We start from the raw sequence: 144,179 nt of genomic DNA, 5'->3' as shown, positions 1-144,179 counted from the left end.
TTGACTGGATATTTTCAATGTGCTTCTTGAAAGTAAGATTCTTATCATGAATTAGCCCTAAGTATTTAACTTGATCAGACCAATTTAAGACCACACCGTTCATCTTAATAACGTGGTTATTGATGGGTTTGAGAAATGAAACTCTTGGCTTATGAGGAAAAATAATTAACTGTGTTTTAGAAGCATTGGGGGAAATCTTCCATTTCTGCAAGTATGAAGAAAATATATCTAAACTTTTTTGTAGCCGACTGCATACAACACGAAGGCTTTTTCCTTTTGCGGAAATGCTTGTATCGTCACAAAACAGAGATTTCTCACAACCTGGTGGTAAATCAGGAAGATCAGAAGTAAAAATGTTATATAAGATTGGGCCCAAGATACTCCACTGAGGCACACCAGCTCTAACAGGCAATCTATTAGATTTACCATTTAGATAGTTAACCTGAAGAGTGCGGTCAGTTAAATAACTTTGTATCATTTTTGTGAGGAAAAGCGGAAAACTGAAATTTGACATTTTAGCTATTAACCCTTCATGCCAAACACTGTCGAATGCCTTTTCTATATCTAGAAGAGCAGCTCCAGTCGAATAGCCTCCAGATTTATGAGTTCGAATCATATTTGTTACTCTAAGTAACTGATGAGTAGTGGAATGCCCATGGCGAAGACCAAACTGCTCATTTGCAAAAATTGAGTTCTCATTAATATGTGTTATCATTCTATTAAGAATTATTTTTTCAAAAAGTTTGCTAACAGAGGAAAGTAAACTAATTGGTAGATAACTTGATGCCTCAGCTGGATTCTGTTCGGGTTTTAAAATTGGAGTGACTTTGGCATTTTTCCATTTCGTAGGAAAATGTGCTAGTGCAAAGCATCTGTTAAAAATTTTTACCGAGAAATTTAAAGAGTTTTCGGGAAGTCTTTTGATGAGGATATAGAAAATCCCATCATCTCCTGGTGCTTTCATGTTTTTGAATTTTTGAGAATAGTTCGCACCTCATTCAAGTTTGTTTCCAACAGCTCTTCAGAAAGAAATTCTTGGGTGGTGATCTGATCATACTTTTGGTTTACTTCATTTTCAATAGGACTTACTACATTCAAATTGGAGTTATGAACACTCTCAAACTGCTGAGCAAGTCTTTAAGATTTTTGTTCATTCGTTAGAAAAATGCAATCACCATCTTTAAGGACTGGAATGGGCTTCGAAGGTTTCTTAAGAACCTTCGAAAGCTTCCAGAAAGGTTTTGAATAAGGTTTTAGTTGTTCAACTTCTCTCATGAAATTCTCATTTCGCAAGAGAGTGAATCTCTGTTTAATCTCCTTTTGTAATTCTTGCAAAATAATTTTCAAAGCAGGATCACGAGATCTTTGGTATTGACGTCTCCGTATGTTCTTCAAACGTATAAGAAGTTGAAGTTCACTGTCAATAATTGGTGCATTAAATTTCACTCGAGCCTTAGGAACTGATAAATTCCGGGCAAATTTTCTTCGATCGTAGAACGATATCTATCCCAATTAGTCTTTTGATAATTGAAAACAGATCTAGTGGGATTTAAAATAGTTTCATGGGAAATAGAAAATGTTATGGGAAGATGATCAGAAACAAAGTCAGCATGAGTTAATAAATCACTGCATGAATGACTTTGATTCGTTAGTACCAAATAAATTGTAGATGGATTCCTAATAGAAGAATAACATGTAGGACCATTTGGAAATAAAACTGAATTAAATACAGCCGAGCAATCATTAAACAATATTTTTCCATTGGAATTGCTTTGAGCATTATTCCAAGATCGATGTTTCGCATTAAAATCACCGATGATTAAAAATTTAGATTTATTTCTTGTGAGTTTTTGCAAATCTCCCTTGAAATAATTTTTTCGCTCACCAGAGCATTGAAAAAGCAAATACACTGCGGCTATAAATAAAATGCCAATACTTGTTTCAATTTCAATTCCCAAACTCTCGATAACTTTGGTTTCAAGATGGGGTAAAACACGATGTTTTCTTCGACGGTGCATAACTATTGCAACTCCACCACCGGCAACATCAATTCTATCAAACCTATGAACCATATAATTTAAGTTCTTTTTTAGTTTGAGTTTAAAACCTGAATAATGAATGTGTTTCAGCAATGACGTGTCCTGTGTATAAACTTATAAACAAATTTTCGCTAGCAACAAATCACGCGCAGGCATTCCCAACACAGAAGATATGAGTAGATTAACCAATCGTTAGTGATATCATCTGGATGAGTATCAAAAAATTGACAGAGTCTCCCCATCGCAACCAGCGATGGAAAAAAATCACCTCTAGCGATTTTGAATACATATAAAGGAAGCCTAAGATGCGTTGACATCGTCGTCAGTATGCGAATAACAAAGTATCGGTGTTGGTTCACTCTCTTTGCTTTCCATTTTACGATATATTGCTTGTCGTTAGCGTACACCACAACATATGGTTCTCAATGTGCACAACTCGGTATATGAAGTTAATCGTCTCTGTTACACATAGCGATCAGATCTTGTTATGTTATTACCCATGAATAAGATTTTTTGTCAGAAAAAGAAAGAAAATGACAATGTATGCTCTCCTACTCTCGCTCACGTCAACCGCTGCCGAAGTAGTCCCTTCCCCCACACTCTCCTTCTCATCGCACCACACCTCTGCTGCTGCTCAGGCGACATGATATTCTTCTGCTGCTTTTTGTTTCCCTAACGACCGGCATATGGAGAGACAAACGCAACGAGCGAATCGCTTCTCAGAGCAGATGTAGTCTAGTCATGTGTTTATTTTCTCCCAGAAACCTACACACCATAACATCATTTCATTATGTGTTGAGAGGATTCAAGTTTAGGCGCGGTCTGTAACACTTCATGATGTGTACATGTGAAGATTAAACGATGATTGCATCATATTCGTTTCGTTTCCATCACTGATCGCAACAGGTCACTAAATGTTAGCTTGCATGAGCTTAAGGCGACATCCATAAATTGAGTAATGCAAAAACCCAATTTTTGGATCCCCCTCCATATGTAACGAAACGTAACAACAACACCTACCCCCTAATAAAAATTACGTAACTCAGTACAAGAATTTACCCAATGTTCCCTTTGGAGAGTCTCCAGAGATTTTTTGTTACGTAACGCTGATCTTACCGATCCCATCCCTTATGTAACAAATCATAAATCAAATCAAGGACCTAAAATAATTTGATGTCTCAAAGGTAATTTTTTTTTTCGAAAACATCGTGACAACTCCCTTTCTCAAACATTTTATTTTCCTGCTGCTGGAACGAATTAAAAACGGACGTCTTGAAGGAAAACATGCTGATACAGATAACAATGGAGTAGTAAGGGGCAAAAGTATGCACCTAATTGTTTTTGCAACAGGACTAATGCAACAAACTATCACATAATTCGGTTTTGTTATCAAGCGGTACATAAACCTTTTGTTTTCAAAACGTATTACCAGAGTTTGTAGCATGAGAATTTCACTTAAAAAAATACCAAAATGTGAATTTTTACCCCGCAAGAGTACGCAGTTTATGGGGCAAAAGTTCGCACTGTATGAACAGTGCATTTAGTACTATTTTTAATGATGTAATCATTTTTTTTTGCTAATTTTGCACCGATTTTTTTTAGCTGCGTTAGAGCGGTGCCCTGGAAAAAATTTCCTTATTCTGGATGTATGGTTTTCTGAGGATATGTCCCGAATATTTGAACAGAATTTTATGATTATTGGTTCAAAGTTCATAAAATTACTTCCACAGGCGATTTTTATGGTTTTGGGTGTTTTGGTAATATGCCCCGAAAATGGACCTTCCTGAATTGATTCCACTACGGCTTCTAGAGGCCATAGAATCAATAAAATAAAACAAGGTGAAATGCCATCCAATATGGGTACTTTCGAAATCGGGATTGTTAAGTAATCGTAGTATTGAAATAGTTGTATAATAATTGAACATCCCAAATTAGTACAAAATCAATCGACAATTACGATAAGAAGCAGATCGAATAAAACCAAACTTAAAGCTAATACTTTGACTGACAAATTAATAGTACGAAATCCAACATAAAATGGACCTTCGAACCGGATGTGATATCCGATTGCCAGTCAAAGTGTCGAAGTCAAACTCTGTTCGCTAAAGTGCGAAAGTCGTGTCACTTAGTGATTCCAATATCGACCGGGAGTTGAATTGTACAATAGACATACCGCGGACCGTAGTGCAAACGCTGGTGGGAAAACGTAAAGAATACGGGTTATACGTAAAATAAATCGACATATAAAAGTGATTTCCGCATAGTTCGGTAAAAATTCCGTGCGAAAAAGGACGAGTAGTCGCTGAAACGAATAATTGTTGCCCACGTGTGAGCAAACCGCGTGGCTTGAAATGTGTAGCCTACGTGGAATCGTAATTTTGGCTTGCGTAAGCCTAACAATAGACGGTAGTGGACAATAGACCCCAATCTGAATAGCCGAGGCAGTAAATTGCAGCATCCCGCGTGCACGGAATATCTGTAAGTAGGAAGCGAGTTGAAGCACTAACCCGATTAACAAATTGAGTATTGGCGAATTTGCGTATTTTGAGAGTTTTGAGCGCGTGGTTGGACGATTAATGCTAGTATTAACCCGGGTGAGGATATTCTGCATGCGATTAGATAAAGTCCAGTTGTTCGTTGAACCAATAGATCGAATTTCGGCTCGTAAAAGCGAGTATCAGATTTTGATTGCCTTTTGGTGAAAATTAAGCGTGATCAAGCAGCAATATGACACCCAGCTTGAGATCGCTCAGTAAGCAAGAACGCTTTTGCAGAGATACAATGCAAAATGTGTTAGCTTTCGTAAGAAATTACAACGAGCAGAGAGATAAAGATCACCTTCCCGTGTGGCGAGATCGTTTAGAGGAAACTTTTGAAAAATTCCAAAGCAACCGTTTGCAAATGGATCTTCTTGAGGAAGATGCACAATACCATGATGCTACATCGGTGCAAGGAGTTGACGAAACCGACGGCGATGGCGATATTTTACTCAAAGCTGAAGCTAGTCGCAAGGCGCGTGATGAATTTGAGTTAAATTATGTCATGGCGAAAAGTTTTCTTGTAGCAGCGGAACGTAAAGCCAATCCTACCCCGCCAACCCAGCAACTTGTTAATCCCTCTACGTCTACGATCGTTCGCAATGCTGAGCCAGCCATTTCTAAAATAAAGCTTCCTGAAGTTAAACTTCCCACTTTTGATGGTTCTCTCACTGAGTGGCTTACTTTCCGGGATACCTTTAAAAGTTTGATAGATTCTAACCCTCAACTGTCGGATATCGATAAATTCTCCTATCTCGTGGCGTCATTGTCCAAGGATGCGAAACGTGTGGTTGAAGCTATAGAAATTACAGCAGCTAATTATTCTGTAGCCTGGGAATTATTGAGCAAACATTTTGACAATAAGAAGATGGTGGTGAAAGCTTATCTAGATTCTCTGTTCGCTGTGGAACCCATGAAGCGAGAATGCTATGAGTCGTTAGCCCGGTTGATAGACGACTATGAACGTAACCTTCGAATGGTCGAAAAAATGGAGATCGATACCAAGGGTTGGAGTGTTTTATTGGCTCACATGGTTATTGCGCGGCTCGATTCATCGACACTGAAGCAGTGGGAAAATTACAATTTATCGACAAACGCTCCTGAATATGATAATTTAATTTCATTTTTACGCCGTCATACCACTGTTCTACAGTCTATCGCACCTGGAAAGACGCGAGCTAACGATCTCCCACGGTCAGAACCAAATCGGTCGCAAAAACCCCGATACGGTAACGTGCATACCGTTATGAATGCGTCCACGAAATCTTGTCCATTTTGCAAACAACCTATACATTCGCCTTTCAAATGTGAAGCTTTTAGGAACCTGCCGGTTCCTCAACGATTCGAATTAGTGAAACAAAAATCGTTACGCATAAACTGTCTTTCGCCAGACCACCAAATCAAAAATTGTTCCTCTAGCGCGTGTCGCGTTTGTAGCCAGAAACATCACACAATGCTACATCAACAAACTAGCAATCGTAACTCAAATAATGTCCAAATTCCAGAACCACATACCAATTCGCTCAATTCCGGTAGTTTTCAAACGCAATTACAAATCGCCAAACACACTCCAAGCAGTCCGGCTACAACTTCCTCGCAAGCAAATCCTACAAACAATCAGACTTCGTCCACTTCACTCAGCCACTGCTCCACGTCCGCCAATTTTCGCAAAATTCCGTCAACGGTCCTTCTTCAGACAGCTATAGTGAAGGTGTTCGATAGTACTGGTTACTGTTTATGGGCGAGAGCGTTATTAGATCCCGCATCACAACTTAATATCATTTCGGAATGCTTCGTGCAACGGTTAACCCTGCAGAAAGTAAAGGATTATCCTGTCATCGGAGGTATAGGAAAGACTGAAGTTGTCTCCACACACTCTCTCGTAACCTGCATTCAGTCTCATTGCACGGATTTCAATGCTGACATCAAGTTCCATGTGCTCAGTGAAATTACCCGTGAGTTGCCGTCTAACTATGTAGATGTATCTCAATGGAATTGGCCGAAAGATGTTGTCTTAGCAGATCCTAAGTTCAACGGTCCAGCTTATATGGTAACAGGAATGGAAATTTATTACGATCTTCTTCTTGATGGATTTATTCGTCTGGGTCCTGGAAAACCGGTTCTGCAAAATACAGTGTTCGGTTGGGTCGTTTCTGGAAAGGTAGGATTTTCTCAGACCGACCAAGAGAAATTCAGTCTTGTCCATGTTTGCAACCTAGAATCGATTGAAAAGCAGCTTGCCAAGTTCTGGGAACTAGAATCGTGCCAATCCTCCAGTGTCATGTCGGTCGAAGAGACAACTTGTGAAGCACATTTTGCGGATACTACGACCAGGGATGAATCAGATCGCTTTGTTGTGGTCCTGCCAAAGAAGCCGTCTGTTCTTCCACTATTGGGAAAATCATATGAAATTGCCAAACGTCGCTTTCTTTCACTGGAGCGTCGTCTCTTAGCCAATCCACCTTTACGGTCAGCATATTCAGAGTTCATTGACGAATATCAGAAGTTGAATCACATGAAGCCAGTGGGAGAAGAGATGCCATCTGAATCTAGTTTAACTTACTATTTGCCACACCACTGCGTGGTTCGCCCAGACAGTATCACTACTAAACTTCGCGTCGTATTTGATGCATCTTGTGCCACGGACACTGGCATCTCACTGAACGACGTACTAATGGTTGGTCCAGTGATACAAGATGACCTCATCTCAATTATCTTATGATTTCGCATGCATCGGTATGCGATTATTTCTGACGTAGAAAAAATGTACCGTCAAGTTAAAGTGCATCCCGCATCACAGTTAAAACTCTGGGTCTCAAATGGGAACCCGCGTCTGACAAATTTGGCTTCCAAGTCCCTAAGTGGAACACCGCGACAGTCATCACTAAAAGAATCGCCCTATCTGACTCTGCTCGTCTTTATGACCCTTTAGGACTCATGCAGAATCTTTGGAGAAACAAGAAAGACTGGGATGAACCACTTGAAGCAGAACTTCAACAACTCTGGCTGCAGTTTAGAGAGGAACTTGCAGAATTGGGTAGTCTAACTGTACCACGTTGGGCCTTGTCCGTTTCCGATCCCATCAGCATCGAAATTCATGGATTTTGCGATGCCTCAGAAAAGGCATATGGCGCCTGCATATACTTACGCACTGTTGCGGTTAATAAAGAATCTGTCGTTCGTCTACTGACTTCCAAGTCCAAAATTGCTCCCATGGGCAAACGCAAAAGGGAGAAGAAAATATGCTTACCACGGTTGGAACTTTCATCAGCGTTGATCCTAAGTCATCTTTATCAGAAAGTTCAAAATAACCTGAAGACAGGTATGAAAAGCTTTTTATGGACTGATTCAATGATACCATACATTGGATCTCTGCAACACCCTCACGGTGGAAAACCTTTGTCGCCAACCGTGTCTCTGAGATTCAACACGCAACGAACGACGGAATCTGGGCTCATGTTCCCGGAATCGAAAATCCTGCAGACGTCATTTCTCGGGGAATGCTGCCCACTCAATTAAAAGAAACGCAAATGTGGTGGGAAGGCCCACCCTGGCTACGCCAATCAGAACGATTTTGGCCTCCGCTAGTTCGCACGGTTGCTCAAGAGTTTCCAGTTGAACAGCTAGAAGAAACAACTATTAGCCTACCGGTGCAAGTGCAAGCTTCATTTTTGCCTTGCGCTCGTCATACATTTCACTTATCCGTCTCGTAGCTTATTTGTTGCGATTTGCATACAACGCAAGAAAAGCAAATCGTCTAAAACGTCGCAAAGATTTTCTTCAAACCGATGAACTAAATGAGTCAGTTTGTGTATTAGCTCGTTTCGCCCAGGAAGAGTCTTTTGCTGAAGACATTAGAAGCGTTGTTGCTAGTGGCCAAGTCAAGTCCAATTCCCGATTAAAAACTCTAGCACCGATTCCTAAAGATGATATTTTGCGAGTCGGTGGTCGGCTTGGATACGCACCAGTATCAGAAGAGAGAAAACATCCCATAATCTTGCCACCTAATCATCCTTTTACTGAGTTAGTTATGGTTTACTATCACGAGAAGTTGCTACACGCTGGACCCCAACTACTCATAGCTACTATCCGAAGAAGATTTTGGCCTCTACGAGTACGTAACCTAGCGCGCAGAGTAGTACATTAATGCATAAAATGTTTTCGCTGCAAACCGACAGTTCTCGAGCAGCTAATGGGAGATTTGCCTGCTGAACGAGTGACTCCAACCTACCCGTTCATAAAAACGGGCGTAGACCTCTGTGGACCAATCTATTATCGTCACACGGGTCGAAAATCCGCTCCAATCAAAGGTTATGTCGCTATCTTCGTGTGCCTAGTTACGAAAGCGGTGCATATTGAATTAGTGACACCAATATTGACCTCTCCACCGCGCGTTTATCGCTGTTCTGAAGCGCTTTGTAGCACGTCGAGGTAAACCAACCGTAATCGAATGCGATAATGCCAAAAATTTCCTCGGAGCATCAAGAGAGTTAGCAGAATTATCTCGACAGTTTACTTCCCAACAACATCAACACATGGTAACCTCGCACTGCAGCGAGTCCGGTATCCAGTTTAAATTCATCCCACCGCGCTCCCCAAACATCGGTGGCCTCTGGGAGGCTGCCGTGAAATCCTTCAAAAGACACCTGAAAGCAACAATGGGAGCATCAGTCCCTTTGAAAGACGATTTTGAAACCCTCCTAGTTCAGATCGAGAGCTGTTTAAACTCTAAACCGCTAACGCAGATCTCCGCTGACCCAGATGAATTGGAAGTTCTCACACCTGGTCATTTTTTGATTCATCGACCACTGAAAGCTATAGCAGAACCATCGTACGAAAGCATACCTACCAGTCGTTTGGATCGTTTTCAACAAAACCAGGAATTTTTACGCCGCATCTGGAAACGCTGGAGCTCAGATTACCTGTCCGGATTGCTCCCACGCACCAGGTGGACCCAGCAACGCGACAACATAGCAATTGGGACAATGGTGCTAGTAAAAGACGACAACCTCCCGCCCCTCAAATGGCGGTACGGCCGTGTCATCCAAATTTTCCGCAGTGACGACGGCAATGTTCGAGTAGTAATCGTCAAGACGAAAGATGGCGAGCTACGCCGTGCTATCTCGAATATTTGTGTGCTACCCGTACGATCGTCAGCAACCGCTGAGGATAAAGATCGACTTTACGATATGTAACAACCCTTCGTATTTGTTTGCCATCCGGCAATGCATGTGCATGTCTTACTTTAGAATTAAGAACTAATGTTTCTTGTATTTCATGATAACTTATTCGAGTCGTCTCGGACAATAACCAATTGGATCGGCTTCTGAACGCAACAAATCGAACCACTGATGTTGAAGATCCCACGAGCAATATGACGTCAGCTAGGAAGTTCCTCTCGAAACAAGCGAAATTCATTTATCGTGCTGGCCCTGTTCGTATGTGTGACAATATCACAAGCAGCTGTCCTGATCATCGGAAGGAACAATAGCAGTCAGCTGATTTGCAGACGTCGATGCCAGACGATTGATGCCAGACGACGTCCCCTAGACGGTCGTTGCTCACCCGAGACATGCTGAGAAGGAACGTAAACAACCCGAAGTAGCACGTGGGCTGCTTTGCATCGTCGAAGCCGAAGATGATCCGAGTCAAAAGCCTTATGTTGAATTCAGTCAGCTATCTCTTTCGCTATGGTCACCCAGTCAGTTAGATATAGAATTAGGTTGAAAATGAGTTTTCAACGGTGGCCGGCTATGTTAAGTAATCGTAGTATTGAAATAGTTGTATAATAATTGAACATCCCAAATTAGTAAAAAATCAATCGACAGCGATCTCACTCGATCAGACGCTATTAAATTTATCGCTTTCTTTGTCATCGCTAGCCTCAGTTGTATGAGCGAAAGGTCACAAAAGGCTCTAGCTTGCTTGCTTAGAATTCTCCACTCAGCAGATAATAAAAACCGCTTATCATTGTCAGCAGAGATCAGTCGAAATAAAATTGTCTTACAGAACGAATCAAACTCTTTATCTTACGATAAGAAGCAGATCGAATAAAACCAAACTTAAAGCTAATACTTTGACTGACAAATTAATAGTACGAAATCCAACAGGGATGATGCCCAGAAATCCGAAAACGACCCCAGACGCCATTTTGGATTTCAAAACGACGACTTCCGGTTTTTGAAAAACCACCATAAATATCATACTTAAAATAAAACATCGAATTCGGTAAAATTTTACCGGAATCTCAACAGCTAAACATTCGGCGAAATCTTCGGTGTTTCCGAAAATTACCGAACAGCTTGTGAAACAATCATCCGAGTAGTCGGTAATTTTCACAGCTCTTTGGTAATATTCCAAACCGAGCAGGCTGTAAAATTTACCGAAAGAAACTGTAAAAATGTACAAGAGCCTTCTGATAGTTGATTCTATACAAAACAAAAAGAAAGAGAAGAAAATTCGAACGGCAACTCGAATGTCTTCCAGGTCGCAACACGGTACCTACGCGTTAACCCAACACACCCCACTGTGCGTCGACAGCGGCAATGTAGTTTTATTCACTGGCTAGGCTGTACACAAATGAATATCGAGTTCTACTGCACTGATAGACGACGAGTGAAAAGCGCTCTGTTCATACATGGCTTGGTGCAGTACTGTTGTCTGTGCCAGCATGTTTTCATTCAAATCAAAACAGTTTTCATAACATTCTAACAGCAGATCGTCAAACTGTCTGATGAAGAAGGTGGTTACGAACGTTTCCAAAAAGGTTTACCTTCAAGACATTAAAATAGTCTTGGATTAGGGAAATAAACACTAGTTGACCTATTGGGAGGGGGGGATTCTGTCATTGTTTTGCCACTTCTATAGAGGATATAACAGCAGGCAGTTAGTGTCTACTCGTGAAGTCTGTGCCAGGCGTGCTCGTATGTATGTGATTGGTGCATTGTTCGTGGAAATTCGACCTTGAAACTTTTATTAAATTTTCACTGTTTAGCAAAGAAGTGATAATGGTTATTAAAGTATCACAATATTGTCCATCATTTCATCAATCCGACGACATATTGACTAAAGTAATACATCATGTTACTATAGTCGACATATCGACTATAGTAATTACACCAGTATTACCGTTTGAAATATTTCCTTCCGACGTTACCTTGGTTGTAGTTCCTGCAGAATGTATCTCGATATAGTGCGGTAAGACGTAGTCCTACGTCAAAATCATAGTCGTCCTTTAACCTTCGTTCATAAGGAATCATGACAGAATCAACTAAATGAAAAAGAACTCATATACACTTTTTGTTAAAAATGAATAGTCGTGAAAATTCATTAAAATAGTGGGTATAATTTCTATTAACCGTTTATGTCAAAAACGTTGGCGGAAATATAGTTGCCACTGCTCAAATTCCGAGCAAAAACGATCATGGCTGCAAAATTTGGTGGTAATATGCTACTAACCGATGAAGGGTTAAGTATTTAGTTTTCCTATTTCAGAATGAGGTTTCCTGAATCAAAAAACGATTAAATATTTATTTTAGCATGCACAGATTTTGAGAAAAATTAGTCATGCGGTCGTGTCTGGTCGGATACCATCCTCCTACATTATTTTTCTTGAGAATGATCACTTTGGTTTGTTTAGAGTTTAAGCTAATTTATTTAAAAAAAAATGTGGAATGACCGATTTAAAAAAACACTTTTTGTTTTTAAACTGGACTTTTTAGTGTGGAGTCGCAAAATTTATTTTTTGCAATATTTTCAATAAAAATTTAGATAATTTTTTAGAATCCCTTGGCAACTTTTTCCTAACTCTTGTCATTACCATACTTCCAGGAAAAAAACATTACCGTCTTCACAAAAAAGTTTTTATTAGAAAAACTTAGGGAAGTTTGGGGTAATTTGGACCCCTGGGGTGAAATGGACAGGTGTTTTATCTTGGAAAGTATTACATTTTTGGGTTCCTTGTAATAGAACTATGTTCAGAGATCTTGCTTTGGAAAATCAACTTCAGCGCTTTTAAAACCGTTGCTAAGGGTATTGAAGCCAATACACCCATAAAGTTTCATCGAATTCTGAGAGGGTGCGTTGGTGCGAATTTTGTTTATATAGTTATAAGTAAGTTTCTTATAATAAATCAGTAGTAAGTATTTGACTTGATTAGGCCACATTGTTCACCTTGTTGGATTCAAGAAACTAAACTCTTAGCTTTTGAGGAAATAGAATGTTTTTTTTGTTCACACAACATTTATTTGACACGGCACAATGGAGAATTAGTTTGGTTTTGTTGCATTGGGTTGCAATTAACGCTTATTTAACAATCACGACCGGCATAATATCGAAAAGTGTCAATTAAATTCATTCGGGTGTTGAGTGATATATCTAGAGGGAAGGAGCTATGGGAAGCCTGAGAATAATCATGCAAAAGTTGCTGGACTAATGGCCTAATTCTGACAAGATTTGAAATTACGACTACCCCCGCTTGTCAAAGTCGACACTGGAACTTTGTAACTAAAAAGCTCTTTCACTACACTGTTCAGTCCTGTGTCACTATTCCATACAAGCTCTCGGGCAGTATACCTTGTAGTATTTCGAAAAATTATGAGTTATATAACCCTTCACACAATTAATACAATTCAGCAATTCATCATATTCGAATAACTCGTTCATGAGTTGTGATTATTGTGATATTCCAAAGACAAAGGTGCTTGCTGTTTTTGACGTAGAACTACGTTTTACTTTAGCATACCACACAGGGATGCAAACTGAAAAACTGGGACGAAATTTGTCCCTTTTCAAATGCTTATAAGTCGGTTGGTTTTCAACCGATTTTCTTCATTCTTGCAGCAATCGATTGGAAAATTATACACGCATCTGCCCAAATGCAGAAAAATGTCGTTTGAATCTAAGAACTATTGCACTATTGAAAATTGTCAAGCCTTGTTGAAATAAAAATAACGTCCTCTGATTGGTCGCTTGCTTGCTGTGTGTGTATGATATGGTATGATGTGTGTATGATATGGTGTGATGTGTGTATGATATGGTATGATGTGTGTATGTGCGTATGATATGGTATGATGTGTGTATGGTATGATGATATGGTATGATGATATGGTATGATGATATGGTATGATGTGTGTGTGTGTATGATATGGTATGATGTGTATGTGTTTGTATGATATGGTATGATGTGTGTGTGTCTATGATATGGTAGGATTTGTGTGTTTGTGCTGTGTATGGTTTTTAACTCGGCACGTTCTGCTAACTGCTGAATCCGGTTCACGAAATTCACAACCTTTCATTAGTAGACATTATAACTCATTACCCAAGTAAAAATATTGGTTTTATCAAAGTTTTATAGCGCTCAATACAGCCAAAAAAGCGCTATAAAACTTTGATAAAACCAGTTGTGTTACTAGGGTAATGAAACACTCGATGCATTTGTTAATAGTGTACGTAGTTCTACGTCATTTATGCGTTCGTGTCTTGGATACAACCTCCTACTTTTTCAGTGTCACCAGACACACATGATCGGTTTTGAGGATATTGAATATAAATATACCTATCTGTTCAAAAGTGCTTAAAAGACAAGTACAGTGATGATTCGCTCGTTGGGTGTTCGTTAGTTGGGGGTTCGTTAGTTGGGTGTTCGCTAGTTGGGCTGTCACCCAACTAAAAAGCACTCTAATGTCAGAATTCAACGTCATTCAAATGCTTTTCAGGGGTCCGAAAAGTGGAAAAAATATCACTAATATAAAATTATATTATTTATTGTAACAAATTTGTAAACATGTTTAGTTATTACGCTTAATCCATTCAGCATTGATAAGTTTCTTTCTCAGCGCTATTAGCTGGACACTTCATGCAGATCATCTTTGGCATAATCAATCGCGTAATTTGAAAAGTACATGTTATACATTTACAACATTTTGTGTGTAATTTAGAGGTTTATTGTTCGGTTGTATGTTTTTTTATTTCTTCAACGCCTTCACCGGAAATATCCAGCGTAGCGATCCTCAATTTTTTAGGCAAGAAGCAGAGTGATGGACTTGCGCTTTATCGTTTTGCTTCTCGTTGGATTTTTTGTATGGAAAAGTATTGACCAAATACATAGAATATTTGCTACAGCAGCAAGACAGATAAGCAAAGTTCATTGTCTTCGACATAGTTTTACCGCAATAAAATTAGGAAATCGGTTCAAAGCAGGAAGAAAACAAACAAACGGCGCTCCTCTTTGAAAAATTTGCCCAGTTGTCAGTTCATCCAACTAACGAACACGATTCGCTAGGTGGGTGGCAGTCGTGATCCAACCAACGAATTTCGGCTGTATAAGTCATAGAAACTGCGTTTTTATGGAACATTTTAAAAATGATAGAATTATTATAAAATTTTTATCAATTCTAGCTAGTTTAAAGCTGCAGTTATTTTCGGTAATCTGCGAAAATGATTTAAATAGTTATATGAATCGACTGATTCACGTACTTTCACGTTGAATCGTTTCCGGATAAATTCCAGTATAATGTAGCGTGTGGTTTAAACCGTGTGCTGGCAGGTCATACAATTCCCTACTCATAGCAAGGCTTTAAGTCCCGTGTTGGTCGCGTGCAACACAAGGCTAACGGTGACGGGTAGACGGTTCAAGGTGCAGTTGTGTATTGTTATCTTTAAACTTCCCCGACGACAGCGGATTCTTCTCTTTCAGCTTGCAGACGACGGCGACGTAGTGATGATTGTGTAAGTGTGCTCGCGTACTGTTTCGCTGTTCACGCCGAGGGTATGAGTAGGTAACGTACGCGCTGCGGCACAATCTTTTTTGTACTTACAGCAAAGTGCAATTGGGGAGGAAAAAATACCGCGTAATTGTAATTTTTCCTGATCCCCTGTTACGACACTGTACGTTGTATTACTTCATGTTCATTCATTCATTACATTCTTTTTTCATAAGCACTCGAATCAAACCGTAATTATTATCCTGATTTACTCATTACATGCTCTTGGAATGTCTGTGAGTAATCACTGTAGATAGTCGATAATTCTTTTGTTCTCTGCTTCTTGCTTCCATAGGGGTAAATTATAAGAAATTACTTCTGCGATGTCCATCTCGGTTTCATGAAAAGACCACAAGGGAAAACAAACAGAGTGAGGGATGTTTTATGAATGAACCGGTTTACTATGATGAATGAAACATTTGTAGCAGTGGTGGTACTGTAGTACGCGGCAAGTGTGGATAAAAAGAAACACGAAAACGCCAAACAATCTGACTAATTAGGTTGTGCAAATTGATAGTGGAATGGATTTGTATGTCAGTGATGTAACCGTGAGACGTGCTGGTGTAACAAACTATAATTACACGGACTTGTAATATTCACCACGATTTCCCTGAATCTGTCGTATAAAATTCAAGATATCGAACAGGAACGCAGCAGTTTTAAGAGACTGGCTAGAGATTCAAACGTCAGCGCGATAGAATGCAGAATAGTGTTCTAGTTGTTATAGATACGTTGTATGTATTTGATATACATACCATAGAATTTTGTGTTTGATAAACTTAATTGCTTCCTTATTGATTAGATTTATCAATGTTCAAAAATTGACTTTGATTTTCTGGCAAAGTCATACATTAGATTATGCTCCGAGCGAAGTAGGATATGTACTTAAAATGTTTACACGTTTTATTCGTAAATTGTCGCTTCGAAAGGTAGATGCCGCCACTAGTTAAAGTAATTCAAACAATGTTGGAGTCGCACTACTCTTCCATTAAATTTGTATTGACAAAGAAGCATAATAAACGAGAGTTGGTTCAAAGTAAAAAAGTAAGCAGGCGATCTTGGACGATAAAATTGAATGTTTACCCGGTTTATCTTTGAGTTTGAAATGGTATAAGTGCGTTTAAGTACCTAGTACAAAATCGTTTAACGTATTGCACAGCGGTTGAGCTGTCAATACAAATCGTATAATCGTCGTACTCGTCGTACAATCGTACTTGTTTGTTAATGATTATAATAATCATAGTGATGATGAAGAAAATTGACCATCGCGAATAACAGGCAAGCAGGATAGCATGGAGTAAGATTCAAACTCAGTCGCGCCAGTGTCTACGAACACAATGCCCCCTTTTTTTTCTCTTTCGGTTCGAGACGATGAACGAATTCTGAGTTCTCAGGATAATCGATGTTTCAAACACACACGCGCCTTTTCGCTGCGGTTTCAGGTGACACGGCAAAAATAAATAAAATCGAGTGCAAAAGAGTCTTCAATTCTGTCTAAATTATACCAGGAGATCAAACACTATAAGAGTAAGGCGAAGTATGAGCAGTGTTTTAAATGTCTAAATATGTGATGGCACTGTCGAAGAACAAATTTATCCAAATGCAGAATGGATTTGCAATCGTGCGATTACTCCCTGGGAAGTCACATTAATGGTTTGTCATGTGTCAACAAGAATATTTTTCTGCTTAATATAACAAACATAAATCCAAAAGTGTGTTGCATAAACGATCTATTGAACCGTACTGAAAGGTAACGCGACTGCAACAAAACCAGGTTCATTCGCATTGATCCAGCAACGGCCAGGGTAGCATATCAAATCAGAAACTTTTATCCAAAGTACCAATACCACTGGCAGGGGAGTTTGGTGGGATATTCGAATTAAATCAACAACTCCGTAATTATGTCCATTTAGACGGTATTAATGCAACAATAAAAATAATGCTCTAAAAATAATTTATCATTATTATTATTGTGTTCGCCTTATTTAATTGGAACAGGGCAACATCCGATGATGCACGGCTCCGATCGTCAGCTGTGGCCCCTGCGTTGCGATATAGGGCACCGCATGGCTACTGAACGGTTTTGCGAGGAGCAGACGAGCAGCATTTATCCAAAGTGCAAGACAACAAGCGCAGAATGGACTCCTTTCTTCATCTCCCCTGTTCCTTCGGGGCTGGAAACTTTCGCCATATTTGGAAGTTTGGATATCGTCCGACTCCGACCAGTGCAAAAAGATTGAGGATAACCCCGTGAATGTTTTGGGATATGTGGAATCACTCGTTGGTTTTTATGTTTTCTGGGGAATAGCGACTACGCAGTAAGAACAACATTTTCATTTCTTTTCAGTACTGGTGTTTGTCATTCGCTTCGCGTTAAATGCGGTATACCCTTTAAAAAATTCAAATATGAAGGGTGACATTTAAAAACTACCTACCTATTTTGATTCGGTGTGAGAGAGCCGTGTGCTGGTTACGTTCGTTGTCATCAATCCAATTCGCCAGCATCTGTCGTGTACATGAGAGTGAGAAAAAATGGTGGATGGAAAGTGAACATTTTAAGTGAAATTTTTTAACAGGAGCTCAGCATTTACTGAAGCATGCTTGTTTTCCATATCGTTTTCTCTTTCGTATTAACGCACACACCGTGCACGGTGCTTCTGTTGTTGTCTTGTTCAATTCATATCGCCGCGTTAGGGGACGAAATTTGTGTTTTTATTGAAAATGTTGAAGCTGAGGTTGTATCGGAAATTCGCTGTGCATACTTCTATTGTGATATATTTTGTTTTGTTTCCGTTGATTGCATACTTTCTAATGGTTTTATTTTTTATTCCTATGTAAGGATATAAAATCATTCCCGTATTTAGAAACGTAATTAGAATTTTACTTTCCTAACCTCGTTGATGAAACAGCGTTCGTGCAACAGAGACGACTAACGGGTACCGTAATACTAGTTGTTTCTTTGTTGCTTAAAATGGTCACAGTTTGTACTCACAGTGAGCAACTGTGGCTGTGTGTTTTGTTTCATTTTCCTCGCCATCAACTGCAGTGACGACCGCGTTGAAACAGATCGTCGTTGTCGCTCTCCGACCAATACGCAAGTACCGTGGGAGTGAAAGAAATTATCGCACTACGTCGATGATGATTGCAAAACTAGAAAAAGTAACGGGAAGGCAGGTTTAGGCAGAGGCAGCACTATCTGGTTTTCAGTTGCCTGTGCGTAATGTTGCTAGTGTGTGAGGCGCTCTGTAGAAAGGTGGTTATAGATGTCACACCATGGCTAAAAATGCAATTAATAAGAACTAGATAGACACCGCCTAGCTATCCATTTTGAGCGCTATTGATTGTTGATCCGTATTTTACCACAAATGATATTTTATTTATGGGCACAACATTTAAAATAAAACATAGTGCTAGTTCGCACCTTTGCGCCAGGGAGATGTTGTGTGTATTGCATAACGCAGCTGCACCGAAAGTGTAGACAAAAATTATGGTGTTTTAGTACTTCTCGCGCGCGAACCATGTGAGGAGAGTCAGCCATCTTTCCTATATTAGTGAGGGCTGTTGCACCGACATCACTTTGCTCTGCTCACTTATGTTTTTGTAAGCAGAACATGGAATGACGTTGCAAGGGTTGCAAGTAAGACTTATGGCTTTGACTTCATAGCGGTGTAGTATGATCGTACCACGTTCATTGCAGCCAGAGTAACACGCTTTGAAATTCATCGGTAAAATCTCCCTTCAACTTTTTAGGTCGTTGAATTCAATTTATTCTGGCATTCCGAAAACTACGAAAACATCTATGCAACGTAGTCGTTTGACCAGGCAAACATGATAGAGTAATGGTTTTCTATTTCGAAAGGTCAGGGCATCGTGAGATAGTGGGCGAATATATGCTCCAGTCCAGTTCTTATATCCTCATTGAGTCAACGCCGTTATGTGTCTAATAGGAAACTAGAATAAATCGTATGAACAGATGGCAAGAAACGCAGATAGATGTCTCGTCAGACAGAGCATTATTGAAGTATAGTACAGCTGCATAACCATAGGCGTTTTGTTAATGTTTAATACGGGAGGTAAAATTCCAATTGGGTAATTCAGAGCGAAAAATTTGTCTGCATTTTTGTTGGTTTTCATATATTAGATTCGAGCACTAGTAATGTCACGTAAGTACGCTCTTAACGAATACAATAATAGGTGTCTCCACGTCGAGCACCCAGCCGTAAAAATACTCACCTCCGTTGACCTCCGTTATGGGCATTCACGTAGCGTTCATATACAGACACCCAGCAGCAACAATAACAACATTTAATTGATCACCTTTCAATTTAGAGATTTAAAATAATCATGAAGAATATTTTTTCTACTGGAAGTTTTTCTTCTCAATCATTGACATAGATTGTGTTACTTTGAAGCTATTATTATTTTGCATCTTGACCGCATGTTAGATAAAAAGGTATCTCCAACTTTGCTAATATTATAGTCAGTGGACTTGGAATTTCAATCAAATGCAATGCTTTGCTTCTAAACCAAAGTATAGAAGCGGAAAGATCGTGCAATAATATCAATTTTTTCCTCACAATTTGATGTTCCAAAATTTACTTGAAAGTTTTTTACATCAGTTTGCACATATACGCAAATACACACCCACTATCCACGGTTCGAACGACAAAAATATAATCTAGTATCACCCGAGTACTGGCTCAACGGTCAACACGAACACGCAGCATTGTACATGTACCGAAGAGTCCTATATAGTCACTTAATTTCAATAAACCAAATATAATGCAGCTGTCGTTTGCGTTTGTTTCGTCTCGGCTGTCCTGTATTTGATCCGCTAAAGGCACCGAGCGTCAGTCGCGTGGATACTTTTCTCCAACCACGCCGCCGCCAGTCGACACCATCCGTCGTTGCCTAAAACAATAATGAGATAGTAAGCTGACAGAGCGTGCTCGCAGGAAGCGGTCCTAGCGCTGGCTACAGTTATGAAGCAGCAGCTCACTTCTGTGGGGTGAAATCGATTTTTATCCGAGTCCTAACAATCGCCGAGAAGCTTGGGTCTCGTGTGGCAGATGTTTCCGGGCGATGAATGAGCCTCACAATTTCTGTTAAAATTGGTTGAGCTTGGCACAGGGATTTTTTTCAATGTGATGCTGGCTTAAAGTTCACGATTTTTATGCTGGTCTGTCGATTGTCTATATTGGGCGATGACCGGCGGGCGCTTCTGTTGAAACCAGAAAATACAGCGGAAAACTCTTATGATGATGGAAGGACAGTGCAAAGCGGAAAGGAAACATGTGTCCCTTCGCTCTGCACGAGGGCTGTTTTGAGATCTGGTACAAATCATTACATACATACATCCAACACCTGCCTCTGTTTCGAAAGTGATCGATTTCAAACCACGCTAATGGTGTTTACGTTGAATTTTGTTGTGATAGAATCGCGTTGATCGAAACCCAATATAATATTGAGGGATGCTAGCTTATAGAATATTTCTGCCAATTTAAAGGTCTCGATCGATTTGGGCATCAGGGGCATTGGTTTTTATTGAATGATATAAGTGAATATTTTACGGTGTTACGTTTTTTAGTAGGTAATTGATGAGATAATTATTCAATGCCACCAAAAACGGTTTAGGAAGTCATGATTTTTTTTATTTTTTGACATTTTAAGCTGTCTAGTTATAATGCTTTTGAAAAAATGTCGCGATCTTTTTTTCTGCCTGATGAAGTGGTTGTGCATAATCACGCCGGCAGTGCGTGGGTTATATTTCATGGAAATGTCTTTGATATAACCAGTTTGTTCGAAGAAAATTCAAACTTAACACATAAAGTATAACAAACAAGAAGATAAAAAAATAAAAGATGGAATTTTTATTTTATTGCAGATCTATCAGCTACTATTGGCATTTGCTGGTAAAAATTTGAGCGTTTATTTCAAGGACAGTAACACAGCCAGGTTCAGAATAAGTAAGGATGGGTTTAGGGTTCCCCTGTTCCTTCCAGTGAAAATAAGAAACAAACATACTGGCAAATTATGGTGGAGGGACCAAAGTTTACTGCTCGGAGAGATAACAGCACAAGAGCGTAAAATTCGGATTTTAAACAATATAACCTTCAAAATAGATGAGCTAGTTGTGTGCGAAGAAGATACCATTGCAGAAATTCAACGAAAGTTTCTTTGTTACAATCAAAATAACACTAACTACACTTGGAAAACCTGTCTCGATTTGGTAACGTGCCTGTTCATTTATATTAACTACTGTGAAATGAAATCATCGTGAGCTGTAGAAGTAACCTAACTTCACATTCCAGACCGAAACGGCATCTGATTTACGACTTGATAAAACGTTGACAGAGAATGGCATCTTTTACGATTGTTACCCACCAGCTCCCCTCATATGGATATTTTATAAAATTCCACAAGAAAGCGGCGACGCCGTGACCGATGTAAGATGTGAAGTAACAAATTGAGGAAGTATATTTCATGCAGGAAGTTGACTGCAAAACCTTAATGCCGGTAGTAATGACGCAGTAAAGAAAACAAAAACTCACCCTAGCGTGTGAATGAGCGTGGAATATTGTAGAACTCAAAAACTCAGTATATAGATGCATGAAAATTACTATTTTTTTAAATTACTCCAGAAAAAGACATTATTACAGTAGCCGTATGACGTGCTTTGTATGTTTTCACCGTCTAGTAGATTTTTACACAAATCATTGTGATTTAAAAAAAATGCGGTTTAATGATTCAAGTAATTTGTTTGTAATGCAGTTTTGCATAAAATGATCGTTACGGAACATCTATAGTTTAGACCAGCATCGAGAATATGAACGCTCAGGTCGTAGATGGATAGAGTAGTGATAAGGTGTCAGCTTGTGTAATTTCACGAACGATGGTGATGACTGTGTGCTGTATAAATTTTATAACTCTTATAGCTAGTTTGGTGCTTTGCTACTAAGAAAAGGTTTAGTTGATCCTCTGACCTATTGTTTGCTTAATGTTCAAAATGACACATTGGAATATACACGGAAAACAAAATCTACCCAACCGGTGGGTACAAACTACCTGAAATGATGTAAACTACAGACGGTGTTATGAACAGATACGCAAAGAGTGAGGTCGAAAACTCCAAGTGAACCGTCAAATCGAAGCTCCAAGTGTGCAAAGTAAACAAACTCATGCGTGTTACTTTTCGTACAGAATGTGTGTTGCGATCAGTTTTAATTCTGTGAATCACATGCAATCATGGTTCCAACGAAAAATGTGTTCGTCATGCTCATGTTATGAGTGATGCATTGGAAATTATTATAACTGTATGAACAAGCACTGAAACTCAGTAATATATCCTTACAAAGTTTCGAAATTTCATTACACTTTCTAGTGCGTATGAAAAGTCATGCGAAAATAAATGTTGCCAGAATTGTTTAAAACAAAATATTAGCAAAGGGTTGCCATATTTACTGCTTTTCTCTTTGCGTATCTCTTTATAACACAGTCTCTAATGTAAACATTATACATCTTACGTGTTGGGTGATTTTGCAATGCGAACGCTGAGTCATTTCAACTCAATAGATTTTAAACATGCTCTCACTCAATGGCGGTGTTTTGATATAAAGCCAACGTTGAGTAGTTTGAACCCAACATTGGATGAAAAATCAAACTGGTTGAAAAATTGAAAACCCGAGTGATGAAATTGATTTCGTGGAAGTGGCAAAGATTTGTGAATATTGATAGTTTTGGCACTGAGTTGGTGATTATAAGTGACGAACGGTTTATAGGCATCTGTTTGTTAATAATAGCCGTCAATTAAAAACAAGATTAATAATGATTTGTGAGAATGGAGCTGACGCGGAGACACTAGTAGGGAAAATTGATGAAGCCAGTGATCCCAAATTGGAAGGTACTTGAATAAATATTAAGATAGATTTTATAGATTGTTTTTCAATTAAATTCTATTTTTAAATAATATTAATTCAATCGAATCAAACCACCCAAGATAAAAGAGTATAAAAGAGTGAACTCAACGTTGAGCCTTTTTGACGTATTATTACACTTAATGCTATACACCTACTATTAAATTAATCTACAATTACTCATATTGGCTTCCTGCACCGAACGACTCCGTTGAGTGAAATCGACATGAATTTGTGTAATTTTCGTTTTCCGTGTATGTATTTTGTTTATGCTTGTATCACGTGACTGAAACAGAGCGTAGTTTGAAAACACCAACTACAAATAATTTTCCAACAATTATATTCACTTACCTGCGATAGCAATTACAATCTATTATGTATGTGTGTATGTATATTAGAGCATAACCCTTGCCTGAACCAATTTTCACCAAATTTGGCATATGTGTTCTTTGTATAAAGAAATTGGTCATATAAATATTAGAAAGGGGAAAAGGGCAACCCTTTGGGGTAAAAATATGAAAAATTTCATGCGTTTTGGGAACTTTTTGAATGAATTTGACGATTCTCGGGTCCTTGGTCACGACCGAAACATGGTGATTGACACCATTTTTAAATCCAAACTGGCGACTTCTGGCTACTGGGAAGCTGTATAGAACTGTGTGAAACGTTTACAAGCCATTAAGGTTTTTTTTAAAGGGGGGATTTGTTAGTAGCTTAAGTATTTATGATAAATATTAGTAAATAATAATGAGTATGTGTGTCCAATCACAAATGGTGACTTCTCAACACTGTTAGAAATTTGTAATTTTAATTGTTAGGATTTGTTTGCTTTCGCAATTAGGACTTATCGTTCGTAAGGATTTAAACCTACTTGTCAAAAAAGGGGAAGTAAAATTACAACTAACTTAATTGTTAACTTATTGGCTATAAAGAGAGCTTAGTGTAGCAATTGAGGATTGCAACGGTTTTTGGTCGAAAATTGTTGATAATTTTATTTGACATAGCTTCTAATGGTACCAGTAAGTCTATGTAATTCGAGTGTACCAAACCAAGTAGGACGCTTCAAAATCATTTTCAGAATTTTTTTCTGAATTCTTTTGAGCGTTTTCTTTCTTGTTGAACAAGCCAATAATGTTGGTATGTCCGGAGCCAAGATGACGCTTCGAGACTGGATATCGGTGTCCGACGACAGTTTTAATATATTTTACAGAGTAAAATAATTTCCACATTTAGATATTTTTTTTCCTTGGTGCTACATTTCGTATCGGAACTCGACCTTCTGTTTACATTTAGATATTAGCAGATTCATTAATGCTCTACATACTTGATATTGTTTTGCTCTGTGAAATACAGGGTGTTAGGTAGCTCACTTAAAATCCTTTTGGGGGGTGATAGAGGACCCTATTAGATGAAAAAATCCTTCTACGTATATGGTCAAAATTCAACTACTGCAGAGTTATTCACTTTTTCAGTTTTCGTTTGTGTTTGCCTTCAATGTGGTCTAGCACAAGAAGTGTGATAGCTAGCTCAATTATGTTGGTTTCGTTGGAAAGCTGAGAAAATTTCGTAATCAATAGTGTCTTAAAAACGTCCAACTAAAGAAATTAAGCAGCACTTAGGAAGGAATAAATATGAAATGAAATGTTTTTTGAGAAATAAACTGCAATTTTCTGTCTGAAGTGTGTGATAAACATGAATTTTGTAGTTACCTAAATTAAACATTGAAGTCTACTCTGCAAGTTGTTCTTTGACTCCAAGCATCTAACTCTTTTAGTTTAACTGCTATTTCACTTTAAAAGCAAGGAACCGAGCCGGCACAAAGCGAGTAAAGACAGCATACACTTGGACAATAGAGTCGGCCAAAGGCCGCGAGTGTGTGTTAGTAAAGGGAAAATAGATGACACAATGTTAGTAAATTACAAAACCAGAATTGCATCTTCCATTTTGTGATTCATTCGTGCTCTTTGTGATTCTGCCATTCGTGATTCTGCCTTACGAAATATTCTGCCTTTCGTAATTCTGCCTTTTGTGATTCCGCCTTTTGATTTACCGCCTTTTGTAGGAGCCCTTGATAATTTCTGCTGGTTTTTTATTCACTCTAAATAACGAACTTCTGGTAGCCTAAAGCACAACTATAGCGAACATTTTAAACATAACATTCACACACATATGAACATACATTAACACATACACATGCAAAAAACATGAAATAAATATGTTTATAATATATGACGCGAAGTTTTTTTTTAATCGTGGTATGTATAATCGAAAATAGGTCGGACTCGATTATATATCATTTTAGATTCCACTATTTACAGTAGGAAATTGGTTTGTTTTCCTATTTCAAATATGATTTATCAAAAACTGAAATGTCGTAAGAAAATGTTCATTAAATACGTAACGCTTGAGGTGAAGAGAGGGATGGCTATCTGATAAAGTGTTGCGAAAAATTTTGGGGATCTATACAAAAGCAAAGGGTTTAGAAAATAACTATTTTTGTTCTGCGTAATAAATGGACGTTCCCTAACTAACTCATAAAATAAGAAATTTAAGAAATTTAAAAAAATTAAAATAAATAAAGGAAATTGAAAATTGAATAAAAAACTAAAACCAATATAAAAAAAATGAATCTAAGGAATGAAAAAATATGAATTATTAAAAAAAACTTTTCTCTGATTGGGAAAAAGTGAAAAAAAATGAAAAAATAAAAAAAATATAAAACTATATAAAAAATTTGAATTGAAAAAAAATCTAGATCATGCCTAGGGTTAAACGTAAACAAATAAATATACACTGTTAATTTTTTAACGTTTAACTGCATTTACATAAAAAATAACTACACGAAATTATTACTTTTATAAGGTCGGCTTGCGACCACACCGAACCAAGCGCCAAAAACATTATTTCGAGTAATCGGCGTTCAAAGTTTAACCTTCCCGTATGTTTTGTGCAAGCTGCTGCAATGAATTTTTGTTATAATATCATTTTGAATTGTTCAAATGATTTCGTTTTTTCATGGATGATAGATTATTAGTTCTCACATCCACTGGTGTTAAAAACTTAATTTTCAAAAAAATTTCGCTTGGTTCGGTCTGGTCGCACGCCGACCATATATGGTCGGAAATGTGTTTTCTGACATTTCTTATGAATTTATTTCAAGGATCTAGTATATAAATATGAAATTCCTCAACGCAGCTGCTCTCATTGATATTATTCCCTTTGTTGAATCCGTGCACCATTCAATATGTTTTTTTTTTTCTAAACCAGGATATTACCCAGAGGCCAGAATCAGATCTCAAATACCATTCTAAATCCAGATTACTACTTCTGGTTCCCTGAATACATCCTAAAATGATCAATTCTCGCGTAATTTTTCAAAAGGACCTAAGTTACGATGAGAGATTCTCTCCTTTCTCACTTTGTTTCGTTAATTACGTCGTAATTGTAAATATTTTCCAAGCTTTCTTCTCCTTAATCGAGAGATTGTAATACTGTATTGCTTACTATGCATTGAGTGCTATGAAATATGGAAAATATAACATAGTTATTGATCAAAGAGAAAGTAAACAAAGGGAGTCTCTCAATGTTAGATAGGTCGTTTGAAAAATTACGCGAGAATTATTGCCTAATCTGGGTATTCCGATGGCGACATTCTGTTTCTGAACAACAGTATGAAAAGATACCTGAACCCTGAACAAAGCTGGAATTTATAAAATTGCATGCAGTCACTGTGACATGGTTTACATTGGACAAACTAAACGTAACCTATTGATACGTTTCAAAGAACATTTCGCAGAAGTGACCAAAGCAAGTAAAGTTTCAACAAATGCCCCACCACACCATTTCAAATCAAAAGTGGCTGAACATATTTTTAACGAGGAACATCCACTAACTTCGGATAACATTCACCTCCTCCGCCCCGTTAATAATTTATGGAAATTAGACGTAGCTGAAAGTTTAGAAATTTATAAACAACACTCATGCACGCTTCTCAATAAAGACGCAGGTAATCACCCCTCATGGCTATTCAATCTGCTTCCCAAAAACCCCAGACATGGTACGGTAAACAATCGACCGCATAATTCCCTACCTAACTCCAATTAAGGGTGCTAAATTTTCATTTTTACCTACTACAAATAAAAAAACAGGATTTACGGTTTGCTCTTTACCAGTCCACATAAGCACTGAGGAAGACTGTACGTCACAGTCGAAATATATATTTGCGGACTGAATTTCAATATTTATTTCCAAAAAATTTAGTAGAGTATAACGGAAACCGATAACTATTTCTTTGATTGATCTCAATCACTCTGCTAAGACGCTCGTTATAGATTTTCTAGATTTGAGTATGAAAAGACCAAATATCATCCAACATGAGTATTTGTGAAACAGTATGATATCCAGTGGCCAAAAATTAACTTCAGACGCCATTTTGAATTTTGAGATAGTAGCTTCTGGTTTCTGGAAACAGCATAAAAAGGACAAGCATTACCCAACATGAGTTTTTCAGGAACCGGGACAATGCTCAGAGGCTGAGTGTCAACTCCATACCTCCTTTTGAAACCTGGTTTTGCGACTTCCGGTTTCTGAAAAACATCCTTAAATTGCCAAATACAATCCAATAAAGGTATATTCACTCTTTGGGTTCTAGTATATTGATGTTGTATTTGAAGTAATAATTGAAATTTGTGAAATTTGACGTAATAATTGCAGTGGTGGGCACCGCTAACCGAAAATTTAGCGACGCTAATCGCTAAGTCGCTAACCGGAAAACCCACATTAGCGGAACTTCCGCTAATCGCTAATCGCTAACTTTTTGATATGTAAATAGTCGTATCGGTATATTTGTTGCTCGTGTTTTTTTAAGATTTGGACCACTTTGATCTGTTTTGGTTAAACAAACGAAAACAATTACTTACAGGAATAACAAAAGTTATTTAACTTGTATTGAAAATAGATACTCTTAGGAATGTTTTCATAAAAATCAATTATTATCTGAATCGAAAAAGTAAAACCAAAGTTGTCACAATTTCAAGCGCATTGCAATTTACCAAAGTCTTGGTGTAGCGAAAATTCAATCTAGACCTTGTGCTTGTTCTTCAAAATGCTCCTGTGGCTTGTACGATAACTGGAACTCCATTCTAGGGTAAACAAACTGACAGAAGTAACTTTCGCAGTAAAGTATGTTCATCTTTCGAAGCAATTTACGTACGCCATCAGCAATTCACAGTTTTTCTAAATTTTTCTATTGTCGCTTCTCTACAAAATTTAGCGAATTAGCGATTAGCGTTTCGAAGGCCAAAATTTTAGCGACGCTAACAGTTTCGCTAACCAGCTCAAAAATTAGCGAAATCGCTAAATCGCTAACTGAATTTTAGCGTCGCTAATTAGCGAATTAGCGGAATGGTGCCCACCACTGAATAATTGTGCTAAAGAAATAGCGAAATAAAAAAAAAGACTCCCAATTTCGGACACTTTAATCACGTACAATACCGAGAACGTTCAAATAGTATACTAAAATTGAATTACGTTAAGGCGACATATTTTGATCAATCAATTTCGTTTCGTTCCATAGCTTTTGAATCACGTATCCAATTGTTTTGAAATTTGTTGTTTGTACGTTTGAGATACAGTCCGTAGTTATGTTCAAATAAGTCGGGTAATCTTTGAGATAAAAGGCTTTCGTTGCTTTTCCAATTTAAAACATAACGATTGAAATAAAAGTCTGATTATAATCAAATGAAATGGCAACCAAACCTTTCATTTGACATTAAGATTGTTGAAATTAGTCCAGCCGTCTTCGAGAAAACGAGTAAATTTGAAAAGTCATCGGAACATGTTTGTTTTCACAATTTTTGAACCACATGTTCAATCATCATAAAATTTATATGTTAACCCTTAACTAGCCCGTTCATCTGATACCAATATTGTTTAAATCAGTTGTGTAGTTTCTGAGATAATGAAATTTCATGATTTTCATATTTTGATACATTACAGACAAAGTTACAGTTTGATTACAATGAATTCAATAAGGAGGCAGCCAGACCTTTCATTTGACACTAATTTGATAAAAATCGGTTCAGCCATGTCTGAAAAAAAGTGAGTGAGTTTAAGTAGTCTCCACAATACATTTCTTTTAATAGCTGTATTTCACACTTTTGAACATAACAGGCAAAGTAATAATCCGATTGCAAAAAAAAAATCAATATGGTCTTATGGGGCAATTAGACCTTCTATATGACACTAATTTTGTGAAAATCGGTCCAGCCATTTCTGAGAAACATGAGTGAGATTGGGTATTGTGAGTGAGATTGAGTCTCCAGAACACGTTTCATTCCATCACTTCGAACATGAGTGAGATTGAGTAATGTGAGTGAGATTGAGTCTCCAGAACACGTTTCATTCCATCACTTTTGAACCACGTGTTCAATCTTTATAAAATTTCAAAGTTAAGAGTTTTTCAGGTAGCCCGTTCATTTGAAATTATTTTGTTCAAATCGGTTGTGTAGTTTCTGAGATATTGATGTTTCGTGATTTTTCATTTTGATACATAACCTCTAAACCAGAAATCCGATTACAATATAATTCGATAGGGTCTTATGAAGTAACTAGACCTTTCATGTGCAATTAATTTCATTGAATTCGGACCAGCCATCTCTGAGAAAATCGAGTGAGATTGGGAGAGCGTTACACACACACATACACACACATACAGAAAATGCTCAGTTCGTCGAACTGAGTCGAGTGATATACGACATTCGACCCTTTGGAGCACTTTTTCCAGTGATTGCTATACCTTTCTCGGAGAAAGGCAAAAAGTAAAGTAGTATTTTTTTAAAGTTCTGTAAATCATCAAAAAAACATACTTGTTTAAATAGAAATATCAATTATTTGTGAAGTAATGGCTGTTTCCTCGAAACGCTGTTTTTTGCAAAGGTTTGCGGTGTTTACGATAGAGAGACCCAGCAGATCAACTGAAATCAAAAACTTCATATTATTTCATTAGTTTAGAAGTGTGCCGGGTATCTGAACGATCATTTTCATAAGTATTTTGTTTTTAGTGCAAACGGGAACGTTTTTCCCGAAAAATATATGTTTTGAGTGCTGAAAATTTTTTTTTTTGCAAGGTAAACTTCTTGTATTAAAAAACTATCGTTCAACGACCGGGGAATTTAATTTGTTTATTTATTTATTTTTATTTATTATTTATATTCGGAACATTAAAAAAAAAGATGAAGAAAACCGGTTCAGTAGTTTTACCGCAATCGTAAACACGGCAGTCATTTTTTGAGAAACGCCATTCCGAGATACACACGTATAAAGTTTCAAGTATAGCTTATGCGGTCGTGATGTGGCGCGAATCAAATCGCTCTAACTTTCTCCCTATTGCTCAGATCTACATGAACATTTTAGAAAATGTTCCGAAGAAGTTGTACTTAGAGAAAGAGCAATAAGACATTTTGAGCACTGGAAAGGTATTCAACCCCTTATTTACAATCATTCTTAAGTTTTAAATTTGGAACAATGTTATTGATATTTTTTTCCAATTCGAATTGCTTCAACAAGGAACTTTCCTGTAACTTGGCGTTCATAAGATTGAACGTTGGCTGTTGCAGAAAAAAGTTTACTTGCCGGAACGGGTTAATATTTGGGAATATATTTTCAGTAGCAATGCTGCCTGCGTTCACAATTCTATTTTTGTTTATCATCATTTTATGTTTACCCATATCACCGGTCATTTTCGATCTAGCTGGATTTGCCTGCATCACGTTCGAACTACTTGCAATCTTTGCTTGTGACAAGCGTGCTGAAACAGTAGAAGAAAAATGGGGCGCAACAATTGGCAAATAAACAATTTGTTTTAAAATTGAATTTTGTTTACCCAACGGACAAGGTATTGCTAAAAATGCGTACCTGCAATAAGACTGACTTTTGGTCAGCGTTGAAACCGTCATAATTGGTTTTATAGAGCTTCTTGAAGCAACCATAGAACCGTAAATAGAAAATTCGTTTGCATCTATTGGGTTTATGAAAAACTCGTTATGGTATCAAAAATGCCATGAAAAACAATTGTTATAGTAATGCAAAGATTCAAAGCACACTTTAATAATCTTATAGTAGGTTACAGTTTCCTCCACAGTTGTGATAATTGATTTGATATTGGGTGAACTCTGTTGAATAAAAAATATTTTTGTACTAATAAAAAACATTTTTGTACTAAACCAAAATCTGCTTGCATTTTCAGGTCGGACTCGAATATATATAAACTCGTTTATATATGATTCGATTATAAATAATTTTAGGCTCGACTATATACAGTAGAAATTTTCTTAAATTTCAAATATAACTTATCGAGAGCTAATATGATGTAAGGGAACAACCATGAATTACGTAACGCTTGATGGAAAGGGAGGGGGTCTGTTTGACAAAGAGTAGCAACCCATAAAAAAATGGAAGACCTATACAGAAGGTGGGAAATCAAGAATAGTTAGTTTAGTGCAGTGTAACCAATGGACGTTCTCTAATAGATTCACAAATAAAAAAATAATTTTGACGTAAAACTATGTCTCTCAGGAAGTTCGGCTACATATTTAGCTACATAGGGATGCAAAATAAAAATCTAAAACCGGAAAAAGTGAAAAATATGTTCAATTGCAAATGCTAATAAATCGGTTAGTTTTCGATGGATTTTCTTCGTTCTTGCAGCAATCGATTAGAAAATCTTCTAAGAATCCTTCCAAATGTAGGAAATTGTATTTTTATTATTCGAATTATTGTACTATTAACAACTGTCAAGCCTTGTCAAAACGCAAAATTCGACCTCTGATTGGTCGTTATATGATTGCTTTCCCAAGCACGGTCTACAGAATTATACACCTGGTAAGTTGGAATGTATTATTTTGTCTATATTTCAGCCTGTTTCAGTTAGTTTTAGACAGTTAGTTTTAGACAGTGACTACAGCAGTCCTTACTTAACAGCAGCAACTATGGCAGCGGATGCATTTCTAGACATCGAAGGCGCATTTGATAATGCATCTCATAACTCAATGAAAGATGTAATGAAAAAACGTAACTTCGACATAATAATCGTCGATTGGATATTTGAAATGTTACAAAAAAGAGAAATAACTTGCAATCATGGAAGCTCAACAGTCACAGTAAAGGTTGCAAAGGGATGCTCACAGGGAGGGGTTCTCTCACCCCTATTGGGGTCATTAGTAGTTGATGAGCTGTTGACGCAACTAGAATCACAAGGTTTTGTAGTAATTGGTTTTGCGGACGATATAGTAGTTATAGTTCGTGGGAAATATGAGCACGTAATAAGTAGGGTGGTCGGTATTACCGACTGTTTGAAAAACCGGTATTTCGGTATTCATAAAAATAAAAACCGGTAAAACCGGTAAAAACCGGTATTTTCATTTTTTTCGGGTTAATACAAACCAGGGGTAACTCGTAGCCTTTGAACCTACTTTTCCAACTACAAAATTCTTAAAATCATAGTTTGGAGAAGTAATAATGATTGTCCGCAAAAAAAAACGCAAGTCATTCTCTCTTTACTATTTAAAAATAAAACTGAAAACTAATTTAAGATATAGGGTGTCGAACGTTTCCGGCAGTGGTTTTCTTCGGCCGATTTTCTGCCGCAGTCTTATACAAAAACCTGCTGAAGTAAACCACTGCCGAAGACGTTACCTACACAAATTTGGATTTGAAATTTATTTTTTGCTTAGCGTCTCAGGTTGCATCTATGTATGGACGTGTCGCTGCATAATTATGTTTTTGCATTTATGAGTACTTATGCTTCATTACGGTCCAGTTTTATATTGTAAGATTTGGACCTCTGCGACCATTGTTTTGATCTCTTGTGGTATATGTTCCACATACAACAGTGGATAAATTTAACAGTGTTTGGAAAACTTCAATGAATGAATCTAGTGATATGATTACGAAGAACACAATTTCGAAAGTCATGTTAACAAAAAAACATGCAGATTTTTGTTTTAATTTTCATTCACATCGCAAAACTTAGTTTCAAATTAGTAGTAGTTTAAAATTCTTAGAAAACAATATTTGAAACTGTTGAGAAGAGTATATGAATGTAGAAAAAAAAGAAATAAAATGAAATGACGATCAGACCAGAACTTACTTTTAACGAATCCGAAGGAATCGAAGGTAAATACTTCTTTATTCTGTTCGATGCTCTTTAAACAGTTCGCCCAAATTATTCATTATTAAATTTCAAATGAGAGGTTGGTCAAAAATATATAAAAATATAGCAAATTATAGAAAAAGCAGAAATTTTAACACGAGAAAATCCGGGAACATTCAGCTAATTGCTAATAAAAGCCCGCTGCGGCATGGGCGACGAAACTTCGACCATGCTATAGCTATTTAAATTTCATTTTTTCAAGGAACAGTCATTTTAAGGTGAAATTCTTTAGTTTTAAAATAGTTTATTTGACACGGCACGAGAATGAAATTCTTTATTGGTTGATTATTTCATCCTGTAAACACTTTTTTTCTTCATCTATAATTTATTTGACACGGCACAAATACAATTAAATGTTTAACGGCGCCAATTATATCTGGTAGCTTACTTTCTAAAGCATCTTAATAACTAAAAGCAATTTTTTTATCTTCGCTGCCGACTACGAGCTGAAACTAAATCTAACTTAAAGCTAGAATGTTTTGCATTAAAAGCACTCGTTTGTTGTTTGATGGTTTACCATTGCCATAGGTAAGCAGCATATTAAATTTGTTCCGCTGCTGGGCCAAGATATTACGGACTGGCATATTGGGTTGTCTCCCTCGGGCCTTGAGCAGCAAGCACGCATCGACAGTATGAGTGAGACTAACAACACTGGCATCTAGTATGTACAGCACGGGTGTCTCGCTCATTTCGAAAAAAGCGACGAGACATCGTCTTGCGCGTCGCAACCCGAACCGAAAAAGAAGCGAAAGAGCAACCTGCAAATTATATGTGACGTATCTAGTCTCGTCGCACGTACATGGAAAATCTACGAGCAAGAGAGAAAGAGCAGTCACTAATACACTCGATGTGAGAAATAAAGTGTCGGTATATGATACATATTCTGATTTCAATCTATGTCAATGTATTCGCAGTACAACTGTTGCGTTATGCGTTTCACACATTTATTGTGCGATTTCTGTGCAACATTTGTGCGAATCGGGAAGACACAATGATTGTACAGGACTTCAACTTTTGCGTGTATAGTGATTGGACATAAGCCGGGAAATCACGCAAATGAAATTCCGACCTACATCCAACCCCTTGAACCACGGGTTCGTCGATACCTTGGGGATTATGGAACGTAACCACCTTCCCAATTCCCCTCTGGTCCAAGCATTTTGCCAACTGATGATCGTATTCTGACGTACAAATACAAAAAATTCATTAAAGGCAATTGGTCTTTCATAAATTCCACCGTTTGTTGCGCCCACCTTGGCCAAAGAGTCCGCTTTCTCTTTACCCGGTATCGAGCAGGAGGAAGGGACCCACGCTAAGGTAATTTGATACGATTTTTCGGATAAAGCACTCAGATGTTCCCGTATTTTCCCCAGGAAATACGGAGAGTGCTTAACATCTTTCATCGATCGGAGTCCTGTAAACACTTTGTATCAACAAAAAATAAATTCCTAATCCAAATTTATATTTCTTATTTTTTATTTTTTTTTAGTTTTACTTTTAAATAGCACAAAATGAATAATGACTTTTGTTTTTTCGCTGGCATGATTGTAATTACTGCCTAGTTTGATTTTCATAATTTGTAGTTAAACTGGTAGGTTCAAAACCCACGAGTTGCCTCTGTGAGTATGAGTGTGTAAAGAGATTACCTGTTTTACTTGAAAAATAAATGTTTTGCTTTATTGGTATGAAGTTTTTTGACATATTATCGATACACATAAACACATCGTCTGAATCCATACAGAACAAGCAAAAAGAGAAAAAAATATTGATAAATAGGAAGGGTAAGTTAATACTCAATGTTGGTTCTGTCTAAATGTGTTTATTATATACATCATCATGTGATTTGTAACACCTACCTAAGTGGGTAGCAATCATTAGCTTTACAAAGACTTATGATTATTGTGACAAGTTTTTTTTTTAATTTAAAGAAAAATATCGAAAATACCGGTTTTTTCGTCTCTCCAATACCGGTATTTCGGTATTGAAAAAAAATATCGGTTTTACCGGTTTTGGTTTTACCGGTAAACCACCCTAGTAATAAGAGATAGACTTCAACATGCTCTCAATCCAACCACAATGTGGTGTGAAAAAGAGGGTCTATCGATAAATCCGAAGAATTGGATGTTTGGATGACTTCTCCAAATAAGGCAGTGAACTTTATTCGTTCAATAATACCTTATTGGGACGATGCCTATAATCAGCAAGTGGAAACCACTCAATCAAATAGTGGTAGGACACCCTGATGAGGCTTACATCAAACGGGGCCCGCCACAATAGATCAAATAACTGATCGTAGTGGAAAATGTACCCAACAGGAAAAAAAAAAAATGGCAGCAGATAGCATCAGCAGCAGCAGTGGTATCAGCAGCGATATTAGCAGGACCAGCTAGAGCAGCGACAATTCCTCTAGTAAAAAGCTGCTCTTGTGCAGTAGCGGGCAGCATCAGCAGTAGGTACATTAGCCGGCACTTTCTCTAATGAAAGTTGCCGTGTTTTGACAACACACAAACGTTTTGGAATGCTGGATTTAAAATATATGGGCCGTCAAATTTTCAGTGTAAAAACAGCTTTCAATTGTGTTATCAGAAAAATGCCTTAATCATCTCTGTCGGGGTAGCACATAGATGATTAAGGCATTTTTCTGGTAAGAAATTGAACAACAATTAAATTATTGGACAACAAACAAATTATTGAAGATTCAATATTTTCCCGTTTTGCGCTGAAATTAAAAGTAAAATGTTGTTTTATTCTGCATGCACTCTGACTTTCGAATTTTGTTTGCGTTGTATACGTTGCGTTCCATTCCTGTTCAGTGATGTATGCGCAAACTGATATTCGGTAACATTTCAACTCCTCTTTGCACAAAATTTTAAACATGTTCAATACGAGTAATGTAACAAAAAACCTTATGTAGTTCTACATCAACCTGGCTTGCAACAACCCTTGTATTTTTTTTTTAAATTTGAAAAATTCCAAAAAATATTTTTAAAATTTTCAAAATACCTACCTAAATAAAAATGATTTCAAAAATAAGTTTTGTTTTAATGTTGTTAAATTTTTTTAAATTAAAAAAAAAAACAAGTTGAAAAATTAATATAAACTAATCCAAATACTGCACTGTTACTAACTATATATTTTTTTTTTGTAAGAAATGTGTTTTTTGACTTTCAGGAGGATGAGTCAAAAGTAAAGTTTTTCTTAGTTATTCGGAAGCAACAAAACATGTATGTAAAATATTTTTTTTTTTATTTTCTCTGATTCGACTATATATGTAAAATTCGAATATATATATAGTGAAAAAAAAATCAAAGACAATACATATTAGGGTGGGGAATCGTTATGTGGAAAAAACGAAACTTGATAGCAGAAAGCCAGAACCAAGTTTTTTTTGTTCTATTTAGGGCCCCAAACAATCCTGAATCTATTGGAAGTCGATTGGTTTTGTCTCCGCTTGGCGCATTGCATTTTAAATTTATATGGAGATTTGTATGGAAAAACCCACTTTTTTGCATTTTCCATTCTAAAGAGTTCAAAATGGCTCAAATCGTAGGTTTAATGACTTTAAATGGTAGGTTTTTCGATGTTTAACAACTTGACCGAAGACACTAAAGAGCTAGCGTGTCCCAAAAAAATACTAGAGCTGTTCAAAGTTTTTTTTTTTTATTCTCGTTTATTTTCCGTCGGTCTAGCTCCGCCACTGTTGTGGCCAATCACCGACGCCCAGGGAGGCGACTCCACACCCAGGACCCTAACTCACGACCCGTTTATTAACGGACCGGCGCCAACGGCTTTACTTCCTCATGCGATGGAAGGCGTGATCCCAGAGATTTTTCGCCTCAGAAAATCTCCCGGTGTCGGCTAGGATTGAATCTAGACCAGTTGGGTTGGTTGTGAGTGGATCACGCCACCTCACAACCATCGACACCTATGTCGGCGGTGGGATTCGAACCCAGGCGTCGAGCGTGGTTGACGGAGACGTTACCAACCACACTAGGCCCCCGCTCGTGCTGTTCAAAGTTGAGTATGTCGAAATTTATGCTGGCAATCATTTTTTCTGCCAACACTGCCTGTGTACCGGCGTCAGTCAGATTTCCATCAGAAGTAACCTCTGAAACATGTTGTAGATTCTATTCATGCCTAGAATATTGACCTGAATTTGTTTGCTTGGTCTAGCTGAGGGAATAACCTCGTTACGACAGGTTACTTCTGATGGGAATCCTACTGACGCCGGTGCATTGGTAATGTTGGCAGAAAACAAGATTTTCTGCATTTAAATCGACATACTCAACTTCAAACAGCTATAGCTCTTCTTAGGAGCATTCTAGCTCTTCAGTGTCTTCTGCAAAGTTGTAAGACATATAAAATACTATACTTTAACATAATGTAGTGCATTATTAGAGCATTATTTAGCTCTCTAGAAAGGTAAATGCAAAAAAGTAGGTTTTTCCATATGAATTTTCATACAAATTTGTAATGTAATGCGCCAAGCGGAGACAAAACCAATCGACCTCAGGTAAGTTTAGGGTTGTTTGGGACTCCAAAATGAACCAAAAAAACTTGGTTCTGGAAAATCGATCAATTTTCCCCACCCTAATACATATATAATTTTATTCTTATTACTGTATGTGCTGTTTAGGGTCATTTTCAATACTTTCTTGTCTGTCTTTTCTTGTTCATTTATGATACAATGTATGTTTTTGATAATAAAATTCAAATTGGCCAACAATAAAATTTTGTGAGGGGTGGGGGGGAGGGGGTTGTTTTAAAGCTACTTTATTATCTAGAGGGGGGTCTGACTTTGTGACGAAATGCTACGATAGGGTAGGTGACCCCCCACCCTTACAAAAAGCTACATCGATCATGCATGCTTCCTTATGAATTCAATCTTAAAGAGTAGCAAAATTGCTTCCACTGTATTCTATTTTGAATACTATCCTACACTGCAAGCACTTCCTAAAAAAGAGATGGCACGTGATCAACATGTTGAGCAGACGTATTTATCAGATTCCAATAATTTGTTGACTTTCCCATGGCTTGCATTCAATAAACATACCATAAACCTGCTATTCGCCATTTGCTTGTCTATTGTAATAGACGGTCACAATGCAGTAAGACCTGAACAAAACTGCAGAATGCTAATTATGATTTGATTGTTTTGCAACCACGGAAATCAGTATATCAAGTCTTGTTTTTTTTTCATATTTACATTAGGCAGTCTTTTCTGCTATTTACGGGATTTTATGTCGAGCGGAAAAGGAGATGAGTAACGAAACGATTTTTTGCTTTTGTTTTTGCAGTGCTTGCAATCGTTTTCAATGTGTTGTGGACAGTTGGACGGGATTCAGAATTATATCTCCCATCTTTGGCCGGTTCTATTGTTAGGCTGCGTATGTAGGTTTCCGTGTGATGCTTCTAGTTAACGGTTATAAGCAGACAGTTTCACGAAGACGTGTCAAGACTAGAAACTATATTTATGAAACATACATTAATTCGTTTTCAGATTTTTTCATACGTCTTTTTCATGCACGATCTATTAAGAACATCACTAACGAAACTACATTTTGAGTAAGTGCTTTTTATGCGAATATATTTTCAAAAATAATAAGAAAAAGTGTCAGCTGAATTAATTGATTTACTCCTATATTTATGAAACATACATTAATTCGTTTTCAGATTTTTTCATAGGTCTTTTTCATGCACGATCTATTAAGAACATCACTAACGAAACTACATTTTGAGTAAGTGCTTTTTATGCGAATATATTTTCAAAAAGAATAAGAAAAAGTGTCAGCTGAATTATAAAAAAAAAAAGCTAAAAGCTAAATTTATACCTCTCACGAAAACGGTGTTCATAATATGCTTCGATGAATGCGAAATGCACGCACTAACCACCTCACGTGTGTGCTCAGTCAATTATTAATTTTATTACATCACCCTGGGGGATATCATAATGCATTCTATACGACAGGAACTTCATCGGCACGAGTCTATACTGGCCCATTCTTTCACTATTTCCTGGCACGTGGTTCAAATTGAACATCCAAAGTTCTTGGTGGTACTATGTGCGGTTCCTGTTGTTTTCCGTAAGATGATGCCTTGCACGAAGTGGTTGGAAATTTAATAATCGTTTAGTCGTTTTTATTTCCGTCCCGCTACTATAGAACATACTAGTGAGGAGATAACTGACTATTGGTAAGACAATTAATATGCTATTGTTATATTATGTAAGCCGTTACCTGCTTAGAGGCAATTTGCTTCTAAAGTTAGGCGCTAGAAGAAGGCTGACCAGATTTTCTCGGGAGAAAAACGGTACATATGACAAGATTGATTTTTGAACATTTTTACCAACCAAAGCATGCAAACAATTATTTATTGCTTTGATGCACCTACCCGATCCTGTACGACGTTTGAAAAAAATTAGTGTGAAGAGTGTGATTTTAACGTCCCGAAATTTGTCACATGGATGATCGAGAGATTGACTTACAATTATCATGATCTCAAGTTTCAATCGCGACTTTTTCGTCAGTTCACGGTAGGAGATATCCTTTCCAGTGGTGCGATGCTGGCCCAAAATGTACTCAGTAATATTAAAACAATCCTGACTGCTTGGAAACCTTTTTTCCATGTTGGAAAATTTCAATGCAATTAAACAATTTTTCATTGAGTTTCCATGGAGTACCATTTTAGGAACGGTACAAAATGGCAAAACACACGGGACGGTTGAAATTATTCGAAAAAACGGGATTGTCCCGTTCAAAACGGTACGTCTGGTCAGCCTAGCTAGAAGGTATTTAACCAAAATTTGGGTGTCTAAAACTAAGATATAATTAGACATATTTTCGTTATGTGACGCTATCAATATTAAAGATTTTCATATAGCACACACAAATTGTTGATTTAATATTTGCTATACGTTTAAAGTTACAGATCTAAAAAAATCTGTAACCTTAGTGAATAAATCCTACGTGTTTGGGTACAAAAAATGTACAGTAAGGTCGTTTTTACGCGGGTTGCTTTCCTCCATTACTCGAAAACGGTACAAGATATCGACCTCATTTCAATCACGTTTTCCGTTTTAGGCCACGAGTGATCATATATCAGTTTTCAAAAAAATTCACAATTTTGGTGTAAATACTCAAAATTTAAAATATTGCATTTTGGTCTCTAGTTTGGCCACTATCATATTCAAACGGGGTTTAAACGTTTTAGGGCGGTTTTCTTTGTTATATTTGCAACTCGAAAAAGTCGTTTTTCACGCGGGCCCATACAAATTTGAAACGCATCCCCCGCGTAAAAAACGACCTTAGTGAATATATTCGGTACTGTTATTTAAAACTTTGTTTTCTCTACAAAGAATGATGAAATAATTAAATTTGAAACATATGATCTTTGCGGTAATAAAAGAATTGGTTAAACCCATAGATTCATGAAAAAATTCAAATATTCAATTTAAAAAGTGTTGAGAAAGGATAGAGAGTTTGGTTTGGAGACATATATTTTTTTTATACATATAGATCAATAGCCTAGTTGCATTTCACATTCTATGAAATTAAAACATAACGTGGATGTGCAAATCTATAGTCCCTCTGTATTTTATATGATTGGATAAAATCTTTGAGTTGGAAAAAAAATCTACTTTGACGCTCATCGAAGAATTGAATTAGTATTGAAGGTATAATTCATGTAGATGCACGTTTTTCCAAATAAAGCGTGTCCCACATCAAATTGCATCACGGAGAAAACGCTCTAGAAAATGATTTAGTTGAACGATCGTTTCCAATCTTTCAGACAATAAAATATAACCCATTAGTATGCTTTTGGCGAATTTATTCCATTCAACATTTATGTCATAACCGTACGCTCGCACCTTACGTCTAATTCCACTCACTAGGTTTTGTACAACATCTGGTTGCAGTTTTTTCTAGTCTAGTCTAGTCTAGTCTACACTAACACAGCCAGTACTTGAAAGGATCCTGAAAAATGATATCCATCATTTTTAAAAAAATGATTTCCATACATTTTTCTTGTCAACGGCCAGGCCTACTGTGTAGCGCAATAAAATACAATATAATCTAAGAACGGGGACAATCCGTACCAACCGATCCGTATGTAAGAAATAATGTAATGTTGGGAGTGACACAGCTAAGAAAATACACTCCTTTGTTGACTAATCTCCTGGGATGGAACATAGGTATTTCCTCCTTATGTCTGGGTTGTAAACCAAGGATATGGCGCCTTTACTCTCTTCAAATGTTACGGTTGAAACTTGAGTACTAACTCTAGTCCTAGCATTTTTAGCTAATGGTTATAGCGCCATTACTCGCTTTCTGAAAGGAATATGGATTAGTAAATAATAATTAAGGTAATGTTTCTTGTTATTGAAAAGGGAAAAAGAATGATTATTACTAACTCGTATTTTATTTGAGAAGGATCCCCAAATCTAGTGTCCACAAATTACTGAAATTATTAAAACTAGCTGCAACACTAAATAGAGTACATCGGTTCGCTGAAATTCAGCGTGCTTGTTATACTATAAAAAAAATTAGAATGTAGATTGAAAATAATTGTATCCTTCAACCACTCTAACGTTATATATGTATACCCTGAAGGGCACTCTAACGTTAAATTAGAAAGAAAAAGCCATTGTTAGCAAGATTAGACAATATTTCGGTCCGTGTTTTGGGTTCAGCCTGGGGACGTTGTAATTATTTTCGTCAGTAATACCACAGATAACAGATATCCTGGCTAGAACAAAAAACTCCAGAAATCGTATATAAAATTCAAATTCATACTCGTTTGGAATGCTAACGACATCTTTCTGCAACTTGCGACTTTAACTACTTTAGTGATGGCAGCGCTGGATTATAGTCAAAGCTGCCAGACGCATGAAAATTCTCACAGATTATAGAGTCGATTTTTTTGCAACGATATAACACTGTTTTTGTGAGGTTTGTGTATTTTTTTTCATACCAACACTAAAAACAAACCAATTTATCGCAAATATAAACTGGGATTGAACAAAATTGTCGATTATGTACAAATTACTACTGCTCAAAATTTCTACATTAAAAACTGGAAACCCTTTTTATTGCAATAATATCGATTATAGCTGGAAAACTATCAATTTTATTGAATCATTGACCACTAAGTGTTCTTAGCGCCACCATACTGCGTATTGCAACATGCTAAAAAACCGTTGCGTCTTTTTACACATGAAGCAAAATTAGCTTGGATGTCTGTTATCTGTGGTAACACATTCTAATGCGCATTTTGCAGCCAGTTGTACTCTGAATTGTTAGAAAAAACCTTCAACTGCTTACAGTCTAGTATCTTTACCTTTTCAATATGGCATATTTAAAACGACCAATACCGAAATTCAAGATTTAAGCTACGTGAAAATGCATCAAAATGTTCGAGTTATTATTATATTATTTTTGCTTCCTTTAGCAATTAGCAACAGCGCCGCCCTTGAACTACATAGCCATTACCAAACGATGGCCAATAGTTTCAGGATTAACACTCGCGAAGATATCGTTCATCTAGGAAGCAACCCCTAGGAGTTATTAATTTGGCCATGATTTCAGTCCTTTCCAAAAACTGTGCCACATCCACCTCCATCGCGTGGATTGTCCAAAAACAGTTAGAAAAAATTCACACCAGAATAGAAGAATAAATAAAAAAGAAAAAAAAACAAAGAAAAACTACTTAGCTGTTATAAGCACCGAGGCAGACCGATGATTCTCCTTTACTTTCGGTTTCCTTGACCTCAATATAGCGAGTATCCACCGGAGCTGGTCTTCTGTAAAGCACAGCACTCCAATATCAAAACGATGCGTCAACTGCCAGCGATGAACAGCAACAAAAGACCTTGAGCACAGGTTGTTTGGTTCCAGGGCAGCAAAAACGGGATCAGTTAACTAATTCCTATGAGTAATTCCAGTTGTCTAAATATTTGTATATTTTCACACAGCACAATCGAAACTCTGAAAACTGTGACACGAAAATTTTTCGCGTCCGTTCGCTTTCGTAGCTTACTGCGATCCAACATCTGGTTGCAGTTTTTTCTGTACGAAAACCCACCTTTTCTTCATGTTATCCTCAGATTTGTCGTCCTTGGGATGTTTGCAGAGTGTCTGCTTCATAATAACTCGGTATTGATGTGGGACTACGTCTTTGTTTACTATACTGGGATGCATTCTGCAAAATTTGAAATGAAACTGGCAAATGTTGCGTCAGATTTCAAACTTTTATAACAGCATAACCACATGATGGACAACAATAACCAATATCCATTAAGCAGACAGTATGTGAAATAGAGAGAACGAAAATCAAGCGAACTGGAAATATGATACAGATTTGGAAAAATATACCGCATCCCGACGGGACTTGAACCCGCAATCTCCCTGTCTCCGGCATGGTGTTTTGACCAATTAAACTACGAGGGACGGTGGTACTGTTCCACAATCTTTATCGTATCACATTCCGCTGCCGACTTATTCTTTTGCTCATCCCTAACTACACACACTGCTGTGCAAGCGTTATTTATAGACTGAAAAGAATGTCTCATCACACACAGCAGAGTCAGCTGATGCTGATAACTCTTATAGACCTGTGTGATCGAGACCAAAGCCAGTCTGCGTCGTGCTTGCAAGTGCGACACAACTACGGAAGGTGGTACGGCTAAATTTTTCGAACTAAATTTCTATTTTTAACAACGGCTTTTTCCCGTTAACACGCAAGTCCATTAAGCAAACAGTATATGAAATAGAGAGAACGAAAAATAAGCGAACTAGAAATATGATACAGATCATCTGTACCATATTTCTGTATATTTTGTAACAAAAAATCACAGGAGGGTTGTGTGCAAAGCCACGACCGCAAGGTTGAAGTAGAATACTTTCACACAGCTCTACTTACGGCTGTACATTAACCTACGGCCGGGCGTGTACATTAACTTCGCGCCGCTTTTCGCGTTTAGCCTGGCAGAGGCCTAATGCGCACGGCCAACACAGTAGAAAGGTGTTTTCACATTGAAAATTAGACTCGGCTTTACTAAAGTAAGTGTTGACAAACGATCTACCGCTTACACCGCCGCTATCGTACGAAAGCGCGACGTTTCATGTGGGGAATAATATCAACAACGAAAAATGACGCGCGTCTAAGCACACCCGACCTGTTTCGCCGTGCTGCTTCCATTTACTTCCTTATAACATCCGCCTCATGGAAGTACCGGCTGCACCTACCGCTGAGAAAACTATCAACTTTTCAAATTAAGTGTTTTATTTGTCCTCAAAAGAACAATTGTTCAATTCCATATCGGATATAATGCAATCGCATCTCTGTAATATTACCGACAGTAATATTCTTCTGAACAAAATGATCCAACTTTTCCATTAGAGGAAGTGCCGGCTGATGTACGGCAAAAATCCCGATCGCTCGCGTTGGCGTTCGTTTTCAGGCAGAGGCCTGAGACGTGGTGACCAATCACAGGGCAAGTGCTTTGTGAAGTAATTTGAAGGCAGCCACAGGCGCAACCCGGACGGTCCATCCAGCTCACCTTCCGACTAATGAATGTAGCTAGTTTTCCCAGAAACACTCTTTTATAGCCGAAGGGTGCTACGGAATAGGCCACGCCTTTCAGTTCAGTTTTACCATTTCCAAATGTTCTTTAGACGAATTATTCCACATTTCGCATTTAATTTTTGTATCCAGCGAATAAACACCGATGGTGCTCTCACACACGCAACGGTTTTAACCCGTATCTTATTGCGGTTTGTAACATCAAGCGATTTCGTTTGCTCGCTGTTGCGTGTTGCATCATGTTGCAACTTGGCAGCTGGGAGACGACGAAATTCTGTTGATGCTGATTAATTGAATCGACTTCATATTAGCTCTGCATAGTCGAACTAACTGCTTTTGTGAATGCGTTCTAACAGGGCAGTTTATTATTCAAAGTCGGTTATGCTGATCGCAGCCTTTGCGTTGCCCCTACCGTGGGGGGTTTACTGAATAAAGTAGAAATAAGACAACTACAACAGAATTTGATTGCACCCCGCACAGAATGTCCGCTTGCGTTGATGCCAGAAAATTATTAACCTTAAATTATTTGTTTATTTGCTGATCGCAACCTTTGAACTGCCCTATCAGTGGAGGAATTAGGATACACGGACAACATGCACTGTGGAAGCTATTTAACTTTCAGTAAATTAGACGGGTGCGACAAATTTAAATTGCTAGGAGCCAACAAAGAATCTTGCTTGCGTTGTCGAAAATTATTAACTTTCAATGACTTGTTTATTTGCCTTGAAAAAGGCATTTTGATGTTCAAAATTTGATTTCCCAATGCCAATCTTCATGCTGCCCCAACACGGGGGGATAATGGCAGTCTGGCGACACACGCTGAGAGGAACCGCGCTGCTCCTGAGACGTGGTGACCAACCACAGGGCTAATGCTGCTGCTAAGGAAGGATGACTGCTGTTGTCGCTGTCTAGAACTATTATGAGCGGCTCCGGCTGATACAGGCTCTTATATAGGCCAAATAGCATGTTTTCAATTGCAAGGTATATGATCCTGTCGACCGTGCTTGAGAAGCAATCATATAACGACCAATCAGAGGTTGAATTTTTCGTTTTGACAAGGCTTGACTATTTTCAATAGTACAATAGTGTGAATAATAAAATTACAATTATCTTATTTTGGGATGAATCTTAGAAGATTTTCCAATCTATTGCTGCAAGAACGAAGGAAATCCATCGGATACTAACCGATTTATTAGCATTTGAAATTGGACATATTTTTCACTTTTCTCTATTTTAGATTTTCATTTCACATCCCTATGTAGCCGAACTTCCTGAGAGAAGTATTCTACTTCAAAATACCCTAATTACAGTGTTTAGTCCCGCGTCATCATTTCATACAACCCTAGGGCTGTATACCTTGTAGTATTTTTGGTTAGGCCTTAATTCAGGTGCGTTAAGTGACCCCGTTGGCTTTGTACTACTCAATGACATAATTTGAATAGTGACACGAAGCTTGATCCGTCGCATCAACAGAAGAAGCAGACGCTTCTGTAGATACTCCTTGAGGTAGATTTGCCCGTTTACAGTCCTGGTAGTCACGAACGCGCACTCGTTTTGCCATATGAGCTTGTCAAATCAGGTATTTCTTGGAATTTTCAGCTTCTTTACTTCCTCCGGAACATCAAACATGGGCAGGGCAGTGAAGAACAGTAACCCCGGAGGCTACATTAGTCTCATCAACCTTACTTACTTACTTTGTTGGGCGACGGACCATTTACCGGTCTAAGGTCGAACGAATTAGAGATGTCTAGCGTCTTCTGTCTTGTGCAGCCGTTCTCCAGTCACTTCGTACACTAGCAGATCGTGCATCGTGGCTCTCTCGTCAGGCATTTTGACCACATGTCTAGACTACTGAAGCCTGTCCGCTGTATTACCTCCACTTAATCAGCATGTTTGTATACCTGGTACAACTTTGTGATTTGTGATTCATGCGTCTGCGCCACACTCTATCGTCCAGTTTACCGCCAAGTATCGATCGCAGAACTTTCTACTCCGAGTACTCGTCGATCAGCCTCCTTCAGCGTCCATGATTCATGTTCGTAAAAGGCAACCGGGACTCATATCGTTGTCACATGTCACAAGCGTACCAAGATAAACCAATTCATCAACCACTTCAAATCGTTCCCCATCAATTTCCACTTCAGCACCAACACCACCGGAACTCCCACGCTCCTTGCCAGCTACCATGTACTTTGTTTTCGCAGAGTTAATGTTAAGCCTCAATCTCGCCGCTTCCCTCCACGGCCCTGCGGTCACTTCCTGCTTTTAGAAGTTTGGCCGGGATACCATCCTTTCCAGCGGCCTTGCCGATTTTAAGCTCACTTATCGCCTTTTCAACCTCCTGCGGTTGGTCGTAACGCTTCGGTGTAAACGCGTATTCAGCCCGGGCGAGTTTTGCTGATATATGGACTTCCGGCGTGTGGTGATTTCGCGAAGTGAACCCAGATATTTCATCATATCTTTCTCATCTCCATCAACGTTAAGTCAGAGACTGCTCGCGCGTTGCATCTAAATTATTACATCGGAAATCGAAGTAGATTTCGTTCAGTCGATAAATATCATTTCAACCCCCGCGTCGGTACCTTCCATGAGGTCGTATTATCTACAGATGGATCAACAACGCGCAATAGTTTTAGATATAAAGAGCATAACCTTACGAGGAGATATACGGTAATTTGAGGTTGTCTCGGTTTAGTCAAAAATCCTGTATCCTCGCGTACGTTTTATTGTTGCGGTGTTACATTGTCAAACTAAATAAGTTCGAATCACATTATAAATATAGTGGCGGATGTAATAAACTTGTAGACGCGGCACATGTTCTGAAGAACCCGACATTAGCGCATCGTTTACCAAAACGAACCCTGCTGTATACCTTCCCCTTTATCCAACATCCCAGTGATTTCTCGTGGAAGTGCAGAGGTGTTCTCGGCTTCCATAAAGCGAGTATCACGTCAACATATTCTTATACAAACTCCTTCTTTGACCAGCATTCGGATGCGGCCGGCGCTGGTATTGCTTAATATAAAGATTTAGGTCACCTGTTTTTACACATTGAGGATGCATGTTGGTCCCAAACATGATCTGTTGGTTCTTTGTGTAATTACAGCTGATTTGGCAATAAAGGAGTAGCAACCGCGGGCGGTCAATCATGCTAATGCTCATGCTCATCTAGATTTAATATTTAGCTTTAAGCGAATAATATTTTAGATGCATTTTGAATGATTATGATACAGATTTTAGTTAGAATTTTTGGTTTATTTATGGTTCAACAATAAATTTCAAAACCCTCTTTTGTATAATTTTGGTCACTATTTGGTCGCTATCCGGTCTCTAATTGGTCAATATTTAATGAAAAAAGTCACTAAAGTCACTATTATTTTGCTACTAGCCCTGAAATTTCACGAGAAAATCGTAACCAAATATCGCTAGCGGCAAAGATGTGTTTCGTGGAAGTCTTCTTCGGCCGGGAAAAATATCTAGATGTGTGAAAGTGGCAGTTTAAATTTTGTCAAAAAAAAAAAAAAAATAAAAAAAAATGTTTGAGTTTCAATGGAGTGGTTTCATTCATGCGAAAAAAAAAAATAATAATGAATAAAAAATAAAAAAACTTCAACGTTCAAGGTAAGTTAACACAAATTGAGTTTCTGAGGCAACTTCTGAGGCTTGGCAAATTGAATCCTGCCCACAATGCATATCACCTGACGAAGCCGTCAGTTACCTTATATATATTAAATACGGGTCAATTTTTTTGATATTGATATGTCAAATGAATTGAAAGTCTGAGAATAATAATAGAATCTAATAGATTCTAATATTATTTTGAGGCGGGGCTTACCGAATGGAAACTGACTCCGGAATGCGCTGCAAGTACTCAGTCATTCTGCAAAGGGTCTTTGGAAGGTCGGTAGAGCTAACACCTTCTAGATTCCGAAAACAAGACAGCTGCAGAAACAATAATCAACAGCATTGTCTTTTTTCACCCTATCACTGCCAGACAGTGGAATCTAGAAGGTCATACATACATACATACATACATACTTATCGCCTTTTCAACCTCCTCCTGTGTTGGTGGCTCCACAAATTGTTCATCGCTCACAATCCTCATCCTGTTCCTGTTTTGCTCCTACCGCACTTCATCGTTTAAAAGCGCCTGAAAGTGCTTCTTCCACCTGGTTGCAATCGTCAGTTTATTCGTCCTGGTCATTGCACATGACCGGCACCAGGAAATTCCTGCTTCTTACTTTGTTGACTGTTCTATAGAAGCACCGCACGTCGTTTCTAGCGAAGTTGTCCTCTGGGCTGGCGAGCTCCTCGTGCTCGCGCATCTTCCGACGGTGGTCTCTATTTTCGACAGCTTTTGTCTCCCTGTATCTCTCTCTGTTCTGACGTGTAACCACAGTGGGTATGCGGCTCCTGGCACGGTTCTTCTTATCCATCGCTTTCTGGCACTACAGCATCAAACCAGCTGTTACGCTGTCTTTCACGCGTCCTACCTACTACCTCTATCGCAGTTGTTTCAATGGCACTGTAAATGTTACTCCACAGCCCATTTATGCCTTCCACTCGATCCTCCTGCTGTTCTGTGATCCGTTAATCCAGATCCCTGGCGTATTCTTCCGCCACGCCATCAGCTTTCAACCGCTGTATGTTGAAACGCATCGTCCTCTCTGTGCAAGATTTCAGCACCTTCGACAACCGTGCGCGGATCTTACAAACGACGAGATAATGGTCAGAGTAAATGTTTAGTGTTGACTCTCCCAGCTGGTCTCGAGGTACGATGCTGGCCTAACAAGCCAGTCGTCGTAGGTTCGAGTCTCGGCTCGGGAGAGACTGTTAGTGTCAGAATGATCGTAGCGCTAGCCCCGCAATTGTCCTGTACACTTAACAGTTGGCTGCGAAGTCTGTGTATAATAAACAGAAGGTCGAGTTCCGTTACGAAATGTAGCACCAATGCTTTGCTTTGCTAAATGTTTGGTCTTCAAAAAAACCTAACATCAGTAACATCCGAAAAGTGCCGACCGTCAATCAGCCATGATCAACCATGATTATTTTGCCATTCGTCACGATATGGAGCCTTCTATGCTTTGCACGTATGCAGACCTTTCCGGTCCTTGGCTCTCTAACCGAAAGACTTGGACAGAATCATCTTTTTGTCCACATCCCTTCCGCGTAAACGCCTTCACGACACGCTTTTGATCCTCATCACTATTGAACCATCCATTCTGACTGCATTTCTCCTTCCTGAATTTTATAGTAACGTTCAATCACACGACTCACCGTTGATCGTACGATTACCCAACTTTTCAAGACAAAATCCTTAATGGTTGATTTTATACAGCGTTTTTTCCCGTGATGCAATTTGATGTGGGACATCGTATATCTTTGTATTTTTACTTAATGAAAGCATGTTCTTTCTTGTTATACTGCCTTTTAAAGTATATTTGTGAGACAACTGTGCTTGAACCGGAAGTATGATTATCGTTATATATATTTTGTTCTGGTTAGCTATGTGAGACCAAAAAGGAGAAATATTTTTGAACGAGCAGTTCTTTTATGTCTATCATAAATTCATTTTATTCATTCACTTGAATTTGCGTCGTAGTAACATATAGAAAAGTTTTAGCAATTCCATTGATACGAAACAATAATTTGAATTAGAAGGTAATTTTGCAAACATATTGGTTTTGGAAATAAGTAAACCATATCGTCGGTTTCGTGCAACACTGTCACAACTCAAAAATGATAGTTTCGAGAAAAACGCGTTAGAAATTAGCGTTGAAATGTTAATTTTTTAATTTTCAGGCAAACTTCAAAGTTGAAGATTATTATTCCTCGTTCAACATTTTCGGGTCTATCAGGCACAAATTATGAGCACGTTGCACAAGTTAAAACCTTATTTTTACTATGTAACTATATAAAAAAAAATTGATTTGTGCTGGAAAGGCACTTCTACTCATAAGTCTGGATTTTTTTGTGAATTTTGAAACGGGGTTTCGTGGAAAAAAAAACATTTACAGTATTACCAACTCAAAAATGCAACATTTCAAGTTGTGCCAGAAGTCTTTTACGAAACCGAATGCCATTTCAGGATTGAGGATTGAGAACTTCAAATGATTTCTGTTAAAGTTTGTTAAATCAGTTATGAAAACAATTGCAGACAGAACACCCGAATTAATCCACTTATGAGACCCAGCTTTTCTCATTCGAACTTATTATTTTTTCAAATTAATTTACGCGAACACTTAAATTATTAAAAAAAAGATACACCTTGATAATTTCTGCCAGGTACTCATTTTCCATTCTAAATGACAAACTTTTGGTGGCTAACAGCACAACTATACTGAACATTGAAATCACAACATTTACACATATATGATCATACATTAACACATACACATGAAAATAACATGAAACAATTATGTTTCAAATAGGGTATCGGCTCTATTATCGTCAGGTTTCACCTATTATCGTCCGGAGGGTAATTGATTCTCGCATGATGGCTTTTCATATTGCAGAGCATCTTTCTGCAAAATCTGCATATCGTTGTCACATGTCACAAGCGTACCAAGATAAACCAATTCATCAACCACTTCGAATCGTTCCCCATCAATTTCCACTTCAGCACCAACACCACCGGAACTCCCACGCTCCCTGCCAGCTACCATGTACTTTGTTTTCGCAGAGTTAATGTTAAGCCTCAATCTCGCCGCTCCCCTCCACGGCCCTGCGGTCGCTTCCCGCTTCTAAAAGTTTGGCCGGGATACCATCCTTTCCAGCGGCCTTGCCGATTTTAAGCTCACTTATCGCCTTTTCAACCTCCTCCTGTGTTGGTGGCTCCACAAATTGTTCATCGCTCACAATCCTCATCCTGTTCCTGTTTTGCTCCTACCGCACTTCATCGTTTAATAGCGCCTGAAAGTGCTTCTTCCACCTGGTTGCAATCGTCAGTTTATTCGTCCTTGTCATTGCACATGACCGGCACCAGGAAATTCCTGCTTCTTACTTTGTTGACTGTTCTATAGAAGCACCGCACGTCGTTTCTAGCGAAGTTGTCCTCTGGGCTGGCGAGCTCCTCGTGCTCGCGCATCTTCCGACGGTGGTCTCTATTTTCGACAGCTTTTGTCTCCCTGTATCTCTCTCTGTTCTGACGTGTAACCACAGTGGGTATGCGGCTCCTGGCACGGTTCTTCTTATCCATCGCTTTCTGGCACTACAGCATCAAACCAGCTGTTACGCTGTCTTTCACGCGTCCTACCTACTACCTCTATCGCAGCTGTTTCAATGGCACTGTAAATGTTACTCCACAGCCCATTTATGCCTTCCACTCGATCCTCCTGCTGTTCTGTGATCCGTTAATCCAGATCCCTGGCGTATTCTTCCGCCACGCCATCAGCTTTCAACCGCTGTATGTTGAAACGCATCGTCCTCTCTGTGCAAGATTTCAGCACCTTCGACAACCGTGCGCGGATCTTACAAACGACGAGATAATGGTCAGAGTAAATGTTTAGTGTTGACTCTCCCAGCTGGTCTCGAGGTACGATGCTGGCCTAACAAGCCAGTCGTCGTAGGTTCGAGTCTCGGCTCGGGAGAGACTGTTAGTGTCAGTATGATCGTAGCGCTAGCCCCGCAATTGTCCTGTACACTTAACAGTTGGCTGCGAAGTCTGTGTATAATAAACAGAAGGTCGAGTTCCGTTACGAAATGTAGCACCAATGCTTTGCTTTGCTAAATGTTTGGTCTTCGAAAAAACCTAACATCAGTAACATCCGAAAAGTGCCGACCGTCAATCAGCCATGATCAACCATGATTATTTTGCCATTCGTCACGATATGGAGCCTTCTATGCTTTGCACGAATGCAGACCTTTCCGGTCCTTGGCTCTCTAACCGAAAGACTTGGACAGAATCATCTTTTTGTCCACATCCCTTCCGCGTAAACGCCTTCACGACACGCTTTTGATCCTCATCACTATTGAACCATCCATTCTGACTGCATTTCTCCTTCCTGAATTTTATAGTAACGTTCAATCACACGACTCACCGTTGATCGTACGATTACCCGATTACTTTTCAAGACAAAATCCTTAATGGTTGATTTTATACAGCGTTTTTTCCCGTGATGCAATTTGATGTGGGACATCGTATATCTTTGTATTTTTACTTAATGAAAGCATGTTCTTTCTTGTTATACTGCCGTTCAAAGTATATTTGTGAGACAACTGTGCTTGAACCGGAAGTATGATTATCGTTATATATATTTTGTTCTGGTTAGCTATGTGAGACCAAAAAGGAGAAATATTTTTGAACGAGCAGTTCTTATATGTCTATCATAAATTCATTTTATTCATTCACTTGAATTTGCGTCGTAGTAACATATAGAAAAGTTTTAGCAATTTCATTGATACGAAACAATAATTTGAATTAGAAGGTAATTTTGCAAACATATTGGTTTTGGAAATAAGTGAACCATATCGTCGGTTTCGTGCAACACTGTCACAACTCAAAAATGATAGTTTCGAGAAAAACGCGTTAGAAATTAGCGTTGAAATGTTAATTTTTTAATTTTCAGGCAAACTTCAAAGTTGAAGATTATTATTCCTCGTTCAACATTTTCGGGTCTATCAGGCACAAATTATGAGCACGTTGCACAAGTTAAAACCTTATTTTTACTATGTAACTATATAAAAAAAAAATTGATTTGTGCTGGAAAGGCACTTCTACTCATAAGTCTGGATTTTTTTTGTGAATTTTGAAACGGGGTTTCGTGGAAAAAAAAAACATTCACAGTATTACCAACTCAAAAATGCAACATTTCAAGTTGTGCCAGAAGTCTTTTACGAAACCGAATGCCATTTCAGGATTGAGGATTGAGAACTTCAAATGATTTCTGTGAAAGTTTGTTAAATCAGTTATGAAAACAATTGCAGACAGAACACCCGAATTAATCCACTTATGAGACCCAGCTTTTCTCATTCGAACTTATTATTTTTTCAAATTAATTTACGCGAACACTTAAATTATTAAAAAAAAGATACACCTTGATAATTTCTGCCAGGTACTCATTTTCCATTCTAAATGACAAACTTTTGGTGGCTAACAGCACAACTATACTGAACATTGAAATCACAACATTTACACATATATGATCATACATTAACACATACACATGAAAATAACATGAAACAATTATGTTTCAAATAGGGTATCGGCTCTATTATCGTCAGGTTTCACCTATTATCGTCCGGAGGGTAATTGATTCTCGCATGATGGCTTTTCATATTGCAGAGCATCTTTCTGCAAAAGATTTGTTCTCTATGACTTCATTAACCCACCGGCCGATAATTGGACAAACCTGACTATAATAGTCCCGATACCTTATATAACGCAAATTTTTTTATTCTGTTCCAAAGGCTCAAGTGAAATTTGATTCACCAATAATTGACGAAAATCTTCAACTTTTAATTCGTTTGAAAAATGTCCGCAGACGTCAATATCAACGTTCTCGTGACCCTGTTTTTAAAACTATTTATAAAGATTTACAGAAAGAGATTAAACATAGATTTACTCTTCTGAGAAATCAAAATTTTGAGACTAAAGTTGAAAAATTGAAACCATATTCAAAACCATTTTGGAAGCTGTCGAAGATTCTTAAGAAACCTTCAAAGCCTATTCCAGTTTTAAAAGATGGTGAACGTTTTCTTGTATCCAATGAACAAAAGGCTCAAAGACTTGCTCAGCAGTTTGAGAGTGTTCATAACTCAAATTTGAATTTTGTGAGTCCAATTGAAAATGAAGTCACACGTCAATTTGATTTAATTTCTTCCCAGAATTTTTTACCTGCAGAAATAATTGAAACTAACTTGAATGAGATTAAATCAATTATTAAAAATTTCAAAAATATGAAAGCACCTGGTGACGATGGAATCTTTAATATACTAATCAAACATCTCCCTGAGAGCACAATGGATTTTTTAGTGAAAATTTTCAATTGCTGCTTCAAAATTGCATATTTTCCCAAATTATGGAAAAATGCGAAAATTACTCCCATTTTAAAACCGGATAAGAACCCAGCTGAAGTTTCAAGTTATCGACCAATCAGTTTGCTTTCTTCAATAAGAAAACTGTTTGAGAGAATTATTCTTAACAGAATGATGTCACACATCAACGAAAATTCAATTTTTGCAAATGAACAGTTTGGATTTCGCCATGGGCATTCCACAACTCATGAATTGCTCAAAGTTACTAATATGATACGAGCTAACAAATCTGAAGGTTATTCCACTGGAGCTGCTCTTTTAGACATAGAAAAAGCATTCGACAGTGTTTGGCATAAAGGTTTGATTGCGAAATTGCAAACTTTTAATTTTCCAATTTTCCTAATCAAAATTTTAAAAAATTATCTTACTGATCGAACTCTGCAGGTTGTCTATCAGAATTCAAAATCTGATAGATTTCCTGTCAGAGCAGATGTGCCTCAAGGTTCAGTCTTGGGTCCAGTCCTGTACAACATATTCACTTCAGATCTTCCTGATTTGCCTCCAGGATGCACAAAGTCATTGTTCTGCGATGACACAAGCATTTCCGTAAAAGGAAAAAGTCTTCGTGTCATATGCAGTCGATTGCAGAAAAGTTCAGATATTTTTTCTTCCTACTTGCAAAAGTGGAAAATCTCTCCCAATGCTTCTAAAACTCAAATGATAATTTTTCCGCATAAGCCTAGGGCTTCTTTCCTCAAGCCAAACAATAATCACGTTGCCAAGATGAATGGGGTTATTTTAAGTTGGTCCGACAAGGTTAAGTACTTAGGACTAATTTATGATAAAAAACTTATTTTCAAAGAGCACATTGAGAGTATACAAGCCAAGTGCATCAAATATACGAGATGTTTATATCCTCTCATTAACAGGAATTCTAAACTTTGTTTAAAGAACAAACTTTTGATTTACAAACAAATTTTTAGACCAGCAATGCTTTATGCTGTACCGATCTGGTCAAGTTGCTGTTCAACAAGGAAGAAAACGCTCCAAAGGATTCAGAATAAAATTCTGAAAATGATTTTGAAGCGTCCTCCTTGGTTTGGTACACTCGAATTACATAGACTTACTGGTGTTGAACCATTAGAAGCTATGTCAAATAAAATTATTGACAATTTTCGACAAAAATCGTTGCAATCCTCAATTGCTACGATAAGCTCTCTTTATAGCCAATAAGTTAGCAATTAAGTTAGTTGTAAATTTACTTCCCCTTTTCTGACAAGTAGGTTTAAATCCCTACGAATGATAAGTCCTAATTGCGAAAGCAAACAAATCCTAACAATTAAAATTACAAATTTCTAACAATGTTGAGAAGTCACCATTTGTGATTGGACACACATACTCATTATTTACTAATATTTATCATAAATACTTAAGCTACTAACAAATCCCCCCTTAAAAAAAAAAAAAAAAAAAAACGCATTTTTTTTTGTAATCGAAACGTCATTGTACTCATATATAAGTCGGACTTGATTATAAATAGACTCGATTATATATCATTCGAGTATATATCATTTAAGATTCGATTATTTATAGTAGGAAATTTTGTTTTTATATAATAAATATGACTTATCTGAATTGTCATAAGGAATTTATTTTTGTTCTGCGTAATTATTGGACGTTCCCTAATTGATTCACAAAATGATTTTTATCTAAAAAAATCAAAATAAATTATAGAAAATTAAAAAAAAAATAAAACTCAAGAACATACATTCACACATTTGAAGGAACATGTTTCGAATCTAGATAGACATTTCAAAAGATACTATCTGCTTTCATCGTTTTACCGAAGCGGCTTTTCATTTTGATAATGGTTCAGGTTCAGTAACTCTCCCAAGCGCAGTTTTCGTTCAGAAGGCTAGAGTGATCCCTCCGCTATCAACTTGTGAAAATAACGTGTCATAAAAGATGTTTAATAAGTTGTGGTGATTGAATGAAAGTGATCGATAAAAAAATCGATCAAAACAGATAGGACCTTTTGAAATGCTGCTCTAGAAATATATTAGGCGAAATTTTTGTTATGATTGTTATGTCACTGAGGGGTTTTCAGGTAGAGGCCGGGAGATAGCGGCTTCCGTCTTTTGGAATACATCCTTGAATTGCCAAATACGATCCAATGAAGGTATTTCCATTCTTTACTTTCCAAGAATATAGTGATGTTGTATTACAAGTAAATGAGTTTCATAATGATAAAAGTATAATGTATGAGATTTGACATAATATTTTTGAAATAAGTTGTGCTAAAGAGTTAGTAAAATGGAAAAAATGATTCCTAATTTTGAACAATTTAATTCCTAGCAATGCCGAGAACTTAAATTAAACTTAAATTAAATTGGTTAAGGGTTTCGAAGGTAGCCCGTTCATTTGATTCCAATTTTAATCAGTTGTGTTTCTGTGGCAATGAAGTTTTGTGATTTTCACATTTTGTTACATAACGAGGTAGCTGGACCTTTCAATTAACACTACTTTTGTGAAAATAGGCTCAGTAATCTCTGAGAAAAATGAATGAGTTTAAATAGCCTCTGGATAACGTTTCTCTACATAACTGTTGAACCACATGTTTAATCATCACGAAATTTATAAGTTAAGGGTTTTGGAGACAGCCCGTTCATTCGACACCAATGAAACCAATGAAATCGGTTGTGTGGTTTATTAGATATTGATGTTTCGTGATTTTTACATTTTTATATATAACCTCTGAACTAAAAGTTCGATTGTAATGAAATTCTTTCATTTGCAATTAATTTCATGAAAATCGGTTCAGCCATCCCTGAGAAAAGTGAGTGAGCAAAAAAAGTTGAACATACACACACACATACACACATACATACATACATACAGAAAATGCTCAGTTATGACATTCGGCCATTGGGACCACTTTTATAACTTTTTTTTCTGTGTGGACTCATCACTGCGACCAGAGATTAGATCTATTGAGATTACCCAGGTGTTTTCTGTACTCCGCACTTCATATTATTGGCAGTATCATTATTGAAAGAAGTGATACGCTTATCATTCATATCCATGCTTGTGTGTAAGCTTCACCTTTCCGTTTCAAGCTTACTACTCTATACTGAGCCTCTGTCCATCCTAACAATATCGCCTAATTACAATTCGCTGGAGAGAACTTCCATACGTTGCTCACAATTGAGAAAATTGCAAATGAAGTTCTAATTTTGAATTTATGGTAAAATAACTTTGATCGTATGCCTTTATTTTCAATATGGGACAGGCAAGGTTTGGTATTTTCCAGTAATTTTCAGAACATACTTTAAAATTTCTACAAGCCATATGAAAATATGAACAAAATTAGATACAATGACGGAATAAACTTGAATTTGCCTAAAAGTCATATGGGACTCTTATGCTTTTTAGGCAGTGAACGAGTTGTAATACTTATGTTTGTATTTTTATGTGGTAACTCCTCTCAATACACAGGAGGCTGCATAAGCTGCTTAAAATAGGTTCCCTATCCCAATTGAAGTGCAATCAAAGCAGTGAATTTCAAATTGCCGATATGTTTTTGTGCAAATGGTGGCTAAAATGAACAGATTGTTTTGATCACAGAAATTGGATCATTACCAGCATTCAACATTAAACATTCCAGCTATACAATTCAAGATCTCAATTCATTTTGCAATTGCAATCTCTTTCTATTTTGCGGTATGCGTAAGATATCATCTTTTTGGCTAGAGCAGATGTCATTGTTCACGAAACATCTGTTGAACGTACATAATTGTGTTGCTCTTGCATACTCATTACCGTCTGCTTTTCCACGGTTTAAAATATCGGCAACAAGTACATGCAGGTACCTACTTGCAGCGAAACAAGGCCTGTCATATCAGCTATTATTATAAATGTGTTACTCTTATAACCCGTTTGCAGTATCAACACACCCGCTGCATGAGGTTGCGACTGCGCGACCACTGCAGAGTAGCACCTTGGGAACTTACTATGACAAGCGACGCTGTTGTTCTGTGATGCAGACGACCTGTAAATGTACAGGCGGCAGACTGGTGGACAGTTTCTTGATGCGTCGTCGTCTCTCGGATTGAATCGAGTGCATCTGCATTAGCCTGCATGCTGGTGTTGTGGCGTGGCAGGCTCGCGTTGCCAGATGACATGGTTTCTTAGGAAGTACACGCAACCTGCTTGATTTGCACCGATATCATGTACGTAGTGGTGATATACATTAACCGATATTCTAGGTAACTTTTGACGAATTATTGAATAATGAATAAGAAGGACAAAGTGACAACAGATTACGGTAGACATACTGTATGCACAGGTAACAGTAATAAACAGTTTCTTGAATAAGATATGAACCATTGAACTCTCCTGCCAGGCCTGGCCTGGCCAAATGGTCGCTTGCTTGGTCGGTCCAGGAAAAGAGAGTATCAACCTCCAGCGGTTTATGCAACTGCGGCAGTTTTTATTGGTGCTTCTCCTTGGATTGATGTACGACCCGGCGCGATTCTAAACGTGAGAGACGTTGCTGTTTATTGCTGTTAGTTGTAAGACGGTGTTCGGTAAACATTCGATGAGTTTTGTTGTGTTGTTATTAAACCGTGAAAGAGAAAGATCCTAATGATAGATTTGTTTGTAGCTTATGTTTCGGTGGGTGTTCAGTATTGAAACATATCAGTTTTGACGGTGAACCGGTAAATCTGATGCGATTGTATTTATCGGTTTCATGACACAATAAATACGTGCTGTTCATATTGATATTTTTTTCATAATGATAGAATTAAGTGATTCTGGTAGTAGCGATGGCATTTCTACTGGATGTGCAACCTACACGTTTAGGTAAGTGTCAATCACAAGAACGAGAAATAGACTATGCTATAGATTTATTTCAGTGCCTGATAATCGTGAATGAAGACCAATTATTATGGACAGCTCTGCGCCCACTCGATAAAACACTTGAGAAATTCATTTTTTTATCGTTGATAGGGATAGGGACAAATATATCCACTATCCAGGCATTTATTGAAAGACCAATCGAAACACTTTTAAATACATTATATACCATAATAATAATATAATGTAATTCATCACACAATATCGTTTGTTTCCTTCTCGGGGCGCCTCATCTTTTCGGTGCCTGTCTTCTTTTGAACTGACCGTGAACTTGCTGCTGGAAACACATGGCTCGACGCTGACGATATAATGATGGCTGTTTTGCTACGACGATCCGTTCGGTTACATGTGGGCTGATATTACGACTTTAACGAATGCCGAAAACGTTTAGCAGGAACAGCATGACCATCAGTCAACCGGTACCAAATTTGGTAACATCGAAAAAAGGCTATGCAAAGGTAAGTTCTAAGAAACATTGACAGTGAAAAATCGATTCTGTATAATACAGTCGAAATATTAAATGTTTGGACACTATTTCCACAATCAGTTACTTAGTAAAAGGAATGTTTGCGATTCTCTTAGCCTCGTAGTTTTTCATAATACTGATAACATAACGCTGTGATTTAATACAGTAAGGTCTTTTTTACACGTTTTTTTACGCGATTTGCTTTTCTTAATTACTCAAAAACGGTACAAGATATCAACCTCATTTCAATCACGTTTTCCGTTTCAGACCACTAGCTACCATATATAAGTTTCCAAAAAAAATCACAATTTTTATGTGAATACTGGAAATTTAATATATTGAATTTTGGTCTGTAGATTGACCACTATCATATTCAAACGAGTTTCAAACATTTTAAAACGGTTTTCTTCGTTATATTCGCCACTCAAAAAAGTCTTTTTTTTTACGCGATCCCATACAAATTTGAAACGCATCCCTCGTGTAAAAAAAGACCTTACTGTATTTCATTTCTACACTTGGTTTTTAATTTATCTTGCCCCGTCAACCAACTTTTGTTTGTTTTGTAAAACCTTTAATATTTACTAGATTTTTCAAAAACATCTGAGTTTTCCATTTTTAAGTGAATTAGAGCAAAATCAAATCCGATGCACTAAACCTGTCAAACTGAAAAAAAAACCGTTTCTTGAATAACTTACTTATAAACTCTGCTGTGTAACTATTCACTGGATTTTTGTAATATTTTAGGCTTTCTTTGGAAAATCCAGACACACCGGAGACGACTACATTTCATGAGTTTTATCATTTTATTGAGATATTTTCCCGATGTATTTTTTTTAAAAACACATTTTTTGTCCTACGGTAGACTCCTACCTTTTTAGTTCAGACGTCATTTCATGCGTACGATGTTCTTCTTAGTATACACATACTTCTTTAAAAATGGTTGGTGGCCGTATTGGTTCCCATTAATTTAACAAACAAATTCATAAGTATTTTAAGTTACCAGTCGAGTTTTATTTTCCGTTTTTTTCGTTTACCGATTAATTTGTTAGTGGAATGCGAGATGCGTAGGTGCTAACTCGCAGCCACCTTTTTGAAATGTTCATTTAAATTGGACTATAGTATAATGCATAGTGGCAGCCTGTGCGGACAGCTGTTAGCAACTGTAGAATGGAGTGGTGAATCCTACGCAAAACTGGCTCAAGAAGCGGTCAACCGAATGCCGCCGGACTGTCGTGGGAAATAATAGGAGAGGAATTTCTATTGTCAGCAAGTGGATTTGGACAGCAAATATATAACAACGTAACAGGTCGAATGAAAAAAAAACTCGAAAATTAACCCAAGAAGCCGGCGCAACTTTATTGCCGCCTTCGTGTTTTTTATTCGTCCAAACCTGGGTCTTTGTTTTTATTTAGTGAAAATATTTCAATGTGCATAATGTCTTCATGTCTCACATGTCTCTCACCCTTAGACTAAGCGGAGTGACTTCCTGATGAAATTGTTGCGGTGGCTGAACAAGAATTTTTCGATTTTAACGATGGGGCTGGGAACGCGTGGTAGTGATGAATAATGTGGGCTTTGTTTTTCAAGCCGAGAGATTCTGTATATCTCGTGGGTGGCATCTACTTTTGATTTTGTTTTATGATTCCTAATGAGCGATGAAAGTTTTTGCGATGGTGAAATATAGGATGTAAAGCCTGTTTCTGTTCATTTCGGTGGCAAGCTATTCTGATACTGATAACACTCTAATTTGTTTTTTTTTGCTCGAATATTAATTTTCGAACTTCATGAACCAGTACAAATGACATCAGGTTCCATATACAGTTTGAAGAAATACTTCAATATTTCTGGTTAAATAATTAGTTTTACATCACCAGAACTCAATTCGTATAAAAGGCAGTGGATGACAGCTTTTTTTTTTCTTTTCCTATAGAAAACAATGTAGATAATCTATCTTCGATGTAGCAGGAGGAATGGCAGCATATTATACCCAAATGCATTTACGTTATTACCGTCGTACGGTTCGTAAATAAAAATTAACTTTAATTGGTTTTTCCTAACGAGAGAGCTCCGTGCATAGGGCAGAAAACAAAAATAAATAATACCATGGTAAACATGCATATGTGCATATGTGAACCGATGTCAGAGACAAAAGAGGTTATTCGTTAATAGCTTAGAAGTATGACGCTATTTTTAGATGGCAAGTGCTACCAGACTATTTGGTGCACATGTACTGTGTAATAAATGAATGGCATTGAAATTTCTATAATATGCATAAAGGATGCTAATTGTAACTTTACGATTTTTGTTGCACATACCTAAATCTACAGTTTTATTGTTCAACCAGAAACGCTCAGTTGCTCTCGAGGTACGATGCTGGTCTGAGTCAGCGTATGTTCGAATCCCGGCTCGGAAGAGACTGTTAGTAACAGTGGGATCGTAGCGCTAACCCCGTAATTATCCAGTACGCTAGCATCTAGCCGTGAAGTTTATGTCAAATAAACAGAATAACGCAAGCCATCGCGGTTCTTGTTCTAAATAATAAGTGAAAGAATATAGTTCAAGACTTATTCTGAACACATACAGGAGAGTTTATTTAGATTGCATCTTTTTGTTTAGCATGGAATAAAGCTGTAATAGTGCATGCAATCGATGATCCAAGAGATAGACCGGTCTGATTGCACTGCAACACCATCTCACAGCATCCAAGGTATTTTCCAGAACACACTTCAGTTAAGTTACTAATATCTGTCTGCAGGAAATTTTCCTATCGTTGCGCTTCTGTTCAAGTGACCAGTGTTACCATTCGATGGAACTAAAGTACCGCACTGCTGTAGATAACATTACAAGCATTAACGACTTCCTGTGCGGGTTCTCAGTTAGTCTTAAGGAGTCTTGACTTAACGTTCGTTCATGAACTAATTACAAGGGCCCGGTGTTACGCGTTCTGATTCGGTTCGTTGAGCACTTGCGTTGAACAAAATCTAAATCGGGTTGACAGAAAATGGGATTTGGAAACCGTATCGGTTTGTCTTTGTCTGTTTGCTTTGGGATGTTATTTCATATACCCAAGAGCTTCCCATATGCCACATGTTGGCTGGATGGGCTTTACGTCGAAACTGTGCAGCAAAATAAATCTTTTTGGATCACGTGTTTTTTGTATAGAGTTGCTGTCCGGAAATTCGTTCCTGCCTGAAATAGCTCTGATGATGGTTAAGTAGTAAACAGAACGTGCCTATAGGTGGCCTTAACACGTACACAGATTGAAATGAAATTTAATCCTTGCTACATAGAGGGCAATTTCACTGTATTTATTTAAAATGGTTTTAATTTCAGATGTGCGTGCGCGAGCTTGATATAGACAGGTTTTGAAGGATCTATGAATGTATGTGTTGTCAATTGTCAATAGAATTGTTTGATTATGTGGATATAAGCAGTACCCTTTTCTTTTGTTAACGATTCTATATGCCTGTATGAATGTAGAATTGACTCTCTAACACACATTTCTCATGTGAATATCGTATTCTTAACGATTTATACCGTTTTGTCCAACTCAAATATAACACATAAAGTTAAATAATTTCATTTTTCAGAATTACTGTATCGTGATAAATCTAGATTTATTAAGAATCCAGAATGACAAAACTAGTTATATTTATTTATTCAGAAAAAATAATAAAAAAATGATCCGTTACAGTCTCGATGAAATTTCGTATTTTTTTCAGAAACCCATCGTCAAAGTTTGGACTCTCTGTTCGTCAACCGATAGCAATTATTTTAATCCACGATCTCTTTATGGCTACAGCATCCCGAGTTATTTTGGCACTCCTCTTTAATTTGCACTTGACAATTGCCCAACGTTTTGAGATTGAATAGAATTGTTCTTAACACCTTCCCAATGTTAGCATTTGGTTGTAAGTTCCACTACGACTCGTCACGTCACCTGATCCACCGAACAATAGTTATACGGTCATGGAAATCTCATGCACGGTCGATTCAGCCACTGTAAACGAATTTGTTAAAGGTTTTCCCAGAAAAGCGCTATTCCCACTGCTTCCGTGCTGTGTCCGTGCCGTGTGTAATCCGTGCACGTTTGATATTGATTGCATTTGTTCCTACGAAGTCACATCGAAGCGCCGTACCGAGCCCGAAGCACAGCCGGGTTGCCGCCGAAAGAGAGACAAAATATTGTTGCCGACGATACTAAGACTTTCCGGAAAGTGCACGGCGGGCACTCGCGTAGATGTGTATGTAAAGGATGTCAAATCAAATTGCATCACGGGAAATTACCCATTGGGTATTTTGTCTTGAAAATTTGGGTAGAAGTAGTTTGAAGGGTATTGTTTACATTATATTTCTATCACTAACAGTTTTTCGAAAATTGGAAAAAAAGTCGTTACCCGAAAAGCAATGTCGCGTGTTGTGAAAGCGTTTACGCACAATCCCAAAACTGCGGTTTGGGATGTGAGCATGAGCATGAGCATGATTGACCACCCGCGGTTGCTACTCCGTTATTGCCAGATCAGATGTAATTACACAGAGAACCAACGGATGATGCTTGGGACTGACATACATCCTCAATGTGTAAAAACTGAAGACCTTAATCTTTTTTATTAAGCAGTACCAGCGCCGGCCGCATTCGAATGCAGATCAATGAAGGAGTGTGTATAGAAATATGTTGGCGTGATACTCGCTTTATTGGAAGCCGAGAACACCTCTGTACTTCCACGAGAAATCACTGGGATGTTGAAAAAAAAGGAATAAAGTTTGCGGCAGGATTCGTTTTGGTAAACGATGTGCTGAACTCGAGCACCGGGTTCATAATGACATAATAACAAATCGCGCATATGAGTTCATATTATCTTCCATGGAAATCATAACGCGATTCGAACTAATTCTGGTTGATGATGAAACACTGCAAAAAAGGAAGGCGAGGATATCGAACCTATGACTCAATTAATACATAATCAAATATTCGGACATCTTTTTATGATGTCAAAAACACAGCATAGCACACTTCGATGAGTGAGAACGTTTCTACGGTGCACATAGGAGCAGTGGTGGGCACCATTTCGCTAATTCGCTAATCGCTAATTAGCGACGCTAAAATTCAGTTAGCGGTTTAGCGATTTGTTTGTTTTCGTTTGTTTTACCAAAAAAGATCAAAGTGGTCCAAATCTTACAAAATACGAGCAATAAATATAGCGATATGACCATTTACATATTGAAAAGTTAGCGATTAGCGATTAGCGAAAGTTCCGCTAATGTGGGTTTAGCGTTTAGCGATTATCGAGCTAAATTTTCCGGTTAGCGGCTTAGCGATTAGCGTCGCTAAATTTTCGGTTAGCGGTGCCCACCACTGCATAGGAGTAAATACGTTCAAAACCTGATCATAAGTGAAAAATTCAAAGTAAATCAACTTTGTATTGTAGTGTTTTATTTTGATGTGTGGTGTATACTTGATCACTTGACAGCTCATCAACATCCAAAAGTTATGTTTACGGTCTTTACGAGAGGTTTGAACCGACCGCAATTCAACAGTTTTTTGTGCATGATAATGACGCTTTGATACCGTAAGCTAAAATATAACGTTCCGAAGATAAACAAGTGATTTTTAAATTAAACAACGATGGAGATTGTTAAAGAATGTTAATCGAACAGAAATGTGTACTTAGCATGTATGCTAGTCTCTCCAAATACCCAGGTGTTTGTCAAAATCAATATAATAAAATCCAAAACATTTGTTTTTATAAGATAACTCAAAATGGGATAAGTTATGTTTCCGGCAAAATCCGGTTGAACGGCTTATATTACGTGAAAGCGCTAATATTTTTGGCTATTTGGTGAAGAAAAACCTTCCGGATGCTTCCGGTCTCGTGTTTTATCGCTATGTGAAAATAATCAAGAAATTCTTATTTTTTCGCTTCTTGGATAGTTGTAGCCTTGGTTACCCAAATGCAACTTTGTCAAACGACTGAAATGTGTACTGAAAAGTCATTTCATGATAAATTCAAGTATTTGGATGAATTTTGACCCGACTATGATTGAATTTTAATTTCATTATAAGAAATGTCATCCATCACTTCAAGGTGGGTTACTCCATGCAAAAAATTAGGATAATTCCAATCATTTGTTTTTATTATCACAGTATGATAAGTTTTCAGTGCAAAAAATTTTTTAAAATAATTATGATCAGGTTTGATGATCTAAGTGTTCCGTGTGGCAGTGTGTGCTGCGAAACCTCTAGTCAACAACAAAGATGCTGCGATTTCGAACTGATCACAACTTGGGGACGGTCTGAGCCATATAACTTCCATTTTATATCACTTTACTAGCAAAATCCATAACTCGCGAACGTGCCACTACCGACAGATAGAGCTCAAAAATTAATATTTGTTCAAAGGCTAGAAAAATCATAAAATAAAGGGAAAGTCACGGGCCCGGAAACAGTACATATAGATGCTGACGAAGTTTAATTGTCTCATCATGGATGATAAGACTTACGTCAAGACAGACTTCCAGTAGCTTCCGGGGCTACTATTCTACACTGCCCAGCGCAAGTTTGATGTTCCGGAGGAAGTCAGGAAGCACAAACTTTCAAAGTTTGCCGAAAAATACCTGATTTGGCAAGCGACCTGCTCGGGACCTACAATATGATTATGAGTGGTACCTTCGTACCCAAGGACATAAACTATCAGAATATCTACATTTTTCGGCAGTGAGAAAAGAAATTAGAGATATTTATATCTTTGATTTATTTCTTTGATATGAAAGAAATTATCAGACCGCCTTCTAAAGCAATTCTGTTTATAGAAAAAAATCCTTGCGGCTGCAATTTAATTTTTGCTTTGGAAAGAGGCTCTTCTATTCAATACCCGCGTCTAAAAAATAAGAACTGAAGTATGTTTGTTTATTCTCCAGCTTTTTTTCAGTTTTAAAAATGCATTGAAAATTTGCAGATTTTTTTCATGCGGGGTAAGCCCGCCTACCAACGGGGTAAGATCGTCCACCAGCGGGTGAGATCGCCCACCACCGGGGTAAGATTACTCACCATCTGTTGCGAATAACAAATATTTTCAGGTCCAACATGGTTGATTTTATCGGTATAGTGTCTTTGGCAAAGTTGTAGATATATTTTTTTCTTTAAAAAATAATTCCTCTATCTCTTAACACAAAAAAGTTAGAATTTTGGATATATGAAAATCTTCTGTAACATATGCTCGCCGTAAGGTGGATTGGGACAAATGGAACCTAAAGGAGTTTATAGTACTTCAGCTTAGCTTCAAGGAAAAGTATTGATATCATGATTCCACTTGCCCCTTTTTAACCTATACGTTCTTGAGGTTATCAAAAAAATAAGCTAAAATATGATATAAAAGTCCAGGAGATATATGACCTTTGGCAAAAATGGGTGTTTTGTGTGCCCCAACAATTTCTCCGAACAATACTTTCGTGTAAAATGCAACTAACAAAAGTTAAGTACAAAAAAACTAACTTTTAAGTAAGTTCCATGTAATATACAGGGTGGCCACTCAATATCAATTTTTGATTTCCCGGTTATTTCCCGGTTTTCCCGATGATATTTAATAAAATTTCCCGGTGTTTCATTTTTAAAACATATGAGAAAAAAATCAATTTTTACATGCTTATTTATGCCTTGCAAAAATAGTGTTACAAAACTATGAAGAACATTTCTCCTTAATCGTTTTTAGCTGTTCGTCGACGTTAGCGAGTACCTTCATAGTCATCTGTTGCACAATTTTCGCCCTCTTTATCTCCAAATCGTTGACAATCTTCGCCTTCTTGCTTCCTTCTCTGTCAACCTACTCTCGAGCATTCAGTGCTCCTGTATCAGGATGCCAATGAAATGCATGGGATAAATTTAGGAGTTGGGGCATAGAGGTTTTGTCTTCTCGAAAAATGTCCTCAGGCAAAATTTCAAGCGGACTTTAAGAAGAAGAGCCTCAGAGTGACGAATGAAAAAATACACATGAAACTGTCAAGATGCATTTTGCATAATGCACGAAACGTTGAGATCTGTTCTTTCAAACATTTTTTTTCGAAAAACTTCGATTCTGGGACTTACAAAATTTTCGAGCTCGGGCCAATGGAATATATAATAAATTATCTCATGGTCCGTATAATGAATTGAATCGACACTCTGAATAACCAATTTGAAAAAAATATTATTGACTATCGTTTGTTTTTGATATAGAAAAAATCTGAAAAATCTTTAACAAATAGCTCTTCAAGGTGGCGTCTTTCCCCAACAAAATCCAAAGGTCGAACACAGAATGAAAAAAACTTTTTGTTTTTCTGCGAAACACTTAATATGGAGAATGTTGAAAATAATAAAGTCTTGATTATTTATATTATAAACGAAATTTCAGCAGATATTGACCTAGTTTCCGCAGCATGACAGACGAACACAATTGATATATATTCTCTTCGAAATATGTCACTTGCCAATGCCATTAAAGTGATCCGCAATATAAATGTGCTGCTTGTGATTAAAATCATATCAAAAATCGAGAAGTACGTTCCGGCCCGGTTTGAAATAAAATCAAGACTCGATGTTTCCGGTCCTATCTGACTTTTGACCGGAATCTATCCGATGCGATGTCGAACACTCATTCACAAGAAGTTTCAATACGCCTCCCGCGACGCTGGTTACTATTTGACTTCTTTAAAAATCTGACAATATATGTCACGAAGCAGTAAGTTTATCCACATGACCTAGCCTGATTTTATTTGACGCATATCTTGCTGCGAAGCCGTTGTCGACTTTGGCTGAGAAACTAACAACCAGCTTTCCCCTAACCGGCATAATCATGCCAGTTAGGTCATCGTGCAAAAAAAAAAACAGGTTTTCATGTTGACATATCCTCAGAAACCGTTGAACAAATGAAACGGCAGACATGAAGGAGGATGATTTTCCCGGTGTGAAGCCTAATATCCCGGTTTTCCCGTATTTTTTCCCGGTGATCTGTAATTCCCGGCTTTTTCCCGCTTTTCCCGTTTTTCCCGGTAGAGTGGCCACCCTGAATATACTTTATAACTTTGTACCGAAAGAAGATAGGATTTTCATTTGTTCAACAAAGTTTCATATTTTTGAATCTTCCACAACTTTGCTGAACAAACTATTCTTCTATCTCTTGACACAAAAAAGTTATTTTATTTTATTTTTAGTATAGTAAACTTTTCATACTTTTCGATAATTTGAGAATATGCGGGTCATTCATACAATCAATTGTTCCGAAGACATTTTTAAGCTAGGATGAAGGTAAAAGGCGCTATGGAATTAAGTTCCAATTTTTGCCTTATTGGACCACTGTGCAGTGATGGCATGAACTCATGCAAAGTTGAACTGAGTAACACTTTCCCCGATTTGAATTTAACTTGAATTTGTTTCCTCTCGATTGTTTGAGTTTGTTTGTACCGCACACTCTGATCGATTGAGTTTAAATGCGTGCAATGCATGCAGTGCACGATGTATTCAACGATGCAGGCGATGATGTGACGTGATGCGTTTTGTTTTTAGATCAAATTTATGCTTTCAAAGGACAATGCAACAAACTGTTGCAGCAGACGCGGCGCGAATTTCATCGCAATTCGATTTTTATGCAATTGTTGTTTTGCAGGATTCAAACTCAAATCTAACTCAAGTGTACTGTACTGTTAGTTGGGTTTACGTGCAACCGAAAAAAAATGTGCAAGCACGTTTTAAAACTCAGTTGGATACGAGTGCAAAGTCACACTGCCTACTCTGCTCTATACGAATCAAACAAACCAGCCAAAAAAAAAATTCATTACAAAATTTTAGCTATTGAAATTTGTATTACTTCATGATCAAACAACCAACTAACCTTTTGTTTTTTTTTACGAAAGGACAAAACTACTATTTTAACCCGTAAAGACCCGGGACGGAACTTGTTTATTTTCAAAAAATTTCGCTCGTTCTCAGCACGGGAACGACCGATTTGGGAAAACTTGGAATTTTATTCAAGGGGAATAGTTGCTCTAAGTTTTGGTAAAGATGCCACCCCTCTGGACCCCTCCCCGTTTTCGTGAGAAGCAAATATGTCTGTGTTTTGCCTTTCTCCTAGAAAGGTATAGCATAGCAATCACTGGGAAAACCAAAAGTATAAAAGTGGTCCCAATGGCAGAATGTTATATACCACTCGACCTCTTTCGACGAACTGAGCATTTTCTGTATGTATGTATGTATGTGTATATGTGTGTGTGTATGTGCAACTTTTTTTTCTCACTCACTTTTCTCAAAGATGGCTGAACCGATTTTCATAAAATTAGTTGAAAATGAAAGGTCTAGTTGCGCCATAGTTTGCTATTGAATTTCATTTTAATCGGATTTTCAGTTTAGAGGTTATGTATCAAAATGTAAAAATCACGAAACATCAATATCTCAGAAACCACATAACCGATTCCAATAAAACTAGTTTCAAATGATCGGGCTGTCTCCAGAACCTTTAACTTTTAAATTTCGTTATGATTGAACATATGGTTCAAAAGTTATGTAAAGAAAAGTTATCCTGAGGTTGTTTAAACTCACTCATTTTTCTCAGAGATGGCTGAACCGATTTTCACAAAATTAGTGTCAAATGAAAGGTCCAGTTGCCCTATAGGTTGCTATTGAATTTCACAGCAATCGGATTGTAACTTTGTCCGTTGTTTATAAAAATGTGAAATCACATAATGAAAGTAAACATATTGACTTTCGCCTAACGATCACTGGCTAATTGAAAGGTAGAAAAATGATCAAAATGGACAAATCTCATATACTACTTGACTCAGTTCGACGAATCGAGCATTTTCTGCATGTATGCATGTATAGGTGTATATGTTTGTGTGTAGGTGTGTACGTGTGTATGTGCACCTTTTATTCACACTCACTTTTCTCAGAAATGGTCTGACCGATTCTTTCTACCTTGGTGTCAAATGAAGGGTCCGTTTAGGTTGCTATTGAATTTCATTGTAATTAAACTTTTAGTTTTGGCGCTGCGTCAGAATGTAAAAATCGCTCTTATATCTCAGAAGCTATGAACATAGCTGAATTCAAATTAATGGGCTTTTAAACCCTTAAATAATGAATTACATAATGTTTAAACATGTGGTTTGAAAGTTATAGAAAGAAACGTAACCCGCAGACTGTTTAAAACTATAGTTACGATCAAAATATGTGGCCTCAACATTATTTGAATTTCATATTGTATTGTGTAATATTGAAGTTGAAACTAAAAGTCATTTCTATCATTTCACTTTTTTGCCTTTCTCCTGGTAAGGAATAGCAATCACTGCAAAAAATAAAGATATAAAAGTGCTCAAAAGGGCCGAATGTCGTATATCACTCGACTCAGTTCGACGAGCTGAGCATTTTCTGCATGTGTGTGTGTGTGTGTGTGTGTGTGTGTGTGTGTGTGTGTGACGCTCTCCCAATCTCACTCGATTTTCTCAGAGATGGCTGGACCGATTTTAATGAAATTAATTGCAAATGAAAGGTCTAGTTGCCCTCTAAGACCCTATTGAATTTTATTGTAATCTGATTTCTAGTTTAGAGGTTATGTATCAAAATGTAAAAATCACGAAACATCAATGTCTCAGAAACTACACAACCGATTTAAACAAAATTGGTTTCAAATGAACGGGCTACCTAAAAAACCCTTAATTTTATGAGGATTGAACATGTGTTTCAGAAGTTATGGAAAGAAACGTGTTTTGGAGACTATTTAATCTCACTCATGTTTCTCAGAGATGGCTGGACCGATTTTCATTAAATCAGTGTCATATGGAAGATCTTGTTGCCCCATAAGGCCCTAATGATTTTTTTTTGCAAACGGATTATGACATTGCCTGTTATGTTTAAAAATGTGAAATCCAGCTATGTAAAGAAACATATTCCGAAGACTACTTGGACTGACTCACTTTTCTCAGAGATGGTTGACCCGATTTCCATAGATTTAGTATCAAATGAAAGGTCTAGCTGCCTCATAACACCTTATTGAATTTTGCTGTAATCGGACTGTAACTTCGTCTGTAATGTATCGAAATGTGAAAATCACGAAACTTCATTATCTTAGAAACTACACAACCGATTTGAACAGTATTGATATCAGATGAACGGGATAGTTAAGGGTTAACTGTGAAATATAACGTGATTTCAAAGTTTGGCTGCCCTATAGGTTCCCGTTTCATTTGATTGTAATCAAACTTAAGCAACCATTATGTTTTAATTTGTAAAACAACGAAAGTCTATTATCTCAAGTATTACACGACTTTTTTGAACATAACTAATGTCCTACAAACGAGTCATCTCTCAAACTTACAAATAACAAACTTCATAACAATTTGATATGCTGTTCAAAAGTTTTGGAAAGAATAGAAATTCAAAGACTATTCAACACTATACCTGCTTTGATCAATATAAATGGCCTCAACATGATTTAAATGTGGTATCGTACTATCTTAACGTTCCCGGTATCGCTCGTGATTAAATTGTTCGAAATTAAAGTCATTTCTTTTATTTCGCTATTTCTTAAACACTAACATTACGTTAAATTTCATATTTTATACTTCAATTACAACATCAATATTTTAGAACCCAAATAGTGCATATACCCTTTTATTGGATTTAAGCATTCATGTAAATTAATTTTTACAAATAATAAGTTTCAATGAGAAAGGCTGAGCCTGACCGCTAGGTGGATTAATTTAGGTTTTTTTCTAATTTTTTAAACAGATTGTGCAAACTCTGGGAATTTTCATACGTATCAATTGCTCCATGTATAAAATTATGTCAGGTAGATGAAATATGGTATGTAAGAGTGAATTTTGGAGTTTCCAGATTATTTCAGTAGAAAATCACAAAACTACGTATTTTCATAAAAATTCGAATAACAAAATCGTTCTTCAAATTTTAAGCTATACATTTTTGTAGTAAGGTCTCCTGAATCCATACGCGATGAAATATTTATTTTAGCATGCAAATATTTTGAGAAAAACGACTTTAATTTCGCTAAAGTACGTATTTTCATGGAAACCTGATTTTTTCAGTCTCCCGCAGTAGGTTTCAACTTCAATTTTCAAGCTCTATATTTCTAGAGTAACGTCTTCTGAATCCAAAGATGCTAAAAGATTTATTCTAGCATGCACAGATTTAGAGAAAAACGCGTTTGAATTCACTAAAATGCGAGTTCTTATGAAAACTTGATTTTTTTCCAAATCTGTGCATGCTAGAATAAATCTTCCACCATCTTTGAATTTAGAAGACGGTACTCTAAAAATGTAGAGCTTGAAAATTGACAAGCTAAGTTGAAACCTACCGTGGGAGACTGAGAAACTCGTTTCCATGGAAATACGTACTTTGGTGAATTTAAACTCGTTTTTCTCAAAATGTTTGCATGCTGAAATAAATAGTTCATCGCGTATGGACTCAGGAGACCTTACCGCAAAAAAGTAGAGCTTAAAATTTGAAGAACGGTTTTGTTGTTTGAATTTTTTATAAAAATACGTAGTTTTGTGATTTTGTACTGAAATAATTTAGAAACTCCAAAATTACACTTACATACCATAATTAATCTACCTGACAAGATTTGATACATGGAGCAATTGATACGTATGCAAATTCTCAGGTGTTTGCTCGATCTGTTTGAAAAATTAGAAACAAACACAGACATATTTGCGTCTCACAAAACCGGGGAGGGGTCCAGAGGGGTTGCACCTTTACTAAAACTTGGAGCAACAATTCCCCTTGAATAAAATTCCAAGTTTTCCTAAATCGGCCGTTCCAGTGCTGAGAACGAGCATTTTCAAAAAACAAGTTCCATCCCGGGTCTTTACGGGTTAAGCTCTGCCGAATACGATCAAACAAACCGTCCTGGTTCTAAACCATTTTCACACTAGTTTACTTTTTTTAAAAAGTAGTCGTGATTAAAAAATCTTACTAGAAAAGCTTCAACAAATCGAAAATGGTCGTTGCCTTATAAAGCTTGAAATTGCTTCACTGATCCCTATTCCCTTTGTAGTGTCGAGGCATTTGGGTCTTGAAGTAAAACAACAAACAGTTGTACAGGCGACGGTTTCACCCCATGTATAGTGGGCGGCTTTTTTTTTTGTATGCCTGAAGGGCATTGGGTAGAAAGCGCCACTGCGACAGGAATGATTGTCTTTTGTGGCTGGTCCCGATTACTTTACACAGATTACAAGATGCTCGAACTCATTGATGGAGTTGAGCTAGTTGGTTGTAAGCCTGTGCCCCAATCCGGAACTACATGGTTGATGAAACCTGTGACCGTTTTGGGATTGGTGCTCCATACCTGGTATGGAGTTGAGAGGTAACTTCCAAAGAAGTTAAACCTCGATGAAGCAAGAGCCCCGCAAAAGCAAAGCAAATGCGCTGAGCTCTCAGGTTCAGCGTTGCAAAAGCGACAATAGTCGGTTAGGACTTTGCCGATTTTCTTTAAATGATAAAGAGCAGGACAGTGTCCAGTGAGAAGTCCCGTGATGATGCGTAGTTCACTACGAGTTAAACTAAGTAGCCGTTTGGTAACCGTAGGGTTAGGGTAGATAAACTGTTTAGCTTGCCTGCAACCCTGCGCATGTTGCCATTGAGATGCTATCTTTAGCTTTTCCCATGTACTTAGTTCGCCTTTAATGGCGGATGTGGAAGTACCCAAAAACGGTTCCGGTCCAATGAATCGCTGAGCAGATCCTTGTCTTGCGAGGCTGTCGGCATGTTCATTTCCCTCGATTCCGCAGTGACCGGGTACCCAAAGTAGCATAACTTTGTTGAGGCGGGAGAGTTCCCTGAGTGTTGCGATGCACTCCCAGACTAGTCTGGAGGCACATGTAGCAGACTTTAATGCCTTTAGTGCCGCCTGACTGTCCGAACAGATTCCGATTTTCGCATGTCTATATTTGCGATGTAGACATGTTATAGCACAGATATATATTGCGTATACCTCCGCCTGAAAGACGGTTGGCCACTTACCCATTAAGATAGTGGCCTTTACACCTGGTCCGTAGATCCCTGAACCAGTCTGGGGTCCGATTTTTGAGCCATCCGTGTAGAAGTGGATTGTGCCCGATGGAAGACTCGGCCCTCCATTGTTCCACATGGAGCGATCTGTGTCGATCACTATATATGGAACGTTCATGTTTGGCTTCGCTTCCATCCAGTCCGAGACTGTTGTTACTAAAGGTCAGCTTAAACTCCTTTAGGATGCTTAGGTGACCCGTTAGGTCACCTTCGAGCATCGTTGTATTTCTTTGCAGCCTTAGTGCGCCAAGCTCTGCTTCCTTCTTCACATGGAGATGTAGAGGAAGTAAGCAAAGCAAGGCCTCCAAGGCTGCTGTCGGTGTTGTGCGCAGGGCACTGGTAACTGAGAGACAGGCCAATCGTTGGACTTTGGTAAGTTTCGCCTGAGCTGTCTTTTCATTTACTTTAGGCCACCATGCGAGGGCTGCGTAGGTTATACGTGGCCGAGCAATGGTGATGTAAGACCAGAGCGCTAATTGTGGTTTTAGCCCCCAGGTCTTGCCAAACAGTGTACTGCAAGCCCAGATAGCTGAAGTTGCCTTCTTGGTAGCGTAGTCTAGGTGAGCAGTCCAGTTCAGCTTCTTATCCAGAATGATTCCAAGATATTTGGTCTCATTACTGAAACATAGTCTTACCCCATTCAGTAGCGGAGAAATGATTGTGTGCATTCTTCGCTTGGTAAATGGTATAATGACCGTTTTAGCGGGGTTAATGTTCAGCCCTTCTTCTGAGCACCACTGAGAGGTGGTGTTAAGTGCCGTTTGCATACGACTAGATAGAGTTGCATCACATTTTCCCCGAACAATAAGGACTATATCATCAGCATATCCAATGACTTCGAAGCCCAGCTGTGATAGCTTGGTTAGGAGAACGTCTACCACCAGTGACCATAGCAGTGGAGAGAGAACTCCTCCTTGAGGACACCCTTTCACTGCCCCTACTGTGACAGACGTATCCCCCAATGCAGCTGTGATCTTCCTGCTCGAAAGCATTGCTTGGATCCAGCTCATTGTAGTATCGTCGACTCTTTTATTTTGTAGAGCCGTGTAAATTGATGCAAAGGACGTGTTATCGAAAGCTCCCTCAATATCAAGAAAAGCGCAGACCGCTGTCTCTTTATATTTCAAGGACTTCTCGATCTTCGTCACTAGGCAATGCAAAGCGGTTTCAGTAGATTTACCCTGTTGATATGCATATTGATGCTTGTGTAAGGGTAACTCCTTCAGAAACTCACTGCGGATGTAGTTGTCCGTAATTTTCTCCATCAACTTGAGAAGAGTTGACGTCAGACTTATAGGTCTGAAAGCTTTGGGCAATGTTTTGCCTTTTTTGCCCGGCTTTGGTATAAACACCACCTTAACGTTCCGCCAGTTGACCGGGATATGTCCCATAGTAAAGCTGGCTCGAAAGAGGCTGATGAGTTCGGACATAACGGCTCCGTCCGATTTTTGTAGAAAGATTGGTAGAATGCCATCCGGTCCTGGTGACTTCATAGGCTCAAAAGAGCTTAGTGCCCAGTTGATAGAAGTCTCCGTGAAAATTCTACGAGCGAGCGCTGCGGAGTCACGTGACGTAATGCGTCTATATTCGAGGCTCTGTAACTCTTCGACGTTCGAACCGGAGATTGCTGTCGATCCAGGAAAGTGAATGTTCATAAGAACATCCAGCGTTTCCTTGGTGGTGACAGTCAGACTACCATCTTCCTTTTTCAACTGCCCAAGACCATTCGTGTGATCTTTGGACATCGTTTTTTGCAGTCGCGTTGCCTCAGGTAGAGTCTGAATGTCTTCACAGAATCGAATTCTAGACCTCCTTTTGGCTTTGCGTAGCTCAGCGTTGTATTTTGTAAGGGATGCTCTATAGGCTTCCCAGTTGGACGTGATTTTAGCCCTGTTGAACAAGCGTCTAGCTTCCCGACGAAGGTTGCTGAGAGTTTCATTCCACCAGGGCACATCACGGCAGACTGTTCGATTTGTTAACGGACAGTTTGACATAAAAGCTTTCGTGATCCTGTGCTGTAGGTCACTTGCTGCGATGTCCAGTTCACCTGGAGTTCGAATATTTTGGTGGCAGGATGTTCTCGAATTGACCAAATGTTCCTTAAAAGAGTTCCAGTTGGTTTTCTTAGGATTCCTGAAATGTTCTCTTCTCAGAGGAGTAGCCTCGACGTCAAATCTGATGTGTCTGTGGTCTGATAAACTGGGTTCATCAGAGACATGCCAGTTCTTGACTTTCTCCGTTATCGAGGCGCTACATAGAGTGAGATCTAGGACCTCTTGTCTAATAGCATTACTGAAAGTTGGCTCGTTTCCCACATTGCATACATTAACATTGTTAGAAGTAAGGTATTCAAGTAGGTACTCACCTCGAGTGTTGACATCCGAGCTGCCCCAGACTGTGTGATGCGCGTTGGCATCGCAGCCGACGATGAGTGGCTTGTTGATGCTTCGGCAGTATCGCACAAGTGCTGCGACTTCGGATGGCGGTATATCGTCCTCGTCCCCCGGGAAGTAAGCGGAGGCAACAACCACTTCTTGAGTGCCGTTGGTTGTCGGGACTTCCACCGCAATGGCAACCAAATCCCGTTGGATGAACTCTGTAATGGGAACAAATTTAATGTTTCTGTTCAGCAGAATTGCAGTCCTGGGATTTGACTGTTGATTACAATAGACCAACTTACTGTTTGTGTTGGCTAAGCCAAGGATCCTGGTGTCGTGGACCCATGGTTCCTGGATCAGCGCCACGGATAGCTGATCTTTGGTGAACCTCCGGCAAAGAACACCAGAGGCGCCCTTTGCGTGATGGAGGTTCACCTGAACGCAGCGTATGCTGCTCATTTTGTTGGCAGCGCGTCCTTCGTCGGATCTAGTTGAGATCCGATTGGCGGGCGGTTGCCATCAGCGGTGACGCTGGGATGGGTAGTCTGCATACCCTCAGCAACAGGCTCCCGTTGCAGCAGACAGTAGGCGACAGAAGTGCTACTCTCACGTTTAGGCGGCGGAATTTGGCTCTGAGGGTCGCGACTGTTCAGATGCTCACGCTTACTCCTCTTTCGATTTTTCGGCGGAACCTTCTTCGCTATCGCGGGAGTGCGTCGAGCAGGTGGTAGCGGTACACTCCCCGAGGGAGTCTCCGAACGTACCGTTCCTGCCTTCGCACCAGAACCTTTCGCGCCTGTGTTTGAGGATTTTCTGCCAACCTGCCGCATGCGTGCTTTGCCGTACTTGTAGTTCAGCAGAAAGCTCTGTGCCGCTATGAGGTTAGCAGACTGTTGGTCCAGCTCCACCATCAATTCGACAGTCTTTCCAGTAACGTTGCGATGACATGCTCGCCATGCACGTGTGGAGAAACCGTCGTTCTGATTTTGGAGAAGACGGAGAATTCTCTCATTTGTGGTGTCCACACTGTCCTGGAAGTACCCTACAAATTTTAGGGCCTTCGGCAGGTCCTTCGTGCGAAAGACACTAAGGTGTGCTCCCTCCCACGGTATGAGAGAAGACACCGTGGTCTCCAGCCATCTAACTGTGTCGTTGTCGGCACAGTCAAGTTGTAGGGTACCGTTTTTTAGGCGGCAGCTCCTAAACTTGGGCCTGATGGCCTGTGACTCCTGGTCCGCAATGCAGTCCAGAATGGCATCTCGAACAGTTTTTAACTGTTCAGGGGTAAGTAGGGAGGCTGAATAGTCTATCGTTGTGATAGACAGGCTCGTGGCCTCCAGCATCTCCCTATATGTTACCCCTGACGTTTGTCGCGGTGCAGGGGCCTCCGCGCAAGCCAAGTCCCGGGGCTTTTTGCTGCTCGGGCCCTTAGCGCTTGTGTTTGGCGACGCTGTCTCAGTCGACCGCTGTCGCTTGGTTGCAACCTGACCTGAGCGGTCAGCCTGGTCGACTGGTTGACGAACTATGCCTATGGCCTCCTCGCGTGAGTGACCCAGGCTTAGCAGTCTTTTAAGACGCCGCCGTTACGATTGGGAGAGCCGTTTGACATCAGCACGAGGTGACTTAGGTTTCCCCTTGTCAATCGGCTGTGTCTCCGGATCGGGAAGACTGTCCGTCGGGCTCTCTTCTTTCCCGCTTGGCGAACCGAGGATTAGTGATGAAACTGAAGGTCCTCCGTCCAGCGATTCGCTGTCGAGGTTGAAATCCATCTCCAGCTCCATCTCCTCGGTTCTGCCTGTAGCGTGCAGCCTTGTGGGGCTGCACGCCATGGAGTGTGTTGGCTCCATTTGTTCCGACAGGTTGAGGTTGCCGGGGCCCTTTTTTGAAAATTTGTTAAACTCCAGTTTTTAGTCCCACGAGTTTGCCACGAAAGAAGGGGTCATCTGCGTGTCACGATAGCCCAACGCAGAAGGCTAAGTTACTGTGGCAGGGCGCCAGGTATTCCACAGGCTCCGTTAGCGGCTGGGAATTTATTAAACCCCCCCCCCCACCATTCATCTCTCGGCACGGGTCGCGTCACACCTTAGCTTAGGGGTTTAACCATTATTTTACGTAACAGCCATGGTTAAGAGCTGTTACAACCATCCTCCTTTCCAGGGGTTTTGGACCCTCTGCGCCAGTTCTCAATAATTTAAGTCTATTCGTACAGGCTACACTAAACTAAAGAGAACCGTCACAGGCGGAGTTAGTGGGCGGCTTTACGCCCAGTGGAAAATTTTCATATTCCACCGAAAAAGTGGTCAAAACTCCAAGATTACCCACGGCTTTTGATATTTCCAAAAAAAGACAGATTCAAGCAAGCGATTAAACTATATTCATGAACAAAACAATAGGTTTTTAGTCAGAAAAACCTTAAGTCCCGTAGCCGCAAAATAGCAAAATAACGTATTGACCGGTTGCCAGCTGAAAGGATGTTTTTGACTACTTCCGTGACCGTTCGCGCACTATCACAGCAGAAAGGGGTACAAAATGTTATGTAACGTGTCTATTAAGGAAATTCTCTATTATTTTATAACTTGGCAGTAAAACTACGGTGGGCGGTCTTATCTTGTTTACCACTACGTTATAACGACCAAAATGCGACCTACTCTACTGCCTAATTTTTCCAGTTACGTAGATTAATTCGGCCGAAACCTGATAATGGAAGTATTGTGAAAATATTAGAAACAAAGATATTGTGAAAAAAATGTATATATTCTGGGAGGTTCAGTAGAACAGCGCAGAAACAAATTATCCAAAACCAAAGATGATCAAGATAGTATATAACTAATCACATTTATGCATCAGACCGTAAGAAAGAGTTCACACACAACTTCAGGATAGAATCAATTTTGCATACACTATGAAGAAAAGTTGATTTTCTGCATATTGCACAAGTCAAGCGATGCGGAAAAGCATAAGTTAAGAAACAAGAAAAAGTTTTTAAGATTGATGTAGCTTACATAAGTTGTAAAAATAGAACTGCCAAAGAAGTCAAGAAGAATGACAATCAACATGAAGCTTTCGAGTAGGTATCGGAATTATGTCTGGAACATGTTACAGGCAATAGAATTCTCAGAAAGAATTCTACGGTTAAATGCCTGCGGTACTAGACAGTCGTGAAGTGTTAGTACCATAAACAACTCAAGCGGCTTAATAACTCGTAGTTCCCCCTTGTTTTTTTCGCTCATACGTATAATGAAGAGGGCATTTATGTACGCCAAGAATTGGCCAGCTGGAAAGGAACATACTTGCATCCGTATAGCCACAACAGTGGTGCTGGAGTGTTGTAATAAAGCCTGGCTGTCGGCCCGAACCTTTTTGGTTCAGGTTGGCTGCGAACACACGAACGACAATTGGAGGAAAAAATGCATGCCTTGATTCAATATTCAATCATTCTTTAGTTTAGAAGTGGTGAATGTAAACGGCAAACGCAATTGGCACGTGGATATTGCATGATTATGCTTTGGAAGAAATGTGTACGATATAAATAAACTGTTTGTTTTTCACGAGCTTGAAATTAAAAAAAATCGTACAATGTTATGTTAATGATGCTATTGTCTGAAAAAAATTGCCAATGTTATAAACTTTAGCTTGCAATTTAAATGATTCGAACTGAATTTATTAGGGAACTATCTGAACCAGATGTGACCTGATAAAAACATTAAAATTAATTCCGAAGAGTTGTTACCAATGTGGAAATGAGAATGCAAAAATTTTTTTTGTTCAAACTTTCAACAATTGAATAATAAAGTTGTAGAAAAAAGTGTTGCAAATTTAAAGCAAAATTAAAAATATTGAAAACTAACACGAAAATGGAACGTCTGTAAAAACGGCACAGGATTTTTCCTCGTTGTCAGCAGCTGTGCTGATTGTTTTCGTTCGAGCGACGAAATATCGGAAGCAGACCCAAAGGACATACCATAAATTTTCATTGCGGAGGGATACGGTCCTTTGCCTTTTCTCCACTTCTCAACGAAAACATATTTTCTTATACAGTAATATGCACTGCACATTAACACCGAGTGGTTCAAGATAAAATTAAAGTTGCTGAACAATTTAGCACCGTTGCCTCAGTGGGTGTCAGAGCCGATGGTTTCTTTTGTAGTGACAAATGAGCAAAATGCAATGTGCGCGGACTCTTACAATTTGTGTATCTCAAGCAAAAGTCACCAATAATAGATAAACCAAAAAGGAAGTTTGGCTGCAGAACAATGCCACATTTGGGCAGGTTCGTTGCCGACACGGTGTCAGTAACGAAGCAGCTTTTTACTAATATTTCGTTTATCTAGCCAACTTATCGTTTGGTGACGCCTTTGTCGAGTTACGAGATAAAACTTTCCCAAAAATATATGATTTTTTTATGTTCCATTCTGTCTGCTTCTAATTGAGTGAACTGCGGTGTTGGCAGCCGCTTTCAAAGTCTGAGTTTGTAGCCAGCTGCCGCAATGACAAGCGTTGAAATTGATCGCCCTTAAATATCTGCGTACATACGCGTCAGCATAGCGTCCTGTACCCTACAGAGAGGGGGACAAAATCCCAGAATTAACAGATCGGTAAAAGGACTTTTTGAAGCAGACAGGAAGTAGTCACTCCTTAATTTGCATCTATTACTCGTAATGTGGAATACATATTTAAGTTAGCACAAGTGGCGGGTGTGTGCCGTATCGTAAATTCCCCTTTTCGTTTTTCAATGACTACATTTCTCAAACAATATGGGGTAGAAATAATAAAACGCAAATGAACAATCGATTTCAGTAAATATATGATGTATGAATAGAGCAATATACTTTATGTTTTAATATTTTAATATTTGCTCTATTAATATTAATAGAGTTAATATTTTTCACATCCAAAATTTTGTTAAAGTTAAGTTTATTCAAAGACTAGTGAGAAGAGGCTATGCATATTGATTAATTCTCAGTGGAAAATATTCTCAAAAATACTCAATTGCTTTGGTTCTAATTCTTAAAAATAGAATCAAAATGGAAAAGTTGTAAAATATATATGCAATAAAAGTAATATCAATTTTCGTTAATTATTACATTTCAACATAGAACAAAAATATTCGCTGTAGCTCTTAGAATACAACGGAATAACTTTTGGAATTTCATAATTACCTAGCGGAAAATCAAGGTATACAGCATCGTTGTTTCTGTAATTTTTGTATCTTACTTTTGTACGAAAAGATTGGTTCGAAAGAATTTTAAACCGGGATACTAGAATTTTCGAATTGTTTCGACCAAAAATAGGAATGCGTAGTGTTAGCAACGGTATCCGGAAAATAAATCGTGATATATTAATTGAACCCTTACAGTACTAATTGTAATTCAGTTCTTAGCCTAATGAATTACTTGCAAAAAAGTCGAGGTGCATTAGTTAGAGAGTTTCGGATATATTTCGAATCAAGCCAGTCTGTTTCTATGGTTCAATAGAAATTGAATATACCCTACTTGTACTCCCTTGATCATTTAAACCACGTAATCATTTTCGACGCCGTTCCACTTTTCACTTCCAACATCTGTACTAGATTTTTCAATTAAAATCATGTTTAAAATAGTTGAAACCATTTATATTCTATTTGCAACAGAATACTACGTGAGTGTCTGCAGTATTGCGACTCAAGTGGTATCCTATGGGCGAAAAACTCTCAATACGCTTAAGTAAGCCCTGCAATAATCCGCGGCACACTCTCTTCTTTCAATGATGCCTATTAAAATAATCAGTGGGTCATCACCCACACCACTGTATAAGATCGTGTCGAATTTAGACATAAAACATTCGAAGAAAAACATCTGCATCCCAGGCCAACCCAGAGTTGTCGTTTTCCACAGAATAAAAGCACAATTAACAATTCTCTATTCACATATCCTTCATCTACCAGCCGTTCGGTCGCGTTACTCGGCTGTTTTGAAAGCGTGATGCCTGCACTGCAACGGTCCATATTGTTGCACCCCGTCGTCGTTGCTATGGGCTGTCAGCTGGTTGGAGTTTAAGCTATTCATGTGTGCCGTACTCATTATTGATCGAAACGCCGGAAATTTCCAACCCAAAACTATCAGCTTCCCAACAAGTAATAGGGGAAAATTATAAGAAGAATTAGGAAGAATGCATTTGGTGCTAACTGCCGATAGTTTCGTATTGGACGTATATTCCTTTGATGATCCTTAGACCAACAAGCATTTTAACATTTTAAACTGTGTCATGATGTGTGAAAAAACATTGACTAGTTTTAAATTTTAGCAAATATTAGCATTGATAAGTGTTATGAATATAATAATTTATCGATACCTCCTTGTAAACTGGCACAATAGAATATCACCAGAGGTTTGTGGACGTTTAATAATCAGTTTAACATGACATTGATGTGGAACTGTGACTATGCTACTCGAAAGCATAATAAATAACTTCCGGTAGATGTCTTAACGGTACGATAATCATCTGGAAATAATGACGCTAAAGGTGAAATTATTTTTACGACAGAAGTTTACCGCTCTTTTTTATTATCGGTGAACAGTCGGTCCGTGTGACTGATCATGCCAATCAAATTAGGTCTATTTTTCCGATGATTGTGAAACAGCTATTTTGAATCACCTATGTATTTTATAGCTCTTTACATATGTTATTTGAATAAGAGCGTCCTTAATGAAGCTGAACAACAAGCTGATATCGGACGACTCCATTGAGCATATGACATCTGTTTAACGAAGAATATCTGAAACATCGTTAAAACGGTTCTCCAAACGATTGTACATTTATTTTATTTTATTTTTATTATAGGACCATTGTGGGTTTGGACAAATTCTATCTAGGTATATTGCAAGCTTTCAAAATAAAAAACATTGCTAAAAAATTATTGTTTAATTGACTGTTTAGCGTTTCGGTTGAGTTTTCATATGATTGATATTAGAAGCTTGTACTATCATGAAACGAAACATGGCAATGTGACGCATACTCTAATCAAGCTAACAAATTAGCGATGAAGGTGTGAGACACAAAGTTTCTAAACAACTGACACAGCCTAAAACACAGCCTAATAATTGCCATTTTAATAAGACAGTGACAAAACAATTTGTAATTTCTGTGAAGTGAACTGATAGATGTTGATGATAAAACAATTGATTTTTTGTATTTACGAATTTTTCCTCAAGTACGGTGGGTGTTATTACTTTGCTTTTTTGAAGAAACACTTCTCTGTCACAGGCGCCAACTTTATGCAACTATTAGTGCACAAGAGAGTTTTGATGTTTCAAACTCTATAGAAGTTCTAGAAATGTATCGCGGCAATACAATACTCTATCGATGGAGAAAAATTATTTGGTTTTGAGTTTGAAATTTGTATGACCAAAAGATTTGCTCTGCTTTCAGTTCGCCCATTTTTTCTATAAACAAATTTTGTGTGTATAAGAAACTTATTGTCATTCAAATATACCAACTACAGAATTTAATAACAATTGTACTGTTGTATTGTTGATTTTTCTGGTTAACTACAGGGTTCTTTGGTTCCTGTTAAAAAACTATCAAAATGTAAATAAGCGCATCCTTAATCCGGTTCGGTGAGTGTATTTCATTTATTGTTCCTAATCTCGTCTAAATAGCACTTGGTGGTCCTTCTCGGTGTGCTTTCGTTTCGTGTTGAGTCTGTTTGATGTGAATGCATGTCGGTTATGAATTGGAATGCGTTTTCGTTTTTCTTTTGTGCCCTAAACATTTGTGAATGGAACAGAAGTAAAAAAAAATTGTCCTTAGGCCTTGTGGATCGACGAAATAAATGCGGACTGCAACGGTCCATACGAATGCGTTGAAACGAACTATGAATGCGGATGTAGTCATAAAGAAAGACTGTAATCTATTTTTTCTAAGCAGCATATATCCAATCCTTGTATCGTCGAGTGGCTGATTTGATAGACTAGGATAAGCATATATATATTTTGTTACAAAATTGGAGAAACTGAAGATACATACTTTGTTGAAAGCGGAGAAAGGCAACGATTGTTTCAATTGTCATAGTTATATGACCTCCTGCTTCCTGCTTCGTCATTGTGGGATAAACAGATGAAATTCTCACCTTACCTCGGGTTAACTATATTGGGATAGTACTGAAATTGAGTTTTCTTGAAGCGAAGCCGAAAATGTAACTTTTTTCAATTGTTAGGATAATTGGGATAAAACACTAAGCCTAGGATAACTACAAAAAATGGTATATCAAATCATGTTAGTTTCAAATAACAAGTCTAATAATATGTCATGTATAAAACCATTCCTTCTCTAGTTCAAAGCTATGTTAAAAATAACAGCGATATTTTTTTCTCTTTTTAACTGTCGTTCGTACGGTTTTTGGAATTTACATCAACAAAATTAATTCAGAAACAATTTGAACTTGTCGCTAAAAATAGAGGGTATTGACACTGTTTGACCGTTGAGGGAATGACACACTAAGACCAAAGGTCGTACTAACATATGTATCACAAAAGAAATGATAATTTGTCACCTCGAAATGGATAACGGATTGGTACCATGAATACATTTGTTGGATTAGGTTGTATATTTTTGTCTGTTAAGAGTCATTTTTAAAAGGAAACTTGGCACTAGGGTAATAAAGAGTGCTTCGAATGTGCATGAAAAAAGAGATAGTAGGAATTATGTCCAATGATTTTGAGAAGATATCTGCTATCTGAATTTGTCATTGTTGTTTTCACTTATGATCAATGATAAGCTTCTTCGCTGTGATTGTATTTTCACTCCAAAAGTGAGCATAACCCAATTGCTGCAAAGCGTAACATAGTTGTAATATGGTTATTTGTTTTTCAAAATCTATACCACATTTTTTAGTTTGACTTTTTCTACATACACTAGACCCAAAACAAACGGAGAAGATTTTGTTGTTTTGTTTATTGTTTATTGTTGTTTTCGAGCAAGATTTTATTAACTTTTGTGTCTTATGATCGAGGCATTAGACACAAAAAGTAACAAAATAAAATACGACTACGCGCTTGTGTGTGTTTCTGCAGGGGAATATACAACCAAGAGCCGCAATACTTGTGTTAGTGACTTTACAACCCTCAGGTTCATTTCAGTGCCCTTTTCTCACACATATGACGAATCTTTTTCGTAGTGTTCCAGGCTCAAATGTCTAATTGGAAACGCTTTGCTAACCTCCTGGCTCTATCAAGTTTCCTAGCTAATTAGCTAACTAACCTGGAGACTGGCAGTTAACTAACACTAGCGTGTCGGTGGTCAAACTGGCGTTTGTTTTGCAACTCTAGGACTATTGGAGAGGCGGCTGCACAAAGCGCCCTCCAAATGTTCGGGACTCACTACCATCATGTCGCTCCGCGCACGCGTGAATTGATAAAGGATACAGGATGAATATTACCTGAAGCAAGCATGACCTGATAGGATCTGTGTCATTTGGAAGTTAACTTCTCCATGGCGCCTCCCGACCCACCGGAATAAGTCGGTGCGTCCATGTACCTTTCGTGGAATTGGACCATTCTTGCTGCCATCTGATCATCGATAATGATCTTCTGGTACCTCGTATGTCCCTTGTGTCACGTTGGTCGAAGCATTCTAAGCTCTCCCTAATAGCTATGCTGATAGGCATTATGCCGAACGGGACACAGATTGCGTCGTATGACACTGTACGAAACGCACTCGCGAGCCTAAGGCTCATTGAGCCTGTAGGTACTTTCCAGTTTACCACGATAACTGTTAGTACCTAGCGCTTTGGACCACATACCTAAGTATGGACGAAACCACGCTGGCAAGAAGTTTACGTTTGCTGCCATTCACCGCTGAGATATTCGACATCATTCGAGATAGTGCTGCAAAAGCCGTTGAAGCTCCTGCAAGCATAGTTGACGTGACTCTATAATGTGAGCTTATCGTCGGTAATGGTCTTTGACTGAGACCACCGCCTGTTACTCTGATTTGCGGTTATTCACAACCGTGACCTCCGTCTTATGGTGCCCTAACTTCAGTTTCCTGGAGGGCATCAAATCCTCGACCTTGCGTATCTAGTGCGCGGCCGTCAACTCGACCTCCTCGATCGAATCGCCGTAGACCTCTAGCGTTATGTCGTTTGCAAAGCCGACGATCACAACTCCTACTTGAGTTTCAACACCTTGTTATACATGACATTCCACAACACCGGTCCCAGGATAGAACCTTGCGGAGCTCCTGCTTTGACCTGTCAGGTTGGGTGAGGCCACTCACGGCCTATCTCGCCACACCAAACTGTTTACCTCTTGAAAATGAAAATAATATTGGGGGACGAACCTAAATGACGCAGCATTTTTACACGTTTTTTCCCCTCACACCCACCTCCCTTTTCCCTCGAAGGATTTAGTCACAATATCGTTAACTCCATCCCCTGACCGGTTTAAGAAAAACGTACAAAAAAACAAGTTGATAAAGCAAAGCCTTGGTGCTACATTCCGATTCGGAACTTGACCTTCTGTTTTTTATTTTATACACAGACTTCGCAGCCAACTATTTGGTGTACAGGACAATTGCGGGGCTATCGCTACGATTCTACTGACACTAAAGCAGGTATTAGACGAAGCAAATATTTGCTATTTTTGGTACGGATTTTATTTTGTGCAAATAAAATTCGTACCAAAAATAGCAAATGTTTGCTTCGTCTAATACCTGCTTAACAGTCTCTATGTTTATTTGTCACATATTTCGCAGCCTACTGTTAGTGTTCAGGACAATTGCACTGCCATGGGCTAGGAATTTAACGTAAGCGCCAAAAGCACAAAATCGCTACAGAAGCGGTTTAATATAAATCGTTCGCAAATTAACAGAAGCGCTTTATCACGAAATCTGATCAGATAGAACCTAAGTAAATATGATGAAAAGCGTACCCCATTGCTTTAACACGTTCATTTATGTAGATGCATTCAGTTCTAATGCCAACGTCACTTCTCTTGCAAAACAGCAAAACCATTTCAACGTTTTGCACGAAAAGTGACGTTGGTAGCAGCAAGGATATAAATAAAATTATGCACTTCACAAGCATGATACACTATCGTATCCGTACCTCAACGTCACTTCTATACAAAGTGGCGCTAACGTCACTTCTTATTTTTGATATTTCTCAGTGGTTTATCAAAATTTTTGGAAACGACAACAAGCATCTTGAAGGTGGTTACCTATACTATAGTAATACGTGAAAAAATGAAATTTGAAAATTTGGCGCTGACGTCAAAACGCCAGCCCACGGCAGTGCAGGGCTAGCATTACTATCCTACTGACACAAACAATTCTTCCCAAGTCGAGATTCATACATACGACAACTGGCTTGTAAAATCAGCATCGTACCTCGAGACCTGCTGAGAAAGGCGTCGTTATATGGAAAAATAAATCTTGATAGTCCCTGACGGATTGGTTTCAAGAACCATCTTTACCGGGCTGTCGTCTGACATCCTTACAACATGCCCAGCCCACCGCAGCCTGCCTATCTTAGCGGTGTGGACGATAGATGGCTCTCCAAGCAGCTCCTGCAGTTCGTGGTTCATTCGCCTTCTCCACACTCCGTTTTCCATCTGCAGTCCACCGAAAATGGTACGCAGTACCTTCCGCTCGAACACCGCAAGGGCGCGTTGGTCCTCCACTAGCATAGTCCATGTCTCATGCCCGTAGAGGACTACCGGTCTGATCAGCGTCTTGTAAATGGTTAACTTGTGGGCAATCGATCACTTTGTCCCACCTTATTGCACACTGTTCAGTGAAAATATCGATATCAAGGTATAAAAAGCTTTGTGAGGAAAATATGCGTTCACCGCTTACTGCCTATAATCACAAATCAACTTCATCTGAAAAATCATCCAGTTGAGAAAACATCGCTTGAAGATATTTTTCTTGTTGTATTGTAGGTATTTCACCTGTTTGGGGATGGTTATTCTTATTTTTTCGACATAATATAATGAAGCAAACTTCTTTATTGAAAAGCATTGCTTTTTTCGTTAAAATTGCAATGAAAAATAAGGTAGAAACTGATGTGCGATTATTCAGGCCATGGAGTAGCAAAACAGTCACACTCAACCGCTCCGTGTAGGAGTAGCCATGTTTTTCTCAAGTAATTTGAATGGGGGCAGACATTTATGCTGCATGGGGAATGGCGTAGATCCAGTACCTACCTCGACTTTAAGGTCGTCGTTGGAAAAGGTTTAAGGTATTTAAGGTTGAAGTCTTGGATATGCTCCTGGATAATTCTCTTCCTTACGTCTTCAGTATTTCGCAATACGTGGTGAATAAAATTATTCCGCATTAGCCGGTGCATTTAGCAGATTGGAAAAGAAGTATTGAGAAAGGAAAATTTCCAATTTTATTAAAACAGTGACTTGACGGAAGACGGGAGGCGCTGGAAAAAGATACAAACTGTTAGTTAGTTCTGAGCTGTTCTGAGTTCTGAATTCATCAATAGAAGTGAACGTCAATGTTAATGTACGTTATGACTCATCAATTGCTCAGAGTTACTAATATGATACGAGCTAACAAATCTGAAGATTATTCCACTGGAGCTGCTCTTTTAAACATAGAAAAAGCATTCGACAGTGTTTGGCATAAAGGTTTGAGTGCGAAATTGCAAACTTTTAATTTTCCAATCAAAATTTAAAAAAATTATCTTTCTGATCGAACTCTGCAGGTTGATTATCAGAACTCAAAATCTGATAGGTTTCCTGTCAGAGCAGGTTCAGTCAGTCTTGGGTCCAGTCCTGTACCACATATTCACTTCAGATCCTTCTGATCTGCTCCCAGTAGGGTTTGCAATCCCGGGAACGATTTCCCGGGAAATAGCTTTTCCCGGGATTCCCGGATCCCGGGAACAGAAATATTGTTTCCCGGGATCCCGGGATTCCCGAGTTCCGTGAAAAATTGTAAGATCCACTATAGTTTCTTATGCAATATTGCAATAAAATTAAATACGTAAAAAACAAGATTTGCGCCGCAGTTTATTTAAAAATATCACAATAATAGGTTTGCTACCGCTCAAGTAAACAGTAAATATTTACTGTAGTGTAAAACATATTTTGCCCAAAAAATCCGTACCGAATATAGCAAATATTTTCCGCGTCCAATGCCTGCCTAACACTCAGTTTTCTCTTCAACAAACTGAAAGAATTGAACACCAGTTTTCAATTAAGTGTAGCAAAAGCTGTAATCGGTGATTTGAAAGTATTCTAGAAATCGAACATCAGCGGTGATTCAGCAGACTTGTGCAAAGTTTTACAAAAGGAAATAACATTTTTGAGTTTAACGGAAAATTGTCAGCGGATCTGAAGCGATTGTTTGACGACATGAAGACCCCTAATTCGCCTCCTCTGCAAATATATGCTACAAGATCGATCACGGATTTTTGATGTTAACTTGAATAGGTTTTGTATTTTATTTGTTTTTTGTTTTTCATGCGAACTGAGAATGACATTTTTTTTAAACATTTTTTTGTTATCTTTGACTGATAAACTTCATTTAAACTCACATTTTGCTAAAAAATTTGTCCGTTCCCGGTTCCCAGGAATTCCCGGGAAATTCGATTTTTCATTCCCGTTTCCCGGGAAATTGATTCCCGGGAATATTGCAAACCCTAGCCTCCAGGATGCACAAAATCATTGTTCTGCGATGACACAAGCATTTCCGTAAAAGGAAAAAGTCTTCGTGTCATATGCAGTCGATTGCAGAAAAGTTTAGATATTTTGACGTGGGACACGTCTTTGTTTACTATACTGGGGTGCATTCTGTAAAATTGGAAATGAAACGGGCAAATGTTGCGTCAGATTTCAAACGCTAATAACAGCATAACCACATGATGGATAACAATAACCAATATGTTGTTGGATAGATAAAATGTATAACAATTTTGTAATGTGTTAATTATCACTCTAATTTCATTGCTAAGCGGTAAAATTGATAATAATTTCAATAACAAATTTACGCGAATAATGAACCAATTACATGCGAGCATTCCTAGCACAGGCGACGTGAATGGACACCATCCGTTCCCTGTGTTATTCCCTGTATCAATTTCGAAATAAAAATTGACAGTGTCTCCCCGTCCCAATAGGTCAATTTATTTTTGCTTCCATGAGCTTAGACTAATATGATGTCCCGAAGGTAAAAGTTTTCCTAAAAGTTTGAAACAAAACCCATCCTTGAACAATCTCTCAACCTGCGTGTTAGGTACTGTAGAACCTAATAAAAACTGATGTCTTGAAAGAAAACATGCCAGTAAAAGCAACAGTGCCAGTGGAGTATAGAAGCGCAGGTCTCTCGTCGTCTATGATTGCATTGGTACTCTTCTATTCGTACTGCAGCAGTACTATTCGTATTGCAGTGGTACACTTTTGTTCGTACATTTCTATTCGTATGCAATTGAGGAAAAACTACAATGCTGCTGTTGATGGTGATTGAAAGTTTATTTCATAAATATGATTGCCATGAATTACTTAACAAGAATTGTAAATTTTTGCAACGGATATTTTTAAATTTTATCTTCGATATTCACTAAATAATCGTGACCGGATAGTATCGTAAGAGTAAATTCCTGAATATATACATTTATAGAAGAGTAAGAACCTGCGAATGCTTGTGATTTTTTAGTTTATTTAGTAAGATTCGTACAGAATCTCTTTTTATATTTCAAAATTGTTAGATGATATATTATTATTCTAAGCTTTACCATAGTAAACGTATATTTCCTGTCTTCGTAATACAGCGAATGTAGTTGCAGGCAAATGAAAAAATTGTCAAGCAAAAAATAAAAATGTAATTGTGGATTTCTACGATTTTTTGCTGGAACTTGTTAGGAATTTTGTTCAAAATATTTTTTTATGTTTTCCAATTGATGAACCTTTGTAAGGGCTTCCATATTATTTTGAAAGTAAGATCCATACTATAGATTTGATTTAGTTAGAGTTAAATAAGACAAAACCATTCATTATGATAACGTAAGCATTATTGGATTTGGTTTTTGAGGATATAGAGATAATTCTGACTTTGACGCATTATGAGAAATTCTTGGTGCTTATTCAACAAGCACGATATGCTTGTGCCTTGTTAAATACATATTTTTTTGCACAAAAAAAAAATACTGAAGGCATGATATCGCCAAATATAAGTGATATTTCTTCGAGTGTTGTTGAATATATTCCAAAAATTGATTTCCAGGGGAGGCTGAAAATAAACACATTGATTCTGTCTGCAGACTCTGTATATTTTGTAACAAAAAATCCCCTAATTACAGTGTTTAGTCCCACGTCACCATTTCATACAACCCTAGGGCTGTATACCTTGTAGTGTTTTTTCTTCTTACTTGCGAAAGTGGGAAATCTCTTCCAATGCTTCTAAAACTCAAATGATAATTTTCCCCGTAGAACTAGGGCTTCTTTCCTCAAGCCAAACAATAATCACGTTGTCAAGATGACCGGGGTTATTTTAAGTTGGTCTGGCAAGGTTAAGTACTTGGGACTAATTTACGATAAAAAAATTAATTTTCAAAGAGCACTTTGAGAGTATACAAGCCAAGTGCATCAAATATACGAGATGTTTATATCCTCTCATTAACAGGAATTCTAAACTTTGCTTAAAAAACAAACTTTTGATTTACAAACAAATTTTTTGACCAGCAATGCTTTATGCTGTACCGATCTGGTCAAGTTGCTGTTCAACAAGGAAGAAAACGCTCCAAAGGATTCAGAATAAAATTCTGAAAATGATTTTTAAGCGTCCTCCTTGGTACACTCGAATTACATAGACCTACTAGTGTTGAACCATTAGAAGCTATGTCAAATAAAATTATTAACAATTTTCGACAAAAATCGTTGCAATCCTCAATTGCTACGATAAGCTATCTTTATAGCCAATAAGTTAGCAATTAAGTTAGTTGTAAGTTTACTTCCCTTTTTTTGACAAGTAGGTTTAAATCCCTGCGAACGAAAAGTCCTAATTGCGAAAGCAAACAAATCCTAACAATAAAAATTACAAGTTTCCAACAGTGCTGAGAAGTCACCATTTGTGATTGGACACACATACTCATTACTTACTATTATTTATCATAAATACTTAAGCTACTAACAAATCCCCCCCTTTTATAAAAATGTACGTTGTGTTGCATGTGAGGAAGATAGATGCATTAAGACTTATTTCTAGCTATGAAGGGGTAAAGCAGATGTTATATAAGGTCATCCTGCCGATTCTGATAACGCAACCGGTCGACATTGACAAGGTCAGTAAATTATATTTGTAACGGATGAAAGGTGCCACGCCATCAGTAGACAGGTGGAACAGGCAGCTAAAACAGATAAACCGGTCTATAGCTCCCGAACGCTGTTGCAACTGACTGGAATGTCCGTCGGTTTACTTGTTACTAGCCGGGGACGGGTTACGGTTATTATTATATCGCTGCTTCGATTTTTGCGCAGTCTTCCCTTTTCTTAATTTCAGGTATTGAATCTGATATCCATGTATGTGAGTATAAGCACCACACTTAATTAGGAGGAGAAATTCGAATTATCGTCGTCTATCAATCGAAGCATTCCGTTTATATCCGCAGCTGAAACTAAACCTCAAACAGGAATGCAGGTTTAATTTCTCCATTTTTTTGATAATAACCTTAGTCTAGTATTATTGTATATACTCATTTGTAATTTGTCATTATTACAATTTTTTTTTTTATTATTTATGTTATAATCCTCAAATAACTCTTTTTTGAAATCGACAAATAAAATGAAATTGATTAGAACTCTCGAAAATATGCTGGATATTAATCAGATGATGATTGAAAAAAAATTCATTTACGTCAAATCCACAATACCATACATAAAATTTCAACATTAAATTCATATCATATGTCAGTAACGGTATTTTTACTAGTAATTCATTACAAAGAATGAATTAATTTTTGTTCGCATTACATATATTTACGGTATGCTGTACTTCATAGTTGTTTAAATAACATCCATTTTCAAAGTATGTAGTATATATAATTTAATCGTACAATTCCAACAGCCATGCCGCATAGCTCGAGTAAACAAAAACATTCACTAAGCAACTGGCATAGTTTCAAGATTGACAGACCTCTTGCCTTTGAATATTTTTTACGAAGCTAGATGAATAAAATATGTTGCGGGCCCAATACTTGAGCGCTACTTGCCAAATTGGACTACTTAAGGGGTAAATGAGGGCAAAAGATGCCGGTCGGTGGTCGACTCGTGTGCTGCATTGGGGGCTACAGATTATATTGTTTTGTTTTATGCGGGTGGCTGAATAATTTCACGAGATTAATTTTAAACAAACTAAACCACTTAAATTCAAATCGACATGCCGCTAGGTTGCTAAACAAGAAATGTGAAATTTTACGATTCTGTAAAAACGTTTCAGGTTTATGTTGCGTCAATGTGATATAGTTGTTCCTAAGTCATTAACGCTTCAGTTTACTTTTTGTTTGCGTGAATCGCTGCTCTTGGGAAATTCTGCATATAGTCAATAGGTTTTTATACAGGGAATTCGAATGGTTTTATATAATCTACGTTATAAGCTAACAGCTGTTAGCACAAATAATTTTAACTACCTAACCAATTTGCATTTGTTAACTATGACTACGATAACGGTTATAGAATAGTTCCAAATGTGTGTGAGTGTGAGATGGTATGATTGTGTCTTTATCCGCAATAACTGAAATAAGTTTTGTCAGTAGCAGCAGAAGTTTTAATTAACGAACGTAGTACCTAGTTCCTCATACAAAAAATATAATGAAGCAATCACTATATCCATTGAAATATTACAAACAATAATCAGCAACACAGAAACAGATGATACTCGAATAGGGTTAGCAGTCAATACTCGAATAGCAGAAAACAATACACCAAATCAACTCATCTGATACAAAAAGCGTGAGTCATTCTAGCGAGAAATTAATATGTGAAGAAAGACTCACAAAGCAGCAATACACACAGATGAACAAATACACTCTTTCTGCAATCGCCACGAACTGTTTCTAAGCCAACTTTCAAGGTAATGTGCTTACTGTTTATCGGATTGAAGTAAATCTATCGAAATATAATTTTTATAATTACTCTCGACCTTGTCGGTTAATATAACAAAGTCACACTCCTGGGATGAATAAATTGAGTGAGAATAGCCGACATGAAAAGAGCTTTACTGCTATTGAAACGGAAGGGTAGATAAGAACCACGGGAATTCGGAATTCATTGGGACGCAATTTTGGATTCTGGTTTAACGTGAACGTTGTTTCCTTTTTCGGCAAAGATGATGGAGATAATGATGTTGATGATAATGAACTACATGGGAATGCTGCTTGCGTCCAGGGGCCGGCTTCGAAAGCAAATAACTGAATCGTGGTATCCGGGGAGAGCACACTAGCTATTATGTTAAGATGCAGCAAATGGTGAGAAAATGTAGAATCAAGTCTGCTTCATAACTAGTTATGGCTAAGTGAGTTAATTTTGGCACACACTGCACCTAAATCAATTGTATCAAAACGAAGAGGAATTTTCTGTTAGATTCAATAAAACATAGTTTTCAATAGTTATTTGAGATAATTTGTTCTGCAACGAAAAAACAAAATTAAAATAAAATAAATTTGTTCATTTTCAACCTGAAGTACCTGGAAAATTTGTTTTTCCTAGCATCATAGACTACGCACATTCAGTCTTTTTACTTGGTTTCTCGGTTATCGTGGTTATGTCCAGACTGCCGTACACTATTTGGAATTAGGTATCCGTCAACTACTTTGTCGATTTTAGCGCACTGGTATAGGAGTATAAATATTAAGACGACTGACACGGTTAAACTCATTGTCATGAGAGGTAAAAATGTTCTGCGGTGTCTGTGCTAACAACCGTCTTAGTAGAAACTGCAAGCTGTACTGGCATCTTTGAAATTTTATTGGCGTCCTTATCAGGGCTCTGTTTGACTTCTTGTGAAACTGATAATCTACAATTTGCTTTCTGTACAGAAGAGAGCTTTCTCTTTGGTTGTGCACTCTCAATTCACCGGATAGGTGGATGTTAAGGCTCATCCTAATTATGGCTTTATAATAATGATGACGTTGAACTGGTGGCAGTTTTTAAAATATGAAAAGCTGATAAGCTGGGAAAAATGAGTAACCTTAAATGCTATATTCGCTATATCAAGTCTGTCTATGATTCAAATCAAAAGTACTAGTACCTTCTTTAGTAATCAAGCATACATTCTTCGCTTGTTTGGTATCGGACTGTTGTAAAATTTTTTATTTGTTAATTTAGGGTCCAGATTAACTAAAAAGTGGACGAAAAATATCATATGATAATATCAGAATTTTAAAATAAATTAATAAAGGACGCCTGAACTATGTTAAAGCCAACTTAATCAATTAATCGGTTTTGTATTTGTTGAACTATTTAGGTATTCAAAATCCTATGTAATCAAAGCAGTAGAAAATCATGTGTATTATTATATATATTTTTTTACTTTCGCATGGCAAATTTGTGCGAAACTATTTTTGTTGGCCTGTCAAGGATAAATCGTGATCAAATGATAATAATAAATTTTGTGTGTACACAACAGTTTTTCCTGGATTTGAAAATCAGATGATTAAAACTATCCATGAAAAGATAGTCTGATTTTTCACTACAAAAAAATTGTCGATTACTGTTATTATTCGACATGCCCTATTGTATGCTACTCCTGAGTAGAAAATAAAAATAAACTACATTTTTATCTGAAGGGATCGAAAAATCTTTTTAAAATATAAACCATTTCGAACTAAATTATTTTTTTTTTTTTGGAATAGTAAAATTATTGTAGCATAATACGTGAATTTCAATTAAAAAAGCAAATTGAAATGCCGAGAACTCTTATGCATGTACTTAATGTGCATAAGGTCATTCGCATTACTAATCGATTCAAAAAATAAACTTGGATCAGCTGGTTTGCCTCATCACGACGTGGTTTCATCCGGGGCTATTATGTTTCCGTCTCGAGGATTCATATTACATTGGTATGAACTTGGTTTCCTGTGAACAGTATTAATCGGCTTGATAAGTACCAAGCAAGTATGCGATTCGAAACGACCACAAAAAAAAGATTAACAAGCAAGAATCAAAAAAGTGGTGAAGGTAATCGAGAATGTTCCGACAGGCGAGCGGCTGGTAGAAAACTCAATAAATCCAAATAAAAGGGAGACAGAGCGAGAAAGAGCGAAACCAAACGGAACGATATAAGGCAAAATTGATCAAACGATTACGAAAGTATTCGATAAGTAACATTACTGCATGTTAAGGTTGGTATTCACTACAATTTCTCTCATCGCCGATATGTAATAAACAGGTAGGTAGAAGGCAAAGTTTAGCCGGCTGATTATACACATACGATACGACCTACTTATTATAATGCATTGATTTAAAAACTGCCATTTTTTTTAATGGAAAATACGTAGCATATGAAAACAAAACATAAAAATATACTACCTTGAAAACTCACAAGAAAAGTTTACTTTTGAAAAACCACAAATAAATGGGACAAACAAAATGCCGTACAAACAAATCGAATCTTTTCTAAAAATGACAAGAAGCTGAACACTAACACTAATGAAATACTTTCTGCTTATTCTACTAATTGGAAATATCAATTGGATATTCAGTTAGAAAGTTACGTATAAAATATGTCATTCTTATATGAAAGTCAATTATCTGGTTTGGTTGTGTATTTTGCACTACTTTTGATGTCAACACTTTCAGTTGACAGCTTTATCGAAAGCTATTAAATATTTCGTATTTCACAAATTTAAATGAAAGCGAGCAGCTATTAATATAATAAAGGCGATTTTCGTTTTTGTTATTAGATAGACGGGAAAATGATGAAATACTTTTGATTTGAATTCTGTTTTTTTAATTGCAATAGACATTGTTTGATTGGATTAAAACCAATTAGACAAGACAATTCAATTGTTGTTTATCGCGTGATATAAACAGCAGATTACCAATGAAAATCGATTCTTCGAATTTCGTTTAGCGGTAGGCAGGCTTGTCTTTTCTCCTCAGAGAAACACTACCGTGTAGGAGATTATCTCTCATCGCGAAAACATCTGCTTTCACATAGGTGAGCAAAGCGACGCACTTACCTAAAGAGAGCAGCGAATCAAGTGTATCTGAGGAGCATTCAATAAAATACCGTGGTGGAATCTGAAATATTTTTCCTCGATAAAAAACTGGTGTGATCTTCCTCACACGGAATGACAACGCGCTCAGTAACTACAAAACAGAGCTCACTGCAGTGCTTTTACTATGTGTCTCTTAAGCAAATATCAAATGAGATGAAAGTCTAGGTTTGAAAGTATATTCCGTTGTTCGCTTTGCAGCTCGAAACTGAAAAAAACTTCAGCTGCCCGTCACGCATGTTTTCTCTTCGGATGTTATCGAATTAACCTCAGCAGTACGGCGTACCTTTGTGTATTCTCCCTAGAGTGATTCACCACTCTTGTTTTGCTCAAATACACCACAGCAGCAAGTGTGTTAGTTATTCTGCGAGCAGTAGAAACACAGTACGAAAGAGAGAACGAAGGTAATGCAAAAAATGCGTTGAAGGCGAATATTCACTCTGCTTCGCTCACATATTGAGAATAATACTAAGTCTGATGGTAGGTATGTAAAATTGCGTCGTATCGAAAAAGTTTTTATTCTAAATTCTAGCTTCTGCTTTAACTATAGGTTTATAGTAACAAAAATGCATTCTCACAGATACACAAATCCCCAACGCAATTTTGCTTTGCATCTTAAATTGTGTATTTTCCCGATATTCTTTCGTCGGAATACACTGCTGATACTAGAAACCTTGCTTCCCGTGGGAGAAACAACGTTCAGTTTTCCTTTCTTGGTTATTATAGGTGGCAGGTACAAAGGCAAGAATTGGAAAGCTAGAAAAGAAGAGAGGAAGAGATGGTAAAGAGAATTGTTTCTCCGGGGTTTTAGTAATTCAGGTTGAAATTTGTTGAATAAAAGGTCGGACTAGTGTTGTTTTTTTTATTTCATATAGACTTTCTCTCAGAAAGCCATTTGGCTAGGATATTTAGTTTTAAGAATAAATCAATTTCGACAGTTTCATCAACTAGGACAGTGGTTTCATATATCTCAGTGAGAGCGGATTTTCAACTCTTCTGCGTATTACGACCAAGACGTGGAACAAACTAGACTTGAAAGACGTTATAAGACTGAGAAACGCAGCTCGTATTTTAAAACTTGTATCTGAAAGTTTTTTGGGGGGCCGCGAGGCTCTCTATGTTTCGCAAAGGGGGCCGCGGAGTTCTTTGTGATTAGAAAAAAGGATCGCGGAGCCAAAAAGGTTGGGAACCACTGAAGTAGGGTAACGGGGGTATTTTGGCCCATATGTATATTTTGGACCCCACGTTAACATTTCAAGCATTTTATCAGATAAATTCAATGAATATTAGAAAACTATGCATGCATCATTGAAATAACACAGCTAAGAATCATATTACACTATAACTCGGCAGAAAACCGACTATATGTAGCATAATTTTGAATTAGTTCATAGGGGTACCTGAGGTAATAAGCACCGTTGAGGCAAGATGCACCCCCACTCTGATTTACAATGGAGGAACATTTTAATATCAAAACAGTAATTTTATTATTTGAATCTATTTTTTCTATAGTCACTCTGTCAATTTGGCAGCACTACAATGTCAGAAAATGTAAATAAATAAAAAGAGAGTTTTTGTTGCATACGGTCTAACCTTTTTTCTCAGCTGAATCAAGTGTTTTTAGCTCTTCAATTGTTCTTTTCCACCAGCGAAAAGTGTTATTGCATCGAATATATGTCGAGCAACATATTTCTGATGAAATATCGGTAAGTTTCAATGAGAATTACCGTTATGTAACCAGAAACATTCTTTGGTTACGTTCGGGGCATAGCGCTTCCTGTAGCTCGGGGCAAAAGGACTCTTTGTAGACAAATTTTTTGCTTACATTTCATGTCGTTTCCAGCATCCTCTGCAAGTCTCAGCGGTCATGAACCGTTGAACAGCTACGATCGGTGCTATAGGCATTAAAAAACGGTGTTTCCAAAAACCATGCCACCCGAGTGTATGGAATTCCAAAGAAAACCATTTTGCCATTATTTATTAGATGACAAAATGATCCGTACTGCCCCAATATTGTGGTGCATTCCGCCCCGTGGGCGGGGTGCATTTTACCACATTTGCATGGTGCTTCTTGCCTCTTTGTTGCGGTGCATTTTACCCTAGCAAGGGTGCATTTTGCTTCGATTGATGACTTTTATAAATTATTACACACACTTAAAAAAATGTGTTTGATGCATTTTCATAATGTTTCAGCATCAGATGCGAGTTGAACGAATAAATTAGGGTTTTTATATTTTGATCATTATATAACATTGGTTTTATCTCTCAACTTTAACAAGAATATATGCTTCTTTCGTTAACTGGTGCGTTTTACCCCAGGAACCCTTACATATTGAAAGTTAACCTGAGCTAAATCAACCCAAAGTCAAAGGAAGTGGTAATATAGTCAACGTCTGGAAGCTATTGTAATTAATATACATTAGGGTGGCAATGCGATGTATGGACCCTCTAAAATTAACATTCCTAATAGAAACTTGTGTTTAAGATGCCTAATAAACATTAAAATGATTTACATGTGGTTTGGTGTTTATTAGGTATTTTGAACCAGATTTTTTGTTAGGGATGTCCATTTTCGAGGGTCAAAACATCAAAATTTTGAACACTTTGAGGCACTCCTAAATCATGTCCGATTGAGCTGAAATTTTACTCAGATTATTTTTTCAGCTCAATAAACAAAATGTACATGGTCGGTGACATGACCTTTTTCGCTGCCACCCTAATATATATGCTTTTGAAACAAATCGTTGTTGTAGTAACATCAATAAAATATCATAGAAACAGTTTGTATATTCTAACAAGTTGGAAAAGTTAAAAGAGTAGTTTAAGGCACGACTGAAATATGTTTGTCTCTTTATAAAGTGAACATATTTTGGCCAAGCCAAGTTTTGACAGCTCTTTGTTTACCATTCGGCCGTTGCGCGCTGAACAAAGAAGCAGCTTATGATAATTTAAAGGTAATTACTTCTCAATTTATCACATTAACCTATATGAAATCGGTTGAGAATGTCTGTTAAACCGCTATAAGCCCAATCTTTTCATTTTTAGATGACTAAAATTTACAAAAATTCACAGCAGAAGAATGTCCTTCTCAAACCCACTTTTTTTGCTCTAAAAAACCGATGATGATCATAAATATAATTAGTCCGAAATATTTCCATACATGGCTCTAAATATAGAGGTGTGCTCAAATGAAAATTTAGTGGACCAAAATATGTTTTAGTACTTCGTAGAAATTTTGATATTTCCACAATATTTTTCATTATATTACATTGTTGAACGATGTATGTTAAAATAGACACTTAGCTCTCAACAATGGTATAACAGAGTAAGTATATATGTTGAAAAATTGCGTTTGTTTTTAATAAATTGTGCGATCACTTCCCAAATATGGCCAAAATACTTTCGTTACATTATTATCTGTACATTTTTTCTTCGGTAAAAAAAGAACGTTTGGGGGCTCCACATCCCGAAGTCCGATTGAGCTGAATTTTTTTCAAGAGAACTTTTTTTGAGACGACGAAACTTCTGAACCCTGCCACTAAACGAAAATCAAAGGTAATTTTTTTGTATATATTCCATTAATAAAAGGAATGTGATGGCAGAATCATAATATTGAAAAAAAAAACAAAAAAAATGAAGATCAAAGGCTCTGGGGGCGGGGTTTAACCTGCTATTGTTAGTAATAGAGGTATACCTCGTTACAACGTAACCTGCCTCACAACGTAACCTCTTTATAACTTTATGATCTGCCCTTCCAAGCATAGTTGTCCCAGCGTGCATAAGGTTCGTGTAGAACATGGGACTATTATGATTGGAACGGCAGTGATATACCTAGACTTATGTTGTGACGAAAAATCGGTAAGTTGAACAACAGAAATATTTAATGAAAAGATACGATACTCTAAAATTGTTAATCATATTTGAAATATTAATTAAAGTTTTTTTTTCAGTAAATTTTCAAAAAACAAACATGAAATATCATCAAACATCAAGAAACAAACGTAAATTTGACAGAACGTAACAAGTTGAAAACAATACGTTTGACGTTATACCGCTTCAAGAATAAAGTAGTTCCTCTGGTTCATTTACCTTTTTGTAAACTGGTGATACTCATTCAACGTGAAGAGTTGAAGTGTTTTATGCAGAGATTATAGTTTTTAAATATTAAAAACGCGAGAGAAAACTGCGCGAATTTGTACGAGATATTTAAACTAGACTCAGAAAATCCATTGAGTAGACTATAGTTTTAGAAATCCACCCAAGTATCACTTACCAACAAAAAATACTTTATCGGTGTTTTAAATACGATAATAATAATGATAATACGATAGTATAGTTATCTCGTAAAACTTTATTTTTGCGCATTGAGAACAATGCCAATAGCAATGACAACTGTTTAAAATATCCGTACTAATCATCGAAATGAATACGGTCCTTATTTTGATTCTCAGTACAATTCATGTATGGGAGGAAATCGAAAATTATCGCTTATTGAATGGACGAGTAAAATACTTGGTGATGTTGTGATGGGCATGCTGGGAGATAGTGACTTTTATATGTCTGAAAGTTTTCGGACATCATACGACCTTTGAAGGTTAATAGTTAGTGTGAGCTTTGACAGGAAGTTAAGAACAGCAATTATTAGCCTAAATCATTTGAAAATATTTCCTGCACTATAATATAGGGCTTTATCGATCAATTTTTTACGTAGGTACTTCATTAACATCTGTTGTTCCTGCCGTCACTCTAGATATATTTTTCATGTCGAAGAAGCCAATGGCCTGTGTTATGTTTTCGTGCATTTTTCTGCCTCATTCATTCTCCCTGCGGTTATAACAACTTCGCCAAGAAAGGAAATGAGCTGAATAAGAATTTTTGCGTTAAACCGCAACATTTGCATTTTTGTCGTAATTCATCGGCGTGAACGAGGAGACTGATGAGAATTGCGGAAAGTTAATGCTTCATTTATTCCTTCAAACGTCTCTGTTATTGACATTTGTTTTCACGAATTGATCTGATACAGCATTTTTGGAAAGCAAAATAGGTATTTCTGCAGCCTAGGGATTGTTGGTTTATGTTGTTCGAAGACTTCTATACTGTAGCGTCCTGTGATTATGCAATCTTCTTTTTCTGTCTTAAAATTGGGCCGCGCCTTTGTTAAACATGAGAAACAAATTAATAATGTCCGATCGTGTTATTGAATTATAGTAAAGCAACTACGGCATTTAATGAGAAGCGGGTTTGCATGACAGCTGTAATAAGGGTAAACCCGGACATTCGATCAACAGCAGAAAAATCAAATCACTCAAATTTTCAACCCTCAAACAAATTTGCAAAGTAAATGCTCAAGCTACATCCGTTTCGCACTCATTGAGCAATAAAAGCGTCTCGCTTAGTAGTTATCTTCGATTTCAGATCTGTTCAAACATGTTCAGCAGCGAGAACAAAAAAAAAAAGCTTTTCAGTTGATTACGAGTCACTCCCTCCTGCTACTTGCTGGTTGGTATGGTTCTTAACCGGACGTGGGTTTGTTCGCATTAAGCTATGAAATGCAGACCGATTGTATATAGTACAGAAACAACAAGAAAGTTTTGTGACTAATCGTTCATTGATGGTTATTTTGGCCAAGTATTTTAATAGTACTCAGTTTCAATTGCAATCGATGATAGGTATTGATAGCCTAATAATAGTTCTATTTCGTTGTTGGATGATATAATCGAACAATTTTCTGATACTCTCCGCTTAGAACATGATAACTTGAAAATTATTTCATCCATTAATCTGAAATTTAGAACAAGTGCTTAAAACTTTGCTAGAATCGCTCGGTGGGTTCATTAACCTTCAAAAGGAATAAATTAACAATTAAATCTTTCCTAACCGACTGACTGACATCAGCGTAATGCATTCAAGCCGAGACGGATATTCAAAGTGTACACAAATGATAAATTAATGATTGCTGCTATTAGTGCTGACTTTTTAGTTGCTTCTATGAAACTGAGAAATTTCCCATACACGTACAGCATAGGGCCATTCGAAACTTCAATTCGAAATCTCTTTCGATACGCCAGTGTATTCAAATAGCAAAGGTGTTTGCATGTGTAAGTACATGTAACGAATATAAGATAAAGAAAAACTAAAAATGAACTGTTAAAACATATTTCGGGACTATGTGTTATGGTAGATGGAAGATGTTCGAATTCGTTCCATTTTATGGGCTGGTAATTTCTGAGGATCTCATGCATTGGTTGTCCATGGACTATTGTCGAACTACGTGTAGGAAAATGCAAATAAATAAAACTGCTGAATTGTTGTTCATGGAGTTGAAGAAAATTGATTTTCGACTTGAAAAATCATACAGTGAATGGAATATTAACTACTTAATTTTTCATTAGTATATAAAAATTTTAAACTAAATTTGTGATTGATATCATATATGATTGAAATCGTTTAATAGTTACTCGACAACGTGCGTCCCCTTATTAAAGATGAATGGGTATTTTGGCAGGTTAACTTCATTGTTTGCCTAATTTTTTAGCTTTCTAATGTTGCTCTCAAATTTGAAATTGGTGGTTGTGAATATGACCAAAATAGGTTAATTTTTAATCCAAGATGGCGACCAAATTAAAGCTGGCGAGAAATGATATCCATAACTTCGATAATTACCATAATCGGGATATCGCAATGGAGACCAATAAATACTTCGTTTATTTCTTCAGATCTCTAGTACACTCAAGTGGATTAGAGAATGCAGCTCATTTTCACAAGCTTGCCTAAGATACGTTACTTCCCAGTAACGCCATTTGTAACAAACTTTCAACCTCGCAGTCGATTGAATGGCCCTATAATTGTTTCTTAATGAGTGACCCTATTCTGGAAAGTTGAAAAATAATGAATTTTCGTGATTTTTTTTCGGATGTGTAGAGAAAGGTGAAGTATTCGGGTATTTTGGCAATCGATTAAGGTATATTTGAAGATGTATTTTGCATATCGTAGATTATATTTAAGTGATAATTGGATGCAGAGAAAAACGTACCACTAGTTGAAAAACATGGTTTCGAGACAAACGCTGGCAACCGCGTAATACTTACTATATTTGTATCCAGTACATGCAAAACATATCTCCAAATATACCTTAAACAATAGCCAAAATACCCGAACACATCACTTAACTCTGAACATCCGAAAAAAATTTACGAAAATTTATTATTTTTAGACCTTCCAGAGTAGGGTCCTTCCTTAACAGATCATTCGTACCTTCTACTCGATCTTCATGCTTATCTATAATCTGTTGCTCCAATGCTCTGACTGCCACGTTATCTGTTTCTAATCACTGAATTTTGAATTACATCATTCATTCTTTACGTAATATCAATATTTGTGCTGGTCATATGGTGACGAGATATTAGGATAGACTGAGTCGAGATTTTGTTTCCGTAGAAGAGTTCGCATTCATTCCGAGAAGTGACGAACTTTCCAGTTTGCATAAGGGGCCATCCACATTCCACGTGGGCTGATTTTTAACGATTTTTAACCCACCCTATCTCTTCCTCCGTGGACAACTGCCCAAATAAGTTCTAAAAATTTTGTATGGACCGTGAACATTACACCCCTTCCCCCCAAAGGTGCCCACGTGGAATGTGGATGGCCCCTAAGGGTTTAGGCTATCTGATTTCTCGGTTGGGTTAATTCATAGGACGTTATCAATTCTGTCAAAGTTAAGAGTGACTAATGTAACACTGCCCTTTTTTGATAAGGAATTTCTCGAGAAACTTTTTGTATTCCTGTAGGCAACTGAACCATTGCGACCACTGATAGTAGATCTTTTGTGGTAACCCTCATTGTTAGTCAACACACAAAAGTAAAAGTATTTCTTTCCCAATCTTTTAGCTCACCTACTAATTAACACTTACCTCTTCCTTCATCATAATCAGGCTGGCTCTTCTGTTTTATATAATGAAAGAAAAGCTCAATCATATCTCTCTGTGCTTTCACGTAAATATAACCTCAAATTTTCTACGATTTCAACGTTTTCCTGCTAATTCGGTTATATTAGTTAGTGAAAAATTTGTTGCTGATCGCAGAAGGTCGCAGGAGGTCGAAAGAGGTTTTGTTTGTAGTTTCCCGTTGATAAGCGTACCGACCGTTATGTGGTGAGTCAAAGAAATAGTTTTCCAAAGCAGAACTCGATAGATATATCATCCCAATTAAAGAAGTCAACCGTAAAGGAATGCTGTAACGGAGGCAGACGACTGCGGTGTTCATGGCCTGGGCTAAATAATAGAACCATAATTTTGCTTTGACGCCCAACCCTGTTGCGTTGCACATTTCTGAAGAAAAAAGGATCCGTTCATTTCTTGGATGAAAGGTTAAACATCGAGTATTATACTTAGGTGGCATTTACAATGCTTGTGCCGACAGGTCTTATCAGGATCACTACAGTGAGGTCGGATTTTGTGCTTTAAAAATAATCTGCCATTCGGTTGTTGGCTCAGAACTTTCGTAGCAACTGTTGTTGAATGAAAATAGATTCAAGGGAGATAGAATTACGAGTATGACCTGGCTGTTGGATGCAAATTGCATAAAATTAAAATGCAACTTGAACATCATCCATCAATAAAAAATATTTTTTGTGTTTGGCTTTTCAAATACTTGAAAATTCTCTGAATAAAGTGAGAAATAGGAATATTTTGGTTGTGTTGAAACGTTTGTGGTAGTGTTAAAATAAGAACCTGTTTAATTTCTGAGCGTTGTTGTGAAGCATCTCTTTAGGCTTGAAAACAACATGCAACCATTCAGTAAAATATCTCGAAAAATAATTAAAATCGTCTGTTTCTAAAAAAAATCGAATGCCGAAAATTCGACGAAAAATAGTGAGAAAACAGGTAACACTGTTTGGGTATGCACCCGCCATAATGACGCGTAGATAGAAAATTTTTGTATGCACTTAGGAAAGATAAGCAGGCTGACCTCATGCTTTCTTTTATGTAATCAACAGGGTGGCACAATGTATAAACATTTTCAAGCCTTCTGTTATGTTCCTGTCTTAGTTTTATTTTCGTTGAAGGTCGGCACAAAAGGTAATTGCTAAAGATAAGAAAGGATTTAGAGTATAGAAGATTGTTTCCAATTGCAATAGGCGTGAAGAATAGTTTCGGTAGAAAGCTACCCTTTTTGAGGCTCATAAGCAGGTATCTAGTCGTGTTTAGCATATTACTACATAACCAAAAATATACAGTTTTCATGTGCATTCCTTACGTTTGAATGGATAGTGATTACGACAGGACCACCTCCCCTGTTTCCTTGTTCGAGCACGGTTGTTTGCTTGCGTGTGGTTACTGTTTAAAAGGATTCATAAAATTGTAACACCTGTCTCTTTTGTGGTTAGTCACTTCCGCTTCGAGTGCCCTAGTCATACAGGAATAATAAGCGCAGTGTTATTTTATGGTAATACTGGTGACTTTCCAACACTATTAAAAATTTGTTAAATTATATTGAACAATTTCCGTTGGGACCGGCTCATTATTTATATGAAGTTGTTAAAAACGATTCAAGTTTTGTTTGTTTAAAGGGCCATTATGAATAAGTGAAGAAACTGCATTTGGGTAATCAAATGGATGAATTCGTTAACTGGGAATTATAATTTTTTTTGGACCCTTTGTTTTCGTCAAAACTAAACTCACGAAAAGTGCTATAAATCTTGAATTTCTTTATGGAACTGCTTAACCCTACCTATCATTGGAAAGGGGAACAAAAGGGCCTTCTTTTGCAAACATCTATTTCACCATATGAGCAAGATCGCGCCAAATGACCTATGGTCGAATATCGACCATTTTTGATTTGAATGAAACTTTGCATACGTATTTGGCTTAGCAAACTGAGCATTTTTCACAGATGAAGAGATTTTTTACACCCATGAGTTACATTCTAAAAGGGCGTATGCCTTTTGGCATAGGTTTTATTCGAAGCATTGTAGCCCAGAAACCGTTGGTTGAGAGTTGAATTTTTTTTGTTTTTTTTTTTAAAGAAACTTGACGTTAATACGCAACTTTTTGAAAAAAGTCCAAGATGGAGAAATGAAAAATAATTTTTTTATGGTAGGTTAATTTTTTCATAAAAATTCTAATTTAAACATTTTTCAAAATATTTGTATTCTGATGATTTTAAAAGATGCAGAAAGTCATTTTGAATCAAAAAGCTCTTGGTAGTAAACATTCTAAAGGCATTGGTTTTCGAGTTATTTTAAATTTAAGCTCGAAAAATTATAATTATTTAGGAAAATACACGTTTTTCTTAATTTGTCCATGGTTCTCCAGCAAAAACCATACGTTCATTGGAATGCTTGATTAAAAATATACAATTCATTCTTTGACAACAAAACGATTGGATAAATAACTCAAGCGCTAAACCTTAGCCTACCTACACGTTCCCCCTCGCTGAATGTTTTATAAAAAAATATGTTTGTCGTGCAACACTACCTACTTGTTTACTAATAATAACTGTTTGTAAAGTACGCAACCAATAACAACTGGGTTACCTATAATATTTGTTTTCGTATATAAATACGATTGCGCTTCTCCAGAAGTGTTAGTAACAGTTTGCGTTTTGTGAAGATGAATAAAGTGAAAATGGAATACACCAAGCCCAAATGCTGTAAACCCTTTCCTGATCGTCGGTGCTCATCAAGCTTACGGAAATTAAACGGAAAGGTTATTGCAAAATTAAAAATATTGAACAGTCAAGCTCATTCTAATACGTCTTTATCAATTTGTGATTCGTGTAGTTATTGGAATAATAGTCAAGCCACCATTCATCCCTTCGTTGTTTACTATTCAGAATCTGGAACACTTAAGAATATCAGCTTCATCATAATATCGGAAGTACTCCATTATGATACTGTTGCGGTTCAGGTGTTCATTGCCAAATTAATGAGTTTTTTGAAAACAACAATAGAGTTGAAAAAAGCGATATTAATGTCTGATGGAGCTGCCTCACAATATAAAAATAGAAAAAACTTTGCAAGTCTTTGCAAGTTCAAAACAAAATATAGCGTCGATGCAGAGTGGCATTTTTTGCGACTTCTCATGGTAAAGGCCCATGCGATGCAATTGGTGGCATATTAAAACGAATGGCAAGAAATGCAAGTTTAGCTAGAGAACATGAACATCCCATTACAAGCGCAAAAGAATTGTATGATTGGTCTAATCAGAAAAGTATTAGAAATTCATCCAAAATGTCATTTAGTTGGGTATCATATGAAGAATATGAACAAGGAGTAACAGAATGGAGCAATATTTTCAAAAAATCTATAATTATAGCTGCCACACAAAAGTATTACTCTTTTGTTCCGATTTCAGAAAATAAGATACAAACGAAGCTGTTTTCAAAAGATGACGAATCATTTACTTATGATGTATATAAAATATAAGGTGAAAATAGTTCTGTAAAGTATCTATGTCATAAAAAATATGTTCCTAAGTTGATAAAATTCGAAAATATATATTTGTTTCTTATATATATTTATATCAATTAGAACAGAGTTAAAACTCTTTTCTTGAGAACCGTTAGCCCAATCGTTTTATTGTCAAAAATGAATTGTATATTTTTGATCAAGCATTCCAATGAACGTATGGTTTTTGCTGGAGAACCATGGACAAATTAAGAAAAACGTGTATTTTCCTAAATAATTATAATTTTTCGAGCTTAAATTAGAAATAAATCGAAAACCAATGCCTTCAGAATGTTTACTACCAAGAGCTTTTTGATTCAAAATGACTCTCTGCATCTTTTAAAATCATCAGAATACAAATATTTTGAAAAATGTTTGAATTAAAATTTTCATAAAAAAATTAATCTACCATAAAAAAATTATTTTTCATTTCTCCATCCTGGATTTTTTTAAAAGTTGCGTATTAACGTCAAATTTCTTCCAAAAAAAAAAATAAAAAATATCAACTCTATTTTTTTTAAATGAAATTTAATGTTTATTTTTAATTTTTTTTGGTCAATTAAATATTATTTTTTGTACAGTGGATATTTTTTTTATGATGCATTTTTGATTCGCTACAACTCATTCTCAGACAGTTTTTCTATACAACCAACGGTTTCTGGGCTACAATGCTTCGAACAAAACCTATGCCAAAAGGCATACGCCCTTTTAGAATGTAACTCATGGGTGTAAAAAATCTCTCCACCTATGAAAAATGCTCAGTTTGCTAAGCCAAATACGTGTGCAAAGTTTCATTCAAATCAAAAATGGTCGATTAAATTTTCGCGTATTTCCAGGCGATTTGAAATGATTTTGCTCATATTGAGTTCGGCTACCATATTGGATTTTTGTCACAAAACTCAATTTTAGAATAAATGCACCTGGACGGTATCATAAAAGATAATGAGTGGTCCGTACAAGAATGGAAATAGTTTCTCAAACATTTTCTGGAACTTTTGAACTTTTTATGCGCATATTAATGCGAATTTTCGCAGGCTTTCGGAATTTACGTAGTTTAACTGATTTTGTTTTTTTTTTTGTAATCGTTTGTAATCGTGATGGTTTGATTTACAAAATCAAATTTCCGAGTGTTGATTATTCTACTTAACCTTTTTATTCGCCCTAAAAATATTTTTAACAATCAATACCTTTCCAAAATAGCACTACAAAATGGCATTTCTTGCTTATAGAAACGTCTATGCATAGTTTCAGCCAAATCAAAAATGATAATTTAAAAAACAATTAAAAATCGTGACATTTTTTGTGGAACTGCTCAGTAATGGATAACCTTTAGAAGTCGCTCAGTAAAATAATCTAGAATGTTGTTGCAATGTACATTTGAAAATTTAAAGTAGCAGTTAATAATCGAATATTATAATAAAACACAAAATTTCAATGCAAAATGTCATGATTTTTGCCGTAAACTGTGCTAATAATTGACAAATTCAATAGTTTTTATACTTCAGCTGTCTATAAACGAGACTTGCTTAGTCATCCATTACACGCTGCACTAGATTCAAAAAACGAGAGCTTGGAAGATGAGTTTCTTTCAATATAATAATATAATAGGTATGCCACAAATGGCAAAAACCTAAATTAATCCACCTAGCCTTTCTCATTCAAACTTTTATTTGTAAAAATAGATTCACATGAACGCTTCAATCCAACGTATATTCACTCTTTAGGTTCTAAAATATTGATGTTGTAATCTATACATATAAAAATGTTGTTCGGTCTGTCTGGCTGTTTGATCTATACAGGCTCGAAAACTACCGAACCGATCGACGTGAAAATTTGAATGTAGGGGTTTTTGGTCCCAATAAAGGTTCCTATGATAGTTTGAGACCCCTCCCTCTTCTGGAATGGAGGGGTCCAATACAAATGAAACATACATTTCTGCACAGCTCAAGAACAAACCAAGCAAATGAAACCGAATTTGGCATGTGGATGTTTTAAAGGGTAATAAATATGTCCATAATGGTTCGACGCCCCTACCTCTTATGGAAGCACATGTTTCTGCACAAATTTCTGCACATCTCGTGAACTAATCAACTGAATAGAACCATATTTGGCAGGTGAATGTTTTTAGTGGTAGCAAATATGTTCCATAATCGACCTCAGGCAACATTTTGGATTGTAAGATAGCAACTTCCGGTTTCTGGAAAACAGCCAAAAATGGACGATTTCCACCCAATATAATAATATCCGGATAAAGAAAGATACACAGGAGCTAAATTCGATCACAGATACCATTTTGAATTCTAAGATGGCGACTTCCGGTTTCGGAAAAACAGCGGCAAACGACCAAATACCACCCAATATGGATATTTTCGGAATCGTAATGATGCACTGGAGCCACAAATCGACTTCAGACACTATTGTGAATTGTAGGATGGCAACTTGTGGTTTCAGGAAAACAACCAACAATGGCCGATTTCCGTCCAACATGAGTATCTCCAGATCTAGAATGATACACAGCAGCAGAAATCGACCAAAGACCCCATTTTGGATTCTAGGTTGGCGACTTCCGGTTCCTGCGAAACAGCCGAAAATGATCGAGTTTCACCCAATATGGGTGTTTCTTTAACCAGAATGACGTTCAGAGGCCAGAAATTATCTTAAATACCATTTTGAAATCCAAGATGGCGACTTCCGGTTTGTGAAAAACCGCCTAAAATAACCAAATACCATCCAATATGAGTATCTCGGGAACCAGAATGATGCAATGAGCTAACAATTGACCTCAGGCACCATTTTGAATCGCTAAATGGCAACTTATAGGAAACAGTCGAAAATGACCAAATAATACTCAACATGGATATTTCCGTAATCGAGGTGATGCATAGAAACCAAACATTGACACCATTTTGAATTTAAAGACGACTGGAAAACAGCCAAAATAATTAAATACCTCCCAAAATGGCCAGAAAATCTGCTGAAAATGACCGAATACCACCCAATATGAATATATTATATTATTATATTATATAGAATTGAGGCGATGTACAGAAGCCAAACGTCGAGGATGTTGTCATTTCGATACAACCAATCATTTCAAACGATTTGTCTTTTGACTTTGATTATATCCTATGGCCGATTCGTCGTGCATTTGCAGACTTCTAACACATCGCAAGGAATCAATGAAGTTGGAACGTTAAAATAGTACAAAACCACATTTAAATTATGTGGAGACCACATATATCAATCAAAGCAGGTATAGTTTTAAATAGCCTTTGAATTTCTTTTCTTTCCATAACTTTTGAGCCACATATCAAATTGTTATGAAGTTTGTTAATTGTAAGTTTGAGAGATGACTCGTTCGAATGACACTAGTCATGTTCAAATAAGTCATGTAATCTTTGAAATAATAGACTTGCGTTGTGTTATTAACAATTTAATACATAACGGTGGCTTTCAATTATAATCAAATGAAATGGGAACGTATAGGGCAGCCAAACTTTGAAACCACTTGTTCAATCATAATTCCTCAGTTAACCCTTAACTAGCCCGCTCATCTGATAATAATATTGATCAAATCAGTTGTGTAGTTTCTGAGATAATGAAGTTTCGTGATCTTCACATTTTGGTACTTTACAGACGAAGTTACAGTCCGATTACAGTAAAATTCAATAGGGTGTTACGAGGCTGCTAGACTTATGAGTTGACACTAATTTTGTGGAAATCGGGTCAGCCATCTCTGAGAAAAGTAAGTGAGTTCAAGTAGTCTTCGGAATATGTTCGTTTTCATAGCTGGATTTCACATTTTTAAACATAACAGGCAAAGTAATAGTCTGACCGCAAAACAAATCAATAGGGTCTTATATGGGGCAACTAGACCTTCCATTTGACACTGATTTTATTAAAATCGGTTCAGCCATCTCTGAGAAACATGCGTAAGATTAAGTAGTCTTCAAAACACGTTTCTTGTCATAACTTTTGAAATACAAGTCCAATCTTTATGAAATTTAAAAGTTAAGGGTATTTCAGGTAGTTTGTTAATTTGAATCTAATTTTGTTCAAATCGGTTTCGTAGTTTTCGAGATAATGATGTTTCATGATTTTTACATTTTGATACATAACCTCTTAACTAAACTTCCGATTACAATGAAATTTAATAGGGTCTTATGGGACAACGAGACCTTTCATTTGAAATTAATTTTATGAAAATCAGTCCAGCCATCTCTGAGAAAAGTGAGTGAGAATAAAAAACTGCACATACACACACACACACATACAGAAAATGCTCAGCTCGTCGAGCTGGGTCGAGTGATATATGCCATTCGGCCCTTTGGAGCACTTTTATACTTTCGGTGTTGCAAGTGATTGCTATACCTTTCTAGGAGAAAGGCAAAAACACTTATCATTCATGAAAATATTTGCTTATACATATTAACCTTTTTATAGCTCTGGTAGTTATGCAAAAATGAGGATTGCAAATTGGTTTTGGTTATTTTACTATAATTGGAATAAGATAGCTCATTGTTCCGAAAACACTTTTTCAAAGTTAGTCTTCTTACCGTTCGTTGTAGTTTCCTTGAAAGATTATGGTTTCCGCGAGATAGCTAGGTATGTAGAGCAAACGGGATGAGTCAACATGAAATAAAGTCTCACGCAACTCATTTCGCTCTTTCATTATAAAAAGGTCGGTTTGGATCAGTTTCGTTGTGAGTTGTGGCCATCGCATGCCGTCAGTACAAGTCATTGAATTAGCGCTTTTTCTTTTCAGTATTCAAAGCCAAGTTTTCTTACATTTCTCACAATACACACACAAGTACAAACTGGTTCTCACACTGTGCTAGGATTTTGCATTTACTTCTTCTTCCGTGCAAAAACTGAAACACGATCGCACTGAAAGGAGAGTGTAAAAACCCGCGCGGCCTTCTATGACCTTGCCATAAACTGTAGGTACACAACTGAATATAACGAACGGAAAAGCGATCTGTGTTGTGCTTATTTGAGGTGTGCTACAATGCAGAAGGAACCCTGTACTGTGAGCGACACAAAACCACTATTTCGCGGTGTTTTCTGCCATAGTGTTACCTCAGTCCCAGCAGGCAATGGTGATGATCCCATTATGAAATAACACGGCATGTAGAAACATGTTTCGCCAAGCATGGAATGAACCCAGTACCGGCAAGATGGGACAGCTATTGTGAGATAAAAAAACTTCTTTTTAAGAGTTGTTGACTATTTTTCATCATAGTAGCAAATGGTGTGTGCTTCGTTCAAGTATTTCGCCACAATAATGTAAACGCCGATGAACACATCGCAAGAATTAAATGCGTATAAAATTTATTTTGTATTATTAGTAGTGCTGAGCATCTCGCTAAATTGCTAACCGCTAATATTCGGTTAGCGAAACTGTTAGCTACACTTAAAGTTAGGCCTATAAGCAAAGCGCTGAATATCTAAAGTGTTTTGTAGTATACTTTTGCGGAACTAGGAAATACTTTTTTTGTAATAGTTTAAGATTATAATGATACATAATCATGTAGGAAGTTTGCCCTGACCAGCTACGGCTATGTATTTTTCTACGACTACAAATTTCTTTTTTTAAATATAGCCGGTTCAAATCTAAGCAGATTATCTCATTCAGCATCTGGTTGAATCTGGTAAGTAGATCAAGCTAGAAGAAACAATTACGCATAGCACGAAAGCGTGGTTGCAATTCTGTGATAAGCGTCCCTATGTTACATACAGGAAGTAACGGATCGTGCTTTTCCACTTATGCACCCAACCCACCACTGACAGCCGACCGGAAAATAAACAGAAACATAACATGTGGCAGCATACCCTCCTGTTTGCTTATAAAGTATTTGCCACGATCGTTCCATTGTTCGATAGTGCGATAGTTAACACAGTGGTGAAGCTTAATTTGGTCCGCGGATGCAATGCCTGCAGCTTGCGCTCGTAGGGATAAATTTTCATACGACCAGGGTATGAAATAAATAGAAATAGCTGAAAAGGCTGAAACCAAATTCCATATTGAACGATAGCCGCACCCTTCCATGTTTTCTGTCATTCAGGCTCAACACATGCGTCCTGGAACGGCAATTTCTTTGGTCTTTTTTGTTCAATTACTTCGTCCTAGAATAGCCTTCCACAAACGCGTGGGTGAAAAGCTTGACATTTTGTGATGAAAAAATTAAACAGTAAAATGGCGTTCCTCTTAATGTTTTTTTTGTACTGCTGTACACATAGGTTTTTTGTCAAATGCAGATTTTAAATACCTTTATTTATCTGCATAGAATGCGCGTAACCTGTAGAGTGTAATGGATTATTGAAAATAATACAAATTTATTTGATTTTGAAAATTTAAATATGTTGAATTTCAATATTTTGTGGTCCTCAAGGTAGGGTAGGGAACATATTCTAAGCAGCTCTAGCAACCGCCAGTGTATTGAGACGAAATACTCGAAATGTGTTGGATGAAATTCAAACATTAATATATCAATCTGTTCTCTATCCTTTTTTCTGTCAGAACTTGTTTCCAGATTGTGAAACTAAGTTAGCAAACTTTAACAATAATCAGTTAAAGTTACCAATCGAGGGACACTGTTCCAATCACCCCGAACCTATTTTAGGCAGTTTCCATCTGTTTTGCAGGCGATTTTTTTAGCACTCGAAGTGGCGCCTGAATGGCTGCAATTTGGTTGATTTGTTTCAATTGATGTTTGTTCACAGATTTCTTTGTGATTAACAGTATTTCTTATATTCGCTAGACAATCAAAGTTTTCGTTTCCATCATTAAAATTGTCGATATTGATCAAAATTCAGGAGTTTGAGGCCTGTTTTCTTCGACTGATTAAAATAGGCACCACTGCTTAAGCCGTTCCTTACCCTCTTATGTTTTATGTTCTTCAAATTTAACTCTTAAGAGTGCAAGTGTATTGTTGTTGTCCTAAACGTTAGTCAGCAATTTTGGTCGATACAACTAATTCGAATGTTGAGCCATAAATGATAAGTGTCCAGCATAAATGGATAGATTCGTGTAAATTTGCAACTCCTCCTCGCTGTGCATGACTTTTAAGTTCAAAAACTCTATAGAAAGTTTTTGAATATTATAAAATTTATTTTATTGACCCATGAAGAGATAATCATATTTTGATATGCGTAAAAGGATGATCATGCGTCGAATTGACTGCTGACTTTTAACTAATTGAAAATGTAAGTTTTTCTTTATAAATTATTGATGAATGGTTATTACGGTGTTAACACGTCACTCTTCCCTCACGCTAAATTTTAGAAAAAAAAGTCTCACGTAGTTTAATGATTGAGTAATTCTAATTGCCGATACTCGAGAAGTAACTAACGAGACTCGGTAAAAAGAGCAGTGGAGAGTCTACAAGCTTGTATAAAAATCCGTCACTGACCGCGGTGACAAAAGTAACCTTCCTTTCTGTTATAGTCGCTAGAGTTGCAGAGATCTTCAATGTACAACAAGAAGATGGGATGGAATTAATCCTCTAGTACCCAAGACGGGCCTGAGTAGAAACACTATATATCTTTGAAAAATGCTTGAAAATGTTTATAAACATTTACAGTGATTTTATCGAAGCCCATCTAAAGGCGGGCTTGGGCACAAGAGGGTTAATCCCAAATAGCCATCTATTTGAGGTTCTTTGTGGCGACCCTAGAACACTGATAGTTTCTAATAATATTTCTTTCTTATATAATGTAAAGGTACATCAGTACTAAATTATAACAAGAAGTAGAATAGAAGATATCAAGGAATGGCACGCAGTGCATTTTCGATGCACACTGTTTTTATTGCCACTAAAGCGGCTAGCTCTCCTTTCTTTTACTGCAAACGAATGAAATATCACAGCTGCCGGTGATGGTATAACCAATGGACCCACACTGACATGAGGTCATGCGCTTCTCAGCTTTCAAAGCGAAGCAGCTCAACTACAGAACTAAACAAAACTAAACAAAACAAAACAGGCAAGAACATGATCGACCCTTGCACGGCTACGGATATATTTGGGATCCGCTAGAACTGTATGGAGTGGCGGCAGCTGAATGATTGTTGTTGGTGCAAACTGAAAGAATCGGCACATTTTCCACTTTTTCGTTATTGTCAGTTTTTTCTTCATTCCAACAACCATGGCTTACACTTCCATCGAAATATGAATGTTGCCTTGTCTGCCTTCAGGAAGGTTGAACGACTTAACGGATGCAACGAAAACATAGCAATTTACATCGGAATAAGAATGCATTGCATATGCATTATGCATATGTATGAGAAAAACAGCAATTCATTGGACACAGTCACACAACCAAACCGCGAGCAGTTTGAAAACAGCTGTGTCTAACCGCAGCTTTCGCTTAGCCTTTTACTGTCTCGAGTACAATTGTGTTTCAAAATGGGTCCCAAATTAGTTAGAATCATTTTTCAACTACAAAAAATAAATTCAAACTTTTATTTTTCGTTCACGTAACGTAAAAACCAAAAAAAAAAGATCTGTTTTATAGTAGTTCCTAATAGTTATAGAGCTTAAATCTTTTTGTACAATCTTGAAAAAGTAATCATAGTTTAATTGTCAACGAAGGAAGGAGTAAAAAAATATTTTTTGTTTAGTTTTTTTCACTTCGTAAAATATTAAGAAAAACCACTGCTGACTGATGAGGAGACTGAAAATGAATTTAAAGAACCGACCATATACATTTTGTTTATTTGCATAAAATAATAACCTATGCAAAATTTCAGCTAAATCACACATGATTAAGGGGTGGCTCAAAGCGCTTGAAATTTCAGTGTTTTGACCCTCGAAAATTAACATTCGTAATAGAAAATTATGTTCAAGATTTTGATTTATTTTGGAAGGGTGTGTTTTCTGTACTCCGCACTTCATATTATTGGCAGTATCACTATTGAAGTAACTGATACGCTTTTCTGTGCTTGTGTGTGAGAGTTAACCCTTGCGCTTCAACCTAACTGCTCTACACTGAAAATAAATCGCACGTTAATCCCTGATGCTCTTTACATATGAGTGTCAATAAACGAACCTAATCATTCTTTTATGTCGACCCATATTGATTTTTATTGGAATCAGAGATGTCATAAACTTTTTCGAAATGTTTTTGGCACATTTGCATGTGTAGGATCGATATTGTTTTTGGCACATTTGCATGTGTAGGATAAGTTTTTGGCACATTTTGCATGTGTAGGATAAGTACAACGATACACCGTGCCCCAGTGCTGAGTCGAGAAAATTTCCAGCTCGAGAAGATCCTCGACTCGATCGGGAATCGAACTCGATATCACAACCGTGTGGGAGAGCTAACCGACCGACATTGCTAACCACAGAACCACGGGGGCCACATTCTGCATATATACATGGGCGGTAAATAGATAGAAATGACATATTTGTTAGAAAAAATATTATCCAATAATGGTGTATTCTGATAACAGTAAAATATGGTACCTGTCATATATCCGGTCATCTCTAAACTAGTATTTATCGGCTGAGCACCTGTTTCACAATTATCACAACTAGAAATGATTACTTTTTCCGATACAACTGAAAATAAATGACCTTTAAGTGCACGTTATTTTTATTTTAATGGTATTAACTTGCAAAAATAAAAAAGCCAAAATATTCCAAACTAGAAATACTTTTTTCAGAATTTGGTTTACGGAGTATTTTTCTTTTTTTTTAAATACAAACTATCTTTGTCGAAGATAATATACCGATTAAATGAACCCATTTTGTTTTACAAATGTTTCTATAATTAAAAGTCACAAAAAAAATTACTTTATTTTCACGCGTTTCAAATTCTGGAAAATATATTACCTGCTTCAGCCGGAGAAAGCATGTCAATTTTGCCAGTATCTCCTCTTTCGTTGAATATAATACTGCTATAAGCGTTTTCCGTTTCACTTATTTCTAGAATATATTAAAAAAAATTAATCAGATGTTGCAGTGATTTTCGATTAAATACCTATTCCAATTGATGAAGACATTATTTCATGCAGAGAGTTAGATCCCATTTTAAAAACATTTTGGTCCAATACATGTTCGGACACGAACCCACGGTATGTTCCAGAAACATCTGAAATAAAAAAAACAGTTAACAAAGAGTGAAGCATTTTGAAATATATTTTCTGAATTAGTTTTTTTTAACAAATAATAAATCAACATCTAAGGTAAAAGGGAAAGTTACCTGTTACAACCAGGAATGAACTGAATCCCAGTGGGTTAGGTTGGGTATCATAGGATTCATAGTTTTTATTCAAAACCTTGGCATTGTAGGTTTCTGTTTCAGATTTATCTTAAATAAAAACTTCCTATTTAGGGTGTGGAACTACTTCGTCAGGGATTTATTCATATTTTTTGCTTTGTTCTGATTTAAAACCTGCCAAAAAGCGACCGCAGCCGTTTAAGCGCGACTTCCTGCCAAGTAAGGTATTCTCTACTACACAACATCGGTTGGGCCTAGCACTTGATTGTTAGCGATTACTCTTTCGCAGGTTTTACATTGGAATAAACAAATAATAAAGTAAAAAAAGATCCAAACTAAAAAAGCATTCAAGGTATAAGAAAAGTTTACCTGTTACAGTCGGTAATGAACTAGATTCCAATGGGTTAGGTTGGATTTCATAGTTTTCATTTAAAACCTTGGCAGCGTCGGTTTCTGTTTTTGACTTATCTGAAATAAAAACAAATTTCCTATTCAGGGTGTGGGGCTACTTCGTCAGGGATTTATTCATCATATTTTTTGCTTTGTTCTAATTCGAAACCTGCCAAAAAGCGACCGCGGCCGTTCAAGTGCGACTTCCTGCCAGGTGGACTATTCCCTACTATACATCGGTTGGGAATCGCACTAGATCGTTAGCGATTGCTTTTTCGCAGGTTTTCATTACAATAAAAAAAAAATATGGAGAACAAAATCCCCTGACAAAGTACCCTTCAAATCCTAATTAAAATATTTTGTTTTTTATTTAGATTACTTACCTGTGGCCACCGGAAGAGCGTTTTTTGACTCTGATATCTGGTTCGGTGCTTTGGGTGCTTCAGGAACATCTGGAAACAAAAAAATCATTCCGTTAATATACAGATTATACATGTGCACATTTTCTCACAAAAAATACATGTGCACATTTTCCCACAAAAAATATTATTTACCTGTTGTAGTTATTACTGGAAAATAATGCCTCAAACTATTTTGAGATTTTCCGTGGTTTTTTCTAATCTTAAACGAAATCAACGAATAAAACGAGCTTTGTCGTGTTACCATGCGCCAAGCGGAAATAGATAAACGCTCTGTTTCATTTCGACGGTGTTGCTGATATTTGTTTGGTTTTTGCATGAGAAAAAACGGAAAAAATATTCACGCACATTTTGCCTATCACGTATGAGAGTTTGCGTAGGTGCGAACAGTCTTGAAAATGATGACAACGCCGGGTAGCACGGCTGGTTGACAGCCCTTGCGAAACTCTCATAAGTGTGAGCGAGACTTTATCGACGTCTTTTTGCGTTTCTGACAACGGTAGGCAGTCGGCGTAGAGTCAGCCTATCTTTTGATTGTGGATATTCAAGTTTACAAGTAATGTACGGACTGCAGGAGATAGTCCCAGTTCCCAGTGTCATAAAAAAACTGCAAAAATCTGCAAAATTTTATGAAAATCTGCAAAAGGTCTGCAAATGTCTGGAAATGTCTGCACACGGGTTGTAAAAATCTGCAATTTGCAGACAAATCTGCGAATTTGGCAAGCCTGATTGGAATCCACGGTATTTTAACGTGTTTTGGCATTTGACGTGTGTAGCCATTGAAATCTGAGTGTAAAATGATTGATTTTGATATGCATGACATGACAAACCGAAGTGTAAGACACTTGATTTTGTGCTGTGAACTGAAACGCAAGTGTATTCCACGTAGATATGAAATGTTTCATCTATTAGCAAAGAAGTAAGTGGAATATCGCCAAATTTCAACTTCCTGGAGTGAGACTACACCTAACGTTCCTCTCTGGCCAGGTTAATTCTAAGAGGGACAGAATAATTATGTCATGAGGAAAGAGTCTTATCGAGATCTCGTTCCTGCAGCCAAGACTGCGTCATATTTACGATTTCCTGAAGAGAACTATTATGCGTTACCCAGACCAGTTTATTATAAGAGGGACTGATTTTTGTTAGGAAGAAAGTCAGCAGGGGTACTATCCCAAGTAACCAGAAGTTCGAATTCCACTTAACACACGAACTTAGAAGTTCACATAAGGTTCAGATTTGGTTCCGTGGAACTTTCTTGCTGAACAACAGAACACATTACTCACAAACTGAACTTCATCTAAATAAAGTACCATCAACACCAGAAAGCAACTTGAAAGTTCATGAGAAGCTGCTTGTTCCCCTTTATGGAACCTTAAAGTTCACATAAAGTTCACACGTGAATTTCAAAACCCCCGGAAAAAAAAGTTCGGTTAGCATTTTATCCGTACTTTTAATCAGCACGAAAGTTCAGTAGAAGCTGTTTACTACTCTTCATTAGAATCTTAAGGTACACATGAAGTTCACATGTGAACTTCACAAAACATCGGAAATTAAAGTTCGGTTAGCATAAAAAGTGATCGAAATATGACCACTTGGTTTATTATTATTTTTTTTTTATTCTCGCTTATTTTCCGTCGGTCTAGTTCCGCCACTGTTGTTGTGCCAATCACCGACGCCCAGGGAGGCGACTCCACCCAGGACCCTAACTTACGCCCGTTTATTAACGGACCGGCGCCAACGGCTTTACTTCCACATGCGATGGAAGGCGTGATCCCAGAGATTTTTCGCCTCAGAAAATCTCCCGGTGCCGGCTAGGATTGAATCTAGACCAGTTAGGTTGGTTGTGAGTGGATCACGCCACCTCACAACCATCGACACCTTTGTCGGCGGTGGGATTCGAACCCAGGCGTCGAGGGTAGATGGCGGAGACGTTACCAACCACACTAGGCCCCCGCTCTACCACGTGGTTTAGGAACGGCCCCAAAATATTACAATAACAATTTTTTTTATTTGTCGTTAGCAGTAAAAAACACAGAAAAATGACGGCGGATTGCAACACGTGATAAATTAAACCAAAGACGGCGCTACTCTATTGAAGGCTCGCTATATACCGACTATTGCGCTGTTTTGTGCGTAGTTAGTGCGTTGAAAAGGTATCTTCAGCATAGCGTTATTCCACAGTCCCCTAGGTCGTACGTTCAGATTGATTTTCCTCAGAATACCAGGGCAATCGATTTTTCCCTGCAACATATCGGCAGCAAACAAAGCCCTTGCGATGTTTCTTCGCGCTTGGAGAGTCTCCAAGTGAATTAGTCGGCATCGGCTCTCATAACTTGGTAAGCGATACTGGTTTTACCAAGGTAGCCGACGCAAAGCAAAGCGTAAAAAGCGACGTTGAATCGATTCAATCCTTACCATTCCGTTTTGATAATATGGGTGCCAAACAACGGAACAGTATTCGAGAGTGGAACGGACGAACAAACAAAATAATGCCTTGAGGCAATACACGCTCGTAAAGTCCTTTGCGATGCGGAAAATGAGTTGATGAAGATTAACGCTCCCAGTTGACTACCTTGTGGGATACCGGATGAGGCTAAAAAAGCATTCACCTGAAAATCATCAATTGTCACTATCAGTTTCCGACCGACAAGGTAGGAATAGCACCAACGTAATATACAGCCGCTGATGCTGAGTCTTTCGAGTTTGGCAATCGTAATAGCATGATTGATTTTGTCAAATGCCGCAGACAAATCAGTATAAATGACGTCAGTTTGAGCGCGATTGGATCCTAAATTGGAACCTTGAAGTTCACATAAGGTTCACACGTGAACCTCAAAGCCACCGAAAATTAAAGCTCGCAGCATTTTTTCCGTACTTTTAATCAGCACGAAAGTTCAGGAGAAGTCTATGTCGTACTTCATTTCAACTTTAAAGTTCATGCTAAGTTCCGACTCGGCTTTGGCGAAAGTAAAGTTTGCTCCAGGATTAGTGATGAAAAATGAGTTTTTCAAAAACAATAAAGAAAAGTGGTTTATTTTATTATCAGCGGATATTTTTTTCATCTAAATAAACGGCAAAAGGGAAACAAAGCTATAATTCCAATAGGTAAAATTAGGGTGTTTAAAGGCTTTCTCTATCTAAACACTTTCTTTTTTACCTTACAGGAAATCAATTATGAATTCAAATTCCCAGGAATGTGCAGATCAACAGAAAAAATAAACCGGGTGTAAGGTAGGGGTGGGCGAAACGGTTCTTTTGCAAGAGCGGCTCTAATACCGCTCACTCATCGTTCCGGACTGACTCATATGAACGGCTCATGGTTCACAATGATTCACGAGCGTTTACAGTTCGTGTTTTCTCGGTAAACTTCGGGTTCGCGCGAACCCATTAGTTCTGGTGCGCACTACACTGAAGAACCGTGGCACTGTTTCGTGAGCTGTTCGTTCTTTCGCTCTTTCCTAAGAACCGGTTCATATGAACGGCTCGTGAGCCGTTCGCCCATACCTAGTATAAGCTGTGAATTCCCGTTAGACACTTGTTTGCGTGTGATGCTTTTATCCCTGAGCATTTTGTCCAAATCTTGGGTGTTTTTTACGTTCGGCCACAGCATGATGTTGCCATTTCTGGAGGTCCGAATCCATTTCTCGGTCACCACCGAGAGTTTTCTACACGCTGCTTTATTTTAACTCTAATTTGATTAGGATCTACTCAGTTTGGTATTCTTATGCAAAATGTCAAAAAGTGAGTTATCGGGTACTGGATAATTGAGTAACATTTACCCAAATTTTCATAATTACCATGTTTACTCAGCTTGAGTTATTATCCATGATGTTTACTCACCCCTGAGTATATGTTTATGTCAAAAGTTTTCAAAAGCGATATTATTTGTTTCCGAAGAACAATTGGTGTCGCTTTTTATTCGTTTGCTAGCAGTAAGTATTTGATCTTTCATCAAATCAATAATTTCCTAATCAATTACATTTTGTTTGTTTTGTAAATCGGTGAACTTTTACGATTATTTTGTTTTGAAAACTGGTTGGAACTCATAGGAATGCAACAAATTGCAGCGGCTGTGGAATCGTGCTGCAAGCTAACAGGTGAGAAATATAATTTTACTTAGTTTTGCTGATTTCTGGTTAATGGAAACGGGGTAAAATTATTCAGTTTTTGACAGGTAGACATGTTACTCAAAAGTAAGTAAATGGATGAATACTCTGTTAAGAGTACGTTCACTTTCAACGAAACAGAGTGATATTCTACTCAGTTTAGAGTTAAATTGAAAGAGCGCGTAGAGAAACAAAGCAAAGTAAATTTAAATTAAAATACCCAACACGGTTTGAACTTAACACAATTTCAATTGTTGCCGTTTAAATCAGACAACAAGTCAACAACACTCACCGAATAATATTGATTTTCACTTAGTATAGCCTGTTGTTTGAATTCCATTTTTTTCTAACGACCATTGTTTTTCAAATGGAATCGATCGATTTTTTGAGTTGTCAAGTCCACACGACTGAGGGGAAGTTGACGAATATTTTACATAAAATAATGAATGATTTAATAACCATAAATATTTTTAATGAACGTGTTTTGGAAATACTCATATTGATTTTACATTCCATTCATTCATAAGTAGACTGACTGGAACGGAACAGTTGATTTAAAAAACGGGACACGGGATTTTTGAAAGGTTTTATTATGTACACGAAAATAGTGTGTGACAGAGTGTGCTTTTTGGAAAAAAGATAACAATTTCAATGTTTGCAGCTTGCAATCGCGGCTTTTTATCAGTCTACACATCGTTTACGATAGAGCAGTGTCCGCGGCCGGCAAGGGAACCGCGAAGCTGTTGGTGGATTTGACAAGTAATTAAAATTTATTTCTGGGTATCTCTGTAAAGGCGGATTTTTAACTTTTCTGCGTATTAGGATCAGGTCGTGAAACAAATTAGACTTGCACGACGATATGAGACTGCAAAACGTAGTCTCGTTTTGCGATGCTTGTACCTGAAATTCTTCTGGGGGCCGCGAAGCTGTCTGTGCTTTGCAAAAGGGACCGTGGAGCTCTTCGTGTTTATCAAAAGGGGCCGCGGAGCCAAAACGGTTAAGAACCACTGCGATAGAGAATGTCCGTTCAACGGTAATGTTGGAAAAACCATTTGCAACTATCACTGCGTATTCATTTAAGCTTTATTCGAGAATTTTTCAAGGAGTATCCGAAAAACGGTTCAAAATGGACGGTTAAAAATGGTCGGAAAAACTTCACCGTCCTGTTCAAAACGGTCCATCTGGTCAGCCCATTCATAAGTAATAAACCAATCGAAAATACTTAAACGAAATAGTTTGTATGTAGTGGAAGTGATAAAGCCAGAAATGCCAATCTAAATAAAAAAGATGTTTTGTTAATATTATGTTTAAAATAATAAAATTATGACTATCATAATATTGACAACTCAATAATTTTAGGTGTTTTTCTTTTTCATTTTAAACGGGTAATATTTTAAGGGTGGGTTGGCCTTTGAGCCGGTGCAGGTTCAATCCATAAAAAACCTTTAAGTGACAGATTATAAAATACGGGGTAATTTTTCTCGAAAAATAAGGTAATATCGCTTGGATGATATACTTCAAATTAATACAGTACATTTGTTGTTTCATTCGTATTTTGCAAGTAGATACAATGGTTTTAATGATTTTATAAAAAAATATAACACTATCATAATATTTTAGAAATTTGGGGAAAAAACTTAGGTTAAATTCGATTATTTCAGAGAAAAAACACAATTTGTATTCGAGTAATAGCATGATTGCCCGTGTGTGAGCACAGAATTTGTATTTGTTTAATGCATCAGAAACTAACCACTGCCATACTGGTAGTGATTTTTTCGGACGTCACTTACTTTTAAAATATTTAACTCGCACAGTGTATGTAGAATCAACGTTGAAGATTTCAGACATTAAAAGCTTTAAATTGTGAAAAATTTAGTTTATGAACTAACTTCATTTTTTTTTTTGCCTTGACTTAGTCAAAGTCTAAGCCACACCTTCTGTTCTCGTTCATTAAAAGCATTAAAATTGTGAAAAATTTAGTTTATGAACTAATTTCATTTTTTTTTTGCCTTGACTTAGTCAAAGTCTAAGCCACACCTTCTGTTCTCGTTCATTTTTCGCGCTCTTGTAAAATTACATACATTGCCCGCTTTACTAAACTTTGATAGTTTTAATGCAAAGTTCGCATGATATAATATATTATACAGTTAGTTTTCCGAGGTTAATTCGTTCACTCGACACAAAAAATAGGCCCGGAGCCCTAACATAATTTGATTTTCCTATCTTATTTTTATGTTTTGCGTAATTTTTATCTCGAATGTTAAAACATAATGTTTGCAGCACACAATTACGCCATAGGGAAGTTTGAAAAATAAATAACCTGTCCAATAAGCTGATGTTGAAGACGAAACTGACGCGGGTTGTTTTTAGTTATACCTTAGAAGCCATTCGAATATTACATAACACGGAATTTGGCAAATTTAGATACCCACCCATCCTCACGTAACGCAATTTTACATGTTTGCCCCACAACCGCCCCCCACCATCGAACGGGTAATGTACTGCATGAAAGATTCTTTATGGTCCTGAAGGGGTTAAGACCATAACAGCCATGGTAATTGTTAGATAAAACGTCGATATAACAAATTTCACGGCCTTTTTGCCAAAAATCACACTCTACTAGTTACTACACAAAATTTCATCATAAAATGAATATTTTTTATACTGCAGATTGTAGAGTGTTAGCATGTCTTACTTTAATTTATGAAAAATCTTAGAAATCAATCTTCCCGAGTGTCATGTTTTTTACCCAATTAGTCCCTTTTTCCTCAAAAAAAACATCTGGTTAGTCATACTCAGTTGGTGTACGGTGGCATTGAATAAATAAAATGAAAACATCCTGTATCTCGGGTCGTCCTTCATTCTGCCGGGCTCATGCCATATGCTTTTTGGTACCGGCATCGAAACAGAGCAGCTTGCTATGCTAGATGGGGTGCGAAGGCGAACCAACCTGAAGCATTCAAGCTGTGCGCAAGGGAGACGCTTTCAGCACAATTTGTATCGTTGTGTTGGTGAAGTCTCGGTGATGCGAGCTTTTATGTTGCATGTTGCAGCTAGCCGTTGCCGCACGATCAGCAATCAGAATCAGTTGCCTTCAACTCGTTCGTCTGTGAGGACGTTTCGATTGGGAAAGCAGAAATCGAAAATTGAAAAGGTCTTTTAACATTCAGTACGATTTGAATTGTTTTCGGTTGTCGCAGTGATTAAACAAACTGTGCAAAGTGATCGTTCTAGTCGAGTTTTTAAGAGAAGATCGAATCTGCTTTTTTGTAGTGTGGGTTGGAAGATTGAAAGTATCGTATTCGTGCGATCGGAAATCGAATATCAAGTGTCGGATATTTATGGTCTACAAAGTGCCAACCGTAAGAGCAGCTAATGAAGCACTATAAATTGACCAGTGAGGAATAAGCAAGTATTGAACCGATTTTTGTGCATATTGAAGGAAGCGTTTCCGGTGCAATTTTTTGTGCAAGTAAACGGATCTGATGATAGTTTAAGTGTGGAGCTGTGCACCGAAATACGTGAAACAAGACCGTCACCATCGGCTCTCACCATGGTGCGAAGCCTATCGCAGTGGACCAAAACGCTGAGCTTTCCGGCCCGGATTTCGCCGAACCGGAACTCGAAGGAGTGCAACGTTAACGTGTTGCCAATTACACCACCCCCAGCACCTCCTCGTAACAAACCGTTGGCGACAACAAGTTCGTCAAACTCCTCTTCTAACTCATCAACCACGTCGTCACCGTCGCCTCCACCAAATGTGCCAATAACGGAAATTAGTCAAATTGTAAGTTTAATTCGCCGACAAATATCTAACAAAACAATTTAGGTTTAGATTGTATTCGAATGTGCGAACAGTTTGTGGACTAACGCTCTCAAGGTTTGAAATTTTCCTTGAAACAATATGGTTGATTAAGATGCGTGGTAGACTATAGATAGTGACTCCAGCGGCGAACGAATGAATTGTGCTCGTTATCGCAGGAGTGCGGAACATTTCCGCTGATTAATCGGTGATCAACTATTATGGGTTTTGAACTTGATCCAAGACTGAAAACACTTTTATGGGCTAGATTATTAATCTAGCGGTTTATTTACTTATTATAAAAGAGAATAAATTTTATATTTGATGATTGTGATTTTGACTATATATAAAGCTGTTACTTACGAGAAATCAATCGTTCTCGGTCGAGATCCAAATTTTTTTTCATCGATTGTCTCAACAACTGTACAACTACTTTTTACAATGAACATGTTTATTACAAAGTCAAATACTAAAGCAAAACTATAGAATGTCGATAGGTAATTTGTGAACCAAATTTCCAAAAGAAAGCAAATTGCTTTACGAGAAAGTGCACTTTGCATTAGCGATCATCACCCAATATTTTTCTTTGAATCAACTCCTAGGTAAGTGTAAATGTTTACGCAATTCTATTTATTGCTTTCATATGCATCTCCCCGCGTTACGGTACTGCTTCTGTTTATTTTTCGCATTCTTTAGGTAATTTCTGAACAGTGATGCTGGTATGGGTTTCCGTCGTTTTTGTATTCAACAGCTCGGTTTAGGCTTTACTTAGCTGTCGGTACCATTTGTTGGTTGGTGATTCTACAAACGAATCCATTGCTAGCTCGAAACTCGATGCGTATCCGATAGAGAATGTTGTAAACATAATAACAATAGTAGTAAAAACCAGAAGAGGAAACGATCAACGCAAAGCAGCGCCGGTAGAAAATAGGAGTTTTAATGCTTTATTTTTAGATAACCTGACTTTCGAAATGATCGGTCGAGGTCTCTCGGCCTGGGAACGGACGCACAGTCAAGATTCATTCATGGGCTAATATAAACTGTAAACGTTCCACTTGCTACTGTATTACAAATTTAATTTTTTTTTCATCGTATGATAATTTGGAATTTTTTGAATGCAACCTAGTTTGACAATAAGCTATCAAAATATGTTCAATCGGTTTTGTATTGTACATTAAACGTTACTTTTAGTATGAATTTTCGCAATACTTGCGCAACAAGGGGTCGAGTAAGGTACAATGGAGGAAAAGTTTCCCATGATACCCAAGAAGCCAAACTCATGATTCAGAGTCAGATCGCGCATACACAAAGCGCAAACCTGTATAAGCCAGTCGTGGACCTGTCGAGACACGTTAAAATAGCTGTGGTTTCGCCCTTCTCCTGGTACCGCTATACCACGGATCACAAATCTTTACAGGTCTTACTGGCGTCGATGATGACGACTGCTGGAACTACGACAGAGACGATGAAGAACGATTTGAACGATGACAGAGTAATCTCTGCATATATATTCGTCTGTGTACGTTAGCATCCGGCGAATCATGATCGCGATCTGCTAAGCGAATAACCTGTAAATTTTAACAGCATAAGTGAGATGAAAATTGACGATTTGTACCACTATGATGTTATAATTTACAGGAAATAATGAAACGTAGGTACGGAAACTAATCATTAGAAGACAACGTTTTAGGAATCAGTGTTAGCGGACATGTAATTGGCTCAACTAAATTTTAATGAACGTTTGCTAAAGAGTGTTCTAAGAGAGGAAATCTTTTTTGCTGTTCACGATTTAATTTCCGTTTATATGTTGGATTTTTTTTTTTTTTCCGTGTTGGGTATTTTCGTCACTGCGACCAATTTTTTGATATTTTGTGACATATTCTTCCTTTTTAATTTTGCTTAGTCAGGATAACGTATCACTATTGGAAGTGGTCGTTATAGTCTGGCCAATAGCATTAGTCCAGTCCGGTATTATACTTCGTATGAAGCGCACAACCGTACTGGGATTTGTTCTCCAGATTTCAGAGGGTTCCAGAAGACCTCTCTCGAAGAACTTATATCTTTTGATAAAAATTGCTGGACATCGGCATAACAGATGTTCCGAGTCTTCTTTTTCCATGCCACATACTCAACATGTATCATCTTGAAGTTTTTTCATAACCTTCAAATGATAACGGCTCGGACAATGCCCTGTTATTAAACCAGTATACGTGCTTAGATCTTTTTTTGAAAGATCCAGCATTTTACGAGTCATAGAAACGTTCGGAGTGATGAACCGTTTCGACTGCCTACCGATGAAGGTGTTTGTCCAGTTGGATTCCACTTTCAGAGTTTCCCATGCTTTTAGTTCCATTCTAAGGGAACAAGCGGATAGACCACAGAAGGGTTCTGGTCGTATGAACTGATGAGACGATCCAAGTCTTGCCAATTCATCGGCTCTTTCGTTCCCATCTATTCCACAGTGACCAGGAACCCAGTATAAGTCTACTTGATTATTACAACCCAGTGTTTGGAGTGATTGAACACACTCCCAAACTAGTTTTGATGTGCATGTCGCAGACTTCAAAGCCTTCAACGCTGCTTGACTGTCGGACATCATGCAAATGTTTGAGTGTCTGTATTTCCTGCGTAGGCATATTTCAGAACATTCTAGTATTGCTTGGACTTCAGCTTGGAATGACAGTATATGTTGGATGAGTATTAATGCCTTTTTTTTTTTTTTTTTTATTCTCGCTTATTTTCCGTCGGTCTATTTCCGCCACTGTTGTGGCCAATTACCGACGCCCAGGGAGGCGACTCCACACCCAGGTCCCTAACTCACGACCCGTTTATTAACGGACCGGCGCCAACGGCTTTACTTCCTCATGCGATGGAAGGCGTGATCCCAGAGATTTTTCGCCTCAGAAAATCTCCCGGTGTCGGCTAGGATTGAATCTAGACCAGTTGGGTTGGTTGTGAGTGGATCACGCCACCTCACAACCATCGACACCTATGTCGGCGGTGGGATTCGAACCCAGGCGTCGAGCGTGGTTGGCGGAGACGTTACCAACCACACTAGGCCCCCGATACATTTCGTTTTCGTGCTTTATTTTCTCCACAAAATATTCACTTGACACGGTACGATTCAATGTGATTTGTCATTAGTGTTACATAACTACGGAATATGTTTTAAAATAATCTCAAGAAAAATCTTCCGAGTTAATCGTTACTCAGAATACTCAACACAAGAACTGGTTGATTAGAATAGTGAAGAAGATTGCACATTTCGTAATGCACCCTTACTTCCTCTCTGTCAGTAGGTACCTGTTGTTATCAGTCTTTTGCCTGACACAATAAAATAAGATGGAAATGATCACTTTAAATTCAAACCGCATTCGAGCTAATGAAGATTCGCCTGCGTGTGAATTGACTAACCCGTTTCAAGAGAGCTTGCGAAGCTGACTCATCATGTTTCACCTAATGCACAAAGATATGGAGTCTGAGAATACTGACAGGACAAGAATGCACATTTTTTAAACCTAGGAATAGGATGTGTTACTTCTTTAGCTTTTCGTACAATCCACTATTCCACATCTCGTTCTGTGCAATTTGAACCAAAAAAAAAAAAAAAAAACAAACGCAACGCACAGCAGCTTTGCTGTGGCTAACACTGTATTCCCGTTGTCTGTTTTCAGTGGACTGGGAAAGTAACAGAGCAGCCAGCAGAACGACCTTTCTTATGAATGTGGTTTTGCTATCATGCGGGAATACGCAAAGGTGTTTGTTTTTTCTTCTTTAAATTGTTATCTTGAAACCAAAAAGGGGGAAGTTTAAAAGTAAGAAAAGACGACAGTGTTTAGGAAGGCCAGGCAAAATTTTTTTTTTTCAGGAGAAACTATGCACACTCATGATTTTTACGGTCACTGCTGGTACTGTGATGAATTTTGTAGTCAACTTACTGCTCTTCTCGATGGCGGTAAAAGTTAACTTTTTTAACTACAACAACCTCCTCACTTCTCGTGAACGATTGCCCTTCCGGTGCTGGTTTGAAAATACGAATGTGGCAGCAACGAAAAATAAGACGGTAAGTCACCCGTGAATGATTTATGTGCCGTGGATCCACTATGGATGATACTTATATACCGGTACGGTACTAAACTTGGACTTATATTGAAGAAACCGGTTCCTGCCATGGTATATGTGCATGTTGCCGGTTCCACTCTATTGTTTTGAGGCGAGAAAAAGTAAAAAATCGTTCGGCACATCATTGCGACTCACGATACACTTCGTGAGTTGTGTTGAGAAGTTTTAGGTTTCTTTTGGCGTGGAAGTATGCAATTTGTTCTTTAAACCTCTAGATATTAGCCTGTTGAATTCTCGTGGACTTTGTACGTTTAACCTATGGGCTGATATTGCCAACAAATCGGTTTTGGAACAATATCAAATAAAAAACGAATGACGTTTTTTTATCTTCAATCTTCGCAATGTTTAAGGATCCAGAAAGTCAAACAGTATTCTTGATTCTTTTCTTGCTTTGCTATTTGTTTCAAAGCACACTCTGAAAAATCGATAGCTGTATATACTAAAAGCTCAATTCATAGTTCATATTGTGGAAAATATAAAAAAGCAGAGCATCCGTACTGCGCAAAAGATCTACAATCAGTAGGTATCAGTATCAAAGTGTAAATATCAACAGAATACAGCTGTCTAGGTGGCAGACTGCAAAGATAGCGCGACGGTTTCGATTCATATAATCTGTTCTTGTTAAAAATGTCAGAATGGTGTCTCCATACAAAGCAACTATTATATCGAACTAAGAAATTCGTCTTTATGAGTAAAGTTGTAGATACCTTTTCACTAGAGAAGCGAAGCTGATTTTAAAGTACTAATTGTTTTTAACATGAAGCAAACATCAATAATCAAAGAAACATATGTGCTGGTATAATGCTTGTTTTATTGATTTCGATTCTCCACTCCATTAAACATTGCAAGAATGAAAGCACTATAGCAGCGTCGAATAAAAAACATCGGCACAGCTTCCTGTTTATGTAAATATTATGGGAGGAACACAGAAAAGCTAAGCTCTAGGAAAATATAAAATTTCAATAGAGCATCCGTTTCCAACAAATTTACCGGTTTTCTCTTCTCTGTGTTCGCTTCCTATTTGCCGCCGTAAATTCAAACCGTTTTATCACCCAATTCAGAAGTGCTAGGGAACCTCATTGAAACAAAACATCGAAGGTCGCCTTTTAACGTACCGCCCATTCGATTTTATTCAAACACAATGGACTGAATCAGACACTTGGTTAATGGGGAAATCTTCCACCAATAGCTTCAGCAAGCGACAGGAGGCGTGTAATTAATTAACGATTAGCGATTAGAGCGGCTTGTGCAACTCTACGTCCAACAATCGATGAGATCACTGAACGCGTCTAGAATAAACCATAGACGTGGCGAGCATTAAGATTTCAGGCTAGCTCGGAAAAGAATGGGAGAGAATAAAATAAAAAATGGAATAAGCAAACAGGTTTCCTGGGACAAGCAGCAGGTTTCCTCATTTCCGGTGACTTTTGTTAGTACAAACGCACGCTATTCTAAACTCACGACACAGCAATTGCACAAATAACATTTCATATTAGAGAATATAGAAATTGTAACATGTTCAGTTTGTTTTTTTTTTTATTCTCGCTTATTTTCCGTCGGTCTATTTCCGCCACTGTTGTGGCCAATTACCGACGCCCAGGGAGGCGACTCCACACCCAGGTCCCTAACTCACGACCCGTTTATTAACGGACCGGCGCCAACGGCTTTACTTCCTCATGCGATGGAAGGCGTGATCCCAGAGATTTTTCGTCTCAGAAAATCTCCCGGTGTCGGCTAGGATTGAATCTAGACCAGTTGGGTTGGTTGTGAGTGGATCACGCCACCTCACAACCATCGACACCTATGTCGGCGGTGGGATTCGAACCCAGGCGTCGAGGGTAGTTGGCGGAGACGTTACCAACCACACTAGGCCCCCGCTCTATGTTCAGTTTGTTGATAAGAAAAGATTTTCAATGCAGTAGCTGAGAAGCCTATGTCTATTAACTGTAACAAGGTCAACTTGTTCAAGCAAACGACTCAGCAATTGACGACAACGCACTAAGCCGCTAGTTTTCCCACACACGTTTTGCATTCAACTGCGCTAACCGAGCATACCTTTACCTACCAGCTGCTGAGTAGGATAGGATACACGCTGGTTATTGATGTCATGGCTGCAAGCTAAATGCATGCGTAGGAAGGTTTACATGTGGAAAAACAGTTCACATAGGCCTTATCAAATCTGATATTTGTTTTGGGATAAACAGTATAGCCTGAGTGCATGTAAGTTCTACTAGATATAGGCTATTTATTTTCCATCGAATAGCAATCAATCAAAATATTCATGACAATTATTTGTCTAGAGTTTACTATTTGTGTAGACTTGTTTTGAACCACGTCTAATGTTAAACAATAAATATTTTACATAAATAAAAATTGATACCATTTTCTTCCAAAAACGCAGAGAAAATTTCAATGTATTATTCCATAGTTGAACGAAAAATAACGCTCGATAAAATTATAGATTACAGATTTTATTGTAATGATCTAGTCCTTAAATCTAACACTTTGTTTTATTTTTAGATTTATCCGGATCCGGAATCAGAAAAGGCAATCATGGGTTCGCTGGTGTTTTGCATCCATCACAAGCAGGGTTGTAAATGGTCAGACGAATTACGAAAATTGAAGGTAATTATATGTATACACATATTTATGTGCATTTTTGCATTGGATTGGAGTTACCTTAATGGTTGGCTCTTGACATAAAAAACATAATAAATAACGCTGTGTCTGAGACTCGATGGTTGACACCGAACTGCGTTAGCAGGTTTTTGTATTCGCGCCGTTAAAAACAACTTAAGAATCTGCCATTTATGAAATTGTGTGATTCTGTTATCAACCAAAATCATGAGATTATTCCATTAAAAACTCTTACTTTTATGTAGTTTTTTGTATGAACCAGATTTTGATGCAAAACGGTTTTTTTTTCACACAACATTATGATAGGCCTCTTGATATAATATTTATAATTTCGATTGTTTCCGTATTGTCTACCCAAATAATCAAAAATCTACTTCGTTTCTGTTTATATCATGTCAAAGAGCACTTAAAATCAATTCTAAAAAATAGATCGGTAAATCTTTAGCACATGGCAAAAACCTGCAAAGCTTTCAATTTTTAACTAGCAGACTTGATCGATCTAGTATTGTAGGAGTAAAGAAATGACAGAATTAGAGTGTTTGGAAGCTACGAACAATTATTTCATCGATAGTATGTAAAATAGACCTGCTTAGCCGTAGTAGTACTGGAATAAAAATATTCAATTTTAAATTTCACTTCTTCCAACCAATGGCAATCGTTATGTGCAGGTTGTTCGAAGTTAAACACTTCTCAACCACAGCTCACTGGCATTTGATCAACTGCGCACGAAACTGGTTATACCCACTCAAAGCCAGCTTCGCGGTAACAGTTTCAATTTACTATTTCAACTTACGCCAAAGCTTAACAGAATTAAGAATTATAGCAGGTTCAACGGTTTGCTATCGCGTATAATGCGATTTAACTGGAAACTCATCACAGAGAAGCAGCTAGAATTAGGTTATATTTGTCTGAAATCTTCCCGCAGCAACCTCCGCTGATGGGATCGTAGATCGAGCAAACCGTTAAGCCTCTTATTGGAGTGAGTATTCACCCAGCTAGTAGCAAAATGTACACCACAGTTACGTTTGTGTTTTCTTTCTTACCCTTTCTGTGCCTTTTGCCATATATTTCGAGCCCATCATGAAAAACGCAACACACTAATTAAACCTGTTTTTTTTTCTTTCTCTCAACCAGGCCCATCTGAACACCTGCAAGCACGATGCCATCCCCTGTCCCAACAAGTGTGGCTCACAGATCCCGCGGGTTATGATGACCGATCATCTGGCATTCACCTGCATTTTGCGTCGTGCCATCTGCGAGTTTTGCAACGTTGAGTTCACCGGTATTGGACTGGAAGAGCATGCGGGTACGTGCAGTTCCGAGCCAATATATTGTGAGTCGAAATGCGGAACACGTGTCGTTCGTGGTCGCATGTCCATCCATCGTGCCAAAGATTGTGCCAAAAGACTGCGTCGGTGTCCACACTGTAGTCGTGAATTCAGTGCTGATACCTTGTCCGCTCATGGAGCCACGTGTCCTCGTTGCCCGGTTCCTTGTCCTCAGCGTTGTGACGCTGGTCCATTTGCAAGGGCTGATCTAGAAACACATTTACGTGACGAGTGTAAAGCTCTGTCAGTACCGTGCACTTTCAAGGAAGCAGGCTGCCGGTTCAAGGGCCCTCGTCATCTACTGGAAGCTCATCTGGAATCGAACACCTCAGCTCATCTCTCACTGATGGTTGCCCTATCTAGCCGTCAAGGTCAACAAATTAATATGCTTAAAAATGCTATGGCCAAACTGAGCACAAACTATACCGGAACACTTTTATGGAAGATTACTGATTGGTCGGCAAAAATGATCGAAGCTAAAAGCAAGGATGGTCTAGAGCTGGTCTCACCTCCATTCTACACCAGCCAGTATGGCTATAAACTTCAGGCCTCGATGTTTCTAAATGGCAACGGTCCCGGTGAAGGATCACACGTATCCGTGTATATAAAAGTTTTGCCAGGTGAATACGACGCTCTTCTAAAGTGGCCATTCTCACATTCGGTTACGTTTACCTTGTTTGAACAGGGGACACTCGGAGGACAGGGTGGAGTTGCCGAATCGTTCGTGCCCGATCCATCGTGGGAAAATTTCCAACGCCCTTCAACCGAACCAGACGCTCTCGGATTCGGCTTTCCACGGTTTGTGTCACATGAATTGCTCAACCGCAGGCCCTTCGTTCGGGAAGACACCGTATTTCTACGCGTGAAAGTAGATCCCAGCAAAATCGTGGCAGTATAACGATAAAACAGAATGAAATAATCTATAGTGTAAGCAAAATATATTGAAACAACGAGAGAACAATGAACTGCATTTATCTTTAATCAACTAGGTATTTGTAAATATAGTGAGCGTGAGTTTCTAGGAAAACTAAACAGTTGTAAATATGAATAAAAACAAATCAACATAATGCTCACAATTTGTGGCTTGCACCAAAAACACTTTGTACACATTCAGTTGAAAGCGAACGCAAAATCCAACGAATCAGCTTGAAAATCTCAATATTTAACATTACGTGTTGTTACTTTACCATTCTCATTCACTAGTTTGTGCTTAGAGTAGGCGTCTTTTATACGCTCAACATTAACAACCTTGTTTCATAGTTTTCTTTCCCATTTTTATTTATCACAAAACGGAGATCGAAACAGAACACAGAATTATGCCAAAGTTTTGTTTGGATGGCTTTGTGCTAGGTACAAGTACCGAAGCTTATGCAAAGCTCACATCATAATCAAGTAAACAAACTTGAGCACTCAGCAGTGAGAGCATCTTCTACTGAACAATTTTCATTGAAATCCAATTTTTGTTAATGTTTCTGTGGAGTAAATATAAATTCCGCAGGTTTGACTAAAAATTGTAGATATAAGATAACGTTTCGAGTCATTAGAATAACATTCGTTAGCGGATAAAGTGTAATTCTCAAAAATGCCCTACCGGCATAGTTGTATGCACTTTCAGCAAATAGTTGCCATCTCTGGCAATTTGTTAGAGTTATACTTCAACACAAATTTAGTATTAAGGCATACTTGTATTTAAACTGTATTTAACCATCAAGTGCATTTACGGATAACCTAAATCAAATTGAAATACAAAAATCAAAATGCTGATAAAAATTACATCACTACTTTATGTTTGTTTCGCTGACATGAAGCCTATTCGTGGTACATTACTCTGAGAAACGGTTCTCTGCAGATTTTTATTATTGATTAGTGGTTAGAAATTCGCTTTAATCCCTTGGTGTGATATTCTTCGCACAAAATCAGTCCCTCTTATAATACAGGGCTGGTGGCAAGTCTCTTTTTAGATACTTGGTCTCTACTTCAAAGCTAGTCTCTAAAAAGTCTCTTTTTTCAACGATAGGTCTCTAAAGTCTCTTTTTTCTTCTAAAATGGTCTCTTTTTCACCTTAAAGTATCTTTTTCGATTTCTCGTTCAAATTATCAGACAATGTCGGAAGGAGTATCTGTTGTGCTACAGCAAATGACATCATCATTTAGGACGCCCGACACAATTCAAGAAAATATCCTGTAAAACAGCGGTTCTCAACTTGGGATACGCGTACCCCTGGGGGCACTTGAAAGCTTTCAGGGGGTACGCGGAAGAAAAATCAGTAATGGCGGACAGAGAAATTTTTCTTTATAATACTTTGTTGTTCAATCTTGCTCTTAAAACAATCATTGTTTTCAGCAAGCAGCAATCATTGTTTGACTGTAGCAATCATTGTTTGACCAGAGTTCAATTTGAAACACTAACTAGACTTCCACAACATGATCTACCACTACTCTCTCCCACTCTGCGAGAACATTCCAAGCCAGGGGGTACAATCGATATGAAAAATATTGCCAAGGGGTACGCGGACAAAAAAAAAGGTTGAGAACCGCTGCTGTAAAAGAAAGACTCTCTCTTCCCAAGCTATTTTTTCGAAGCGACCAAAAAAGTAGTTGCCAGTGCGTTGGAAGTACGTTGCTATTATGATGCAGAAGCAAGTCCCAGGTACATTCCGTTTCGGAATTTGACCTGTTTTTATTTGACACAGATTTCGCAGCCCACCGTTATATTGCGGGGTCAGCACTACGATACTAAGTCTCTCTTCCGAACTGGAATTCGAACCTACGACGACTGGTTTGTTAGACCAGCAACGTACCTCGAGACCAGCTGGGAGCCTTTCATGGTGCAAATCCGGAAATTAAACATTCAAACAATTTGGAAATCCAGTTGTAATCATGCAACCAAAGTATCTTCAGTTTTATTTGTTGAACCAACTCTGAAAAAATATCAACTTGAAAATCTGTAAGCCAATTGGTTTGATACTCTCTGTTATGGAAAACCTTGTTGTTGGTTTCAACCAAAATAGACAGCGGTTTAGTAGCTAGACCTGCGAAATCAAACTTAACTAGCCGGATAAGCATATTTTGCTGTTTCTTAACAGCTGTAAGCATCGGCGGGGATTGGGGGGACTAAGCACTTTTTAAATCATTTGTCTAAACTTTAACTGAGCTTTTTGGTTACCGAAAAAAAGTTTTACCTTGCAATTTCGAAACTCGTCAATCATTTTGATTTTTTTTTTCAACTACGACTCATTTCAACTAGCCTTTAAGGTGGAGCAGGTTTAAGCACTAAATTTCGTTCGTTCATGCCTCTGTTACTTCAAATTTTCGATTGGATTGAGTTGACTTACCCAATTGTGCATCATATACTAAAGTCACAGAGAAACAGCCGTGCAACTAATTTTCGTAAAAACGATTTTTGTGTTTTGCTAATAAGCGTGTACGCTTGTTAATAGCAACATTAGTGGCATTACTGCCTAATGAACAAAACTTCGGGTATTTCTTGCCTCCTGCTTCTTTTGAACGTGTAGGAATCGTTCTAACATAAATTCGGACCATGATAAATTCTACATGACAATAACCAATTCCGATGTAGAAATATTCGATTCAAATCCTCGTTTTAGGTTGCCCCAGGGGCGAAAATGTAAGGGACAAGCTAATATGATATAAATTCTTGCCGAAATAGAGACTTACTGTGTCCTTTTTAAAATTATTATACTTTATCAACACAAAATGTTCAATTTACAATCAGTTTTGCGATAAAATTTCATGAAACAAAACTTTCTCCAACAAATTCAATCTTCTTGTAAAAGTGCTGGCACTGAATTGAAATAGAGCTGGCATGAAACAAAAGCAGAGTTGGCACATAGTAATTCCAATGCTTTGATTTTGGTTTTGACAGTTAAAAAATGCGTTTATTAATATTCACTATTGAAAAATAATAATAGCACCTACACGACCAAAATAATGGCTCATGTTTCATCTTGTTGCAAAATTATTCTGAAAGAAGAGGTCCTTTTAGAAGAAAAAAAGTTTTTTGTTAGAAAAACTTTTTTTCTTTAAGAGGATCCCTTTATTCAGAAGAACTTTGGGCAACGGAACTGTCTATCTGAAAAAAACTTATTTAAATAAAATCTGAGAAACCGAGATTTTTCAAATATCACTTCTTGTTTTTTAGTATAGAATCTCAAATTCAAGTATCTCAATATTTTAAACTTTTTTAAAAGTCATCCCTTCGCAACTTTTCTCTATCTCGTTTTTTTATTCAGACATATCGATTTATTAAAAAAACCTTCAGCCCTTTTGAAATGTTAATACATATAAATTCAAAAAAAAAAAAAACATTTGCAAAGTTAGTAAAAGTACTAAGGCCTACACGCAAAAGCTGGAGTGTGCGTAACCAGATCATTTATGAGCGAAATTAGCGCATTTACTGATTAAATTTGGAACCAGTACAAAGCATGTGCGTTGGACATAACACATTTGAGACTCTAGTCTATTGGGTACTGACAAAATAAAGAAATTAATGTCTGATCGATTCACTTCCATGAATCAGGTCATTTGAAAACATCAATCAATCATTAACAATAAACAACACTTTAGATTTGTTAAAAACATTCTGCATTTAACTATGACTTTGGTTTTATTCACATGCTTTCGGTTTCGCGTTACTGGCACCAACATCAATAACTTCTGCGACACCAAGGCTCGTTATTGGCTGTTTCGGTTGCTAACGATTTTTAAGAATGCACGAGTCGTTGATACGCACCGGCTCGCGAAAGTAAAGAGCGGTTTCTTGAGCGCCTCGGAACTGATTGTTCGCCCGAAACCAAAGTTTACCGAAACCATACGATTTGTGTGCATATGATACATATTCTGATTTTGATCTCTGTCAATGTATTGCTTGTACAACTTTTGCGTTATGCGTTTCACGCATTCGTTGTGCGAAGTCAGAGCAAATTCTGTGCGAATTGAGGAAAATATTGGATGAATCAAGCTTTAACTCTTGCGTGTACACACTCGCAAAGTCCCATTAAATTCTGAGAAGCCACTACCAACCGTTGGCGCGAAACCCTTCTCATCTTTGTCGAATTCTAGAAAAACCGTAATGATTCTTTTGCTTTTTATGAGATTTTTACCGTTTTTTCTAGCGACTTCGGGTTTTACTCGAATTATTCAGAATAATGTTTTTGTTAATAATTTATTTGAAGTTTCGGTTCAAATAAAGTTAAGAACCTTGAAAACATTGCTAATACATTCTATTGGCCTCAGCTCGAAAATTTTGTACAAGATATCGAAGTTTAAAAAAAAATGTATTTCGAAATAACAAAAGATCTCGACGATTTCTGAGACATTATCAGAGTGGCCACCCAACCGGGAGAACCGGGAAAAAACCTGGAATCGTTTGGAACCGGGAAAAACCGGGAAAAAACCGGGGATTTCACTGAACATTACAAGCCGGGGTGAGATTGTGCCAGTGGGGATGAGATTGTGCTATACAAACCCACACGGGTAAAAATATTTTCCCGTTTTCATGACCTTTCAGGTCATGAAATCATGAATGTTGTTTTCCGACAGAATCATGACCTATGACTCATGATATCATGATGTCAACCCCGAATATCATGAGCTATGAAAAGCGTTTTCAAGAATGTGACTCATGGCTATTATAAGCGTAACACATTGCTGTCGCATGGACTCATAGAATCATGAGTTATGACTCATGATACCATGGGTTGGACTCTGAATATCATGAGCTACTCAGAGCGTTTTTATAGATACGACTCATGACTGCTAAAAACGTAACACATATCTGTCAAACTGTGCGCCGGTATATTCAGTGATTGCAAGTTTAGAAACCGTGATTAATACCGTAGGTGGACTAGCGTATTTCATGTGCAAAACAAGGTTTTCGCGAGTGAACGTGTTGATAAAACATAAGACGAGTGTCCGGTTGCATAAATTTACTCAACACAGTATTATCAAGTGCGGTTGAAACTGACACAACTGTGGCAGAGAACATACGATTGCTGCTAGAATTGATGGATAAGAAGCTGTGCGGCGAGTGTCATCTGCCTATTAATGATTTGAAACCAGTGTCTGCGGTTTCTGCGATGCCTTTTGTCACATCGGCTAGCAATGTTGTGAAATTAACGGTCGTGCCCACAAGGATTTGTTCGCACAAGGGAAGGCAATGCTTATTTGTCCCGCCTGTAAAGATAAATTAGGCGGTAGAAGAATTCGTGCCTATTTTGCCGAAAAACTAAATAATGTGCCGGCTGTGCCAACGAATGCTGTTCAATTTAAACAGCTGTGTGTGTACGTGATGCTGCAAGCCGCGGCAGTAACTCGATCGATTTGAATGATCTATTGGTTGCATCTATCACCCCCGCTCCCCAATCAGTTAGGTGGTGGTTGTATTCGCTTCGCATGAACTGTAAACTGCAGATTGGTGAAATACCTGTGTGTTCTCCAACCAGGTTTTCTGACAAATTTCGCTAGCGGAAATTTGGAACTGTAAACTATCTTGACCAGTGCTGATAAAAGTCATTTTCCCCAGCAAAATTCTTCGAAAATTACAGCCAATCATTTCCAATTTTCACTCCCAATGATCGCAGCACTCTTTCAGATACACTAGATTTTCGTCCTAGTAACGTGCTGTTATACTCAGATGAAATAGATCGCGCGCATCGTTC

The 144,179-nt window shown here is 37.6% G+C and overlaps 4 protein-coding genes and 2 long non-coding RNA genes across 11 annotated transcripts; 3 read left to right on the top strand and 3 right to left on the bottom strand.

Annotated features, from left to right (window-relative positions):
• Positions 1-4,820: 4,820 nt before the first annotated feature.
• On the top strand, positions 4,821-7,298 carry LOC129728546 (uncharacterized). The gene has a single exon (XM_055686991.1). The coding sequence runs from the start codon at positions 4,821-4,823 to the stop codon at positions 7,296-7,298; it is 2,478 nt and encodes an 825-aa protein (XP_055542966.1).
• Positions 7,299-19,821: 12,523 nt separating this feature from the next.
• Positions 19,822-21,925, bottom strand: LOC129731076 (uncharacterized). Of its 2 annotated transcripts, none has more exons than XR_008728970.1 (3): positions 21,451-21,925; positions 20,318-20,560; positions 19,822-20,250 (listed from the first exon to the last, which is right to left on the bottom strand). It is a non-coding gene; the product is annotated as an uncharacterized LOC129731076 (long non-coding RNA). The 2 variants fall into 2 exon arrangements; XR_008728971.1 differs by having other exon boundaries at positions 20,339-20,560.
• Positions 21,023-21,967, top strand: LOC129731075 (cytochrome b5 domain-containing protein 1). Its single transcript, XM_055690826.1, has 3 exons — positions 21,023-21,168; positions 21,224-21,568; positions 21,651-21,967. Exons 1-3 carry the CDS (start codon positions 21,037-21,039, stop codon positions 21,807-21,809), a joined length of 636 nt encoding a protein of 211 aa, XP_055546801.1. The 5' UTR covers positions 21,023-21,036; the 3' UTR covers positions 21,810-21,967.
• A 37,548-nt stretch (positions 21,968-59,515) lies between these two features.
• Positions 59,516-139,273, top strand: LOC129730696 (TNF receptor-associated factor 4). 4 transcript variants are annotated; one of them, XM_055690228.1, is made up of 4 exons: positions 59,516-59,880; positions 60,329-60,392; positions 136,056-136,160; positions 137,307-139,273. In XM_055690228.1, the coding sequence occupies exons 1-4, from the start codon at positions 59,813-59,815 to the stop codon at positions 138,396-138,398; spliced, it is 1,329 nt and encodes a 442-aa protein (XP_055546203.1). In that variant the 5' UTR covers positions 59,516-59,812; the 3' UTR covers positions 138,399-139,273. The 4 variants fall into 4 exon arrangements, with proteins under 4 accessions (XP_055546203.1, XP_055546202.1, XP_055546204.1 ...); XM_055690227.1 differs by having other exon boundaries at positions 60,326-60,392; XM_055690229.1 differs by lacking the exons at positions 59,516-59,880; positions 60,329-60,392 and adding an exon at positions 128,684-129,398 and having other exon boundaries at positions 137,307-138,120; positions 138,186-139,273.
• Positions 96,097-96,924, bottom strand: LOC129730698 (uncharacterized). Its single transcript, XR_008728913.1, has 2 exons — positions 96,495-96,924; positions 96,097-96,435 (listed from the first exon to the last, which is right to left on the bottom strand). It is a non-coding gene; the product is annotated as an uncharacterized LOC129730698 (long non-coding RNA).
• LOC129730697 (uncharacterized) lies at positions 120,121-138,933 on the bottom strand. Of its 2 annotated transcripts, none has more exons than XR_008728912.1 (6): positions 138,688-138,933; positions 121,470-121,538; positions 121,066-121,164; positions 120,457-120,567; positions 120,309-120,401; positions 120,121-120,240 (listed from the first exon to the last, which is right to left on the bottom strand). XR_008728912.1 is itself a non-coding variant. In XM_055690230.1 (6 exons), the coding sequence occupies exons 1-6, from the start codon at positions 121,822-121,824 to the stop codon at positions 120,209-120,211; spliced, it is 588 nt and encodes a 195-aa protein (XP_055546205.1). In that variant the 5' UTR covers positions 121,825-121,871; the 3' UTR covers positions 120,121-120,208. The 2 variants fall into 2 exon arrangements, 1 of the variants encoding a protein (XP_055546205.1); XM_055690230.1 differs by lacking the exon at positions 138,688-138,933 and adding an exon at positions 121,641-121,871.
• Positions 139,274-144,179: the final 4,906 nt, after the last annotated feature.

This window comes from Wyeomyia smithii, chromosome 3 (assembly GCF_029784165.1).
Source record: "Wyeomyia smithii strain HCP4-BCI-WySm-NY-G18 chromosome 3, ASM2978416v1, whole genome shotgun sequence".
In the NCBI taxonomy this organism is placed as follows: Eukaryota; Metazoa; Arthropoda; class Insecta; order Diptera; family Culicidae; genus Wyeomyia; species Wyeomyia smithii.
Note: the sequence above shows the minus strand (reverse complement) of the source record. Positions and strands in the feature narration are given on the sequence as shown.

Excerpts from the sequence above, each read along its gene's own strand:
- LOC129730697 (XM_055690230.1), bottom strand. The coding sequence starts at position 121,824 with ATGCAAAAACCAAACAAATATCAGCAACACCGTCGAAATGAAACAGAG. Across the intron at positions 121,539-121,640 it reads TCCAGTAATAACTACAACAG|ATGTTCCTGAAGCACCCAAA; the intron begins GTAAATAATATT and ends TTTTGTTTCCAG. Across the intron at positions 120,568-121,065 it reads TTCATTACCGACTGTAACAG|ATGTTTCTGGAACATACCGT; the intron begins GTAAACTTTTCT and ends TTTTTATTTCAG.
- LOC129731075 (XM_055690826.1), top strand. The coding sequence starts at position 21,037 with ATGTCGCGATCTTTTTTTCTGCCTGATGAAGTGGTTGTGCATAATCAC. Across the intron at positions 21,169-21,223 it reads ATTCAAACTTAACACATAAA|ATCTATCAGCTACTATTGGC; the intron begins GTATAACAAACA and ends ATTTTATTGCAG. Across the intron at positions 21,569-21,650 it reads GGAAAACCTGTCTCGATTTG|ACCGAAACGGCATCTGATTT; the intron begins GTAACGTGCCTG and ends TTCACATTCCAG.
- LOC129728546 (XM_055686991.1), top strand. The coding sequence starts at position 4,821 with ATGCAAAATGTGTTAGCTTTCGTAAGAAATTACAACGAGCAGAGAGAT.
- LOC129730696 (XM_055690226.1), top strand. The coding sequence starts at position 129,165 with ATGGTGCGAAGCCTATCGCAGTGGACCAAAACGCTGAGCTTTCCGGCC. Across the intron at positions 129,399-136,055 it reads TAACGGAAATTAGTCAAATT|ATTTATCCGGATCCGGAATC; the intron begins GTAAGTTTAATT and ends TTTTATTTTTAG. Across the intron at positions 136,161-137,306 it reads ACGAATTACGAAAATTGAAG|GCCCATCTGAACACCTGCAA; the intron begins GTAATTATATGT and ends TCTCTCAACCAG.